The sequence below is a fragment of the Stenella coeruleoalba genome (genome assembly GCF_951394435.1).
Source record: "Stenella coeruleoalba genome assembly, chromosome: X".
Taxonomy (NCBI): Eukaryota; Metazoa; Chordata; class Mammalia; order Artiodactyla; family Delphinidae; genus Stenella; species Stenella coeruleoalba.
This window is the reverse complement of record NC_137152.1, coordinates 35625280-35769458: the sequence shown is the minus strand read 5'-3', so window position 1 is coordinate 35769458 and position 144179 is coordinate 35625280. Positions and strand designations below refer to the sequence as shown.

The 144179-nt window shown below is 40.0% G+C and overlaps 1 protein-coding gene across 1 annotated transcript; it reads left to right on the top strand.

Annotated features, from left to right (window-relative positions):
* Positions 1 to 44532: 44532 nt before the first annotated feature.
* Positions 44533 to 129751, top strand: LOC307180559 (uncharacterized protein; the record flags this gene model as incomplete). The annotated part of the gene is made up of 5 exons (XM_079910940.1): positions 44533 to 44818; positions 46923 to 47020; positions 90059 to 90205; positions 120005 to 120173; positions 128663 to 129751. The coding sequence occupies 3 exons, from the start codon at positions 44533 to 44535 to the stop codon at positions 90095 to 90097; spliced, it is 423 nt and encodes a 140-aa protein (XP_079767066.1). The 3' UTR covers positions 90098 to 90205; positions 120005 to 120173; positions 128663 to 129751.
* Between the last annotated feature and the right edge of the window lie 14428 nt (positions 129752 to 144179).

Genomic DNA, 144179 nt, shown 5'->3' with positions numbered 1-144179 from the left:
AATTAATTTAAATTTATATAGCCACATGTGGCTAGTGGCTACCATGACAATCAGTGTAGATTCTGGAGCATGTAGTGGCTTTATTTATTTACCTCTATCATGACTATTTTTTTCTGGTTACACTTTTGTGCCACTTTCTCTGTGGGCTTCCTCACATTCCCCTAACACCCTAAAATGATCACATCTCCTGAAACGAGACTCAAAACTAGCATAAAAATGTATCCATTCTGTGTTCAACTGCATTACATGTCAAAAGCTTCATCCTGAGAACTCAACAAAGTTGCATTTAAAGAGATTTATTATTTAACTAACACTAGGATAGCACTTACTATGTGCCCAGCAATAAATGCTTGATCAATATGTACCCATTTAATTTTCATAACAATTCTATTAGGTAGGTACTCTTATCATCCCCATTTCACAGATGAGGAAACTGAGGTGTAAAGAGATCAATAACTTGCTCTACGTGTCCTAGTCAGGAAGCGGCAAAGTCGAGATTCAAACCCAGGGAGTCTGGCTTCAGAGTCCAGCTAGTATTGATTTCCAAGCTTCCAGCATTTCTAGATCAACCTCACTATCCTCGGCAATCGTCACCCTCTGAATTTCCACATCATTGACCTTCTGTATGGGTCACCTAACACGGAGCAGAGGCTCTCTGCTACATCCTATTGGTGCCAGGAGACAGAAACAAAGTGAGGGAGAAGCACCCCTCATGGAGATGAAGGTACCACAGGGGTGTGGATCCCCAGCAATGGGTAGGTAGAGAAAGGAGAAAAACCTGAAATTGCCAATCCCCTCCCCCATCCCCACACATATATATCATCCCACCAGAGGAAGAAAATATAATACCTTAAACTATACCTGACTTATTCTCTCTCTTAGAAATACACTTTAGCACTCTGCATTGAACCTCAAGACCCCATGATGACGTTACTTCTAAATTCGGCTCTGCTGTTCCCAATTTTATTCTGTTTTTACACTGTGTTGTTGGAATCTGTTCTAATAACCCATACCTATTAAACTCAAGACATGAAGATCCTGGGGCACCCCGGACTTAAGCTGCTCTCAAATGAAACCAGAACAATAATCACAGCTAAGCCTCTGGAATCTGGGGCCTGTCAGAAGCCAATTTCTCCAAGCATAAAAGTGACAACAATGGTTTTGATGTGGAAGATTTACTCTGACTCTGGCAGGCTCTGTATGGAATGATCACCAGAATTATTGCTGGCTCTGATTGAAACAATAGATCAGGTATCCAAATGCTCACCTTCATGGAATCGTTCAACTTCAGTGAGGAGATGTAGAAAAATCAAAGAATGCAATGGTTGGTTGGTTCTGAAATGAAAAGCAGTTTAACCAATGATCCTTTATTACCCAGTAACATGCACAAGAAAATTGACCATTTCCCTTCCCTTTTCTTTAATCATAGAGCATTCCAAGGACCATGTTCTCATTTACTAGTTCAACTTGTTTTTTATGTTTCCTGGGAAAATGGAGAGAAAAGAATTTAAAGAAATATAGCTAACAGGTAAACAATTGTCTGAAACATATTCTTCAGGAGGAGAAAATCTGCCATCTATAATGTTAACCTGGAAACAAACATTTAGCATTCCAAAATATTCCTATAGTGGTGACTTTAAAAAATCTAGAGGTGGAAATAATGCAGACCTGTCCTACTAGAGCTGAAATATGGACGAAAGAAAAGCCATATAAATAAGAAGTAAAAGTCTGAGACACTGGTTGCCTGGCTGAACTCAACTTGTTTTTCACAAATTTGAATTATTTGTCTTGCTATCTCGGCAAGATTATACAGTGTTCCTTTCCCCTGTAACTAAGGTAGGACAGAGAGGTGGCGAGTAGTTCACTATTGGTTAACCTCTTCCACGATGAGTCTGTGGGAAACATGAACCAGCATGACCCAGAAAAAGGCAAATATGACTTTAACAGACTGGAAGCATTAGTGATGGATGAAGGGACAATTGGCATTCAGTTATGCCTAGTCCTATTCATTTCTGTTTTCACTGATTGTGACAAATAAATACGGTAGGATTTGGTGGAAAACATTTCATTTGTTTAGATCATTAGATAAATATGCAATATTTAAAGGGGAATGTTTCATTGTTACAAGATCCCTGTAGAAATTAAAATGCATTCAGTTCATTAACAATCTGGAATTTTATTTTATTCTGACGATCATGTAATGACAACATCACAGGCAAAATTAGCTATTTCATCATGGTTTTTGATGGTAAATGTAAGCTTTTAAAAAGTGTACTATGGGACTTCCTTGGTGGCCCAGTGGTTAAGAATCCACCTGCCAATGCGGGAGACATGGGTTTGAGCCCCGGTCCGGGAAGATCCCACATGCTGCAGAGCAGCTACGCCCATGCACCACAACTACTGAGCCTGCCCTCTAGCGCCCATGAGCCATAACTACTGAGCCCATATGCCACAACTACTGAAGCCCGTGCACCTAGAGCCCATGCTCTGCAACAAGAAGAGCCACTGCAATGAGAAACCCACACACGTCAAAGAAGAGTAGCCCACGCTCGGCACAACTAGAGAAAGCCCGCGTGCAGCAACAAAGACCCAACGCAGCCAAAAATAAATAAATAAAAAATAAATTAAAAACTTAAATAAATAAATAAAAAGTGTACTATGTGCACAAACAAAGCTCTAGTAATCATGAACTGTGATATAGTGAACTACTGTTTTTTTTTTTAAAATCACAAATTGTCAAATGGTGCATTAGCAATATATCATTTGCAATTACAGTGAAAAATGACACCTTGACTTAAAATGAGGTGCTATTTCCTTTCCTTAAAAGATTTATTTCAATGTGTAGAGAGCACACTGTTAAGTACCCTGGGTTTATATTCCGGCCTGTGAGTTGCCTGCTTAATGTATGTCCACACAGTATTTTTTTTTTAAGTTATTTCTCAGATATATGTTTTAAAATAATAACTAGAATTATGACTTATAACATTATACCAGAACATATAAGATTTTTAGGAATTTCATGTAATGTCTGAAACATTTATATTAACATATTTCCATACAAATAACCCAAAGAAAGTTTAGTATTAGTTGTTTTTATTTAGTTTTTGAATTTTATTTTATTTATTTTTTTATACAGCAGGTTTTTATTAGTAATCAATTTCATACACATCAGTGTATACATGTCAATCCCAATCGCCCAATTCATCACACCACCATCCCCACACCCCCGCAGGTTTCCCCCCTCAGTGTCCATACGTTTGTTCTCTACATCTGTGTCTCAATCTCTGCCCTGAAAACGGGTTCATCTGTACCATTTTTCTAGGTTCCACATACATGTGTTAATATACGATATTTGTTTTTCTCTTTCTGACTTACTTCACTCCGTATGAAAGTCTCTAGATCCATCCACGTCTCAACAAATGACCCAATTTCATTCCTTTTTATGGCTGAGTAATATTCTATTGTATATATGGACCACAACTTCTTTATCCATTCATCTGTCGATGGGTATTTAGGTTGCTTCCATGACCTGGCTATTGTAAATAGTGCTGCAATGAACATTGGGGTGCATGTGTCTTTTTGAATTATGGTTTTCTCTGGGTATATGCCCAGTAGTGGGATTGCTGGATCATATGGTAATTCTACTTTCAGTTTTTTAAGGAACCTCCATACTGTTCTCCATAGTGGCTGTATCAATTTACGTTCCCACCAACAGTGCAAGAGGGTTCCCTTTTCTCCACACCTTCTCCAGCATTTGTTGTTTGTAGATTTTCTGATGATGCCCATTCTAGCTGGTGTGGGGTGACATCTCACTGTAGTTTCGATTTGCATTTCTCTAATAATGAGTGATGTTGGGCAGCTTTTCATGTGCCTCTTGGCCATCTGTATGTCTTCTTTGGAGAAATGTCTATTTAGGTCTTCTGCCCATTTTTGGATTGGGTTGTTCGTTTCTTTAATATTGAGCTGCATGAGCTGTTTATATATTTTGGAGATTAATCCTTTGTCCGTTGATTCATTTGCAAATATTTTCCCCCATTCTCAGGGTTGTCTTTTCGTCTTGTTTAGGTTTCCTTTGCTGTGCAAAAGATTTCAAGTTTCATTAGGTCCCATTTGTTTATTTTTGTTTTTATTTCCATTATTCTAGCAGGTGGATCAAAAAAGATCTTGCTGTGATTTATGTCAAAGTGTGTTCTTCCTATGTTTTCCTCAAAGAGTTTTATAGTGACCGGTCTTAGATATAGGTCTCGAATCCATTTTGAGTTTATTTTTGTGAATGGTGTTAGGGAGTGTTCTAATTTCATTCTTTTACATGTAGCTGTCCAGTTTTCCCAGCACCACTTATTGAAGAGACTGTCTTTGCTTCATTGTATATCCTTGCCTCCTTTGTCATAGATTAGTTGACCATATGTGCATTGGTTTATCTCTGGGGTATCTATCTTGTTCCATTGGTCTATGTTTCTGTTTTTGTGACAGTACCATATTATCTTGATTACTGTAGCTTTGTAGTATAGTCTGAAGTCAGGGAGTCTGATTCTTCCTGCTCAGTTTTTTTCCCTCAAGACTGTTTTGGCTATTCAGGGTCTTTTGTGTCTCCATACAAATTTTAAGATTTTTTTGTTCTAGTTCCGTAAAAAATGCCATTGGTAATTTGATGGGGATTGCATTGAATCTGTAGATTGCTTTGGGTAGTATACTCATTTTCACATATTGATTCTTCTAATCCAAGAACATGGTATATCTCTCCATGTGTTGGTATCATCTTTAATTACTTTCATCAGTGTCTTATAGTTTTCTGCATACAGGTCTTTTTTCTGCCTAGGTAGGTTTATACCTAGGTTTTTAATTCTTTTTGTTGTAATGGTAAATGGGAGTGTTTCCTTAATTTCCCTTTCAGATTTTTCATCATTAGTGTATAGGAATGCAAGAGATTTCTGTGCATTAATTTTGTATCCTGTAACTTTACCAAATTCATTGATTAGCTCTAGTAGTTTTCTGGTGGCATTTTTAGGATTGTCTATGTATAGTATCATGTCATCTGCAAACAGTGACAGTTTTACTTCTTCTTTTCCAATTTGTATTTCTTTTATTTCTTTTTCTTCTCTGATTGCTGTGGCTAGGACTTTGAAAACTATGTTGAATAATAGTAGTGAGAGTGGGCATCCTTGTCTTCTTCCTGATCTTAGAGGAAATGCTTTCAGTTTTTCACCATTGAGAATGATGTTTGCTGTGGGTTTGTTGTATATGGCCTTTATTATGTTGAGGTAGGTTCCCTCTATACCCAGTTTCTGGAGGGTTTTTATCATAAATGGTGTTGAATTTTGTCATTAGCTTTCTCTGCATCTATTGAGAGGATCATACGGTTTTTCTTCTTCAATTTGTTAATATGGTGTATCACATTGATTGATTTGCGTATATTGAAGAATCCTTGCATCCCTGTGATAAATCCCACTTGATCATGGTGTATGATCCTTTTAATGTGTTGTTGGATTCTGTTTGCTAGTATTTTGTTGAGGATTTTTTCATCTATATTCATCAGTGATATTGGTCAGTAATTTTCTTTTTTTGTCGTATCTTTGTCTGGTTTTGGTATCAGGTTGATGGTGGCCTCATAGAATGAGTTTGAGAGTGTTCCTTCCTCTGCAATTTTTTGGAAGAGTTTGAGAAGGATGGGTCTTAGCTCTTCTCTAAATGTTTGATAGAATTAACCTGTGAAGCCATCTGGTCCTGGACTTTTGTTTGTTGGAAGATTTTTAATCACAGTTTCAATTTCATTACTTGTGATTGGTCTGTTCATATTTTCTGTTTCTCCCTGGTTCAGTCTTGGAAGGTTATACCTTTCTAAGAATTTGTCCATTTCTTCCAGGTTGTCCATTTTATTGACATAGAGTTGCTTGTAGTAGTCTCTTAGGATGCTTTGTATTTCTGCGGTGTCTGTTGTAACTTCTCCTTTTTCATTTCTAATTTTATTGATTTGAGTCCTCTCCCTCTTTTTCTTGATGAGTCTGGCTAACGGTTCATCAATTTTGTTTATATCTCAAAGGGCTAGCTTTTAGTTTTATTGATCTTTGCTATTGTTTTCTTTGTTTCTATTTCATTTACTTCTGCTCTGATCTTTATGATTTCTTTCCTTCTGCTAACTTTGGGTTTTGTTTGTCCTTTTTTCTCTAGTTCCTTTAGGTGTAAGGTTAGATTGTTTATTTGAGATTTTTCTTGTTTCTTGAGGTAGGCTTATATAGCTATAAACTTCCCTCTTAGAACTGCTTTTGCTGCGTCCCATAGGTTTTGGATCGTCGTGTTTTCATTGTCATTTGTCTCTAGGTATTTTTGATTTCCTCTTTGATTTCTTCAGTGATCTCTTGGTTATTTAGTAATGTATTGTTTGGCCTCCATGTGTTTGTGTTTTTTACATTTTTTTCCTTGTAATTCATTTCGAATCTCATAGCGTTGTGGTTAGAAAAGATGCATGATATGATTTCAATTTTCTTATATTTACTAAGGCTTGATTTGTGACCCAAGATGTGATCTATCCTGGAGAATGTTCTGTGTGCCCTTGAGAAGAAAATGTAATCTGTTGGTTTTGGATGGAATGTCCTATAAATATCAATTAAATCTATCTGGTCTATTGTGTCATTTAAAGCTTCTGTTTCCTTATTTATTTTCATTTTGGATGATCTCTCCTTTCCTGTAAGTGAGGTGTTAAAAGTCCCCCACTATTATTGTGTTACTGTCAATTTCCTCTTTTATAGCTGTTAGCAGTTGCCTTATGTATTGAGGTGCTCCCTTGTTGGGTGCATATATATTTGTAATTGTTATATCTTCTTCTTGGATTGATCCCTTGATCACTATGTAATATCCTTCCTTGTCTCTTGTAACATTCTTTATTTTAAAGTCTATTTTATGTGATATGAGTATTGCTACTCCAACTTTATTTTGATCTCCATTTGCATTGAATATCTTTTTCCATCTCCTCACTTTTAGTCTGTATGTGTCCCTAGGTCTGAAGTGGGTCTCTTTTAGACAGCATATATATGGGTCTTGTTTTTGTATACATTCAGTGATCCTGTGTCTTTTGGTTGGAGCATTTAATACATTCATGTTTAAGGTAATTATCGATATATATGTTCCTATGACCATTTTCTTAATTGTTTTGGGTTTGTTTTTGTAGGTCCTTTACTTCTCTTGTTTTTCCCTCTTAGAGAAGTTCCTTTAGCATTTGTTGTAGAGCTGGTTTGGTGGTGATGAATTCTTTTAGCTTTTGCTTGTCTATAAAGCTTTTGATTTCTCCATCAAATCTGAATGAGATCCTTGCTGGGTAGAGTAATCTTCGTTGTAGGTTCTTCTCTTTCATCACTTTAAGTATATCATGCCACTCCCTTCTGGCTTGTAGAGTTTCTGCTGAGAAATCAGCTGTTAACCTTATGGGGATTCCCTTGTATGTTATTTGTCGTTTTTCTGTTGCTGCTTTCAATAATTTTTCTTTGTCTTTAATTTTTGCCAATTTGATAACTATGTGTCTTGGAGTGTTTCTCCTTGGGTTTATCCTGTATGGGACTTGCTGTCCTTCCTGGACTTTGGTGGCAATTTCTTTTCCCATGTTAGGGAAATTTTTGACTATAATTTCTTCAAATATTTTCTCGGGGCCTTTCTCTCTCTCTTCTCCTTCTGGGACCCTTATAATGTGAATGTTGTTGCATTTAATATTGCCCCAGAGGTCTCTTAGGCTGTCTTCATTTCTTTTCATTCTTTTTTCTTTATTCTGTTCCGCAGCAGTGAATTCCACCATTCTGTCTTCCATGTCACTTCTCTGTTCTTCTGCCTCAGTTATTCTGCTATTGATTCTTTCCAGTGTAGTTTTCATTTCAGTTATTGTATTGTTCATCTCTGTGTGTTTGTCCTTTAATTCTTCTAGGTCTTTGTTAAACATTTCTTGCCTCTTCTCGATCTTTGACTCCATTCTTTTCCCGAGGTCCTAGATCATCTTCACTATCAGTATTCTGAATTCTTTTTCTGGAAGGTTGCCTATCTCCACTTCATTTAGTTGTTTTTCTGGGGTTTTATCTTGTTCCTTCATCTGGTACATAGCCCTCTGCCTTTTCATCTTGTCCATCTTTCTGTGAATGTGGTTTTTGTTCTGCAGGCCACGGGATTGTAGTTCTTCTTGCTTCTCCACACAATATTTTTAATTGTGCTTTTCTCTATTACTTATGAATCATTATATGCTTCCTATTATATAATATTTGTCTGATATTATTGATTTGCATATGATTTAATATGTTGAAATTATTAACTTTTAAATTATAAAGAGCACTAGGGATTTCCCTGGTGGTCCAGTGGCTAAGACTCTGCACTCCCAAATGCAGGGGGCCCGTGTTCCATCCTTGGTCAGGGAACTAGATCCCACATGCCACAACTAAGAGTCCACATGCTGCAACTAAAGATTCAAAATGCTACAATGAAGGTCCCGTGTGCCACAACTAAGACCCAGTGCAGCCAAAATAAATAAATATTTTTTAAAAGAGCACTAATATAATACTAGCAATGAAAAATAATACTTTGCATTTATATGGCATATCTATCTACCTACCAACTGGATATCTCTACTTGGACTATGGGTACCTTGGACTCAGAGTGTCCAAATCTGAACTCTTTATTTTCACCCAGAACTTGTTCCTCCTCCTCTGTTCTCTGTCTCAGTCAATGCCACCACCAATCACCCAGTTTCCCAAGCCAAAAACTGGACACAATCTTAGATTCCTCTGTCCCCTCACTGCCTCATCAATGTTCATCACCAAGTCTGATCAATTCTACCTCCTTAATATCACTCAGCTGTGTCCTCCTTCCTCCATCTCAACTGACACTTTATTACAAGTCAGCACCGTCTCATGCCTAGACTCTCACAAAAGCATCTTAAACAGTCTCTGGGCCTCTGAGGTAGTTCCCACATCACTGCTGAGTATGTCCAATTTTCTCATCATGGTCCAGTAATTCATGACCTCCTCTCTTATCCTTTTCATTCATTTTTCTCACTTTCCATCTCTCTGCCTGAGATCCTGGGCTGATCCTCCTCATTTCTCATTCTCTCTTACTCTTACTTCTCTTTCAGGGTCCTGCTGAAGTGAGTCCTCCTCCTGGAAGCCCTCCCTCTCTCCCCCCACGCCCACAGGCTGACTACCCCTCCTTTGCCCACATTGACACTTGTTACACTGTGTTGTAATTGGTGATTTACTGCCCGACTCACATTGCCTTGAAAAGAAAGAGTGGATCTTTCTCAAGTCTGTATTTCCGAGGCCAGCACATTTCTTATCATCGTAAATGTGCAATAAGTATTTGCTTACTGAATGAATGAAATCCAGTATACCTCATATAGAGAGCGAAATAAAAGCCCATTGCTATGTGCCGCCTCTGCATTAGAACAAATAGAAAATAGCCCAGGTCCTATGAACTGTTAACCAACAGGTTCCAAAGGAAATTGAGGCTCATATACAGCTGCCAATTAAATCAAGGTAAATCAGAACCCCCCTCCCAACTCCCTATCTCCGAGGTAAGTGTATCCATCTTCTTTCGTCTTCCACATAAGGTCTCTTGTTGCCTTCATCCTTTTTGCTCATCTTTCTCTAATTATAGGCTGCATTTGTGTTTATGTAAACCCAGTTTCACCCAGGTTGATTCATGGTGTTTTCAAAACAAATCATAAGACAGAATCATACAGAATAATAATATCTAACATTTGTTGAACACTTAACTGTGTATCAAGCACTATAGCAAGCAATTTGCATACATTATCTGATTTAATTCTCATAACAATCCTTTCGGAATATTGGCCCTATTTTACAGTTGAGAAAAAAATAGCTGGGAGGGTGGTTGCCAGGGGATGAGGGCAGGGGAGAATGGGGAGTTGTTTACTGGATATAGACGTTCAGTTTTGAAAGATGAAAAGAGTTCTGGAGATTGGCTGAGCAACAATGTGAATGTACTTAACACTACTAAACTGTGCACTTAAAAGTTGTTAAGAAGGTCAATTTTATGTTACATGTATTTTAGCACATTTTAAAAAATAAATAAATATGAAAAAAAAGACTCAAAGAATACAGTGGAAGAATACAAAGTGGAAGTGGTGGTTATATCTGAGGGGTGCTATCGAAACTGTGGTTATATTTAGAGTACATTTTATCTGGTGAACTTTTCTCTGTTTACATATTTGCAACAATAAACATAAAAAAATAGTTTGGAGCACGATTTAAAGGTGAATACTGTATGAAATACCCCATGGGGCACGCCAATGTGTTCATCTCTGGAACCATCTCCCCCTTTGCTTCCCATCTTCTTCAGTGCCCTCTACATCACTTTGTTCACAACCAGCCATCTGGGTGGGTTCATTGGCTTCCTAATGACCACTGAGTCTACAACATCCAAGAAAAAAGAAAGTTGTTGTGATTATTTTAAGCAATATATAAACCCATTTTAACAATCCAGTTTACGTAGTCTCCTCATGACCAAGAGCTTAGGGCCATTGTTATGGGCTTCTCTGTCCCCTCTCTCCTCAGAGCCCTACAACTCTGTCCCTACAAAGCATCAAATCATACTCTGGTCAAACCATGAATATTTATTGAACAGTGACTACACATAAAACAGGAAAATATAGTGTTTCCTGAGGCAAGCTCACATCTTGGTAGGGGGTGGGGTGGGGGCATTGTCCCTGCTTCCTTGGGTTCCCAATCAAGCCAAGGGGGAAGACCCCAAGCCACTGCTGTGAGAAGACCGCACATTGCCCTGTGGGATGCGGGAAATGTTGCATTGGAGAGAAAAAGAAATTCCAGTCACTTTGCAGACCAGACTCAGCTCGTATTAGCGAGAGGTTCCTATGTTTGGCAGGAATTGGCCAATTCAACTTAGAGCTAGGAATTTCAGCTCTCAATGTGTATGTATACATAAGGATCGTTAAGTAATAAGTATTCATAAAACATATTTTTCGCAGACTTGGTAAAGAGAGACTTTATGAGAGAGGATTGTTGCAAGGTAGAGGGAACTAATGCAAAAGGGAGAATGCTCCTGACCATAAGATCTGCAAGCATTACCCATAAAATATATTTGAGTGTTCAGTTTATTAGCATCACATGCCATTCAAAGTTATCTAAAAGCATTGTCAGTCCTTGCAACATACCTAGGAGTATGTTTAGTCACACAATTGGAAGGTTTGAAGTATAGGAAAGTAATGAAACGTGTTCAAGAGTCCCTTTTAGGGCTTCCCTGGTGGCGCAGTGGTTGAGGGTCCGCCTGCCAATGCAGGGGACGCGGGTTCGTGCCCCGGTCTGGGAGATTCCCACATGCCGTGGAGTGGCTGGGCCCGTGGGCCATGGCCGCTGGGCCTGCGCGTCTGGAGCCTGTGCTCCGCGATGGGAGAGGCCACGGCAGTGAGAGGCCCGCATACCACAAAAAAAAAAAAAAAAAAAAGAGTCCCTTTTATTCAGTAGTGGATCAAGGGACAGAATTTAAGCTTCCCTACTGAATAGAAAAACAGGGGTTCTGGGAATAGCCAGATTTGGTGGCATTAAAAATTGAGACAATGCAATTCCACTTCTGGGTATATATCTGAAAAAAACAAAACCACTAATTCTAAAAGATACATGCACCCCAATGTGCATAACATTATTTACAATTGCCAAGTATGGAAGCAACCTAAGTGTCCATCAACAGATGAATGGCTAAAGAAGATAGATAGAGATAGAGATAGAGAGAGAGAGATATACACACACACACACAATGGAATACTACTCAGCCAAAAAAAAGAATGAAATTTTGCCATTTGCAACATGGATAGACCTGAAGGGTATTATGATTAGTGGAATAAGTCAGACAGAAAGACAAATACTGTATGATATCACTTATATGTGGAATCTAAAAAATACACCAAACTAGTGAAGATAACAAAAAAGAAGCAGACTCACAGATATAGAGAACAAAGTAGTGGTTACCAGTGGGAAGAGGAAAGCAGGGAGGGGCAAGATAGAGGTAGGGGAGTAAGAGGTACAAATTATTAGGTATAAAATAAGCTACAGGGCTTCCCTGGTGGCGCAGTGGTTGAGAGTCCGCCTGCCGATGCAGGGGACATGGGTTCATGCCCTGGTTTGGGAAGATCCCGCATGCCGCAGAGCGGCTGGGCCCGTGAGCCATGGCCGCTGAGCCTGCGCGTCCGGAGCCTGTGCTCCGCAACGGGAGAGGCCACAACAGTGAGAGGCCCCCGTACCGCAAAAAAAAAAAAAAAAAAAAAAAAAAAAGCTACAAGGATATATTGTACAACATGGGGAATACAGCCAATATTTTATAATAACAATAATTGGAGTATAACCTTTAAAAATTGTGAATCTCTATATTGTACACCTGTAACTTATATAAAATTGTACAGCAACTATATCTCAATTAAAAATAAACAAGAGACAATGCAGTTACAATCTCTTGCTCCAGATAGCTGATATTCTACTATCATTTTTTAGTAACTTTATTTTTCCAGAGACCCTCAAATTTAAGTATTCTGTCCCACTATCAGAATGTGAATACTTGCCTTCATATAATCTGTAGTTTGCTAATACAGTCATAATAACAACGAGCTTGTCAAAATAGCTGGACATATTCCACTGCAACAAATTATAGGTAGTTTTTGTTTTGCAAACCGGGCAAAGCAATATTAACCAATGGGAAAAATTACAGGTGTTCTGTGACTTTTAAAAATTGTTTCAAAGACATTAAAATTTCTCTTACTGTTGACTATAGATGTATAGGAAAATGAAAAATAGCTAAATTAATATTTATTTAGTACACTGCAATTTAAAACGTTAGACACATTGAAAATTAAAGTGGTTTTCTTTGTAAAAATCTTATCAAGAGTAGTCTGAGCAGTACTTGCCGCCTTCTTCTCATCATATAACCTTGGATACAGAGCAAGCACATTTTCTATGCCTTGGCAAATTGTCATACTCCTTTCTAAGTATGAATCAGCTTCCAACATTTCGTCCTTTGCACTTTCAATGTTGTAAAATATCTCTGAGAGTTCCTTTAATGTGAAGTTTTTTCTGGTGTCACTTCCTCTGGGACATCTTCATCACAACCATCTTCCTCATTTAACTTCCAGTATTACTACTTTTCATTTCTTGGCTGGCCAATTTCTTCTTTCAATTATCCATTTCTGTAAAATGTCACATGGTTTTATCACTGGGTAACAAGTAGGCAATGTAAATACAGGCTTTGCTGTCCCTGTGTGAATTGAATAACAGATTCTCAGATACCAATCACCGATAGACTTTGAAAGAAGTGATATGATTGGTCACTGATTGTGATGTGCCTCTGTTATTTATGTAGTGATTTGTGGACCAAAGAGTTAGCAGCAAATTTGTACTTTATGCAATTACTCAGTGTTCATATAACATGGTAACTGAAATTTGAGTCATGTTGTTGGCGGACTGGTGTTATTAACTAAACTGTGGTATCTGAAATTTTTGCATGTCAAAACCATGCAAAGCAAGGACTGCCTGTATAGAAAACCATGAGATTCCATACCCGCTGTCTTACAACTCTGAGTAAATGAGTGTTTCTCCAGGATTAGTATCAGAGTTGAATTTGCACAGGTAACTTGGCAATCATGGGGTGATCCAAGATGTCTCTAGAACTCTTATACAAGTGCCCCTCTACCTTATGGGGGAAGGCAGATGGCTTGGGGTTATGACCAAGGTCTTTAGCTACCTGGGACTGAACACTTGTAAGGCAGAGAAAAATTCCAGGCTCAAAGCCTGCTCACATGAGGCAAGTATTTGGTGGTATCTGCAGAAGACCCCTGAGAAGACAGGTAGGACTCAGCTACTGTCTCAAATTTCAATCTTGTCTTGAAAGAGCTTCATAGCATCATATTCACTAAGGGGTCTTCCTGAGCAGCTGCCCACTAAGGACGCTGCTGAGGAAGGATCTATACACTGCCGGGTGACAGAAGGATCTGGGACTATTCCAAGTTACAGGGACACTGCTGAGAGAAACAGTGGAAAAATCACCCAGGAGGGGCTATTTTGGGGTTTCTTTGGCTACTATTTACTAATCTACATGATATTTTATAAACCTCACATGGAAAAATTTACTCTTTCTTCAACAAATAATTACTGTGTACCGACTCTAGCCTGCACTATGCAAGGTCCTGAGATAAGGTGGTGAAAGTGACTGACCTGTCAGGAAGGTAGCCATCCAATGGCTAATGACACAGCTGATCATTTAATTATAAGCAAGACATCAAGGTAAGTGCCACAAAAGAGATTCACAGGGTGGCATGACAATGTGTACGTGGGGAGGGCTATTTGGGGAAAGCTTTCTTGAGGGAGTGACATTGGAGCTGAACTTTGAATGGCATGTAGGTTGGGTTTCCCAGAGGCCTGGCATGTCCCTCAGAGTTGGAAGATTTATGACATTTACATAGAAAATGATTCTTTTCCAGAATAAAAGAAAACTCCTCTAAATTTTACAGATTTACATCATTTTTCCAAAACACAAGTTTTAAGACAGTTTGGCCTGCTTTGGACAAATTTATGGTTACCTGGCACTCCTCTTTGTGCAAGGATCTGCCCTGATCTACCTGTCATGGCCCATACTCTGACTCTCACCCTGTCCTCCCCATTTTCCTTACTCTGAACTTGCCTTGCCCCACAAATTTGACATATACAGTTAACAGCCTGGCTACAAACTGGGTTCTTCTGAGCAGCACTGATTCTCTATGCCGGTGTCCAGCGCTCCTACCCTGACTCTGCATCCACAGACATGGCTGCCCCTTGACTGACCACAACCTTTCTCATAAGACCCAGATAATTTTGTTAAATGCATACAGTAAGAACTCCAAGATGTTCTACCCTAGTCCCACTAAAATGTAAGGTCCACAAAGGCAGAGCCAGTGTCTCCCTCATCTCAAGCAATACTCTTGGCATGGTCCTCAGGAATTCATCCATAAACACCCCAGCTCCCTACCCCCTCGGCAGGGGGCCAGGTATAGCTCTGAGTTGCGTGCTGGACAGTCTTCCAGAGGGCCCCAGTGGAACTGAGCCCCAGTTGTCCATAGTAATAACCTACTTGGTACCACACCCTTTATTGGATGCCTTCCCTTCCCTGTCTCACTTCCACACTCTTCTGCACATGTTTCCTGGGCTCCTCTTCCAGATAAACTACTTGCACTCGCATCCTTATCCCAAGATCTGCTTTAGGGAGAACACAAACTCAGTCAGCTGACTAAGAGAGTACCGTCTTCCTGGCAAGATGCTAAGCATTTGACATGCTTCAACTCAATTAATCTTTGAGACAACTTTAGGAGGCATTTATTTTATTTTTCCATGTCTTATGGAGAAGAAATTGAGGCCCTGAGAAGTAACTGGCCCTAAATCATACAGTGAGTTAATGGTGAAGCCAAGATTCCAAACTTGACAGTCTGACTCTACAGCTGCATCCTTAACCATCACCTAAACTTTTAAGTTTTATAAACATTGTTTTTTTTTCAACAGTCAGGTGGCTGCATTAACTTAAACTGAGCTCACCAAGTACCACCAGTGAAGGGTATTATTTGCACTCACTCTACTTACATCTAAGCGCAGTTTTACTTTAGGGCAATCTGGGCTTAACAGTACTCCAAGACACAGATTACATCTGTGATTGTTTGTGTATAAAGTATTATTAAGGTACTACTTATTACCCTAATGGGAAAGGGTATACCTAAGCAAATTGTATAGCCCAGATTTTATCCTAATTTTCACAATGTCCAAATAGAGTCCGAATGAGTGAATTTGGACTGTATTTTGAAATGTATAAAAGTTGGCACATAGAAAAGCTAAAATATGAGCGTAAATCTTACTTCCTATTTGAAGAGAGGGTCAATGAAAGGTGGTTGAAAGAAAAAGGAAATTTTTCTATCTCAAAGGCAGAAAATAAAGAACCAGCAGTGGGAGCTAAAAATCCGAAAGACAGCTGAAGAAGTCCTGAATTGTAACTCCTAGGGTTTTAAGTGTTGAGATGAGTTTTCTTCATGTGAAACAAAAGGCAAATCAGTTAATGAGACTGAAGGTGAAGTGTTATGAATCTGCAGAGAAAGCAAGCTGACAGCTTGATTGGCATACTGAAGGAGAGGAGGAGAATGAATGGAAAATTTATCAGACAAAATTTACAGATGCCTTTTTAACCTCAGGAATGAACAGGGTTAGAGATGGAAAGAAATGCTTTCGTTCTTAAAATAAACAGCCAATAATTATGGTCCCTGATTGTCTGGCTACAGGGAGGATTTATCCAACTGATATAAAATCTCACTGATGCACCTAAGGGTGAGAATGAGACAAGATCACGGGGATAGAATACCTATAAAGTAGAGTTGAGAATTAATGTCTAATGAGGCATGTCTAATGTCTAATGCTGAGGCATCTAGCAAGGCCCAGGTACCTTGAGGAACAACCCACCTGGTCCCAACAGAAACAAAAATAACTGGACCCAAGGATAACAGAGACAGGAGGGGCAGTACTTGAGGATGTTGTCTTCCCTCCATTTTTTTTTCCATGTGGAGCCCTGCTCTTTTGACCAGGTTAGCTCTCAACCGTATTTCTTCTTTGTTTCATGGCTTGTTGCTTTTTCTCTGAAGTGTTTGCTTAGGGTATCTGGTGAACTTTTCCACTTGGCCCCTTGACCATTCCTGTGACCTCTGCCAAAGAGACAGCCTCAGAGTCTATCCATGGTTCTGGATTTGTTCCTGAGGGTTGGACTCCAAGCGTGAAAAGTATCAAATAGCTGACAGGATGTTTGGGGGTACATGAGTACCAGGGGCATTCTGACTTCCAAGGCAGAGCAGGGACTTGATAGCCATGGGGCCCACTGGTTTGGGCCCAGCCTGTTCATGGTTATGGCTGGGATTGGGGCCAGACCAGGTCAATGCCCCTTATAGTTGTCCTCCATGGGCTACACGCTGTGAGACATTTTCATAACTTCCAGTGGATCACACACCTATTCTTTGCTGTATCTTAAGGCACTGCTGAACCTAGATTGCTCAAAAGTGGGTGTATTAGTCAGGGTTCTCCAGAGACACAGAACCAATTTTCATCGGCTCATATAATTATGGAGGTTGAGAAGTCCCAATATCTGCAGTCAGCAAGCTAGAGACCCAGGAGATCTGATGGTGCAGCTCCAGTGCAAATCTGAAGGCCTGAGAACCGGGAGAGCTGATGGTGTAAGTTTTACTCCGAGGGCCGAAGATCAGTGTCCCAGCTCAAGTAGTCAGGCAAAGTTCCCTCTCACTCAGCCTTTGTGTTCTATTCAGACCTTCAATTGATTGGATGAGGGCCACACACACTGGGGAGGGCAATCTGCTTCAGTCTACGGATTCAAATGTTAACCTCATCCAGAAACACCCTCACAGACATACCCAGAACAATATCTGACCAAATATCTGGACACCCTGTGGTGGAATCAAGTTGCCATAAATTAACCATATCAATTAGATTATCCCTAGAGTAAGTGGTACCCACTTTCTAGGGGATATTCCGGAAGGGCTTTCCAGCCGCACTCGACAACCAAGATGTCTATCCCACCCTCTTGTCAGTTCAGGAACCAGTGAGAGTAATGAGAGGCTATTTTTTATGTATGTATGTATGTATGCATGCATGTCTTTTTAACAGTAATGTTGCAATGGTCCAAAAGACCAATGAAAAGTCTTTATTTCTGCTCCTGTCTCTTCTAGTCTCTGGAAAGGACCAGACAGGACCCATGACTTTTTAGACTCATCAGAGGAGTGAAAAACAGACAGACTTAGAAAAAGATGAGAGAGAGTCATCTAATATAATATGACTAATTCCTGTGTATTAGGAAACACTAACTTTTTAATAAAATTTTTCCCCAAAATTGGGACTTATTTCTTTATATACCGCCAGTTGGTCCTAGCTTCCAACTTTTCTTCCTCGATCTAGAAAGTGACACCTGTCAGTCACCAGGTGGTTCCTTCCTGTCAAAACTTAAATTATATGTTGGTCAGGATCTTCCATTTATGCAAGGAGAGACAGTATCCAGATGCCTTATGTCTTATTTTATACCTCTTTTACACAAACACAAGGCTAACCAATAGCCACAAACGTGATGAATTTTGGTAATTAAAATTGCTGAAAGCTTTTGGGTTCCATTTGGAACCAGATTTCATTACAGTTTTATTAATCATTACTGGTTATTATTTGGGGTTTGTATGTTTGTTTTTTTAATACATCTTTATTGGAGTATAATTGCTTCACAATACTGTGTTAGTTTCTGTTGTACAACAAAGTGAATCAGCCATATGCATACACATGTCCCCATATCCCCTCCCTCTTGAGCTTCCCTCCCTCCCACCCTCCCTATCTCACCCCTGTACGTCATCACAAAGCACCGAGCTGATCCCCCTGTGCTTTACCTCACTGACAAGCAGTGAGGAGTTCTGTAGAGATGGGGTGATCATACATCCCAGTTTGCCAGGGACAGTCTCCATTTATGACTATTGCCTTGACTTAATTTGTTAATGACCCCTTTTTTCACTCCCCAAAGCATCCCAGTATGGATGACAAATCGTATGTTCACCCTATAAATAATGGTCATTTGGAACAGATTAAGGTTAGTCTCATGGGTCAATGTTAAACCGTATTCCTCTGTGCTTTTCTGAGACCAGACTCGAACTGCAGCAGAGGTGTTTCTGGGTGCCAAGCTAAACATTTGAAAAGGAGGTCCTTTGGGGCCTGGTGTCCAGTATGCCACTTCAAGGGCTACTGGGAATTTCTGTGTACTCGATCCTGAATCATCTAATCTCTAGATCTCTCAAAAAGTCTAGGTCTACTCCAGAAGTCTATTCTTGGAACCCCAAATTTTTTAGCATTATTTTAATGTAAACTCAGGACATCTTTCCTTCAAACTTTATTTTTAAAATAAAAGTTTATTTTTCCTTGAAAATTTGAAGGCTTTCATCCATGTGAAGAACCTGCATTTACCTATGTGTTGTTCACCCTAGACTGCAGATTTCGTTTTTCACTGGGTCTGTGTCAGTAGGATTGTCCAGTGTCCATTAGAGTCCAAGTTGCTGCTCAAGACTTCTTGTTTAGCTTAGCCTATTTGATTGCGCCCAAATGTGAGGCAACACAATCATCATCCTCTGATGCACTTTTGGAACCATCCTTCAATTCATTGTTATGGAACCTCTGCCCAAGTAAAAGCCTGTGCTTGAATCAACAGGCATAGTGTAAAATAGGAAAAAAAAAAAAAAAGGGCTATGTGCCATAGCTGGATAGAAGCTGGACCTGCTGGGGGGCAGCTGGCTGAGGGAAGGGGGAATTTCTTAGTGTCCTGAGTCCCAGAGAAGGCTGTGGGATGAGCTTTCTTATCCTTTTCTTTCTCTCCCTCTTCCCTTCTCCCCTGTGACTTGCTTTTTTTTAGCTTATCTTTTATTTCCTTCCCCCCTTCCTTCCTTCCGTCTTTCCTTCCTTCCTTCCTTCCTATTTCTGTCTTTCTGTCTTTCTCTCTCTCTTTCTTTCTTTCTTGAAGTATAGTTGCTTGACAGTATTATGTTAGGTTCAGGTATACAGCATAGTGATTCAATATTTTTGCAGATTATACTCCATTACAGGTAATTAGAAGATAATGGCTAATTCCCTGTGCTATATAGTACATCCCTGTTGCTTACCTATTTTATACATAGTAGTTTGCGTCTGTTAATCCCATACCCCTAATTTGCCCCTTCCTGTGACTTGCTTTTATTTTCCTTTGCTCTTAACCTTTGTTCCCTCTTCTCCTTCCTCTTCCTTTCCTTCTTCTCTCTTCTACCTTTCCTTTCTCATGTTTCTCTTGTCCCTCCTACTCCTTTTGCCCCTCACAATTTGTCCTCTTTCCTCACTCTGCCTTTGGCCCTATCATTGGCTCCATCTTGCAATGGATATGAAAACCTCTCCCTTTTCTAATCTCTTAGACTCTGACAAAAGGTAGGAATCCTCTCCCTGGAATATAGCACTGATGTGCAAATTGAACGTACAACTTCTGGGAGTTGATGATGCCTGAAGCTTTCCAGGTTAAGAACTCCTGGGATAAATGGACTTATGGTCCACTTCTTGTCATAAATCAAATGATAAAACGGTTTCAAAGAATCACGTTAAGGAAACAAAAACAACTTCAAATAAATTTAGCAAGTAGGTAATTAGTATGAATGTTAAAAGATTACACTAGGGCTTCCCTGGTGGCACAGTGGTTGAGAGTCCACCTGCCGATGCAGGAGACACGGGTTCGTGCCCTGGTCCGGGAAGATCCCACATGCCATGGAGCGGCTAGGCCCATGAGCCATGGCTGCTGAGCCTGTGTGTCCGGAGCCTGTGCTCCGCAACGGGAGAGGCCACAACAGTGAGAGGCCCGCTTACCGCAAAAAAAAAAAAAAAAAAAAAAAAAAAAGATTACACTAGATGGTATAGCAGTCAGGTTGCTTTGGAAAGCATATGAGACCCAGGCAGATTTCAGATGTCCACAGACTCATAAAGTTGCTTTTTAGCCAATGCTGAAAATAGAGACATGGCGTCATCTATCTGATGGTATCTACAGCTATATCTACAACGGTCATTAGTTGTATCTGTAGGTGACATCTTCTGTATGCTATAAACCCCCAAAGCATTATATACTTGTACGGAGTGTCATTAAAGTGAATTTAGCTGGTCAATAAATGTAATAGCCCTGAGTGATTATTTTTATAAGTGAATATTCTGAACATTGAAGAATAATTTTAGGCTCTTAGGAGTTATTTTTATTTTGAACACACACACTTTCGCACACATGTGCATGAACAGACACGCACAAACTTCCTTTAGTCCCTCTTCTTTCCTAAATATAATTTAAAACCTCTTCCTCAAGGTAGTGTCCTGTCTACAGGAAAAAAGAACTCTGCTTTGCATATTTGTCATCTTTCCCCATATCTCCTATTTGGATTTTTTTTCATTTCCTACTTACTACCCAGTAGAACCAGATGACAATTTTATATTCAAAGGAATTTGCGTGATATAAATGCACTAATAAATAAGTGTAACAGAAATGTATTGCTCTATTGTAAATTACTAATATAATCTCATTTCCATCTGGGAATTCTTTAAAGCATGCTTAAATTTTTAGTAATGGTAAGTTAATGACATATTAAAAATGAAACAGGAACTATTTATCTGAAGTACCAGCAATATTATTATTATATGTTTTAAAAGGTGATCATTTATTTAAAACATAATTATAGAATGACTCTAAACCACACAGAGACTTACTTTTAAAAGTATACATTACATTTTCCCACTAATGCTTAGCTGTATTTAAACAGTGGTGGTTGGAGTTTTGAAGGGAGGAAGCACTATACCATTATCGTGTATTTGTCCTTTGAACAAATTTGGCCCATAGGGCATTGACCTTCTAAAATCAAAACCAACGGTGCCACATCAATGAATCGATAACATTAGGTCTGCTCTGTCCTCTTTTGCCCTAGATTCACGTTTAGGGGTTATGTGAACTTAAGATAAAAAGAAATATGATGCAAATAACTTGGCTAGCTGGGAAAAAAAACTCCACTAGGAAATGGGGAAGAGTCAAGTGTATCAGCTAAATAGCATTTCTAAAAAAATAAATAAATAAAATAAGTGGCACTTCTTTTTTGGTAAAGATCGTCCAAGTTATCACAATAAACAACATGGTGTATGTTGGCAGCTAACTCTTGATTATCTTTAAAAATGAAGTGCATAAAGGATCCCAAACAAGATCATATTTTAAAAATTCTGTTTCACTTACCATTTACCTTCCTTCTGTGTTTTTCTTAAACAACAATTAAAATCATTTTACTTTGCCTAAGGGGCACACCTCAGTCTGGTGGTGAGGGGTACAGGCTCCTTGGAGTGTGCTGTCATGGGGAAGACCCTCATCAAGTGAAATATTTACCACAGAAATATTTACCCAAAGAGAGTAGAAGTGATAATAACAGTTGGGGTTTGTATAGCACAGTACAATTTATAAATTTCACATATACGTTCCCCAACCTTCGGAGGTAGAAAAGGTATATATAATTATTACCCATGGGTTATAGATGGGAGCATGGAAAGAGACAGAGAGAAACAATAATAGGATTTTATCAATATTTTTAATGGTCCATGTAGACACTTAAATTTCAGTTTAACGCAAACCCCATTTGTATCCCTCCTAATCATCACAGACAAATTTTCTCAATTTTGCTGGTAGAGGTGTTGCACATTATTCTTTTGCATCCTATGTCTGAAGCTACCAGGTTCTACCTACACCAGGTGTGGCATCCAAACCAGGGACTTTGCACAGGCATACATCTCCCAATAATTACAGAATTCAGACCATTTCCAGGTTAATGTCTGTTTTGGATGAAAGTTTTGATCTTGGGAACATTTTGAAAGGAGGCTGCTAGCCATTCAAATATGAACTTATCTGCATTCATTCATCCATTCCTCCACTTAGCAAATATGTATTGAGCGGATCATTGGTGTGCCCAGCACTACCTGGACCAGGAGGTTAAGAGTGAATCAGAAGTGGTCCTGGCCTGAAAGAAGCTAAACACAAATCTCAAACCATCAAACTAGCTGGAAAGTACTTGGGGGAAGTTTGGATGCTAAGAATTTAGCTCTTCCCAAGACAAGATGTTTACTTGATGGCAGTAGTGGTTAAGGCAAAACAGTTTTCGTAGATTTGAGAGACCCTAATTCAGTGATTTCAAACTTCAGCACACTAAAACATCACCAGGGAACTTTGTTTAAATGAGATGTCTGGGTTCCACCCCCATATACAGTATTCTGATTTAATTTCTCAAGTCGGGCCGTGAATTTGAATTTTAAACAATCCCTCATCCTTGACCCCCAAACCCAGGCATGCAAACAAATTAGTTTGAGAGATTCAGATATCTCTCTAAATGTTTTCCAACAAAAAATCTTTTGTTTGGGAGCCTTGCGCATCTAGTCATACCCTTTCTTTGGAACCTGATTCATAGAAGAAATTGAGAATTAGTCCAAATGCTTCAAGTTCGCACAATGTGAGTGATCTTCATGAGTCTGTCTCTGTTCACAAGGAAGTTCCTGTTTTCGTAAAGATAGAGATGAACATATTCTGCCCTGTATTCTGGTCTGGGTCTGTCCATCTTTGTCACTTGATGGTGAGCTACCAAAGGTAAGGAATTCACAGTTAACAATCTCTTCCTTTCTCTGCCTTGCACATAGCAGGGTTTGCAACAAATGCTCATTTTATTGAATTAAATGGACAGGATTTTTAAAACTTGAAATGTGTATGCTTTCCTATTCCAAGAACTGCTTGGAATTGCCTTGAAATGCTTCTCCTCTACTGAGCAGAAAACCCTAGAAAGGGTTCCGTCCATCCTCCAAAAGGCACAGGGAAATTATTGTTATAAAGGGCTGCTCGCCATGTTCCAAACTCTTACTTTTATGCTAAATTTATGCAGAACTGATACTTTACTTAACTCATATTATGTTCAACTATTTTCTCATAGAACGCTTAGATCCAAATAGAACATTTTCATTGAAATGATGAACCCATTGCAAAATTTTTTAGTGAGATTCCTGTGCAGGTCTAGTTTTATGAGTTCTGAGCCTTAAACATGAACACACGCACCAGCAACAACATCTGCAAAAATCTCCATGTGTATCATTCCATGGTGCTACTCAAAAATATAGAAGAAAATGAGTTAAATAAAAACACACAACAGTGGATGTGTCTGCTGAGAGTACTTCCTTGTGTTTTCCATTATCACAGCTAAACATTAAGTCAGACCCTTAACTTGATTTTAATGTATTTAAGCAATAACCATCAAGGCACAGGGTACTTTCTGGGAATTAATGAGCAGCAAGAGGAGTTGATGGCCCAAAGTCAAACCAAGGACCATTAACCCCAGCTAGCTATTAATTCCCCAGGAAATGCCTGGCACTGAGGTTGGTATTACTATTTATAAGCCCTTTATATATGAAGAAAAGAAATACATATATCTCCCCTGCCGTGCCTTCATTTTGCAGAATGCCGTGGGAAAGCTGGGAGCAGAATCACACCGTTGTGGCTGCATCAGGCCTTTTCTGCTAAATTAAAAGTAATTATCAAAATGAAGGCTTTGGTCTACAACCAAAGACACACGTTAATGCCCCCCCACAATACCCTCCTCTTCCTCATTCCCACCACCTGTAAATTAAAGGGAAGTAGTAATGACAGCACCTTCCCGGGACATTTTTTAATGAGGTCTAACACACATGCAGAAAAGTGCATGAATCTTAAGCGTACAGCTTGATACAATTTTTCGAGATGTACTCATCCACATTACGCCCCAGATCAAGGTTGAGAACATTTCCAAAACCACTAAAGCCTTCTTCATTCTCTCTCCCAGGCAGGAACCCAACAAAAGTAATCACAGTTCTGCCCTCAATCCCATTGAGTTGTCTTGCCTTTTCCTAAATGTTATATAAATGGAGTCAGACAGCGTGTACCCTTTTCGTGCCTGTTTTTTTTCTCATCATCACTATGTATGTGAGTTTCATCTACGTTGTTGTGTGCCACTCTTTTCCATTGCTGCTTCAGAGAAACTCTTTTTTTCAATTTAAACGAGTTTAATATTAATGGCGACAGAGGAAGTTGAGTTCTGGCTTTATTATTATTATTTTTGTTTTTAATGTTTTTCCATGTAATAGTGATTTTTAAAATTTTTTAATTTTTTATTGAAGTATAGTTGACTAACAATGTTGTGTTAGTTTCAGGTGTACAGCAAAGTGATTCAGGTATACATATACATGTATCTATTCTTTTTCAAATTCTTTTCCCATTTAGGTTATTACAGAATACTGAGTAGAGTTCCCTGTGCTATACAGTAGGTCCTTGTTGTTGATCTATTTTATATATAGTACTGTGTATAAATTCCTAATTTACCCTTCCCTCAGCTTTCCCCTTTGGTAACCATAAGTTTGCTTTCTCTGTCTGTGAGTCTGCTTCTGTTTTGTAAATAAATTCATTTGTATTGTTTTTTTAGATTCCACAAATAAGTGGTATCATATGATATTTGTCTTTCTCTGTCTGACAGAGAGTAACTTTTACATACACTAAAGTTAAAAAAAAACAAAAACAAAACTTTTTTCTTTTTCTGACCTATAAGAAGCTTTGATGTCTCAAAGCTTGAATGTCTAGATTCTGTTTGGACTGAGACGGTAATGTGCTGTGTGTTTAGGGCATAATAAATCTCACCCGTGGTAAGGTAACTGCTTTTTAAGGCTGTTCTGAGGACAGGCTAATCAGAATTGTGTATAAACAAACATAAAATGTAAAATGTAGTTGAGGCATCTTCCCTAACCTCCCTCCCCCTTCCCCATTATGAAGGGAATAATTATCAAGTGCCTGTTACTGCTGCGTTCTTTAGCACTTTTGTCCTCACCGCACTCCATGAATGTAGGTATTGTTTACTCCAGTTTACAGATGGAGAAATTGAGGAATGCTAGCTAATTTGCCCATGGTCACAAAGGTGAGTGACAGGGTTAAGATTTAGGATCTGTCTAACTCTGAAATTCAAGCCCTTTTATCACACCCACAGCCAGGTGAGAAAGGTGGGCCAGAGGAAGTCTGTGACTGGGGAGAGAAGAAAGACTGACGTAAGATTCACTGAGATTCTAGCCAGCAACTCTAGGCTCCTGGGGGCACACCTGAGCCTTCAGTCCCTGGACTATTTAAGTGACATTTTATTTTATTTTTTTAAATTTCTTTATTTTTTTGGTCGCACCACTCGGCTTGCGGGATCTTAGTTTCCCTTGCAGGGATCGAACCCGGGCCCCTGACAGTGAAAGCTCAGAGTCCTAACCACTGGACTGCCAGGGAATTCCCTAAGTGACGTTTTAATGAAACTTTGCTTTAGTCTGCACTTTCCCGTGTGAGGTATGTCTTAAGCATCCTCTCAATACTCTTATAATGTTGACACCTAACATTTATTGAGAACTTACTATGTGCCAGGCACCATTCTAATGCTTTCCATGCATTATCTCATTGAATCCTTATAAACACCCTGTGAGAAGATACTACCAATAACTCCATGTTACAGATGAGGAAACTGAGGCATGAAGGAGTTAAGTAGCTTGCTTGCAAGCTCACACAGCTGGAAGGGAGGGGTCTGAATCTGAATTTAAATCTGAGGATTCAAATCTCAGGTGGTTGGGATCCATGACCTTGTAAGTACTATGCCCTACTGCCTAGAGTTAGGCTAATGTACCTTTTATAAGCAAATTTGCCCTTGCCCTGTCTTTAGACCCGGCCATTCAATTCGGATGCAGATTCCTAAAGAACAAAATGTGTCTTGTATTCCATATTATTGTTTTTAAACTTACTCTGAGTTCTGTATTTAGTGGGTGCTGAGTATCAGCTAACTCACACATATCAATATATTCATTGAATCCTCCAATAGGTTTTCATTTGGGGGGACGGACCACCTGGTGGATAATGGATAACAGGGACGCTACTTCCCAAGTGAAAAATTAGGAGATATTCTCTGAGCAAAGAGTTAGCTTTTATAGTTTTGAACATAAAAAGTATCTGGTACAGTGATTAAATCACATTTGTTCCTTATTATTCTCATTACCTATTGTTGTGTAACAAATCACCCAAACTTAGTAGCAGAAAGCCACAATCACCTTCTTATCCTGTCAGATTCTGTGTGTCAAGAATTCAGGCAGGGGACAGCAAGTGTGGCTTATCACTCTTCCAAAAAGTCTGAGGCCTCAGCTGTGAAGATTCAGACAGCTGGAAGCGGCTTGAATGGCTAAGGACTGGAATCATCTAGAGGCTTCTTCACTCACATGTCTGGCATTGGGTCTGGGATGACTTGAAGACCGGGAATGATGACTGGAGTGCCTATTCATTGCCCTTCCATGTGACTTGGGCTTCCTCTCAGCCTGGTGTCTCAAAATAATCTGACATCTCATATAGTGGCTCAGGGATCCAAGAGAGAATGTTCTACCAAACAAGGTAAAAACTACATCACCTTTTTTGATCTAGCCTCAGAAATCACATAGTGCCACTTTTACTAGACTTTGTTGGTTAAAGCAGTCACAAGCCTGCCAAGATTCAAAGGAAGGGGACCTAGATCCTCACCTGTCAATAGAAGTATCAAAGAATTTGTAGCCATGTTTTAAAATCACCACAGTTATGCATTCACTAATGACCTGTATTACATAAAATCTGCACTGTCCCAAGAAAGCCAAGACCATGTCAGTTTCAATAACAAGGGTGGAACTTGAAACTGTTGAATAGGTGTTGTCAACTATAATACTCTGATGCCCAACTAATTTTATTCTATACTCTTCGGACATCTCGGATCTACAGGGACTTCCCCCAATGAAGCACTCCCATTAATGCAGGTGAATTGCCTTTGCTTTTCCCCCATTAGAGTAAGGGGACATTTCAGCCGCCAGCTTCCCCTTCCCTGCTTCCTCACCCCTTCCTGGCCAGTGTTGTAACTTGAGATTTTCTATGCACTTCTTCCCTGTCAAGGCTGGAACATTTTCTGTGTCCTGTGTGATACATTAGTAAGCCTTACCTTACAAATTTCTTATTGGCTAGGAAGCTGTGATCCTTTGAGGAGATAAATGTGGAGCAGGATAATCAATACCTAAGGTCACAACCCAGGTTGATAACCTCGCAGTTAATGGGGCTCCAGTTATCTAGTAAACAGTTGCACAGAGTATTTGCATTTATTATCTAGTACATTCGTCACCATTTGTAACCATCAGTCTTTCTGTATGTTTAGTTGTCCTAATCTGGAATCAAGTGGTCCAAAATGTCAGAGGGCACTTGGAGTTCATGTTTTGGTTCAATCCATGTATTTTATAGGTGAGGGCACTGAGGCCAAGGAGGTCACTAGGGAGCCTTCTCCAAGGTCAAATGGCTAAGAAGGAATGGAGTACAGAACAGAACCCAGGTCTCTATACTGCCAATCCAGGCTCTTTTCACCACACCACCTGGATCCTCACCACCTCTTCCTAGACCCATGCATTGCCCTTCGCACTTACTTAAAAGAGCCCTATCCAGAGAGGCATCTGGGAGCAGAAAAGCTGAGAGACCTCTCTCTTTTTGCTTTTCCCATTTTCCTTTCCTTCACTAGATTGAGGGTAGGGCTTTGGTAGGAAGATTAAATGGATTGTAAGAACTGGAAGGGCTTTTGGTCTTATGTGGTATTTTTCTGGGGTTTTAAGAGTGTGTGGGTTCTTTTTGCATGGAGGCCCAATTTAGGATTGGATATTAATTACCTTCTGCTTAGGAGTTGTCTTTGGTTCCACAGGGCTGAGGCTCCTAGGACAAGGTTCAGAGGGTAGGAAGGGTTTGTGTGAGACTCAAAGGTAAAAGAAAAAGATATAGAAACCTCACATACTCCAAATTTTTCCAAGGCAGTCTTGATTTATATTTTTGGCTAATTGTTTAGCCTTGTGTTAGATGGTTTTTACACAAACTAAGAATAGAAGGAAACTTCTGCAACCTTATAAAGAACATGTATGAAATATCTATGGTGACAATCATGTTTAATGGTAAAATACAAAGCACTTTCCTCCTAAGTTCAGGAACAAGGGAAAGAGATCTGCTTTCATTACTTTGACTTGGCACTGTTTAAATAGTACTAGCCAGTGAAATTAGGCAAGGAAAAAAGGTGTACAAATTGGAAAGAAAGATAAAACTATCATTATTTACAGATGATAGAACTGTTTACATAGAAAACACTAAGGAATCTACCAAAAAACTAGTAGAATGAGTGAGTTTAACAAGATTGTATGGTATAAGGTCAATATAGAAAAATAAATTGTACTTCTCTATACTACAATAGACAATTGGAAAATCAAATCAAATCACTATAATAACCTCAGATACCATTATACACTTAGGAATAAATCTAAGTCTATGGATGATTGTAGTACCTCCCAATTTAGTATGCTATGAATTTCAACAATTTCACTAATAAAATAGATCCTCCAACCCAGTGATTTCCTATCTACTCCGTACTTCCAATTGCACTTTTGCTATCAAATGCCTTCAATTAATCACACAATTTGCATCTTTCTCATACAAAGTAGAATGAAATATATCCAGTAATAACGTATTTTGCTTTATTGTACATTTTAAAACTATATTTTGGCATTTAAAATAATTATTTAAAAATTGTGGCATTTGGGGAAACAAAGTTTATGAAATCATCAAATAGCCAAAACATGGACACTAGAAACAGTTACTTCTACTAGTTTTGATGGCTAAGTTACTCAAGTGAAGCTAAAGAATAGATAAATGATATTAAAATGAATTTTATATGTCCAGATAAATATAGAAATAAATGAAATAATAATATTAGGGAGTTGAGCTGAAAGTAGGAACGCTGTAGGAAATTAGAAATGAGACCTTGTTTTCCTGGAAGGTGATAGTAAGATGTGCTTCTCAAAAGCTTGGACAAGCATGATGTAGCATGAAGTGGACTTTTCCAGAGTCCAGAAAAAAAAAGTCTTTTTTTACAAAATTTTTATTGAAGTATAGTTGATTTACAATGTTGTGTTAGTTTCAGGTGTACAGCAAAGTGAATCATATATATGTATGTATATATATATATATATATATATATATATATATATACCCATTCTTTTTCAGATTCTTTTCCCATATAAGGTTATTACAGAATATTAAATATTCCCTTTGCTATACAGTAGGTCCTTGTTATCTATTTTATATATAGTAGTGTGTATATGTTAATCCCAATCTCCTAATTTATCGCCTCCCCCGACGTTTCCCCTTTGGTAACCATAAGTTTGATTTCGAGACCTGTAAGTCTGTTTCTGTTTTGTAAATAAGTTCATTTGTATCATTTTTTCAGAAAAATAAGTCTTAAAGAGATCTGCCTAAAGTAAAAATTGCATCACTAAATAAAAGTGACAGTCTCCTAATTTTTGTGTGGCTACAACAGAGGTCTAAGTCCAGTTTAAGACCATTATGATCATACTTTCAGAAACATCTAGAAAGACTTCGTGAACCTAATCAGACCAGAATGTGGAGATCAGGCACAGAGTGGATACATAAGTTAAATTTTTGGCTTCCTTTTAGTCTTGAATTCAGAAGCTCTCTCTTCTCTCCTCACCCCTGACCTAGGACTTACAGGGACAAAAGGAATTTAGGACAAAGTCTGCACCTCTGTAGTAGGGGAGAGAGGACTTTTCTACCCTCAGGAGCTACCAGTATAAGAAGAACACGACTCCTATAAGTTTGACCTGATTATAGCAATGTGTTCTAACTGAGACTTCCTTTGAAAGACACTCAGACTTTTAAGAGGAAATGGATGATACAAGTCTGTCTAGGGCTTCCCTGGTGGTGCAGTGGTTAAGAATCCGCCTGCCAATGCAGGGGACAAGGGTTCGTGCCCTGGTCTGGGAAGATCCCACATGCCGTGGAGCAACTAAGCCCGTGCACCACAACTACTGAGCCTGTGCTCTAGAGCCCGCAAGCCACAACTACTGAGCCCACGTGCTGCAACTACTGAAGCCTGTGAGCCTAGAGCTCGTGCTCCACAAGAGAAGCCACTGCAATGAGAAGCCTGCTCACCGCAACGAAGAGTAGCCCCTGCTCGCTGCAACTAAAGAAAGCCCACGTATAGCAATGAAGACCCAACACAGCCAAAAAAATAAATAAATAGAAAAAAAAAAAAGGTCTGTCTAAATCACTGACAGCCATATAGTTATGTAAGAGAATGTCCTTTTTGGAAATGCACTCTGAAGAATTTAGGGATAAAGGGACAAAATATCCTCAACTTACTCTATAATGGTTCCGAAAAAAATTATACATGCACATGCACACACACAGAGATGATGATAAAGCAAATGGGGCAAAGTATAAACTGTGGGTAAAGGGTATATGAGAGATCCTTAAATTTGAAAGTATATCAAACTAAAAAGTTTCCCCAAAATGTCTGTCTAAATCACATAACTTTCATAGTCACTGATGTAAGCTACCTGTAAAAATCACATTTTAGTGTTTTTTTTTTTTTAACTTTAACTGGAGCTCTATATATGAGGTTTCAAGTGACTTTCCTAATATAGAGCCACCACCTATTATGACTTCACAAAGAACTCATTATACTCACTGAAGCTTCAAGCAAAGTTCATCTCTTTAATTAAGCAAAGTTGAACAAACATTTTATCAGAAATAATTTTGGAGTTGCCTGTCGATATGGCCAACTATCCCCAGGAAAATAATGGCATCTCTAAACTAGAAAGGAATGAGAAGAATGGACGGAGACGAGTAATCTTGTTTAAATGTGTTGTTAGAGGATGAATTTTTAATTTTATAAATATTTGAAAGCTGATAAGGTAGAAGAGGGAGGTCTAAGAAGGATCAGAGTAATGGCTGGAAGATAAAAACATATGGAAATAATAATAATTAATAATAATCGATAACAATAATAATGTCATCATTGTTGGAGCCATCCCTGAGTCTTATATTCCAGATTGGAAAGGAGGAACTGTTTTTCCCCCTTTAGTGTAACAAATGAAGGAAGTGGCATTCAAAATAATTCTTGTTACATAAAAATGGCAAAACATAGGGTGAAAGAAGGAATATGTCCAAACCTGGTGAGAAAATGAGCACAAAGATTGGCCCAATGCCTTTCAAAAAAAAAAAAGTGGGAGAAAATTGCCCATAATTTGTTTGAATTGGAATCTTAAACTCAGTGCAGTTCCATTTCTTTCTTTCATGAAATGCATTTACTCTTGCTGGTATTCTCCCTAAAAGATGTGAACATTTATCAAATTGTAGCTCCGCAGAGTATAAAAGAACTTAAGAATTGTCCGGTTTCTCACTGGAAACTGACTGGGCCTCAAGTGTTGTATGTCAGCATTTCCACACTGTATTGGTTGAAGCAGTCCCAAAGGGAATCCAGATTCAAGGATAGGGCACATAGGCCCTACCTCTTCAGGGGAAATCTATTAAAAAATTGTGACCATTTTTTACAATGGCCATACTGCATGATGGACACTTGTGCCTCAGTGCTTCCTTCAGGCCTGCTGTGTCTGCAGTCTCCATCCACACAGATTTCTACACAGGCGAGTTCCTTGTCATTTCCAATGGACATTCCTCAGTCAGCCATTGTATTAGTTTCAAACTTATTGGCTTAAAACAATAGAAATTTCTCCTTTTATAATTCTAGGGATCAGAAGTTTGCTTCCCTCTTATAAGAACCCTTGTGATTATGTTGAACCCACCTGGATAATCCAGGATAATCTCCCCATCTCAAGATCCTTAATTTATTTGCATCTACAAAGTCCCTTTTGCCATGTAAAGTAATACATTCACCGGTTCTGGGGATTGGAATGTGAACATCTTTGGAGAATTGTTACCCTACCTACCACCGCTGTGTTTTGTGAAGCAATGGATCACTTGTCTTTATAACCCTGTGATTATCATGTACTGCTTTGTAATGTAGATTTTATGATTTGTTGGCCAAAGAGAAACTCTTAAACAAACCAGATGCAATATCCGCTTCTTATAGCTTCTGAAATTGTTATTAAAAGTTGGATGTTATTATTCATCCCATGACTGTCAGCTTAATCTTGCCTTTAGCTAGCTTGGTACAACTTCTAATTGTCAGACTTTTGTGAAAGAGTCCTGATCTGATTTTCTAATTCTTCACAGCAAAATTCTATGACAATTATCCTTCCCAGGCTTTAGCCCAGTACCTGACACAGAGTAAATTTTCAAATAATGTGTGTCGAATAAATTGAATCTCTGTATTGTTGATGAAAATATTGGGTATGAATTCCCTTCATCAGGTGGTGCCTTTAAGTTGCAAATAATAATCCATTAATAATAAAGTGTTTTCTTTCCAGAGGGTTTGCTCTCTGAGCACAATCATTTGGTTAGTGAAGTTGTTCGATGGTGTTTGTTATGCTGGCTCGTGTTAAGATAAAAGAGATTTCTAGACAACTGGCAGCGATCTGACACTGACCTCCTTCTGAACTAGGAATTTTTATACTTCTCTATCACAAATGACAAAACTCACCACATTATCAAAGGACTTTTCCCAATAGTGTGTTTATTAAAGGAAAGGAGGTATAAATATCTCAGCTAACTACAGTAGAGTTCTGATATTCACCTTCAGTTTCTCTTCACTAAAACCCTTGGCCAGGTCTGGCTAAAGTAAATGATCCTATTCTGATTTTGTATCTTCATTTTCTTGCCATTGATTGAACAGGGTGGCCAATTCCTGTCTCAACCTGTGCTGAGTCATGTTGCAGTATTCACCTTTTCGTATGAGAACTGATAGGTGAATTGCAGGAAACTTTTGTTTTCTAACTACCAGTACTCAGTTATAAATTCACATCACAATGTCTACATCAGTGATGGTTCTATAGCTATTTCCACTTGCTAATGGGGAGATACATGCAAAAACGGAAACAGAAATAGAAGGCTCCGCATTAATTTTCCCTTTGGAAAAAGTATGCCCATTCTCTGCCTGCACAGAAGGGTTTCATACATCAACTTAATGTTTAGCAGAAACAAACAAATAACTTTTAGGCTGAGTTCTTTCTGATAAATGACCCTCTCAAAGCTAGCAACCCTCATAATTTTTATGCACTTGCCCCATTTCAAAGTCGCCATCTTATGTTGGTCTCTGAGTGGTTATAAAAGCTACTTTTCCTTGAATACTGGATTTCCAACAGGTCAGGCAACTGGCCATGCCTAGTGAAGTTCTGTGGGGCTGAACAACAGTGGGAAGTTTCTCACTGGAAATTTCAGGAGATGCAAAAATGGGAGTCTTTAACAGAGAGCCAAGAACCTGCTAGAAAGCTAAAGTCTAAGAAACTGGAAGAATCCGAAGGGTGTCCTGAATGTCAAAGCTAGAAGCAGGTATAAGTACAGAGCCAGGAACCTAAGAAAGAGAGAGATGGGAAGAAATGGAAATGGGTGGAAAAGAGTAAATGGAGAGTATTCTGGAGCAAAGACTTAGAACAGGAGCTACTATCCATAGTTCGCTTTTACATGCTGTCAAGGGCCATGCATGGGGTGGAGTTTGGAGAGTTGTTCAGTGTTCATTTTATTCCCCATTTGCCCTTCCATATCCATTCTCTAGCTTTCTTTGCCCTGATTTGAACCCCTTTAGATTCCATCATCCAAGTTCTCTTACTATATGTCTTCCAGTTGGGTTTGGCCAACGGAAGGTTCCAGGAAGAGATCTGAGAGCAGGAGGAGAGAGAGATCAGAGTATTTATTCGTGCCGACACCCACCTACTGAGTTGCAGATGGGCAGCGGTTGAGTTCTACTGGAGCCTTGGCTCCTGCTTAGTGGCTCTTTCCAACAGCTGCAGGTATCACTGGGTTCCTACAACTTTGCTTTCCCACTTGCCCCCTCAGGCCTAAGTACAATAGTAGCTTCCCACCCTTACTAGCTCCAAGGTGCTTCACCATCCATTGCTGGTTCTTATTTCCCTGCTGTCACCTCTGTAAATATTCCCTTCTTCAAAATTCCATTTGGGTGTGCCTTCTGTTTCCTGTTGCTGAAACCCCAACTGATAGTCAGTGAAATGGATATTTACTAGAGTTGGCAAAAATTCTAAATGTTTCTGAGTGGTGTTGCTATCAGTTATGTAAGTTTGTATTCTGTGCTGTAAGTCACCCTTTCATGTGACTTGTGATTCAGGAAGAAAATGCTTTGTTCCTGCCTTTTAGTGGCTTATGGTCTGTCAAGATTACAAGACCGAGCACACGAAATAGCATAACACTGTGAAGGAATTGCTATAGTGCTGGGAAATGTAATGGGAGAATGGAAAAATTACCCAAGTTCACTTGGGGTTTTCAGGAAAATTCTCTATTGGCAACATGAAGAAGGAATCACTCCCGGACTGATGACCGATTGTCTTCCCTTAACTCTGTAAAGACAAAGATATCCTTTTCTCCCCAGCAGACATCTAAGCAAAGATATCTTTATCATGTAAGCCCTTCCTGAATCAAGCTTATCTTTGGTCAGGTTCCCCAGAGCACAGACTGAGATGAGAATTCAGGTAGAAGCTATTTATGAAGGAGGTCCTCCTAGGAGAAACCAGTAAGGGAGTGGGGCAAACAAGACAAGAAAGGGGAAGAAGCCAAGGGTTTGAAATTTGGTGATATCCCAGCCTCAGCTTAATCCCAAAGGGAGCTCAGAAGTATAAATTGCATCTCAGAGTTGTTTCCCTTGTGACAAGGGAAGGGAGAGCCTTCGCATTTCCGTACCAGTTAGTTATTGCTTATGAGCTGCCCAGGGTGGGAGGGTGGGTTGGAGAGCAATGTAAGCCTCCCAATAGATCCAGCGAAGTGGATCCAGTAGCCCAAGGGTAGGTCTCTGAAGACAGTGGCAGGTGAGAGTAGTTAGGAGACAAGCAAGTGGATGCTAAGGAATGGTTACGTAGAACCCAGAGAGGTGAGTCTAGGGAATCTGACCAGAGCACCAGCATGATCTACTACATGCCCTTCCAGAAGCACATCTGCAGCTATTTAACACACACTTAGGCAAAATCCTGGGGCAAAACAAATAAGTACAACTTTCTTCATATGTACATTTTTAGGTTCTGGAGGCTTTGGAAGAGATCTGGAGTGATGCTTTGTCTCTAAGGTAACCAATGGGATCCCAGGATACCAGATTTTCTGTGCTAAAGCCCAGATGGTCCTGTGTAACCTGGGACAGTTGGTCACTCTACCTGTGACTCTACCTGAAATGCCACTCAGTGAAGAACTCTCAGGTTATCTCACCGAAGACGTAACCCAAGCAGAGCCAGTTAACTATAGGAAGGTTGCAAACCTCCCCTGATGTAGCACTCAGTGGTTTCTAGAGCTGCACAGAGTCTGGAAATCTGGGAAGAAACTGAGTCTCAATAAGGGATGTGGAGACTGCAGAAGAGGAGGGAGAGGGCTTCAACTCTGGATTATGGTTGGTATAATCCAGGTATGGCAATGGCTTTTACAACACAAAGCAGCAAGAAGGGCCTTTCTCGGACTTCCCTGGTGGCGCAGTGGTTGAGAGTCTGCCTGCCGATGCAGGGGACGCAGGTTCGTGCCCCGGTCCGGGAGGATCCCACATGCCGCGGAGCGGCTGGGCCCGTGAGCCATGGCCGCTGGGCCTGCATGACTGGAGCGCTCCGCAACGGGAGAGGCCACAGCAGTGAGAGGCCCGTGTACCGCAAAAAAAAAAAAAAAAAAAAAAAAAAAAGAAGAAGGGCCCTTCTCAAGATGCACTTCTGAGGAAGACCTTGGTTCCCTAGGATAGGAGAGGGTGCTAAGATTCTCTAGAGTCTCATAGCAGTGGGACTAGCTCAGGCTCAGGACTCTCCATTGACCTCTCCTGAGAGGTTTCTCCCAGATAAAATTTCCAGACTAGTGCTTTCATGCTCCTTATTCTTCAGGGAGGAGGCAAAGGAAAAGATGTTTGACATGAGTTTGAATTTTCTTAAAGTGTTACTGTGAATTCTATTGATGTGTTAATAAATTTCCATTTAGCAATGTTCTTGTTTAGCTTTATTTCAAGTCGAATGTGAATGATGATGAGTAATAACACTTCAAATTACATCAATTTTCTATATGAGAAATTATGCCACGTTCGTGACATTTTTGTTTTTCTAAAAGGGAATCAAAAGGTGATTCATGACTACAGCTTTTAACTTATGTATGGGTTGAACGTTTTTCTAAAGAATGTTGTCGTGATGATTTCACCCTGGGTAAGCTGAAAGGGTTTCAGAGTGAGGGTTGTGAGTTATTGAATTAGAGATCAGTTTGTATGCAGGTGTCAATTGTAACTGTAAGAGTCTTCTGAATTTAATGATTCCCAGAGCTAGAATGATGGTTCTTTTTTTTTTTTTTTTTCCCCGTACGCAGGCTGCTCACTGTTGTGGCCTCTCCCATTGCGGAGCACAGGCTCCGGACGCGCAGGCTCAGTGGCCATGGCTCACGGGCCCAGCCGCTCTGCGGCATGTGGGATCTTCCCGGACCGGGGCACGAACCCGCGTCCCCTGCAACGGCAGGCGGGCTCTCAACCACTGCGCCACCAGGGAAGCCCTAGAATGATGGTTCTTAATTCTAACTGCATGTGAAAAATATTTAAGGAGCTTTAAAATAATTCCAATATCTGGACCCCACTCAAGACTAGTGAAATCTGAATTTCTGGGAGTGGAGTCCGAGCAGGCGGGCTTCATGGGTCCATGACATATGCAGTTCCATGGGGCATTGAACTTACAAGGGCCTGACCTCACTCACTTGTCCTGTCTCAATGGACAGTTGCAAGCAGTCAAGCCATATGAACCTTGAAGGAAGCATCTATCATCACATCTCCTACATACAGCCTTAGGACCCAGGCTTAAGCAAATAGGGACGGGCAGTGCCTTTTTCTTGGTCCACTGCTCTTCAAATCAACAGGCTGAGAAGTTGGCTTACTTTGTGCCCTTTGCGTCAGTGAGGTAGGAGAACCACCATTAGTTTCTCCTTTCAGCCAGGTACCCAGTGAGGTCTTGAAACCGTGTGAGACCCCTAGCGAGTCATCCACTAGTAGAAGTCTCTGAGCCCTAGACACCAAAAGGAGTGACCCAGAGGCTAGAGAGAAAAGTAGGCAGAAATCCCAAAGTCCTAAGTGCTTTCCCTTATTGTCCTCACTCTCCAGAGTGGCCCTTGCTGAATCTTGTGTTCTTTGAGTCACAGACTCCCTTTCGCATCTTTATCATTGGAACACTTGAGCTACTTCACAGAAACCAGGGGAAAACCAAATGATGCAAAAGAAAGGTCTTGGGTGGACAAGTCCTATGATTCAAAACTGATCAGGTTTATCTTTGTTAATATATTCAGAAATGAAAATTGAGCTGATGAAGAGAAAGAGAACACAGTGCTCATCATAAATGTTCTTCTTCACATTGTACACTATCTTTCATTATTAAGTCTCTGTTTCAATAAAATAAAAGTAGTCAAAAAATGAACTGGCTTTCCTATCAAGAAATGGGAGAATGCTTTGAACATTCTTCAGTTCTATTCAGTGAAATATATGAAGCTATAATGTTTGCATCAATCACTCTTTCAAAAAATATTCATCGAGCACTTACACTGTGCCAGACACTGTTGTAGGTGCAGGGGCTCCAGCGGTAAATAAGACCGACAAAAATCCCTGCCCTTAGGGAATGCATATTCTAGTGGGGAGATGCAGACAATAAAAATGAGTAAGATATATAGGATGTTTGATGGAAACAGATGCTACAGAGAAATATAAAGCAGGAAATGGAGCTGCTGGAGGTTAAGGTCCATAGGGGTTGGGGGTTCAGGTAATATCTAAATGATCACCTTGGTCTTGGGCACTGGGGAAGTTTCATCCTCACTACTGGCTGGGATTGGCTACCACTACCCTAGGGAGCCAGGGAAGGTTTCTTCTCCGGGACCCAACTGCTGGGTTGCACTTCCAGAGATGGAGTCAGCCACCCTATTTATACCATCAAGTAGGTTTAGCGGTTGATGGAATTCTCGTGCATTGTAAAGATGAGCGACCTTTACTGAGGATATCATAACAAAAATACCATGAGTAGACTACCAACATTTTAGACTTTTCTTCATGAGCCACTTTTTACAAAAGCTAATATAAAATTTGTTTTCATTCTATTGTAACACTGTGATTCAATGGGTGGGCTGTAGTAGAATTACACCTGCACATTTTCATGAAGAAATAAATCCGTGGGGCCTTAAGCAGCTCCTGACTGTTTCAAACATTTTCAAAAGGTGTTAGAGCCTAGGTATCAAGATCCAATAACAGACACACGGAGAATTATTCCAGCTTTCCTTTCTTCAGAAAATTGACACTTTCCTATTTCTCCCAGGCACTTCTGACTAAAGAACCACTCTATTCATCTTCAAGTGGTGCACACTTCTCTCAAAAGTATTGGGTTCTCTTTTATGGATAATATATGAAGGGGGAGGATTTCTGATACTGACTGTGGCTTTATATTGATATCTGTCCGAGGCATACATTTCAAAATGAGTTCCTCACTAGCAGTGGCAGCTCCGGCGTTTCTATTCGGGAAGGACACGGGAGCTGCATCTAAGTGGAATTTGGAGGTGTGGGCAGGCAATGGCATTTGCGCTGCGGCTTGCTTGATGTTGCATTCTCATATCAAATACATTATTTTTATTCAGCTTAGGTATTTTAGGGGGCTGGCTGGAGAGGGGGTGAGAGCTGATGGTTATTAGAGAGGATGAGAACTCCCTGCTTCACCTCCTCACCACAAATGCTTACCAGACTGGGATGAGTAAAGAGAAAAAGCTCCTAGCTGACCTTTCACTCCTATGTCCCATGTCACCATCAGAGTCAGGTCTGGGACTTCTACATAGAGCTCTGAAATTAAGTTTGTCTTGGACTCTCCTTTTCTTCCTCTTCTCCATCTCTCCTCTACCCACCCTACCCAATCCTTCATCTAGTTCCAGCTAATCTCTGCTTCTCAGTTCAACTTGGCAAATATTTATGGAGGATACTCTATGAGCTCAGCATTCGACTAGACAATGGGGGGAATATAATGATGAACTAATAAGCATACACGTTGGGAACTGACAAGAGTTTAGGCCGGGAACTCTTCCAGACTTATTTACATCTTAATTTGGGATTACTGAAGACCGAAAGTTTTAAGGTAAAGGGTGGAAGCTATTTAAACCCAACAGCTGGAGGTGGAATTGATTCAGTGGGGTGCATTGGGTGTTGGAGGGGGGCGCCATGTGTGCAGAGGACCCTATCCTGCACCTTTTAAAGTCATACCACCTATGTATCATGTAATCTCAAAAGAAGAGAAAAATCTCCAAGATTCTTTGAACAGGTTAAGATTCTGTGACTCCATGATTCTCAGCTGTAGCCAAGTCCCATCTTGGAGGAGCAATTAGATTAGGTACATTCTCAAGATTCCTTTCAGTTCCTGATGATTCTACCCTGCTGTCGTCCTTCATGTATTGAGATGACTTTCAAAGAATGCCTTTCATTCTTCTTTTTTTTAATTATTATTATTATTATTTATTTTATTTACTTTTGGCTGTATTGGGTCTTTGTTGCTGTGCGTGGGCTTTCTCCAGTTGTGGCAAGAGGGGGCTACTCTTTGTTGCAGTGAGCGGGCTTCTCATTGCTGGGGCTTCTCTTGTTGTGGAGCACAGGCTCTAGACGCCCAGGCTTCAGTAGTTGTGGCTCGTGGGCTCAGTAGTTGTGGCTTGCAGGCTCTAGAGTACAGGCTCAGTAGTTGTGGTGCACGGGCTTAGTTGCTCCGCAGCATGTGGAATCTTCCCGGACAAGGGCTCGAACCTGTGTCCCCTGCCTTGGCAGGCAGATTCTTAACCACTGCGCCACCAGGGAAGCCCTGCTTTTCACTCTTGAACATTCTACACTTGAACATTTCCCCTGTGCTGGATACGGAAGATGATGGGCTGGCATTACCAGGAGTTAATGATTCCGTGGTGTATTGCTTTCCTAGGGCTGCAGTAACAAAGTACCACAAACTAGATGGCTGAAAACAACAGAAGTTTATTGTTTCACAGCTCTGGAGGCTAGAAGTCCAAAATCAAGGCGTTGGCAGGGCCTCTATGGGAGGATACTTTTTTGCCTCTTCCAGCTTCTTTGGCTTGTGGGAGCATAACTCTGCCTCCATCTTCACATGGCCGACTTCCCTCTGGGCCTGTGTCTTTTCTTCTCCTCCAGCAAAAACACCAGTTGTATTGGACTAACGACCCACCCTAGTCCAGTACGACTTCATCTTAACTTACATCTTAATTACATCTGGAAAGCCCTATTTCCAAATAAGGTCACATTCACAGGCACCATGAGTTAGGATTTCAACATATTTTTGGGTGGACACAATTCCACCCACAACATCTGGTGACCAACAATGTTTGTCCATGCCTAGGAATAAGGCTTTGATTGGCAGCCATGAAACAGACCAAAACAAAATGGTCCGTGGGGTAGGAAACCATGATCTGACTAGCCTGATGTGCTAATCAGTTGTGCTAACCAGTCCTAAATGTATTTACCCTATCACACCGGCTGTAACACCTTTCTTTCCCTTCCTTCCTCCCTCCCTCCCTTTTTCCTTCCTTCCTTCCTTCCTTTCTTTTCTTTCTTTCATCATGGAATGATATGGTTAAATATTTGGTGCTGTGAAATTTATGGGAAAATCTGGATCAGAAAAAGGTAGTTGTGGCTCATGGGCTCAGTAGTTACTCCTGTGAGTAAGGTAAATACTGAGGAAATACTGAGGTATTCATCAGTTTATCACATACCCCCATACCATAAGAGAGAGCTTACCTAGGGTTTTGTAACTGAAGGATCTGTTACAAGTATTCAGGTTTATATTTAGCTTTGAATTATACACACACACACACACACACACACACACACACACACATCCACATCCACACACATCCACACACACATATTTTTAAGTAACTTAGCTGACAGCATCAACATTTCATTCTGAGCATTCCATGGGTGGTATTGTCTCTATCACCATTGTCTTGTGAGATAACTGGTCACATATTTCCCTAGCACAAGGAGACCAGTTAAAGTAATTGGTATTCTGCAAATTTGAACCAATGCCTTGCTCACTAATCCCGATCAGCCAAAGTGAAGAAACTTAGTTCATGCTTTTCTTAGAGCCAGAATAGGAAATTTTGGCAAAAAGAGCTGTCCCATCATCTTCCCTTCTCCTGTAAATCATCTCCAGGTCTGCAATTCTCAGTTATCATAGGAAAGAAAGGAGAGAAAGCCATGCACTAGGCTCAGGCTCACGATAAATGATAACACAGTGCAAAGAGTAAGTGAACAAAAATGATTAAAATAATCATCAGGAGAAACTTTCTCAAGAGAGGAAAGCTAATGTGTTATAAAACTCTTTATACGGGTGAGGATCAGAATGGGAGATGCCAATAGGATTAAGCTGTTACAACGAACTTATTTTTTGTTTTAACCTCACTGTTTTGAATTTGGACTGGTCATTGGAACTCCTTCTCCTTGGCTCTACAAGGGATGTTCAGATCTGTTCTTATCAATGTCACAAAAATACTTTTGAAAACAAGTGGAGGGTGACACAGGATTCCCTGGAGACATCATGAGTGTCCAGATGCACTTTCTTATTAAAAGATCAGTGAAAAATTCTCAGTAGCCCAGGAACTAAAAGGGGAACGTGAAATGTAATGGTGTAATGGTGTTTGGTCAGTGGAGCAAGAGATTTGTAGCCGTGAAAGAAAATACAGATAAAGTTATTTGGATTATGCTTTTTATACATCTCTTAGCATAATTCGGGCTTAGAAAGGACCTCAATTGTGATTTTGTTGGCTTAGTTTTGACCTGAACAAAACGGATTTGCTGGTTTTGTTTCTCCTTTTTATTCAAATGGTACACACCCTCCTGGTTTTGAGAAATCTGATCGTTATCTCTTAGTTAGAACCAGGCCTGATGAAATACTCTTTCCAGTTTTGGATGTTTGATCATGCTGGATTCCTACCAGAAACCTCAAGGGAGACTTGAGGGATAAAGATGACTGTCAAGTGAGCTATGGATTAGGGTCTGATTCTTTGGTAGAAGTTCAATGAAAATAGTTTAGGCAAAGGTAGATTCAATAAGGCAGACAAAAATGCTTTGGGGAATAAGCAAGGCAAAGCAAACACACAGGAACTCATTAAAGAAGCAGCCAATGAGCAATTCATAACCAATATCTGATATATAATTTAAGACCCAAAGGTTACTTAATATCAACTCTATTGCAACACACAAGCACAGAAAAATCTGGCTGGCAATTGTTCTTGAGCTTGCCTTAGCTGTTTTTATTTCACGCAAGTGTTTCTCCGGAGGCACAAAAAAATGTAAGAGTAAAATCGGATTTATCGGAGGTATTTACTTGGATTAATTAGGTAATAAAAGCATTTTTAAATTGCTAATTTACTAAGCAATGCCACTGGAATGCTGAATTACTTTACTTTTATTATGATGTTCAAAAGAGATAAATGCAGGCCTGGCCACAAAACCAAAGCAGAGGGAAGAGAGGCAGCAGTCATTCTTTGCATAATTACTGGTATTTGTCATCCTTGCCTTGAAAAGGGGATCATCAGGTTTTCTAAAGACTGTTTTCTTTGCTTCAGAGCCTCTTCTCCAGCATGTTGTTTATCATCCATGTTGTCCTCATTTACCTAGCAACAAATGCACGACGAATATGCTTTTCATTAGTCAATTTAATGAATTTAATTTTGGTTCAAAATGTTAATTAAAAAGTGTGCATTTCATTGTTATAAGGATAAAACTGAAAAAAACTCTTGGTTCTCAAGTGTTAGGTTAAATGACTAAAAGCAGAATTCAAAAACAGGGTTAATTAGTATGAAATTTAGTGTCGTGAGCCTAAGGTTGATTTTGATCATCAATTATAATTAATTTCCTATCCCTTTAAGAAAACAAAGGCTCAAGAACCATGGTATCCACAGCTTTATTTACATTTAAGGAGAAATTTTTGAAGAAAACAAGTGTAAGAGGAAACAAAGTTTGCCGCAAAGAGAAAAGCACTAAAGAAAAAGCTGCTATCCATCACTAGAAAATGAATAAGAATTGTATTATTTCTTGGCTTTAAAAAAAAATCTGTTCTTTGCCAAATCTAACAATGTTGCCAACCTGGAAGGAAAAGGATCCATTTTTTCTACATAACCACATTTAATAATTTCCATGAAACTGACATTTTAGAACTATGGCAAAAAGCCAAATTAAAACTTTTGGGTTCCTAATCCCTAAATCCCGAGCTCGTTTTCTTAAGAAATACCTACGATACACTTTAAAAAGAACCCAATTAATAATTACAGAGGGCTTAAATAACGCATACACACTGGATCTGCTTCTGGAAAACACAGCTGTTCTGTTATTTATATTTGGCTATTTTTAAAAATTAGAGATGTGGCCATATATATATATAAAGTAACTTTTTAAAAAAAACAGTGACTCTGTTGTCTTCTACATCATTAAATCTGAAAAAAGCCCCTACAACCAATGAGCTTGGAAATCTCATATTCATGCTTCTGAATGTTGCTGCGGTGGTAACAAGGAAAGCAGCACATCCAGGTATTTAATGTATCAGAAACAAGGCACAGGCAGCAACTTGTATCCCGCGGCAGTTGACATGCTAATTTCTTCGCCTCCTCTCTCTCGCACACTCCACCCCGCTTCACCCACCCCCTTCCCCACAAGACACGAGGTACCCTCTGGGCCGTGGAAGGTGCCTCGCGGGGAGTGAAGAGACACCGGAAGAGCGAGGGCAGAGCGCGCGGTGCCCACGCCCTTGGCCGCTGGCTGAGTGCGGGCGGCCGCCGTGGGCCGGGGAAGAGGGGAGCGGGGTAGGAACGCGGGGTGGAGGCGGAACCCCTCCACCCTCCTTCGCCTGGGACTGGGGATCTGCGGCAGGAGGCGCGGGGCCCGCAGCCCCCGGCTGGGCCCGGGCGAGAATGGGCGGGCGGGGGGCGGAGCGCTGCGCTGCGCTGCGCGGGGCGGCGGGAAAGGGGCGGGGAGGACAGCTCTGGCTCGGGCGGGCTGAAGGACGGTGGCAGAACCTGCGGGCTAGGTGGGAGGCTCAACGTCAGGGAGGAAGGGGAGCGAGGACCGCCGCTGCCGAGGAGCGAGGAGACGTTTGGAGGCCGAGGGTCAGGCCGCCGCCACCTCCTCCAGCAGTGGACACGGCAGAGACGGCGCAGCCGGCGGGCGCACCGGCCGCAACGGCCACCCTGCGCGCAGGTGGGCAACCCCGCTGCGCTCTGTCCCCTCCTGGGCCGCCACGGGCCGGATGCCCTCCCTTCCCGGCCGCTGAGCTCAGGGACGAGGGCTGGACAAGTCCGGGGGCCGGAGGAAGGTGCACGGCCCCTCGGGGTGCACGCTTGTGCGCGCGCGCTGTGCTAGGTGGGGAAGAGGCGCGGAAAAGCTGCGTCCCTCGGGAGTCACTCCCTCGGGGTTCGCGGTCCCCACCCCACCCCCTCCTGACGAGCTGACCCCCCGAGCGGCTTCGGAGGACTGCGACCCCCTTCCCCTGCCCGCAGTCTCGGTGGTGCGTGCAGTTCGCCCCCCTCTTCCCAATCCACACCCAGCATCCATCAGGACGCCCCTGCTCGGGGCCCGCGGGACTGTAGGAACCTTGGGAGAAGAGAGTGGTGGCAGGACCAGGCGGGGCGTGTGCGGGGAAGGCAGGAGTTGCTCGAGTATTGTCTGCCGGGGCGGGTGCCTGAGCCCGCGCGCTCCCTAGCCCTTTCAGGGCCAGAGGTGGAGGTGGGGGTGTGTGGATGGGGGGACGGGGGTGGGAGAGCGGGTTTGCCGAACTTCTCTCCGAAGGCTGACTGTGTGCATGCACTTGGCGCCTTGTGCAGGTTTGGACGAGGGTTTCATGGAGGCACGTGGGAGCAGGATAGGTCGCTGGTGGGCCCCCCAAAGAGCCTCTTGGGATGGCCCAGCGCGCCTTTGGGGTTGGGAAGGAAGAGTGTGAGTGTGTGTGAATGTCCGTCCTACGGAGGAGGAGGAGAAGGAGAGTGGATCAAGGAGACTTGATTTTCATGGATTGGCTGCAATTCCTTAAACCAGACCAGAGTTTCGGGGCATTAAAGTGAATTACCGGTAAGTGGGGACGGGTCCCTAGTGGGGCTAAAAAGGCCCCGGGGTTTGCCGGGTAGCGGGCTCGGTGGGCCTGCTTGCTGGGTGGCTTCTGGCGCTGTCTCGCCTAGGGGTGGGGGTGGGGATGGGAGTGGGGGGGGAGGGAGTGGTGCCTGTGTCTTTGGCTTAAGGTGCTGGAGCTGGGGCACTTGTCCTGGATAGACTGTGGGACCAGGAGGAAGCAAACAGCTGTGCGGTGCTGTCTGTTATTCTCAATTAACTCTGGAATCTCAGTGTCTGTCTGTCTGTGTCTCTGTCCTCTCTCTGTGTTCTCTCTCAGACACACACGCACACACACACTTCACACTACACACCCTGGCGTAGTCTGCTTGTCGTCTGCCTCTGTCTGTCACACACATCCACACCATACACACACCCTGGTTAGGTCTGTTATTCTAAATCAACTCCGGAATCTCAGTGTGTGTGTGTGTGTGTGTGTCTGTGTGTGTGTGTGTGTGTGTGTGTGTGTCTGTGTGTGTCTGTCTCTCGCACACCACACACAGACACATCCCTCTCACCTCATGGCTGCTTTGACTGATAGTTGCTCATGGATTTTATTCGTTACTTGTTCTGCTCATGGATTTTTATTATTCTTTTTTTAAGAAAAAAGACCTACCTGTATGAGAATCTGTGGGGTGTCAGAAAGACCTTTCAGCACTCACCCACATTCAAATCAAGAATAGGGCTTTAGGATGAAAATACCCCACCTAACTGTTTTAGATTGGACAAAGCTCTAGTTGGTGTTAGAATTAACATTATTATTTTAAATAGACATTTTACAACCATGCGACAGAGTAATCTTTGCCTGGATCTCTCCCTCTTTCTTTTCTTTGTGGTAATTTACAGAATTCTTAATTACCCAATTAACAAAGTGGTCAAGTTGTCTTCTAATATTAAAAGACAGGTCTTGAAATGGTTGTAGGGTTGGCATGAGAATGGGTTCTGTGACTCCATCTCTTTAATGAACTGATCAGAGTGGTGTTGATCTAAGACTTATGTATGGTTCGATTTCTAAATAATGTATCAAACCGTTGGGGGAGAGGGACTCCTTACAAATTTTCCACACAAAAAGAGAGAGAACACTTTTATCTCTTGGAGCAAATATTTTGCCACTTTCCCTTCAATTGTCCCTGTTAGATGCCTAGAAAAGATGCATGGTTGATGAGTAAATACATGGCTTATTTCTCTTTTATGTCTACAGGTGGCAGTGTAGAAGCCAAGATGGGAGCTTCCAGAAGTGCTTTCGGAAAAATAAGAGTGAACCCGAGTAAGCAAGCACAGGGACCTGAAAAACCACAGGTATGTAGAACAATTAATCCACCTTTGTGGCTTTAAAATTATTGCATTCCACTATCTTGACATTTATATCAACTTTTATGAAGTGAAATGTACTTTGAGGTCTTCTTAAAGGAGAAAACAAGTGTATTCTATTGCAGACGCCGTATTTAAATAAAAATACTGCACGTCATTATACTGCGTTACTTTTTACTGCTGTAAAAAAGAGGCATTGTGTTTCCCATTGTGATCACGTGGCTTTGCATTTAACTAGTTGTTGCTTGATGCTTGCTTTTAAAAACACTTTTCCTGAAACTGTATAAAACTGCAAATTGTTCTGAATAATTTGGGGCACTGTTAACCAAGCCACCCTATTGCGTCGACATAATAGTATCTGCTTTTTATAAAAACTGTCACACTGTTGACTTGACATCTCACTTATCAGAATACCAATGCATTAGGCTGCTGCTTCTTTTTTTTTTTTTTTTGGCTGCACTGGGTGGCATGTGGGAATCTTTGTTCCCAGACCAGAGATTGAACCCGCACCCCCTGCAGTGGAAGCTCGGAGTCCAAACCACTGGACTGCCAGGGAATTCCCTAGGCTGCTTCTTTTAAAACAGCCCTTCTGTTTTTAACCAACTTGTCATTTTTCTCCTCCTACCTTGCTGCTTTTCCAAGCCCAATATGTAACAGGTACCTTCATAATTCACCCACTTGACTCAACTAATGACAGGTTTAATATGGGATCAAAGACAGTCAAGTTCTCAAGTTCAGAAAGTTTTTCACTGTGACACAATTCAAAAGAATTTGCCGGGCTTCCCTGGTGGCGCAGTGGTTGAGAGTCCGCCTGCCGATGCAGGGGACGCGTGTTCGTGCCCCGGTCTGGGAAGATCCCACATGCTGCAGAGCAGCTGGTCCCATGAGCCATGGCTGCTGAGCCTGCGCGTCCGGAGCCTGTGCTCCGCAATGGGAGAGGCCACAACAGCCCGCGTACCGGGGGAAAAAAAAAAAAAGAATTTGCCTTTGGTCATCATTAAAATATAAGGTTTTGCATATTAAGGCCTTTTTTCAACCACTGGGTATGTTATGAGTGGTAGAGGAAGTGGGTATGGGGGTGGGGGAAGTTCACCTTTTGTGGATTTTTATTTTCTTAGATTTGTGGGCCATAGCTAATGATGTTTTCACAGGGAAGCTAAAGTTATTATCATATTGGTTGTATAAGGAGTAGGCATCAAAATGGCTGTTAAAGAGGATGAAGCTTTCTCTTTCCTTAGGGGGTGTATGCTTTCATCCAGTGCCAGAATGCGGAGATATCTTGATTTTTGACATTCTGCCTTTATGGCTGAGGAGGGATTTGTTTAGCCCCTGCCAATGAGGGTGTAAAACAAAGTCAGATGCTGTTCTTGAAGCTTAAAAAGATCAAATTGGACACTTACCAGTAGAAAGCAAATCGGGAGCTCTGACTCAAAAAGTATAGACTAAACTAAAGACTGAAAGGTTGTCTACTGGAAAGATCCCATGGGTATGGAGTGGCTTCAGGAAAGCTCTTGGACATTTAGGAACACATAAATTTGCACTGCGTGGGACTTAGATTCATTATCTGACTCTAAACTGGGAAGTAACTAATCATCGCCCAATGTGGCTAAGAGGAATAGGGTCTAATCTTCTAAGTCAGAAAGGAAAGGAGCAAAGATGAGATTTTATTCCTTTTCGGAATGATAGCATTCTCATTATAGAGACATAGGTTGCTTTAGAGATATTTTATTTTATTTTCGAGATATAACATACATACAATAAAGTGTGTAAAATGCATTAATCTGAAGTGTACTGCTCAATGAATTTTTACATGTGTATATGCCCATGGGACTACCACCCCGGTCAAGATATAGAACATTTACAGCACCCCAGAAGATGTCCTTCTCTTTCCCCTTCTGGTCAGTTTTCATCCCACTTGCAACGTGAAGGTGACCACATGGTGATTTTGTTTTCACATTGTAGTTTTTGTTAAACTCCACTCGTTTTGTTAGTTGCTAAGCTCCATATAAATAGAATCATATAGAAGGGACTTGTGTGTGTGTATATCTTCTTTCATATAACATAATGTCTTTGCGATTCATCCATGTTACTGTATTAGTAGTTCATTCCAGTCTGTTGTTGACTAGTATATCCGTTGTGTGGATAAACCACAATTTGTTTATCCATTTTCCTGTTGGATTTTTGGATTGTTTCCAGTGTGTGGCTAATATGAATAAAGCAGCTATGAGTATTCTGGCTTATGATTTTTGGTGCACATGCTCACTCATTTCTTTTGAGCATATACCTTGGAGTGGAATTGTCAGATCGCAGGGTAGGCTTATACTTAGCTTCAGTAGATATTGTCAAATGGTTTTCCAAGCTGGTTGTACCAATTTAAATTCGACCAAGAGTTCCAGTTGCTCCACATTTTCACCAACACTTGGTTTTTTTGGGCCTTTTTAATTTTAGCTACTTTTGTGGGGGCATAGTGGTATCTCCTTGTGGGTTTTTTTTTTTTTCCTTGTGGGTTTTTAAAACTGGTAAAATATACATAAAATTTACCATGGTAACAATTAAAAAATGTGTAGTGGTGTCAAGTACATTTACTTTGTTGTGTAACCATCACCACCATCCATCTCCAGAACTCTTCATCTTGCAAAACTGAAACTGTACCCATTAAATGTTTTGTAACCAGCTTATTTCATTGGCATAATATCCTTAAGATTCATTCATGTTGTAGCATGTGTCAAAATTTCCTTTCTTTTTATGGTTACATAATGTTCCATTGTATGAATATACACCACATTTTATTTCTCCATTTGTCTGTTGGTGGACACTTGGGTCGCTGCCGCCTTTTGGCTATTATGAATAATGCTGCTAAGAACATGGGTGTATAAATATTTCTTTGAGACCCTGCTTTTATTTTGGGGGGTACATACCCAGCAGTGGAATTACTGGATCATATGGTGATTCTGTTTTAATTTTTTGAGGAACCACCATACTGTTTTCTATAGACATTGCACCATTTTACATTCCCAACAGTGTATAAGGGTTTCAGTTTCTCCATACCCTTGCCACCACTTGTTACTATTTTTTAGGATAGAAGCCATCCTAATGGGTGTGAGGTGGTCCTTTAGGTCTTAATTTATGTTTCCTGATGAGTAATGTTGTTAAATGCCATTTCACATACTTATTGGCATTTGGATATCTTTTTGTGAAAGTCCTGCTAAAATCTTTTGCCCAGTTTTTAATTGGATTGATTTTTTCTTATTTCTTTGTCAAAGTTCTTTTGTATTCTGCACATGGGTCCTTTGTCAGATATATGTATTACAAACATTTTCTCCCAGTCTGGCTTGCCTTTTCATTGTCTTCACAGTATCTTTTGATGATTTTTAATGAATCCAATTATCAGTTTTTTTTTCTTTCATGGCTACTGCTTTTTATGTTCTATTTATGAAATCTTCGCCTACTTTGGGGTTATTTTTAAAAACTTCCTTTCTAGTTACTGACAATATATAAAGGCAACCTGTTTGGAAGATACAATAAATTAACCAGAAGCAGATTTCAGAAAAGTACCCTAAGAATGAAAGTTAATGATGTTCTTTGCTGCAGCAGGTGCCAGAAGGGGTTTGAAAAAAAGTGTGTTTTTCTGTAAAATACATGGACACAGATGCTCTTACTCAAGCGGCTCCTGTTGCCATCTCCCCCACCCCCGCTCTGATTACGACCTCAGGGCCCCTCTAAAGTGGGAGGAACCCTAGGGAAGAGCCCCGTGGATGACTTGGCTAGGGGAAAGAATGTGGCAAAAGGGATGGTTTTCTATTTTTCCTTAATTGGTAATCCATACTTTCTGAATGATCCTTCCTCTCCTCTCCTCCATCCCCAAGGAGGGCTACTGCTGTCTGGTGCTGCTTCTTTCCTTTGCCTCTGAAATATCCATGTCCCTGGGGATTCTGTCATTCATTAGCTTTTGCGCTTCTCCATCTCCATCTTTTCCCTGAAGGCCCTGTGTTCACATTCACTCTCCTGTCTTGAGCTGGCCCGCTCCTCCTAACCTGTGTTCTAAAGACTCCCCAGGTCTTTATCTCCTGTTCCCACCACCCCTTCCTCAACATAAGGTCCAGATCTGTATCCTTCTCTGTCTCTCGGACATTTCCCACTGGGTATCCCACAGGTGCCTTTCTTTCTTCCTCCCTCCCTCCCTTCCTTCTTTCCTTCCTTCCTTTTTTACTGAAGTATAGTTGATTTACAACCACAGGTGCCTTTCTAAAAAACCTGTGGTGTTCCTTTCCAGTCCGCTCTTCTGCTTTTATGCCTTAATGAATGTATTTGCTATAAATCTAGGATCCCAAAGTAGAAATCTTGGCACTGTCTCTGATCCTCCCATGCAACTTATATCACCCTCACAGCCCATATTTAGTGGTTGTCAAGGCTGCTGGATCCTTCTCGGGTCTCTGAAACATCTTTCAGAGGCATCTTCTCTTCCCTATATTTGCTACCTCATGGTTCAGGTCTCCTTGAGGATTGTAATAATAGCCTCCCAATTCATCTCCCTGATTCTTACTCTTGCCTCTAATCCCCCACTTGTCATCAGCTTTCGTTTCCTAAAACAGATTTAATCACATCATTTCCCACTTAAAAAATGATGTGTAGCTCTCCATGCCTACAAGAGGCACTCAGATCCCGTAGCATGATCTACAGTATGACACCCTTCATTATTTGCCTTCAACCTGCTTTTCCTGCTCTGTCATCTGCCATTTCCTCCTTGCACTCCATCTGTCTTAAACTGTTTTCCATTCCTAGAACATTCCTTGAGCTCTTTTCCTGCATATGTGCTTTTGCACGTGCTGTTTCTTCTACTTCTGATGTACTTTCCTGTCCGCTGGTGACTTACTGGTTTTTCATTAAAAACCAGCTGAAATGTGACCTCTTCTTTGACTGAGCCTCTGTATCCTCTAAGTAGACCTTGTTATTCACAGTTAGGGGAATGACTCCATAACTGCAGGCACTATCGCATATTAATCTTTGTACCCCCAGAGCACTACTTCAAATATAGAAGGTGTTTAACAAATGTTCACTGAATGAATAATTCATGAAGAAGCTATTCCTTACTATATCAGTTAGCTTTGGCTGCTCAACAAACCACCACAGTATTGGCTTGGTTAGTGGTTTAAAACAACCAGCATTTAGTTAGTTCTTGATTCCGTGGGTTGGCAATTTGGGCAGGACCCACGTGGGCAGTTCTTTGGATCTGGGCAGGTTTTTTGCTGGGCGGGTTGGGGGCTGGATCTTCCAGGATGGCCTCAGCGCCTCTCCACATGGTTTCTAATCTAACCAGGCTAGTGTGGCCTTGTTAACACTGTGGGTGGCAGAGTTCTAAGAGAGGGTGTGGAGGCATGCAAGACTTCTTGAGGATTAGGCTTGCAACCGGCACAAGGTGGTTCCTTCTGAATTCTGTTATCCGAAACAAGTCACAAAGCCAGCCCTGATTCAGGAGGTGGGGAAATAGATTCCCTCTCTTGAGGGAGGAGATGCAGTCATGCTGCAAGGAGCACAGATAGAGGAGAATAATTGCAGTCATTTTTACACTTACCTAGGAGCAGGAATATGAGATTAGACCAGGCTTGGTCCAGAGGGCTGATGACACGTAGGTCCCCAGTAGGGAAAAGAGTTTTGACCCTGACAAATTGCGTCTATTTGCATCTAAGGTGAGCCTAACTAAGATGGTCCAATGGTTCCTAGCATCCTCCTTTGGCTCTCCCCTCAAGTCCTCTCTCCATATCCTTTTATCCAAAGCATGTTTAAGACAGCTCCAGTTTCCTTTTGGTAGTGATGAAGTACCATTGTTGCTGTGGGAGGGGAAAGTTGCTCTTCAGTCCTGGTGAAAGGAGAAACGTCTCTCCTCCTCCTTCATTCTGGAAGCTGTTGTAGATACCCTTGGGCATTGGGGAACCTTCTCATTATGGAGCACCCTTGAGTATTTGCCATTGATTTGTCTCTAGCATCTGATTTAAGAGGCATTTTTGGAAAAGGAGAATGTCAGGAAGTGAAAAGAGATCTGATTGATTGAGGCTGTTCATCTGTGTTCTCCCTCACCATGTGTGAAAATTGAAGCTATTGTCCTACTGAGAAACAGTAGTAGTAGTTTACCCAATCTTAATGTTTGTGTGCTTTTCCAGCTTCTACAAACTATTCAGAGTGGAAACATGAATTTAAAAGTTTCTGATTTACTACCTATTAAAAGATCCTTTTTAAGGACCAGAGTTCATTAGGAGGAATTATTGTTCCAATATACAGGTAGTAGATTAGTTGAAACATACGTGAAGTGACTCCAATTTTCCAGAGGTAATATAGTTATTACCAGCAGATTTGAGTTTTTCCAGAACTTTATTTTAGCACACATCTGTATGTTTTAAGAGAGCTGTTTGAAGTATTTAAAGAAAACATAAACATTTTACCTCATTCAAGCTTATTTCTACTAATCCTAGAGATACAAATGAACTATTAAGTGACCAAAAAGCCTAAAGGAATAGGAAGCACTTCAAGGGCCTTAAGACCCCCTCTGGCCTCTTTATGAACTCTCATGTGCTTTCCTTCTGCCTTGTGCCACTTCTAGATTGGCCATTGACACAGAGCCATGAAAAATCCACAACTCGAGTAATCCTCTGTCAAAATAACAGGTGTGCTACTATTTATGAAAATAGGACTTTAACTTATGTTAAAAAATACCTTTTTTTCTCTTACGGCATGCTTTTCCTTTTATTTTTCAGAGAACAGAAGATTTAGTTCACATCTTACTTATTTATAGATCAGTTTCTTATTGAATCTCTGTATTGCATTTGCTACTTACTTAAAATGACAACATCAATTCAAGTGGCCACAGTTGTCTTAGAAGACCATGACAATTTTGAGTTAGAATAATCAATATTTTTATCTGTTCATAATTTATCAAATCAAGGAATTTTAACAGCTTGCAATAGGGTACTAATTGAGATAGCATTTACAGGTTACTCATGCTTTGTTTTTCTAAAAGAGCTAGTTTAATATCACAGACAATAGTCTAAAATATTCTATATATTATATTCCCAATATGTTGCATAATGTGTGTTTTCCTTCCTAACATATATTTACTGATGTATAAATACATAGTCTATATGTACTATACTATGTGGAGAGAGAAACACTGCTGTTCTGGTTCCCAGTAGGCTTCTAAATAGCTGTGGGGCTGGGCACATCATTCTAATGCTCTGGGCTTGTTTTGTCATCTCTAACATAAGGGTTGGACTGTTTATTTTATTTTATTTTATTTATTTATTTTTTGTGGTACACGGGCCTCACTGTTGTGGCCTCTCCCGTTGCGGAGCACAGGCTCCGGATGCACAGGCTCAGCGGCCATGGCTCACGGGCCCAGCCGCTCTGCGGCATGTGGGACCCTCCCGGACTGGGGCACGAACCCGTGTCCTCTGCATCGGCAGGCGGACTCTCAACCACTGCACCACCAGGGAAGTCCCTGGACTGTTTATTTTTAGAGTCCTATCTTTTTCTGACACTCCGTCAGTCTTAATACTATGGCTGTGTTTTATCCCCCTGACTTTAGTAAACTATCATAAAACTCTTACTCGGATTAAAATTTTTTGATCGCATAAAATGTAGAATCACATTACAAGGTTAATGAAATGAGATCAGTGGCTAGGTGGAAACCAGGAGGCAAGGATCCATCATAGTATATTCAAATTTATGTTATTGTGGAACTTTCCTGTGCTTGGTCAAGAGCAGAGTGACTACAATCCCACTAAAGAATGTACACTATTGTTGAGTAGGGTTTCCACACCCACACTGTCCTCTTTATCATAACCTCTTCAAGAATAGGGAGGGCTAAGTTGTATTAGACTAAGTTTGGGGGTGGCTACATGACTTCCTCAGTGCTTGCCAGGTTTTTGTACTAAGCATTTGACATTCACAAATCCAGGTGTGGTTTTCCTTATATTCATCCTGCTTTGGTTTGCTGACTTTCTTGAATTTGAGGGTTGATGCCTTTCATCAGTATTGGAAAATTCTCAGCCATTATCTCTTCAAATATTGCTTCTGTCCTCACTTCCTTCCCTCTGGCTCTCCAATTACATGGTCAGGAGATTCTTCATGTTTCTTACAATCTATTGTTTTTCTTTCTTTCTCCTTTTCTATTTGAGTTTTAACGTGAATGTTTTCCATTGACCTTTATCTTTAAGTTGACTAATCCTGTCTTTTTCTCTGTCTGGTATTGAACCCATCCAGTGAGTTAATGTCAGGCGTTGTATTTTTCTTAATTTCAGATACTTAATTTTTCTAGGATGTCCATTTGATTTTTTAAAATAGATTCTAGTTCTCTTTTGAAATCCTCCATCTTTTCATCCATTTCCTTCTCTTTTTTTTCTCTCTCTTTTTTTTAACCAATTAATCAGTTAGTTTAAAGGTCTTGTCTACTGAATCCAATAGGCTGAATCATCTGTGAGCCTGCATCTATTTTCCTTCTCTTGAATATTGGTTACAGCTTTTCTTCATGTCTTTCAGAAAATATAATATAAAATGTATATTATATAAAATATTGCAGCTTTTCTCATGTCTAATATTTTTTTTATTTTGTGCCAGACACAGTGTATGAAAGAATCTTACTAGTTCTGGATTACATCTTCCTCTGGAGAGGATTTCCTTCTTTTCCTCTGTTTGGTAAATACAGTGAGGAGCTGATCACCTTCACTCCATCAGGAATTGAGCTAAGCTAAGGCCAGGTTGCAGTTTTAGGAAGACTCAATCCAATTATGGTTGTCTGTGCTCCTCAGGCCTGGCTCTCCTGGGCTTCTGATTGAAAACTTAGTGGGAGATTAAATTTTCCCCTTTGGCAGTCTTGGGCTTATTAGTCTCCTATCCCCTTAATTTTAAATTCTTGCAACTGTCTTGAGGAGAAACTTGGTTAAGTATTTATTTATTTTATTTATTTATTTTTGGCTGTGTTGGGTCTTCGTTTCTGTGCGAGGGCTTTCTCCAGTTGCGGCAAGCAGGGGCCACTCCTCATCGCGGTGCGCAGGCCTCTCACTGTCGCGGCCTCTCTTGTTGCGGAGCACAAGCTCCAGAGGCACAGGCTCAGTAGTTGTGGCTCACGGGCCTAGTTGCTCCGTGGCATGTGGGATCTTCGCAGACCAGGGCTCGAACCCGTGTCCCCTGCATTGACAGGCAGATTCTCAACCACTGCGCCACCAGGGAAGCCCCTTGGTTAAGTATTTGAGGCTGCATACCTATTTTAGTAAAAACTTCATCTCCGAAACACCGTGAAACTGGAGAGTTCACTCTAAAAAGAAACCTTGAGGTTAATATCTCAGCCTCCTTCTCATAGCTCCAGAACTGAACACCTGGGTGTATTTTCCATCTGTCACATTAGGCTTTGCATGTTCATCAAAAAGCTTTGCTGGTTTCTTTTCCTCAGTAGAAATCCTTTCTCTTGGTCTCATCAGTATGAACCCAAAGTTCCCAAGTGCCCTGAGGGAAGAAGATCAGCAATTATCTGCTCACCTCAGAAGGGCTCCCTTCCTTTGATATTCTTGTTCTTGAGTCCTTTAGAGTCTAATGGAAGACTCATACTTTATTTTTCTTGCATAAAACATGTAAAACGGGATCTGCAATTTCATAATACATCATTTTCACATCCACATCTATTCTCTGTGGAATTTTCTGTTTAAACTGTAAACATTTTTCATCTTCGTGATAAAAGTAATTTTTGGTTGTAAGCACCTGCTGACTCATTACAATATTTCCCAAGGAGGAGAATGGGAATACTTCGACAGTATGGTCCTCTTCAAAATATTTTCATTGTATTTTCTTTTTGTAGTTTTTTCCAATTTAATTTGTCTAGAAAACATTTTGTAGGTAGAAGATGGCAATGGAGGCAGTTTCAGTTGGTTTAAAACTCTCTCGGATGGATTTCTTACTGGATCCATTTTACTTCTGCTTTGTACTAAAACGAGGCATGACTGTCATAATCACCCCTCCCATTCGTGAGGAGAATTTGCTCCAAAGAATTCTAGTACCATTAATAGGCAGCTTCCATATGGTTTGCACATGGAAAAAGGAGAGAAGGAGCCCCTCAGATTATTTAAATTGGAACCATTTCATTGTTAAGGAGCAATTCAGTTGTTAACTTTTCTCAGAAGCTGGGTAGACCTAGCCAGTGCCGAGAGCCCCAGGGCTGGTGGGAGCCATGAGTTCTAGTATCCGGCTCTGCCTCCCACAAGTCATTTGTCCCAGGGGAGTCCTGTTTTCTCATCCCGAGAATGAAGACATTGAAATAGTTGAACCCTAGTTCTCTGCTTCTCTGCCCTTTGGATTCAAATCATTCATCACTTGGAAATTAAGATTGTACTTGCATTTCAATAAACTATACTGCCGGGATCAATTAAAAGAATCAAACTATGCAAATTTCTTTTGACTCATGAATTTTCTGTGTTTGTGACACCAAATGCGGTATGTCACTCTAAGAAGCAATTGAAAAATAGTATCTTTGAGTCCTGAGTACCAGGATTCAAGTTCCAGGTTTGTCATTCGTCTGCTCTGGGGCCTCGGGCACATCATCAACGTCTATAAGCATCCGTTTTCTCAACTGGAAAATGGATAGAATACAGCAGCCTTACCTGTTTCACAGGACTGTTGTGAGGCTGAACTAAAACGTTTCATGTGTGAAGGCTCTTTATAAACAGTAAAGAGCTGTAAAAACATCAATTATCATTAGGACTGTAATGACACAGCCCTTGTCAGCAGTAACCATCTGTTTGTTGTGGCTGTCACTATCAAAAGTGAGATGTGAAAACAGCCCAAGGGTATTTAAATTATATACACCTTGACTTTGGTTCCCATTTCACTTTTTGGGGGAGAAGGGGGGCTAGGTAAGCTGACACTGTGTTCAAGGTATGAGCTCTTTCTTTGAAGCCATTGAAATGTAGAGCCGGATGGGATGGTGGGATTATTTTAGCAAATCCCCCTCTTTTAAAGATGCAGTTTAGGAAGTTCACCTGACTTGCTTAAGGTAACAGAGCTGCTTCAAGGTAAAACCGCAACTAATACCAGTAAGTGTTCTCTGTTTAAACCCTGATTTGCGCAATTACTTCTACAGTTTTGGTCAAGGACTGAAATAAAAGAGATTGCTTTTGTTTTCAAACCTTGGGATTTTCCATTTCCCTTCTCCTTCACCTTCTGACATCTTTCACTTCTTTCCTACTTCACAGCCCCCACTCCCAGTCTGGTGGTGGTACCTCTCCCCATTTCAGAGAAGAGGGTCCTTCACCTCTCACCCAAAGCTGCCCCCCACGTGATTTTGATTCTGGCCCCGTTTGCCTCCTCCCGGATTTACTCTGGCAGTTATCCTATCTGGGTCTTATATTATCTTTCTTTCTGTTGGTTCTATGAAGGTACCCAAGCTTGTCGTGGAATTTTTTTCTTTTTACTTCGTCCTACACACTACTTCTTTTTCAATACTTGGCTACTGGAAAGAGAAATTGGTAAGCAGTCACTGCTCTTAACTTTCATTCATTTCTTTTCTTTTTCTTCATTTTCTTTATTGTGATAAAACTTGCTATTTTAACCATTTTTACACATACAGCTCAGTGGTAGTAAATACATTCATAATGTTGTACAACCATCACCACCATCCACCTCCAGAATCCTTTTCAGTTTTCAAAACTGGAACGCTATCCCCACTGAACAATAACTCCCCATGGCCCCCAAACCCCTGGCAACCGCCCTGTTACTTTCTGTCTATATGATTTTTACATTTATTCCTTATGCAGTAATGTACAGGCATGGCGACTGGTGCTTGGTGGTAGCCCTGAAAGCTACCTTTCTGCCACCCTACTTCCTCTACTTCCCTGGTGTCCTTCTTTTTATTTCCTTTTTTTCACTCTCTGCCTCTCTCTTGTCCCCCTGCTCTGCCTACCCCCCATTTGATGCAGTTTGTTTTCTGTCTCTTGGGGACAGTTTGCCACCCAGCTTCTGGGCACTTTTTCTTCCTTCTTTGGCCTCTTCCATCCCTTCTCAGAATCTAGGCTGGCTTCCTTCCCTGCTTCTAATTTTTTATTTAAAATTTTTTTTTTTAATTTAAATTTTTAAATTGGAGTATAGTTGATTTATAATGTTGTGTTAGTTTCAGGTGTACAGCAAAGCAATTCAGTTATACATATATCTATTCTTTTTCAGTTTCTTTTCCCATATAGGTTATCACAGAGTATTGAGTAGAGTTCCCTGTGTTATACAGTAGATCCTTGTTGATTATCAATTTTATATTATAGTAGCATGTGTATGTTAATCCTAACCTCCTAATTTATCCCCCCCGCCTCCCTTTCCCCTTTGGTAACCATAAATTTGTTTTCTATGTCTGTGAGTCTATTTCTGTTTTGTAAACAAGTTCATTTGTATCAGTTTTTTAGATTCCACATGTAAGTGATATCATATGATATTTGTCTTTCTCTGTCTGACTTCACTTAGTATGATAATCTCTGACGTTCTTCTGCAGTGGAATTCTGCAGCAACGCGTAGTCCCCTACCCACTCTTCCTCCATCTATGCTCACCAGCCGACAGGGGCTGTTTCCTCACACCCTTGACCCACACCACGCTGAGCCTTCATGCCTTCAGCCCCTTGCTTCTCTTTTCTTCCATAAACATTCAGCCCAAATGCCTCCCTCAGTGAAGTCTTCACCAGCAACCTCAGCTGCAGCTCCACAGAACTTTGGAAGTCCTAGCAGCCCTGATTTCAATGTCAGTGGATTCCATTTTGTCTCCCTCCGAGTCAGTGAGTGCTTCCTGGGCAGGGGCTGTGGGGCATTCTTCTCTATCAGCCTTGGCCCTCAGCACTGAATCAGTGAAGGAGAGCATTCATTCATTCAAGTACATTTCCTACAGAGAAGTGCTTTTCTGATTTAAGAGGCTGAATATTGATCAACCATGGGGAACATCAAGGTATGAAATCAGAAAAGAGAGGTTCACATTGTTTCTTGTGGGCATCCATGGTATCAGCTAGTTTATTGAATATTGAGTTATTTTACATGAAGTACCACAGTGTGCTGGGTAGGATAATGGCCCTCCAAAGATGTCTATACCCTAAACCCTGGAACCTGTGAACATGTTAAATGGCAAGGGGGATTAAGGTTGCAGATGGAATTTAAGGTTGCTTAGCTGACCTGAAAATAGAGAGATTGTCCTGGATTATATGGGTGGACCCAGTGTAATCACAAGGGTCCTTAAAAGTGGTATGTACTGTAGGATGTCCTTATAGCTAAGTTCATGGACTGCTGAGGGTCTCAAATTGTCTTGAATATTATCTTTGGTTAATGCTTCACTGATAAATTCCTTTCTATAATAGATATAATTCTATCAGTTTTCTGTGATATTAGATGTAGTGAAAGAAATATACTTTTATCGAATGCTTTTATGAGTCAGGTGCTTTATATCTATTACCATATTGAATGTGCTAAATAACCCAAGAAGTAGATATTATTAAGTCCTTTTATGGATGAGGAAACAGAGTGGTTAACTTACACAAGGTCACACTGCTAGTAACTGGTGACCCTGAGATTTAATTGCACCTAAAGAGAAAAATTCTTAGGTGTGACGTTTTCCCTTTTGCAAGGCATGCTCATGGTTTATACTAATGCTATATTTTTAATTTTTTATTTATTTATTTATTTATTTTAATGCTATATTTTTAAAAAGTCTTGCCTTAAAATTTGAAAGTTAAAGATTAATTTGGATTTTGTCGAAGCAATATGACACTGTAACAGACGTAGAAAATAGGGGGCAAAAATTAACCCGAAGTCCAACAAAATCTTTTTTTTTAAATTTTTCTTTTATATTGGAGCATAGTTGATTAACAATGTTGTGTTAGTTTCAGGTGCACAGCAAAGCGATTCAGTTATACATATACATGTATCTATTCTTTTTCAAATTCTTCTCCCAAATGAAATCTTGATTGTATTTTGGTATATTTCCTTTCAGTCCTTTCATTCCTGTACATATGCATGTTGCAGTTTCCCACAGCTGTCATCTTGGTCACATACCTTTTTTCATTTTATATCATGTATTTTTCGTATCATGTGTCTTTATTATCTTTAATGGACAATAGATTGTTGCCAATTTTGATTAAAAGTAATGCTGAAAGAACAGTTACCATCTGGGACATGCTGTTCTTTTGGCAGAGAGCAGGAACGCGATCCAAATAATGCAACACAGTTAAAACCTCTGCTTGGAGGTGGTTGGTGTCATATCTGCTCACGTTTCCATTCGGCAAAGTGTGTCACGGAGCCAAACCCAAAGTCAACGAAGTGGGCACGTATACTTCTCCCATGACGATCCACAGGATGAGCAATCCTATCATAGAGAGGGAGAAGTCATAGGGAATAGTGGTCCTATCTACCACCTGGAAGGGAATGAGATGATTAGAGTAGAACATAAAAATAGAAATAAATAAAAGTAGGTGAGACAGACAGGCTGGTTGGTTTCGAATCCAGATTCTGATCTTGAGCAGAGGCTCTGTCTTCAGGTGCCTCCTCTGTGAAATGGAAGGATTAAAAAAATGATGTATTGAAAGTACGCTGCACTTTGCCTGACATGTAATAGGCTGCCAGCCAGTGTTAGTTTCCTTTAAAGATGTAATTTTGCTAAGGTACTGAATGTGCTAGTTTAGAGCCCCTGTTTGGATGGAACTCGAGTTTTTTGGGTTTTAACTCAAAATATATACAATGTTGTGGATTTTCTAGTCATTAAAGAAAAGATAGGCCTAATTTGTGGATTATTCTCCTTAAATCCCTTTAAAAAGTTCATAATCACTGGGGAGCTAATTTAAAATTCCTGGCCCCTAGGAATTTCCATGGGGCGGCAGTCACCATTTCCCAGGTGATTATGTATTCTTTGTTACTTAAAGGGTGGCCCAAGGGCCCTCAGCATCCCCATCACCTGGGGGCTTATTAGAAATGCAGCATGTTGGGTTCCCCCTTCAGACCTATTGAGTCAGATTATGCATTTCAATAACATCACCAGGGGATTTGTATGTACATTAAAATCTGAATAGCACTGATATAGCTGGTCCTTAGAAATGCTGTTTTAAAAGAAACATTTTCATTTTGAATTATTCTTTGCCTTTCAATTTGACCCTAAAGAATAAATCAGTAACAACTAGGTTAAAAAAATTGGTGTATACAGTATTTAAAATAGGCATAGTTAGAACAGTAATTATTTAGAATTAGTTTTTCTTTTTCAACTTCTAAGAAAAAAAACATTATTTTGTCTAAATGTTTAATCTTGATTACAAGCTGTAGGTCCGGGACATTTTGTTGGGCTGATTTGAATTTCAGAAGTCTTGATTTTAGGAGATCAAACTCAAACAGTATTACAGATAATCTAAAATGTAACACTTTGAGTCTTTGGAACAAAATAATTCTTGAACTAAAGAATTGTTGTTGCTACTTGTCCCTGTTCTTCGATAGTAATCTTGTTCTTGAGATTCATTATGTGTAGATTCTGTGTCTGAGGACCTACCTCACTGAAGAGAAGGTGTGGACACTGAATGAAGTGGTATTTAAAAATCCTTTATAAACTCAGATGCCCAACCAATGTAAGGTGTTTGCCTGGTTTTAGGGCAAATGTGCACCTGTGTTTGTCAATAAAGTTTTATTGGAACTCACCCCATTCATTAACTTAATTGTCTATGGCTGATTGTACAACACCATGGCAGTAGAGTGACAGAGACCACTGTATGGCCTGCAAGCTTCAACTATTTACTATCTGGCCATTTAACGAAAGAAATTTGTCAACCCCTGGTATCAGTAGTGAACGATAGCTTTTTGCATGTGTGTGAAATTCTTGAGAAAAGTGTCTGAAGAATCTTGATTAAGAAAAAAAAATCTAACATTTAATAAGTTTTCATTTTTCTTCTTCCAAATTACATATTTGTGTTAGGGCCCTGACTACAGGTTAAATGAACTTTGCCACTTTTTGGACCTATTTTTAAGTCTTTCAACCGATCCTTTTCAAAGTACTGAAGATGATGCTCCGATCAGATACTGACTGTACTACACAAATGCAGTAGTTCATCAATGAACTGTGTATTTTTATATGTTTCGTGGATGTATGCTACTTCCCTCCTGCAGCCCAGTGACTGTTTTCCCTCCAAACCTGCTGATCTTAGGCTCTTCCTTCCCTGGGGTGCCGCCTTGTGGTGGGCTGTCGGCCCTTCACTGACGAACTCCTGCCTGGCTTAGTCATTGAGGAACATTGAATCAGCCATGGGGTGACTCATTGCAAACCCCACTCAGAGTCAGAAGCTCTATCATGTACCTAAGAGATTATGAATGATTAGACTGGGACAACCAGCTGGTGGCTACAATTTGGAAAAAAATCCCCTATTCTGATCCTAAACCCTTTTCCTCCCACTGTAAATGGGCTTAGAATAAACATTAAAGAAAAAAAAGAATACAGAAATTAGTCATGAGGGCTTTTTTAAGGATTTAATCTTAATTTACATTTTAGTTAATTCTTCACATTTTGTCCTATATAGTTGTATAGGTAGATATATTTTAAAAATAATGTATGTATATACATTTATGTATATATCCACATATTTGTGCATGCATGCATGTATATAACTAATTCTCATTTCTAGTAAGCCTTGTTACTGAAAGAGTTTTAAGAGAAGAGGCTGCGATTATACATTTTACAAGCTCTTTCTGTATCTGGACCCCTGCCTATCTGTGATGAATTGTCCTCAGGTAGGTGTCAATTCATCACTTATTCATTAATCAACAAACAAAATTTATGCAAAGAATCATATCCATTGTCTTACTTTCCACTTATTTCTAGATGAAATATGTTGACAAAGCACAGCAGTCCACCAATATCCCCTTGATTCAAATAGCTACCATAGTAACTGCTAAATTCTTACCTAAAGACTAGAATGTTCTCAAAATCAGGATAAAGATGATACCATTTATTTACAACTATTGTCAGAGAAAATGCATATGTACTAAATAATCATTTGGCTGTACATGCTGGGAATTAATGTCATTAGCTCTAAAATACAGTAATAATGAGCAAAATTATGAACCAGATTATTCTGCTGTAGCTTTCACTAGTCCACCTGGATGAAGGTAAAGAGAGAAGTGGTACTCATAAGAACGGACAGATCTGGGATAGATTCAGCATAAATAGCATTTTAGAGACGTTTGAAACTATGGTATTCAGCTAAATGTCCCCACAGTTTAAAGATAATATTCATTCCTGAATGTTGCCAAGGATCCGAGTGCTACGAGCAGCTTGCAACAGAGATTTGTGTGGTTGCTATGTGCAAAAGCCCTAGAATAAGCAACTGGGAAATAATATCAGGGTGGGTAAATATTACTATAGTAACGACTTATTTTCTACAGGAGAAATTTGGAAAATAAAGCAAGAATGCCTGGAACTTGGGTAGAAATATATTTTGCACAAAATGGAGAATATATAAGAAGAAAAGTCATGCTTTTGATTTCACTTTTTATTAAGAATACTTTTCTTTATGATATGGAATAATTTAAAATGTTACATTGTGAGTGACTTTCTAATGCTCTGTTTGGTTTGGATAAAATCAAGAGAAGGTACAAAGCCCTGAGAGAAATGTCATTCCATTTTTCATTTGTTTTTCTTAGCATGGCAATACCAAAATATGCTCTTCATATGAAATATATTGTTCTAGAAAAGGTAATTTTATATCTTTTTAAATTCTATTATATCAAATAACTCTCTTGACCATGAAATTCTTTAAATACAGCCTGGATCTCTTGAGTTGCCTTTTGCTTGACTTGACTTTTATTTTTTAGTAGGATAGAAGAACGCCCACATAATTATTAAAGCCATTTTTTCATAACGAAGTACTGACAGTTAGCTTCTTTACCATCTTTTCTTCTACTGTTGTGGTCTCATCCCTAGCTTCACATTAGACTTATTTGGAGAAGATTTTACAAAATATAGATAACTGTGCTTCACCTCAAATTTCTGATTCAGTTGATTTGAGATAGGCCCTGTGTGTGTGTGTGTGTGTGTGTGTGTGTGTGTGTGTGTGTGTGTGTGTGTTAAACTTCCACGAGATTGTAATATGCAGCCAGGCTTGAGAATTACTGTTCCACAACAGTTAACCACATCGTGCTGATGATCTGTAAAATAATGTGAAAAATGTAAGTTTAAGTAGATGCAGCCCATTATGGTGGTGTCAGAGCTCCCTGCAGCTCTGAGTTTCTGGGATTCTAATCCATGTACCACAGTAGATGTCTGATTAATGGCTGTATTGGCCAAGTTGTTAGCAAGGAAATAACGTTTGTGAGGAAGTAGGCCTGATCTGGTGGGGTGGGATATCTGAGTTAGAGGTAGCTTCACTCAGCAGAATGATGGTCCCACCCTTTTGCAGTAACGAGTTTCCATAAAACTATCCCATGTGATTGGTTTTATTCTGTTGGGACACTGAGGCTTAAAGAGAGGATACCTAATTAGGAGGTGGCAGGGCCAGGATTTGCAAGCAGGTCTATTTGTCTCTTAGCTACATTCTTTTTTCATCTTCTCACACTGTTTCTCACACGTTGAGTGGATCTTCCATGGCCTTAGTTGCTTGTGCTATGAGGGTGTAGGAGTAAGGTGGCCTGAGAGGACAAAAGAGCTCACGAGCAGCTCATGCTGCTACAGTGAATACCTATATGTTTGAACACATTTAGACTAATGTGAATGAATGGTCATCATTGATGGGTGACATACATATCCTTAAAGTTTTCAGCCTGTGAAGGCTCTTTATTATTTTTATGTACAAGTTATAGTGTGGTCATCTAACATGTACATGGAAAAGGGGCTCTTATAATTCTTTTCAGAAAAAGAACTATTGGAGTAGCCTACTAAAGTCTTACTTATTGATTGTGTGAGAGTTCTGTTAAACTTGTCATCTACTAATGATTCCAGGTGAGGTAGTTCCTGGTCGTCAATTTTTATTAACTGAATCGCTGGTAATGCCTTTGCTCAGAACTTTACATGTCAGTTTAAGAATGTAAACTTATTAATAAAAATAGCAAACTACCCACCTTCTAGTTATAGCAACGATAATTACAAAAGCAGTTTCCATTTAGTGACCTACTATTATGTGACAAGACACTGGAAGTATATTCTCTCTAATCCTCATGAGTTCAGTGGAATTCTCATTTTGCAGTAGGGAATACTAGACTTAGCTAAAAAAAACTTGCCCCAAACTGCAGTGCTAGTAAGTGGTGGAGCTAAGATCGAAACCCAAGTCTTCTGACTCTAAAACCCATGCTTTTAGCTATCTTGCTAGGGAGACTATTTTTCTGTTAGTACTCCGTTTAAAAAAAAAAAAAAATATATATATATATATAAAATGGCGTTTCACTAAACTTCTTCAGTGATTGTTCCAAATTGGTTATCCTTATGTCTTAAAGATCCGTTTACCATATGGATTCCACTTCCACCCTCCCACCCCTGTCTTGTAGCTGCTTCTTTGAGGATTTTTAAAAACCTTTATTCATGTATGTACACATATGAAATAAAATACACATACAGAAATGTGGTTTTAACAGTGTGCTGCTGAAAGAAATATTGTAAACAAGCACCTATTTAACCACTGCCAACGCCAAGAAATGGAATGGTTCCAGGACCTCAGAAGCCCCTTCCTTTTCTCCTAGGAGTATCCTGACTTGATGCAAACCACTTTCTTATTTTGCTTTTTAATTTTCCTACCTAAGTATTTATCCCTAAATTATGTAGTTTTGCTGATTTTTGAGCTTTATGTAAATAGAGTAATATAGTATATACTCTTGTGCCTGGCTTTATTTGTTCAACATATTCAGTAATGCCATTTTGTGCATAGTGATCTTAACACATATAATTCCCACGTACTTGCTATATTTTGGTGTTATCAAAATGGCATATTTTTAAAAATTTTATTTCTAACAATTGCTGATACATAAAAGTAATTTTTTTTTTTTTTTTTTTTTTGCGGTATGCGGGCCTCTCACTGCTGTGGCCTCTCCCGTTGCGGAGCACAGGCTCCGGACGCGCAGGCTCAGCGGCCATGGCTCACGGGCCCAGCCGCTCCGCGGCATGTGGGATCTTCCCGGACCAGGGCACGAACCCGTGTCCCCTGCATCGGCAGGCGGACTCTCAACCACTGCACCACCAGGGAAGCCCAAAAGTAAATTTTATTTTTGAGCTTTAACGTTATCTTGACCCCCAGTCTTGCAAAAACCCTTCAAAATTGTAATAATAGTGATTCCTTTTCTATGAATACAATCTCATCTGTAAATAATACCATTTTTTCTTTCTTTTCAATCTTTCAATCTTTTTCTTGCCTTATTGCCATGGCCAAGACTTCTAGTGCAATGTTGAGTAGAAGAGATGACGGTGGACATCCTGTCTCATTCCGTTTTCTAAAAGGGAGTGCTTTTGATGTTTTACCATCATATTATGTTTATTATAGGCTTTTGTTATGTACCTTTTTTTAGAATAGGAATTTTCCTTCTGTTGTTTAAGTTCTTTTTAAAATCATCAATAGATGTCAGTTTTGCTACATCTATTGAGATGAGAATATGATTTTTCTCCTTTAATGTGATCAATTATTTTGAATGACTTAAAAATTTTTTTAAACTTAGTGTGGATTCCAGATTTAAATTCAGTTTGATCAGGGTATATTATTCTTTTAAAATAATGTGGATTTGGTGTGCTAATATTTTCTTTAAGATTTTTGCATCTATGATAATGAATGAGATTGGTTTATAGTTTTCACTTGTATAGTTCTAGTTCTGTTTCTGTATTTGGCTCAATATAAACTCCAAGCTTTGGAAAATGTCCTTTGCTCCTGTTCTATGGCAGGATTTGTATAATTTATCCTTAAAACTTTGTATTAAGTGTTATTGGTTTCTTAATTTTGGTAGAACTTGCTGGTGAAGCCATCCGGGCATACAGTTTGTTTTTTACTGTGGGAAGGATTTTAATGACTGATTCAGTTTCTTAAAGCACTGTTCACGTTTTATATTTCTTGTGACCATTTAGATAAGTTGTATTTTTTGAGAATTTTTCCAACCTGTCCAAAATTTTAAACTTTTTGGAATAAAGTTGATTGAAATATGCTCTTTAATTATCTTTATTATCTGCAGTTATGTCTTTCTGTCTGTTTTATTCATCAGTCTTCATCAAAGGTTAGGCATGTTTATTAATCTACTCAAGCAACCAACTTATACCTTTATCATCACTATTTTATGCTTTTTTTCTATTTCATTTCTGCTCTTATTAATATTTCCTTCCTTGTCCTTTCTTTGGGTTTATTTTGCTTTTAATGTCTTGAGATTCACACTTAACTTTGTAATTTTCAGCTGTTCTTATTTTCTAACATATATATTTTTTATTCTAAGTAGCTTTGGCTCCATCCCGCAAGTTTAATATGTAGTAAATTTGTTATTCAGTTTAGAATATTTTCTAATTTTTATTGTTTTTTTTTCTTTGACCCGTGGATTACTTAGATATGTTATTTAATTTTTAAACACATTGGGGTGTTAATTCTGCTGGACAAACATCATTTCTATTTCATTTAGTGAAGTTCTGCTAGTGATAGTTTTTCAGTTTTTGTTAGTCTGAAAGTGTCTTTCTCACTTTCATTCTTGATATGTTCACTGGTTATAGAATTCTAGGTTGGAACTGTTCTATTCATATTGTTTCTTTCAGCACTTTCAAGTCTAGATATTCCATCGCCTTCAGATTTTAGTACTTTTGTGGGGAGTGGGGGAGGGCGTCAACTGTCAGTCTAATTATTGCCCCTTTGAATGTAATTTGCCTTTTTTGCTTTGGCTACTTTTAAAATTTTATCTGCCTCTTTAGTTTTCTGTATTTTTACTATGATGTGCTTAACCATAGATTTCATTTATCCTTTTTGGGGTTATTAGGATATCTTGAATCTGAGAATGCTATCTTTAGTGAATTTTGGAAAATTCTCAGCTATTGTCTTTCTATGTTGTTTCTAGTCCATTTTCTCTTTCCTCTGGCTCCAGTGAAATGTGTCTTAAATATTCTTAGTGTATTCTTCATATATCCTGTTTTAGTTATCGCAGCACACAAACTGCCCCCCCCCCAAAATAGTGGCTTAAAGCAGCAACCATTTCATTATTTCTCATGGTTCTGTGGGTAGACTAGGGCTCAGCTGGATGATTCTTCTGCTTATCTTGCTTAGTATCTGTCATGAGGCTGCAGTCAGAAGACATCTGGGACTTAAACATTGAAGATGCCTTCACTTACATGTCTGGAGCCCTTGATGGGGACAGCCGGAAGTTGGTGTCAACAGGGATGACAGGTCTTAGTCTCAGGATTCTGTCTTCTACTGGCGTCTCATCATGGCCTCTCCATGTGGTCTCTCCAGGAGGGCAGCTGGGCTTCTTACATGGTGACTTGGGGCTCCTAAAAGGGCTTTCAGAGAAGTGGAAGCTCCCAGGCTCTCTTAAGACATAAGCCCAGAACTGACATAGTTACCACTTTTGCTCTACTCCTTTAGTTAAAGTTAACCAAAGCTTTAGTTAGAGCTAACCCAGATTTAATGTGGGAGGTGACTATACACGTTTATGAGTACTGAGAAGCATGGTTCATTGTGGCCTATCTTTGAGACTTACTACCATATTGCTTATCCCTGTACTTTTGTCCATCCTTATGCCTCTCTGTATTTCATTCTGAGCACTCTCTTTCCCCTGACTTATTTTTCAGTTCACTAATTCTTTCTTCATCCATTGAGTTTCTAATTTAAAAAAAAATTGTATTTTCAGGTCTAGAATTGATATTTTCTTCTATTTCAAATCTATGTCATTAAAAAAAGTTTCCAGTTCCTTACTGAAATAAATAAGTCTGTGTTTAGCTCCTTGAATATATTAAGTATAGTTATTTTACAGTCCAGTTCTGACAATTCTAATATTTGGAGTTCTGGTGTTTTTCTCCCTCTGTTGTGTCTTGTTGAGCTCTGTTGGGCTTTTTCTTGCTCATGGTTTTTCTTCTTGCATACATGATTATCTTTGATTGTGTCTGGATATTGTGTTTGAAAAGCTGAGAAGTCCTATGCCTCTAGAGAATGTTTTTGTTTTCTTTTGTCAGTTGCCTGAAGGTACTAGCTTTCTGGAATCATCTTAATCTAGGTCATCTGAGCCACCCACATGATTTGAAGCTTGGCTGTAAGTCCATATGAGGGCTGATTACTTTCTGTTTATTTTTTTCATTCCAAAATGAAGTGACTTACTTTTGGTAAGTTTTTTCTCCCCCAGAACCATCAGAAATAACCTTCATTCTCTCATGTTCCTAGGGTATCAGCAAACATACCCCTGGCAAAAATAGCCTCTTGTATATTATCTCATCCACTTTCAGACTTGGTTCTCAGTGTTCCTCGCCATCTTAATAGTTCTTTGATACCTTTTAAGATGTTTTCTTCTACTTTGCTCTGCTTCTTTAGTTATCTTCAGTGGGAGTGTTGGCCCCAATTATTTGGTCTATCTTCATGGAAAGTAAAAGTTGCCATAATTTTTAGTATTGGTTTGCCTTTCAGAGTTTATTCCTTCGGTTTTATATTCATTCTTTATACATAGAGGTAATACATATTAATGTTGACCTTGGAGGACCGACAACTTGTCATACCCCTAGTTGAGTCTCTGTTCTGGTCAGGGTTGGCTTCCTGTGTTTTGCCTCATCTTTAAACTAGTTTATAATCATAAGACCATTAGAACATCCCAGTGACTATGTAGGCCATTGCTTTTCATTATGTGGCTCATGCTCCTCCTGCAAATAATCTGTGGGAAGTTATTAAAAATAATCTGGTCCAATTACTGCATTTTTCATACAAGGAAACATAAGATGGGGATGGTTAAGTATGTTGAATTTAAAGTTGTAACAATTTGTTGAGGTACAGTTACATTTGGTATGATTACATTTATAAATGCCTATTTATAAATCTGTCTATGCTATTACATTATAGTATTGTAACTTGTTTGGAAGAAAATGATCTGAGCTGTGTGTAATAGCACTCTAGGGGACCTTAAGCATATGAGCTGAACTTTACTTTTTTCCTCTATCAGCTTTCAAATTATTAGTAATTTGTCCATTTGGATTTGAAAGAGTAGGTGTGTTTCTTGCTATGAAACTAACCTTGTCGTGTTGTTGGGAAAGATGAGACAAAAAGTAGTGAGGTGATCACATGGCAGCCCAAGGTGTGAGAAACTACTCTTAGGAATGCTGAATCCCTTTCAAGCCTTCCTACCAATTGGCCATCTCCAGAGACCCAAACTACCTATTCTGAGAACATCCTTTTCTGGTGTTCAGGCTGTGGATGGAATGTCTTGAGAATGGAGTTGACTTCAGACTAGAATTATCTGAAAGTGACACAGACCAGTAAGTAAAGTCAATAGGATTTCTGTTTTGTAAATTAGGGTTTTATAGATTGCTTCTTACTTATTACTCCAGTTGTTTTCCATTTTAACTTTACTGGAAACATACTTAAGTTTGTTAATGTTTTATTTTATTTTTTGTTACTGTTTTAGTTTACTGTTTGTTATACTTCCCTCCAGTTTATATTTATCATTATTATGACTTGCAGTGTTATTCTTTTAGCAGAGGTGGATAGGTGGTGAGAAAAGCATCAAGTAACCAGAATTCTTGCTTTCTTCTAACCTTTGGGAACTTAAGTTTATTTCTTGGAGCCTTGGGTTCTAAAATGAGGGATTGGACATTAGATGATTTTTATATTTGAGTCATCCATTTCTTAACAACATTCTTATACCTATTAGACACCCGCTATGGCCTGTTTATGTCCTGCCCCCCTCAAATTCATATGTTAAAATCCTAACTCCCATTGTAGCGGTATTAGGAGGTGAGGCCTTTGGGAAGTGATTAGGTCATGATGGCAAAGCCCTTATAAATGGGACTAGTGCCATGAATCAAGTGAGTGGGTATGTTTTTCTTCCATTGCTGTTGACTGAGTGGGCACAGACATGGTGGAGATAAAAAATTGAATCTAAGGAGGTGTCAGGTCTTGCCAGGAGAGGATAACAAAGGGAGAGAGTGGACAGGGAGTTGAAGATACATACAAAAGGGTGATTATTTAGCATATTCTTTTAGGACTTTTAATCAGCCTCAGGCATATTCTTAGGGTAGTTGACATGAAGACTGAGAGACAAAGTAAAAGTCAAACTCATGTCATGCAGAGGTTGGTTTAAAGTTTACAAAGCACTTTTGCACATGGAAGAATATGAGAAGAGTTGGCCATAAAACAGACCAGCTCTTCTGTTTGGAAGGATAAGAAGAAGACCTCTTGTATGGCCATGTTTATCCCCTGTGCCTCATGAAGTCCCTGCCGTAGGGGGGGGCTCTTCCTTTTCTTTTATTCCCTCCTTTGTCTCTTTTTTTTTTTCCTATGTCCTTCTCTTTAAAATACCTGGACTGTCATCTGTGGTTAAGGCTCGACCATGATACTCCTTGTCCTTCCTTTGTCTTTGTTGTTTTTTCCTTTGTTTCATTGTGGGGTTTGCCTCTTTCTTGGGCAGGTTTGGGAAGGAAGAGAGCTGGGTGGGGTGAGTTACCACAATTCAGAATGAGACCCAGGGGCTGGATCCGTAAGCCCAAATCTCCCACCATTAGAAGTATAAATCATCCCCCTAGATAATCTGTGAATTCTCCAAGTTGTAAATGAGGAAACTGAAGCCTGAGGTTACTTGTATTATTTACACAATAACCTGGAATTGTCATGACCCTCACACACCCTACCCCCCTTTTTCTGACTCCTCCTGCCTTTCCCGCCACCCTTGAATAGCGAGTGTTGGCTATTCATGGTAGGAATTGTCCGTAATTCTTCCAGTTGGTTTTATATGCATAGTTTGCCTCTTCCAGACCACTTAGATCTAAAGTAATGTCCCAAAGGGCACTCAATCAAAGCTTCCATTCTCTCTGCAGTTTCTAAGTACAGATGCTGATTCTAATTCTGGAACTGTTTATAAGGATGCTCTGTATTGTTGTCCAGTCTCTAGAAAGCCACAGGGGGGCAGATAGTTTGAAGAGATGTTAAATGTGTTTCTTGTGTTTCTTTCTTTAAACGGGGACAGGAGAGGGCTGGTTTGAGGAGGCCCTGCTGGCTGCTTTGCTGTTGAGTTTGAACCCTGGGCTGAGGATTCCAGGTGTCCATTCTTATCACCACGTGGCCCACCCTGTCTGATTTGAGACGGGGGGGAGGAGGCTTATAGGGGGCGGGACTCTGTGCAGTACCTGAGAGAAGCAATTCATATATGTTGGTTGTGCTGCTGGTGTATCAGGGCTGGTGTTGGGAGCCTGGTGCTGCCCATGAGATGGGAAGGGACAGGTTTGGCCACTAAGAGAAGTCATCTCTGGCCTCCAGAAGTTCCCAGTGCTCTTATTAGCTCTTATTTCTTCCTGGTTTCTCCAAGAGCTTTGATACTTCCTATTAAAACATGAGCATCAGTGCTTAAACCATGACCTTTTACGCTGCTTGGTCTCCTGTCTCCTTTATTCCTCAGACCCCCACCAGAATGTGCTTGGGTATATACTTCCTTCAGCCTTTCCTAGACCAGTATCCCCACTGAGGGCTCACCCAGGATTAAGCCTCACAGGTTTGCTTCTCTCTGGTTTTTGATCTCCTTTACCTCTGGGGCAGTGCTCCATGTTGGTGGGATGGGGCAGAAGTAAGAAAAACATGACGGGACTTCCCTGGCAGTCCAGTGATTAAGACTCCATGCTTCCACTGCAAGGAGTGTGGGTTCGATCCCTGGCTGGGGAACTAAGATCCCACATGCTGTGTGCCATGGCCAAAAAAGATAAATAAATTAAAAAAGAAGAACTTGGAGTGCCTAAGTGGGTTTTGGAAACTAGCTTTTCCTTCTTAATAGATTGCAATTTGTGGCCGAGCATATAGATCACATCAAAACTATGCAAATATATTTCCTATCTTGTTTCTGATTTCACATACCTAAAGAAGGCCTCTGGTGAAATCAAAGGAGACTGTTCTTCTGAATCACAGATCCCAAAAGCCAAGAAATCACAAGCTATTGGGAATTTCAGTTATATAGTACCTGTTTTTTCATTACATTCCTATTACAGGGGAAATAATCTTGGACATTCTAATCCATTCCCTTATGTAATCATTGTTACCATGGAAAGTTGAAATCATGAGCTTTAGAAAATGTGTAGTTACCTTTGAGTTTAGCCTTTTCTGAAAGGAAGACTGGGTGAATTAAGTGTTTGCCCTGCCTTTTTGTTCAGTCAACTTAAGAGCTCTTGTTCTTCTTAGCAATGTGTCTCAGAGTAATTTTTATATTTCAGAGGAATGGATGATGGGTCAATGTTCAGAGTAATAAGACAGGTTTGCTAGAGGGAGAGCCATTGTGGGAACCCTTCATGCGGTCATGGTTTGCTCATGACGCTTGTACGCTCCGTCTATGCATGTATTATTCATTTTGCTGCCTTTGTTATAAGAGCCACAGTGTTTGGTCTTGAAGACTGTCTTGTGATGTATCCTTCTTTTGCTAAAAGGCTACATATCAGCAGCCTCGTTTGATTTAGAAGCCAATTCAGCATACCACACATACCACTCGAGAAGAATGTCAGGATCCTTCCTGCTCTGAAAATGTCATGCATGCTTAAAAACGACAAACTTTTGTCGCAAGCAGTGGTTGCAAGTGCTTTTTATTCTTCTCGAATCTTCAAAGCCATTTAATTTGAGGGTTTTCATCTTCAATCAGAAAAAGATCACTCAAATATTTGTTTTGGTTTTTAATATCAGAATGTTGAATTGGAGATTTAGAGTATATCCAAAACGTAGGGTGGAGGCAGTGTGTAGTTTTTAAATATTGTGGTAAAAACACCTAACAGAAAATTCACCACTTTAACCATTTTTTTGGATTAAAGTCAGGAATTACAGGTTTTATTTACGAAGATAAATTTGGGGAGAGATAACTTTTTTTTAAATCGAGGCTAATAAGAAATAAAAATAGCTGTAGGAATTTTTGGAATTAAATTAAGAAAGAATCAATTGCCCTAAGAAAAATTGGACTTTTTCTTATTGCCTCTTTATTTGCGCTTGAACATTATGCATTCTACACTTTAACCATTTTTAAGTATCCAGTGTACAGCCGTGTCAACTATATGCACATTGTTGTGCAACAGATCTCTAGAACTTTTTCATCTTGCAAAACTGAAAGTCTGTACCCATTAAACAACATCTCCCCTCTTCCCGGCACCCCCTTCCTAGCCCCTAGCAGCCACCATTTTACTTTCTAAGAGTTTGACTGCATAGATGCCTTGTATAAATGGAATCATGTAGTATTGTCTTCTTGTGACTGGCTCATCTCACCTAGCATAATGCCCTCAAGGTTCATCCATGTTGCAGCATATGACAGGGATTTCTTCTTTTTAAAGGCTAGATAATAGTCCATAGTATATATATACCACATTTTCTTTGTCCATATATCTGTGGAAGTAGTGTGTCTTTTTTGTAAAGTGTTCTTATGAAAGCTTTGCTTGGGAGTTAAAGCAACCCAACCACAGAGGACACAGAAAAATCAAATCGAGTCACGTATGGTAAGAAATAGAATTTTTGTTTGTAATATTTAATATGAGACTTTCATTTTCATACTTGCAAAACTTGGAATTTCCTCAACTGGAATTCTAGTGTAAGTGGTTTAGGTTCCCACTCCCCTCCTGCACCGCAACCACAGCCCTCTTAGAATTACAGCCCCTCAGACTGTCCCTGCTGGAGCTGGAAGTCCTGTGGTCCCGCCTGCACTGACTAAGGCATGTACTCAAGTGCTTGCTGGAGAGCATGATAAATGGTGGCATTTTTCTCCTCAAGTTGTCTGTGTTTCACTCAAATGTCTAGAGGGAAGAGATAAGGGAAAAGGGGCAGGGCGGGAAGGGAACTCTTGGAGCTGTGAAAGGATGGATGACCTATGAGATCATTAGGGTTAGTAATGGGTTTTCTCATTGGACTGTGTGGGCCTTTCTCACAGATGAGCTTCTTTGGGGATTCCAGCCCCACACTCAGAGTTGAAGCAGCTCTGGCTCAAGCAAAGCCACACAAACAATACACTCTGTGGTCTGGATTTAGTCTAAATGTTGCCAGAGAACCAGAGGACAAAGTTTGACTTGAAATATAGGTATACCTATAGCTGATTCACTTCATTGTACAGCAGAAACTAGCACAACAGTGTAAGGCAATTATACTCCAATAAAAAATAAAATAAAATAAAGAACACGGGGTTTGGGAGACCGAATCATAGAGTGTTGCTTTCACTTTTTCTTGTCTTTGGTTCTTCCTGGGAGCAACATGATGAGGCAGACAGGAAGGCCTGGTTTGGGTAGTGGCTGGGGTTCCTGTCCTCACAGCTGCTACAGTGTCAGTAGTTTCCTGTCTTTTTTCCTCCCTGGCTCTTTTATTATTCTTGGGTGAGGGTGAGGAACCACAGAAGGTGGGAGAGCCCCTCTTTTTCTTTTCCTTGCAGGTGCCTGGGACCTACACACAGAGTGGGTGGTCTTCACTCTGTCTCATCGAAAACGTCCTAGTCCTAGCTGGGCTCAGAACTGCGGGGGTGCCTTGCCTATCTCTCTGTCTCCTTTGACTTCTCCTAGGAAAGCCAGGCAGGGTGCTGCCGGGTGGGTGAGGGGAGAAGAAAAGCTTATGGAAATGCCCAGTGGTTTATGGAGAAACCTAAGGTGTTTGGGGAAACGCTTGTGTGCTTGGACTCTAGCTCCCCGGAGACCCTGGGCCCTCTGGCATTTCAGTGATGGGGTAGTCAGCTGATTCTCAGGCCTGCGTCAGGCGAGGGCCCTGACAGATCTGGCCTCTGCCGTGAGGGCTGTGCTTTACGAGGCAGATGGAAGTCGAGGGCTTTCTGCTTTGTGGATGCCAATTTGGAGGCGAGAAGAAATATTTTTAAAAGATCTTTAGCAAGTCATTTTTTGTATGTGTCTGGCTTCAAAAAATCAGTTTACATTGTTGATTTTGTCCCCCAACGTTTTTTATGAAAATCTCCAAGTCTGCAGCAAAATTGAAAGGATTTTACAGTGAACACATAATATGCTTACCACCTAGATGACTAGTATCTCATGATACTTGCTTTATCAGATAGCTAACCCACCTAGTCATTTGTTAACCCATCTCATTTTCTGATGCATTTAAAGAGACACTTACACGTAAATGCTCCTGCATTATAAGTTCAGTATTTTTCTTTTGAGATAAAATTTACATACGATGTAAATTTGAGATAAAAATTACATACACTTCTTAAGTATAAAGTGCTGTATTTTCCATCATTTTGTCAGATTTTACAAAAGCAAACTTTTTTTCTTTTTTACAAAATCAGTCTTCTGGCTAGTCACAGAATTGCCATAAATTATTTAAGAAGCACAGTTTTGAAAGTAGTTGGGAACGATAGCATATGATGAGTGTGTTGGAAAGATTATGTTCACTATAACACTAAGTTTGTTCCTTTAGTAAACACCCTGGCCCTTCTCTTGGTTCTCTTCCTCTCCCTTCCCTTCCCCACATACACAGGAGAGAGAAAAACGTAAAGCAGTTGATTGGTGAAGACTTTTTTGTGTGTCCATGTGGAATTAAAGGTCCCTATGAAGTGGCAGGTTAGTTGAATATTATGAAGGGCACATTTGTCATGCACATTAGGAAAATGGGGAAATGCAGATGTTGATTTCTGTGTATTACTGGTTCACTGGGGAATCCTTACTTGCATTGTTTCTTTTAATTGTCTTTATACCACTGCTGTGCCAAGCTGCATGAATGATGGAAAAGAAAACCCAAACTCAGGTAGGGCAAGAATTTGTTCTGGCTCTTTGTGATGTCGTGTCTCTGAAAAGGGGGAAATAGAGAATATTTGGTTTTGTAAATATTTAGTGTGTATGTCCAAATGCCAGGTGCTGTGGGTTAAAGAGAGAACAGAAAGGACAGATTCTCTAGAACGAGCATACTGTTGACTTGGGAAGAGAGGATGGAGGTATGTGATAGGTCAGGAAGGGTCAGGTTAGTAAGTGTAGCACGAGTTCAAAGAGCAGGCAGTGGCTGGCAGCTACCGTGTTTGGGGAAGGTTTCTTGGGGGGAGCATCTGCTTTGAGGTGGTTGGGTGTGGATGGAGAGAGGAAGGGGAGAGGGCTTTCAAGGTCTCTCAATTGCTCAAAGCAGAGGGGCTTTTTCCCTCAATGCAGTATGAATTGATGGCAGATTTGAGGAAGTCTTGACACATAAGGTTGAAAAGATAAGTTGGGGTGATTATGTCAGGCCTTAATTGACAGATAATTTTATTTTATTTATTTTTAATTTTATTGAAGTATAGTTGATTTACAATGTTAATTTCTTTTGTACAGCAATGTGACTCAGTTACACATATATATATTCTTTTTCATGTGCTTTTCCATTATGGTTTGTCACAGAATATTGAATATAATTCCCTGTGTTATACAGTATGACCTTGTTTACCCATCCTATATATAATTTGCCTCTGCTAACCCCAAAATCCCATTCCTTCTCTCCCCTACCCCCTCTACCTCTTGGCAACCACAAATCTGTTCTCTATGTCTATGAGTCTATTTTTGTTTCATAGGTATGTTGGTTTCTGTATTTTAGATTCCATATATAAGTGATATCACATGGTATTTGTCTTTCTCTTTCTGACTTTGCTTAGTATGATAATCTCTGCAAATGGCATTATTTCATTCTTTTTGAAGGCTGAGTAATATTCCTGTGTGTGTGTGTGTGTGTGTGTGTGTACACCACATCTTCTTTATCCATTCATCTTTGACAGATAATTTAAAAAGGCCAGGGACTTCCCTGGCGGTCCAGTGGTTAAGACTTCACCTTCCAATGCAGGGGGTGCGGTTTGATCCCTGATCGCGGAGCTAAGATCCCACGTGCCTCGTGGCCAAAAAACCAAAACATAAAACAGAAGCAATATTGTAGCAAATTCAATAAAGACTTAAAAAAACAACAACAAAAAACCAGTAATCTTAAAAAAAAATAATAAAATAAAAGGCCAATACAGCCCCTTAGTTTCTTGGATTATTTTCCATTCCCCACCTGTGATTAACATAAATCATACTAGACTAGGGTCTTTTTGTTGAGAGAAAGAATAGTATCCATTCACTGATTTATTGTTTGAATAAAGAAAGAATTTGTGTGAACTTCTTCTAAATAAGTTTATGAGAAATGATGATTAAGCAATATATGCAAAAAAAATTTTAATCCTAAGGTTTAAACACATGGGTCACCTTTTCATGAGAAGAAATGTGACTATGCACTCCTTTTATTAATGGAGATATGGTCACTGTTTAAACCAAAAACGAGCAAAAAATGCCCAGCAGCATTTCTTGTGTATAGTTATTCATCTTTTAAATGTTGCAAAATACCGAAGGGATAGGAAAACCAGAAAGGGCAGAGGGAGTTGGTGGTTTAAAAAATATAGTGACTAACTGACTTGTGCTGACTAATACCAGTGAACTCATAATGAGTAACAGTAGTGAATTTAGAAGGGATATAAGTAGAAGGAGAACTATTTAAAGATTGCTGTAATACAAAAGGCAGCTGAATTGGTCACAAGTAAGGATTCCCTCTGGGAAATTTGGAAGTAGTTCAGTTCACCTCTACAAAGTTCTATTTTTCCTTTCTGTAAAAGAGTCCTCTTAGGGAAGTTAGATGGAGTCTTTCAAATATGGCTCCTTTTCCACTTGCTTCCTGGGGGGAGTTCTTGGCAGATGAGCTTGCTTGTGGTTTTGCATTGAAGAGATGCATAGGTGTCCAGTGGTAAGCAAGAACAAAAAGGTTGGTGGTGTTGTCTGCAAACTGGAAACACAAAAGGTTTGTTTGAATTTATTTTCTTCATTTTTGTTTCTAATCGTGGGATAAAAGTATAAGAACTGACAAACCATCCTTTTCATAAACATAGATGCTATCTTTTTTAAAATGGAAGACTATAGGCTATAGTTAGGGCAAAAATACAACTGACCAGAATGTGCAAAGACAGCATAGTCTGTTGTGGAGTTTCCAATTATTTGAGTGTTAATCAGAAAATGTTTTGTTTTCATTCTTTTTTTTTAAAAATTTAATTTAATTTTTTATTTTTTTAGCGTCACGCGGGCCTCTCACTGTTGCAGCCTCTCCCGTTGCGGAGCACAGGCTCCGGACGCGCAGGCTCAGCGGCTATGGCTCACGTGCCCAGCCGCTCCGCGGCATGTGGGATCTTCCCGGACCGGGGCACGAACCCGTGTCCCCTGCATCGGCAGGCGGACTCTCAATCACTGCGCCACCAGGGAAGCCCTTGTTTTCATTCTTGTTGAAAATATTTTTAAATGTTAATTTATTTTCCTTGAAACTCTTTTTCCCAACAGTATTTGACCCTAGGCCAGCTAGGGAATTTCTTATCATAGCATTAGTCGACATTGATTATTGACTGGTCTCTTGTCCCCATTAGACTTAACTCCCTAAGGACAAGGATACCACGGGTTATTATTGTAATACCAGCGCCCACCTAACGCAGTAGCTAACGTATAGCAGACACTTATTATTTGGTCAAAGAAATAAGAAGATCATGAATCATACATTAAAGATGGATTTATCTAGCTGTGTCTTGGGGATTAATATTTTCTTGAAAAGGATATCAGACTCAGCTACACCTAGGGCATGCTGGGGTATTCAGTTTTTAGGTAAAATCTTTAAATGAACTTATTTTCCCATTGTTTTTTCTGTTAAGTTTTGTTTTCTCTCGTTATTTGGGATTTCCAGGGACTTGGGTCACTCTTAAATTTTATATTTTATATATAAAATTTATATGAAATATAAATATTCCATATATATGGAAGGTAATCTCAAGTTCTATTCTTTTGGGTAAGGCTTTTAATAAATAAATAATTCCCCTGTTTAGTAAGATAAATAAGTAAGAAAATTATCTCAAAGTGCATGAATTTGAATGGCATGAATAGGAAAGAGCCTCAGGTTTCCTTGGTAAAGATATTATCTGAAGGTCTTTGAACAATTAATTAAATGGAATATTTAGTTAAATAAAGGGGAATCCATAGTCACATTGACGAGCAGTTTCGCTTTTTCTAAAGAAATCTAATGGTTTAGGAATAATGAATTGAAACATTCATTAGAGCATGTATTATGAAGTCCCCTCAGTTTAATTTCTTCAACATGAAAAGGTATATCACTGCATTTAAAATTGGAGATGATTTAAGTAATTTTGCCTTAAATTTAACAGATCCATTTTTCAGACTTAGAGGTGCTGAGAGCAGGCTCGCATAATACCATTCCTTCAAAACTGGTGGTACATTTCAGTTAGGTTTAGAGCACCAGAAAAGCTATACTGTAGAGCTGTGTGTTATATTTAGAGGAAATTTCATCTAAAATTTTGCATTCACAATTGGAGCAAATTGCATTTAAAAGGGAATAGTTTTTAAGATACAATTTGGTTACTGCAGTCTATCCTTTTAGGTTTTGTTGGTATACAAGACTGAGAAATGGATGGAGATAGAGGGATTTATATGGACATTTGATTTAAGAATTGTCTCAGGCCTTTGCATGACCCTTAATCCAAATTGAGGGTGTCTTCTGTTTTTTATATCTTCTGGTTTTGGCCAGGTGTTATATAAGTATTGTCTCTCTTAGGTAGAATCACTGTTTCCAGTTCATTCTGAAGTACTATAAATGCTTATTCTATAAAACTCAGAGATTGAATGTTTTCCAATCTCATCTAAGTTTAGAATTTTGGAAATAGGTTAGTAAACAGCATGACTCTTTTTTCATTTTGACATATAAGCACCCCACCCCCATGGGTTTAATCCTTTTTAAAAAATTCACATTAGTGATGTTTGAAATAGCTTTCCTAAAATGAAACTTCAGAAGGGAATGGAACATGGTGTCTTGGGTTTTTTAGAGGTTCTAAGCAGAGAGCATTGGAAAACTGAGGAACATAGATAGCAGGAATGTTTTATAAGGAGGCTATTGATTGGACCAGGAAATGCTGCAATAAATAAAATTGGAGAGCAGAAGCCAAACCATACTGGAGCCGGTAGACTCTTAGCTGTTTGGTTTTAACTTGAAAAGAAGCTTAGATTTTTAGCTTTGACAAAAAAAAAAAAGGAATCTAGAATAGCTATCCTTTCCTTTGAGCAGTAAAGATCAATGAGGTGTTGAAGTAGCATCAGAGTCATGAAAACAAAGTGGAATGCATTTGTTCACTCCTTCAAAGTTGCTCTCTCGATCTGATGCACTTTTCAAGTGTGCAGGAGGATGTGAAATCTTTAATGTTGGTCACCACTAAAGAGGATGGGTTGCCTCGGACTGTTGAGATGATGTGGCCCAAAGTAAGGGCTTGAGAAATGTGTTGAATGACTGTGAATTCATCAACCTTACCTTAAAATTCTGGAACGATAACGAAGCTTATATCCTGAAAGAAGACATTTCAAGAAAAGAAAGCAGACATTGTTTTATGCAGGGAGTCAAATCATAGAATCTGTTATACAAAGAGATGATGCCCGTTACAACTATAAGCTCAAGAAACATTTATATCAGGTGATGGATGGTAGCTATGTGAAGAGAGGTGGCTCTGATCACTGAAGAAAATAGGGTGTCATCTAGTGGAATCATTTCACTAGTGGAAGCAAATCATATGTATTGCCCTAAACACTATTTTAGAAGATTTAGATTCTTCTTTTGTTTCCAATTATATAACTTTTTAAACAATTGAAGTATAGTTGATTTACAATGTTGCGTTAGTTTTAGGTATACAGCAAAGTGATTCCCGGACTGGGTTACTTTCCATTATAGATTATTACAAGATCTTGAATATTCTTCCTTTGTTATATAGTAAATCCTTGTTGCTTAGATTCTTAATAAAACATGCAACAATGGTTTTTCTGTCTCAAAGAGTTTTTTTAAAACTTTTTCTTTTGAACTAATTGTACATTTGCAGAAGAGTGGCAAAAACAGTACAGAGGGGTCCCATATCCCCATCACCCAGCTTCCTCAATCTTCCATGAACAGTTATCAAGACTGGGAAATGAGGGCTTCCCTGGTGGCACAGTGGTTAAGAATCCGCCTGCCGATGCAGGGGACACGGGTTCGAGCCCTGGTCCGGGAAGATCCCACATGCCGTGGAGTAACTAAGCCCGTGCGCCACAACTACTGAAGCCCGCGTGCCTAGAGCCCATGCTCCGCAACAAGAGAAGCCACCACAATGAGAAGCCCATGCACCACAACGAAGATAGCCCCTGCTCACGGCAACTAGAGAAAGCCCATGCTCAGCAACGAACACCCAATGCAGCCAAAAATTTAAAAAAAAATTTTTTTTTTAATTATTAAAAAAAGACTGGGAAATGAACATTGGTACAAAACTTCTAAACTAAACTCCAGGCTTTTCTTCACATTTCACCAATTTTTTCCATTTATGTCCTTCTGTTCCAGGATCCCATCCAGGATACCACAGTGCTTTTAGTCATCATGTCTCCTTTATAGTCTCTAATGTGAGATGGTTCCTCAGTTCAAAGAGGATTTATGAAAAATATTTCTCTAGGGATTGTGGCTGTTGTAAAATGCATTTGATTATGTGGGAGATAAACAATTAAAAGGTAGTTATAAAATAAGAATTTTCATCTAGAAATATTTATACTGCTTATACATTTCATTACCCCCCAAAATCTTTTTTTTTTTGGTTTATATTGGAGTATAGTTGATTAACATTGTTGTGTTAGTTTCAGGTGTACAACAAAGTGATTCAGTTGTACATCTGCATGCGTCTGTTCTTTTTCAAATTCTTTTCCCAATTAGGTTGTTACAGAATATTGAGCAGAGTTCCTCCCCAGAATCTTTTAAAATAGCTGTTTTTTTTTGTATTTGCAAAGTGCTTTATAAGTTTCACTTGTTCTGAAAAGTAGCGAGAGGCAGGAACTAATCTTTGACAATTTTCTCATTTTATTTAAAAGGAAATTGAGCCATAGGGGAGTTCCATATTTTGCCTTGATTGGAACAGCAGTCTCATGCACACTGGCAGGTAGAAAAAAGGACAACAAATTACACAGCAATTGAAAAGTAAATCTCATTTTCCCAACAATTTTATTATGACACTAACTGAAATTTTAAAATGAAAGACAAATCTTCTGAAATTACACTGTCTAATAAATCATGTTTTATTCTTTAAAAGTTGATATCTTAAATACTTTCAGATGCTCTCAAAATATTTGTCACATTTAAACATCATATATATTTATCTTTTTTTTTTTTTCGGTACGCAGGCCTGTCACTGTTGTGGCCTCTCTCGTTGCGGAGCACAGGCTCCGGACGTGCAGGCTCAGCAGCCATGGCTCACGGGCCCAGCCGCTCCGCGGCATGTGGGATCTTCCCGGACTGGGGCACGAACCCGTGTCCCCTGCATCAGCAGGCAGACTCTCAACCACTGCGCCACCAGGGAAGCCCTTATCTTTCTTTTTTTAAGTAGTAGTTTGAGCTATCTATTTCATGAGTTCTAAACTAACTTTTTGCTGCTTTGTATATTGAAACAAATATTCTATTACAAGTTATTTTTAAGAATACAAGTGATTTTTGATCCTAAAACAAAATCAGGGGTTTTTTTGCCCCAAAGTAATATAATGGTTTGAAGAATAATGATTAAATTTAGAAGATGCTGTATATGAAAGATGAGAATAACAAATTGAGGAGACACAGTCTGAGGCTCATTTTATTGGTTTATGGCTTCATTACCCAGAATATTGCCTTTGGCACTGTGTGAGCATCCCCTTGAATATAATGACTGGCGTGAACTGTGGTGGACCTGACAGCAGCAGAAAGGCCTGGAATTTCCATAGAGGCCATAACATTTTCCTTCACTGCTATTTCACATTCACCTTTCCCAGATCAACTCCCAATTTGGTGATGCTACATGAAACGAAGAATTCTCTTCCAAACAAAGAGAAATGATGCGGCCAGGGCCTTCTTTGGCCAACAGAATCACCTTACTTGGAAAATTCATCATTGGGTTGACGTGCTCATGAGGGAAGGAGGGATGTGCTATGGTTCCAAAATGCTGAAAGGTCTTTTGAGAAGTGGTCCACCCCTAAAGTAGCCAAGCTGCAGAGGCTGTGGGGCTTTGGGAAGCCAGAATGTCTGCTTTCCCATAATGCGTCTCTTGACTGAGAGATGCAAATGTGTTGTTTTCCATGAATTGTGTAACTGGGCCTTCTACATTTTTTTTCTTTGTACATCTTAATTTCTATCTTTACCTGTGTACTTTGGTAACGTTATTTGAGTGTTAAAACAAATGCAAATCAGAATTGCTGGCCTTTAAGGCAACCTAGGGAAGTAGATAAATCAGTCTTTCAGGTTTCTCAACTATTAGGAACCCTCCGCCTTTTTCGCCTTTCATTTCCTAGACCCCAGGCAACCCAGCTGGGCCACTGGGGAAGGGAAGAGGGGGAGGAGAGTCTGTTTAAATTTCCTCTTGCATATCAATCAATGTGATAAACCATATTAATAAATTGAAGGAGAAAAACTATATGATCATCTCAGTAGATGCAGAAAAAGCCTTCGACAAAATTCAACACCCATTTATGATAAAAACCCTCCAGAATATAGGCATAGAGGGAACTTACCTCAACATAATAAAGGCCATATATAACAATCCCACAGCCAACATCGTTCTCAGTGGTGAAACACTGAAACCATTTCCTCTAAGATCAGGAAGAAGACAAGGTTGTCCACTCTCACCACTATTATTGAACATAGTTTTCGAAGTTTTAGCCACAGCAATCAGAGAAGAAAAAGAAATGAAAGTGATCCAAATCGGAAAAGAAGAAGTAAAGCTGTCACAGTTTGCAGATGACATGATACTACACATAGAGGGTCCTAAAGATGCTACCAGAAAACTACTAGAGCTAATCAATGAATTTGGTAAAGTAGCAGGATACAAAATTAATGCACAGAAATCTCTTGCATTCCTATACACTAATGATGAAAAATCTGAAAGAAATTAAGGAGACACTCCCATTTACTATTGCAACAAAAAGAATAAAATACCTAGGAATAAACCTACCTAAGGAGACAAAAGACCTGTATGCAGAAAACTATAAGACACGGATGAAAGAAATTAAAGATGATACAAACAGATGGAGAGATATGCCATGTTATTGGATTGGAAGAATCAACACTGTGAAAATGACTCTACTACCCAAAGCAATCTACAGATTCAATGCAATCCCTATCAAACTACCACTGGCATTTTTCACAGAACTAGAACAAAAAATGTCACAATTTGTATAGAAACACAAAAGACCCTGAACAGCCTAAGCAATCTTGAGAAAGAAAAACGGAGCTCGAGGAATCAGGCTATCTGACTTCAGACTATACTACAAAGCTACAGTAATCAAGACAGTATGGTACTGGCACAAAAACAGAGATATAGATCAATGGAACAGGACAGAAAGCCCAAAGATAAACCCACACACATATGGTCACCTAATTTTTGATAAAGGAGGCAAGAATATACAATGGAGAAAAGACAGCTTCTTCAATAAGTGATACTGGGAAGACTGGACAGCTACATGTAAAAGAATGAAATTAGAACACTCCCTAACACCATACAAAAAAATAAACTCAAAATGGATTAAAGACCTAAATATAAGGCCAGACACCATCAAACTCTTAGATAAAAGCGTAGGCAGAACACTATGACATAAATCACAGCAAGATCCTTTTTGACCCACCTCCTAGAGAAATGGAAATAAAAACAAAAATAAACAAATGGGACCTAATGAAACTTAAGAACTTTTGCACAACAAAGGAAGCCATAAACAAGACTAAAAGACAACCCTCAGAATGGGAGAAAATATTTGCAAATGGAGCAACTGGCAAAGGATTAATCTCCAAAGTTTACAAGCAGCTCATGGAGCTCAATTTCAAAAAAAACAAAGAACCCAATCCAAAAATGGGCAGAAGACCTAACTTGACATTTCTCCAAAGAAGATATACAGATTGCCAGCAAACACATGTGAAGATGCTCAACATCACTAATCATTAGAGAAACGCAAATCAAAACTACAATGAGGTATCACCTCACAGCAGTCAGAATGGCCATCATCAAAAAGTCTACGAACAATAAATGCTGGAGAGGGTGTGGAGAAAAGGGAACTCTTTTGCACTTTTGGTGGGAATGTAAATGGATACAGCCACTATGGAAAACAGGATGGAGGTTCCTTAAAAAACTAAAACTGGAACTACCATATGACCCAGCAATCCCACTACTGGGCATATACCCTGAGAAAACCATAATTCAAAAAGAGTCATGTACCAAAATGTTCATTGCAGCTCTGTTTACAATAGCCAGGACATGGAAGCAACCTAAGTGTCCATCAACAGATGAATGGATAAAGAAGATGTGGCACATATATACAATGGAATATTACTCTGCCATAAAAAGAAATGAAATTGAGTTATTTGTAGTGAGGTGGACGGACCTCTAGAGTCTGTCATACAGAGTGAAGTAAGTCAGAAAGAGAAAAACATATACCGTATGCTAACACATATATGGAATCTAAAAAAAGAAAAAATGGTTCTGAAGAACCTAGGGGCAGGACAGGAATAAAGGCGCAGACATAGAGAATGGACTTGAGGACACGGGGAGTGGGAAGGGTAAGCTGGGACGAAGTGAGAGAGTGACATGGACGTATATGCACTACCAAATGTAAAATAGATAGCTAGTGGGAAGCAGCTGCATAGCACAGGGAGATCAGCTCGGTGCTTTGTGACCACCTAGAGGGGTGGGCTAAGGAGGGTGAGAGGAGATATGGGTATATATGTATATGTATAGCTGATTCACTTTGTTATAAAGCAGAAACTAACACACCATTGTAAAGCAATTATACTCCAATAAAGATGTTAAAAAAAAATTCCTCTCACCTGGTGTCCTCTTTGCTGATAGAAATAAATTAGCATGTCATAATTATTAATATATTTGTGGCTGTTAGCTATATTATTCCTTTCTGGTAAAATACTTGAAACCTAACCAAAGCCTCAGGGTCGTAAACGCTGAAGGCCAAGGACTTACCAGTTATAGGCTTGTGAACATTCTAGCAAGTGAGCATTTTGCCCCTGCTCAGTTGCTACCCCACACGGGGGCTGGCCCTGCCAGTGTCTTAATCACATGAGAAGCATGCAAAGTAAATCTTAGAAAAACTACTAATTATATTAAGTATGGTCTCCTGGAATACAGGAAGCAAGCATGTTTCCCGCCTATGAACAAAAGGAGGCTTTCCAAATGAATCCATTTATACAATAGACTAGATCATATTATATCTTTTGAATTAAACTTGAGAGCTGTGTGAACATACTGTGAAAAATATGAGAGAAATAAAGAATTTACCTGTTCAGGTATCTACTTGTAGAAAATTTTATTTCATTATGTTCATTCGAGACTGGACCCTTAAGAAATAATTTCTACATTGAGAAAATTTTTATGTTAATATTTAGCAAGTTTGTGATTTTTTTCATGAACCTCCACATTTTCTTTTGACAACGTGAGTTTATTATCAAGCATTTTTAATAACATTTTGTCTTTATATATTTTTTTAGTAAGTGGAAAAAATCTTACTGGTTCTTCATCTTTAATTCTTTTGTAATTAAAAATTTCTTTGTGCTTTTTAGGAGAACCCTTTCAAAATGGTAGAAGTTAGACATTTTGTGCATGGTGTTAAGGTCCAAAGAAACGAGTTGGAGTGAGAAAAGAGGGCTTCATGTTCCCCTTAGAAATAATCAAGAGTTGAAGTTTCACTTTGCAGACACTACATTAATATGAATGTACTTCTTCCTAACGGATTTTCATTTACGGACTCTGAACACAGGTGCTTGTTGACCTTTGGCTACAATAATAGTTCTCCACTTTTAAGAAATGGACTTGTATGATTACAAACCAAACACACTTCAAGTGGTTATAGAACAGGGCCATTGTAATGAATGAATCGGTTAAACTGTTCCCTAGCTTGGTCATTGTTATGTGCTTTTGAATCCTTATGTTCTGTGATTGAGCACTCTGCTTTTGCAGTCTGTACAGTTCTCAGTGCTTGACAAATGTTGAATATTCTGTAGCTACATTGGGTTCTTAGAGTATGCATTATTATCAAATTTAAGACCTATGAGAGATTTTGTGCAGTGTTTAATGAATACTAAGGTTTTCCCTGCTTTGGAACTTATGAAAAATCCATTTTTCTTCATGTACTCTAAATATCCCATGCTTTTTAAAACAGGCTGTTCTTGGCTATATTTGTTTTTGTGACTTGTCCTCTATTATCGAGACTGTTACAAAATGAGGCCTTTGCTGGTATGTTAACTTGATTATAATTTGCATATATCACAATAATAGATGTGATTCTTCCATCATCAATACTAAATGAGAGCACTCTTGTAAGCCTTGGATTTTTTTTTTTTTTTTTTTTTTTTTTGGTCAGCATCTTGCACTCCTAGCTATGGGCTAAGCAAGGGTGTTGAGATTAGTATGCAGCACCGGGTCCCCAGTAAGCTATTGACTCAATACTGTGCTCATCTTTTGTGATTATAACAACCACATACTTAGCAAGAGAGTTCCCAGCCTATAAGTAGATTTATTCTATCTTAAGACAGGCCTTGGCTAATATGAGAGAGGTTTCTGGCATCTGGGAGATGGGGGTTATGGAAACTTGATTAAAAGAAAAAGGAGATGATGTGGTCTGTCCTGTTTTAGGATGAACAAGGTGTCTAGAAAATTTTCCTTTAAGCCTGTGTTAACTCATCGTGTTATTTTTTTAAACTATGGTCCCTCTTCTGGAACCACATCTTAAAAGATAAGCATATTTAGTAATAAAATTCCCAGCCTAGAGGGAAGTACCAATAATTGCTGTTTTCAGAAGAGAAGCATAGTGTTTTAGAGTTAGCTAGATCCATCCCTCCCTGCTTTTTTTTTAAACAGATGGAGAAACTGAGTGCCAAAAGGTTGCAACATCCTTGAAGTTATATAAAGAACTAAAATAGCATATGGCTTATCTAGGAGGTAAAGATGGGAACGGCTTCTGCTTGATTGGCGCCCTCTTGAAGAGAAATACTTTTGCTCAGCTTGGTGAGTATTGACCTTCTGATTACATCACTTACGAATTTTTTAAAAAAATGTTAAACCTATATTGCAAAAATACATATGTTGCTTTTAAAATGGAAGCTTTCAGCAGCATTTAGATCAATCCATGTGTTACGGTTTAGGCCAAATTAACCAGCCAATTTCAGAGCTGTTTTTTGGAAAGCTTAGGTATACATTCACTCGAAATTTCTGTCAAATCACAGCTTGTAGAAGTTATTTTGAAACGTCCTTTCACTTACTGGTTAAATGAAGGTTGCTTCTCTGAGGAAGAGGTCGTATGCTCCTAACTGGGGCCAGCCATCCTTCCCTGGTGCTCCCTATGCTGTGCCCGCCTCTCACCTGCCTCTCAAGCATCATGCTCCCTGTCTACTGACGGCATCCTTTCTGGGGCCCCTCTGTTCCCAAGTACCTAGGCTCCCTCCTCAAGGGCACAGGGCCTGGGGGTTCAGAGCTATGTAGAGGACCCCACCAGGCAGCTCTATCCTCTCATCCACTACTGGAGAGTTACAGCAAGCAGGTCACCTGATGGGAAAGCTTCCCTGGGGTTCCGCTCTGCAGTTAGGGTAGAGAATTCTTGCTGTAATGAGTGATGGACTCGTTTCTTTGGGAAGAAACTCAGAAAGTGACATGGATGATACACACCTCTACTTGGGCTCTGTGTTTGAGGTCAAAGAAGAACATGAGAGGCTTTCTCATACTGTCTCATGGGTCTTCATTTGTTAGAACTGCTGTTGTGTGCCAGGCTCTGAAATAGTATGACCACGTTTAATCTTTACTGTGACACTGTGAGGAAGAGATTATTGGCCTTATTTTAGATATGAGGCCATAGATACTTAAGAGAGGCATTCAAATCATTTGCCCCAAATCACATACCTAGTAAACAATAAAAGGTACGCATTATCTTCACTTCTCTGATTTCACCAAACCATACCAAGAAAAAAATAACAAAATGGATGTTCGGTTTGCTATTTCTTCCCTTCCTTGTATATCACTGTGAATAACAAAATAGTGACTTTTCAGGGCATATATTTGTAGTTTGGCAGAATTTTTGTCTAAGAATGAGATTGTCTATTTATTCCAAAAACCACTTTTTGAGGTCCCACTATATGCCAGACTCTGTACTAGGTGCTCTGGATACAGCAGTGAACATGTATAAAAATAAGTGTTATTTTTGTCAAGTCCTGAGATAAAATGAGAAGTTTTGTGCATATTTCATCTTGTCCTTTCTTCTATCAAGGCTTTGAGACACAGAGCCCAAGATTAGTCTTTGTCATTTTTCCATTGACTCACAGAATTACTGAACTAACAGGGTACTTCTGAGGTTACTTTGCCAGCTCCTGAGGGTCTGAGGGAAATGTGAACTAAACCATTCTATTAACTTTCAAGGAGGGAGGTTCCATTAAGCCTTTGTGTTACTTGCCGCTTTACACTTTTACAGCTTATTGTGATGATGATTAATTATTTGTGTCCAAGCACAGTTGGCAGGTATGAATCTGAATTTTAAGCTGAGTACATTAGACATTTTAAAAAAATCTTAAATTCTATACCTTTAACCAAAATAAGCACCTTTAGAGTTTTGAAATGATGAACAGAGAGCCCAGGTGGGTGGTCAGACACCTGTTTGGTACAACTGTGGCCTGAATCCTATCCATTCTGGTGATAGTCTCTGACAGTTACTCCTGCTTTTCTGTCCGAAACTGTGTGTTCCGTTTACCTCACTTCACAATGTAGTTTAGAAGACTCTGGAAACATCTCTTTTAGTAGTTTTCTCAGCCACCTCGTAGGTGACTTGACCTTGTTTTTTCTTCCAGAAGGCTCTATATTTCATGTAGAATTGCATACCGATTTCAGTCATTATCATTATGGTTAAAAGAGCCTGACCTCCTGATACAATAGAATTCTCAGTTCACGGGCTACAGACTTGAGTCTGTTTTATTCAACTCTCTCATGTGGTAACTTACTATGTGCAAAGCTTCAGTGATGGCCACTGTCACCTCAAGTCTCAGATTCCACGATTTTGTTTATCCCTTGAAAGTAGAGGGGAAAATCAGAGACCCTTTAAATGCTCCCATCATGAGAGCGCAAGTTGTGGGGGAAACATCTCCCAAAAGAGTAACTTGTCAAACTTTCATAGAAGTTTCCCATATAAAATGTTAACATTGATCAGACTCTGAGATAAAGCTAGAAGCTTTATCTGTGCATGTTTCATCATGCTCTTTCTTCACTAGCAAGCTGTTGAAACAGATTCCTACATTCATTCATTCTCTGCTTACAGAACTATCCAGTTTACTCAGCAGAGGGCTCCCGCTCTCTGGAGTATGTCATGCTGGTGATTGGAGCCTGCTTCAGGGCCTTTGTGGCTGCGGTGCTACCTCACCAGCAGCATCTGGGTCATGATGCTTGGCTTGAGTCACCTTACAGTGGCTCTTTCATCCTGGTCCAAGAAAGGACTCATGGCTAGAATCATTATTCCTTTCAATGTCTTTTTTTTTGTCTAGCTCCTTAGTATACTAAATGTGACATTCTTCTCCATTTACCTGTCTAAGATTGTGCTTCAGATGGGGGACAAAAGCACCCTCTGGGTGGCAGACTTAAACATGCAGTTTCACTTCATCACTGAAAGATCACATATGATAATTCCCCAATTTTCCAAGGCGAAACTTTTCCATTGGAATCACTATGACTGTGGTGCTGATGGTGGTGGTGGGTTGTATTTTGGGAAAAAATTTTAAGGCAATGTATTTTTTTTGAAAAATATTTATTTATTTATTTGCTCGCGTCGGGTCTTAGTTGTAGCACGAGGGATCTGCGTTGCAGCATGTGGGATCTTTAGTCGTGGCATGTGAACTCTTAGTTGTGGCATGTGGGATCTAGTTCCCTGACCAGGGATTGAACCCGGGCCCCCTGCATTGGGAGCATGGAGTCTTAGCCACTGGACCACCAGGGAAGTCCCAAGGCAATATATTGATATTTACACTCCTTGCATTGCCCCTTAGTGGTTTACTACGCATTTCCATTTTAGTTATCTGGGCAATTGTTGAATGTCTGTATTCCCCACTGAAGTTCAATTCCACGATGACAGGAACTGTTGTCACACTGCCTCATATATATATAGTAGCTGTCCAGTCAAAACTTGTTTTTACGTGTAGGGTAAAGAACACTGTGCTGGGCCCTTGGAATGTGGGCTCCAGTCCCAGTTTTGCCTCAACAAGGTAGGCGACCTTGGGCCAGCTAGTACCCATAACTGGACCACAGTTTCTTCATCTGTGAAATAAGGTCATAGACAGGGGGATTCATGAGGTTGCTTTCAGCTTTATGAGTCTCAGTTTGTGAGTCTGACTAAATGGAGGAAGAATTGCAGCCAGTCAGTTGGATGCCACGACTTTGTTTCCAAACGCAGGATGACTATTGAAGTGCCCTGCCTTGGGCTGGGAAGGGCTGGCCCAGGCCTCCCCCAGGAGCCCAGGCCAGAACCCGAGTCACCTCCTTTGGGACATCTGGGGGCAGTGTTTTCCACACTTTTTCTATAGCAGCTCAATTCTCTTCAAAATAATAAACGAATTAAAAAGACTGCTGGTTATGTGTGGGCAGAAGCCATGTCAGCCCTTAACCTGTGCATGGGTATGTATTTGCTGCTGGTAAGATGGAGGAATCCCAGGAGGTGGTTCAGAGGGCAGTTGCTCTGGTGCTGGGGAGCAGGGGTGGTGGAGACACTGTAACATTTCAAATCCTCCGCCCTGGCCAGGTAATAGGGATTCAGATGACTGTAGTAACTACAGAGGTGTGTGACAGGTCAGTCTCAGAAGCTAGGAGCCTGAAATTTACCCTATCAACACTCTCCTCTGATCCCCCTGTAAACTCCCCCTTCCCCCCTCCCCCTACCACTATCTGATTTACTGCCAAGAAGATTGGAAACCTCTCTGTGACAATCTGGAAAATCCTGGATCAAATGGTCTCTTCTTTAATCCAAGGGGAATCAAACTTGAGAATTCAACAAGAACTTACAGCGATTCTCAACTACAACCTACCAAAACTTATCTGAGATGAAATCAATAACCTGAGTAGTTCTATAATCATTAATAAAACTGAATTCATAGTTTAAAATCTTCTGAATAAGAAATCTCCAGGCCCAGGTGGTTCTGCTGGTAAATTCTAACAAACATTTGAGGAAGACATAACACCAATTTTAGACAATATCTTTCAGGAGAGGGAAAAGTTCCCAATTTATTTTATAAGGCCAGCATCACTCTGTTGCCAAAGATGGTAAAAAGAAAAAACAACAAAGACAAAACCACAGACCAATATACCTCAAGAATGTAGGTTTTAAAAATCATAAAAAATATTAGCAATTTTAATTATCAAATTTATATGCATAGAGTTGTTCATAATATTCCCTTATTATCCTTTTAATGTCAGTGGGAACTGTAAGTTATGTTCCCTCTTTCACTCCTGATATTAGTAAGTTGTGTTTTTTCTTTTTTTCCTTTGTCAGTCTTGCTACAGGCTTAACAATTGTATTGATATTTTCAAACAACCAGTGTTTGTTTACAGTGATTTTCTTTCTTTTCTTTTCTTTCTTTCTTTCTTGTTTTGCTTTCAATTTCATTTATTTCAGCTCTTATCTTTGTTATTTCCTTCCTTGCTTTGGGTATATTTTGCTCTTCATTTTCTAGTTTCTGCATGTGGAAGCTTAGATTATTGGTTAGAGACCTCTCTCCTTTTTCTATTATAAATATTTGTTATAAATTTCCCTATAAGCACTGTATTAGCTGCATCATACACATTTTGATATGTTGTATTTTCATTTTGTTCAATTCAACAATTTTTTTCTCTTGAGACTTTCCCCTTTGACCCATACATTATTTAGAAGTACAATGTGTTGTATAATTTCCAAGTGTTTGGAAATTTTTATCTTCTCTCTTTGCTGTTGATTTCTAGTTTAATTTCATTACGATCAGATGACACATTTTGCATTATTTCAATTCTTTGAAATTTGTTGAAGTTTTATACTTCAGGGTATGGTCTATCCTCATGAATGTTTTACGTGTGCTTTAAAAGAATGTGTATTCTGCTTTTGTTGGTTAGAATGTCTTACAAATATGAGATTCAGTTGGTTGGTGGTATTTTCTGTCTACAATTTCCACATATTACTGAGAGAGGAGTGTTGAAGCTTCCCACGATAACTTTAGGTTTACCTATTTCTCCTTTGAGTTCTGTCAGTTTTGGCTTCATGTATTTTGAAAGTCTGTGGTTAGGTACAAATGCATTTGGCATTTGGAATTGTCACGTTTTCTTGGCAAATGGACCCTTTTATGTAGTGTCCTTCTTTGTCCCTGGCAGTTGTCTTTGTTTTGAAGTCTGTTTTGTCTGTATAAAGCCACTTCAGCTTTCTTTTGAAGTGTTTTCATGGTATACCCCTTTCTATCCTTTTACTTTTAACCTATCTACCCGATAGTATTATATTTCAAGTGATGTTTTTGTTAGCATATGGTTCATATTGTTTATTCATTCTCGTAGTCTTTGTCTTTTCATTCATGTTTAGACCGTTTAACATAGTTATTGATGTTGGATTTATGCCTATCATTTCATTATTGTTTTCTGTTTGTTCCCTCTGTTTTCAGGTGTCTGTTTTCTGTTTTCTGCCTTCTTTTGAGTTATTTGAATATTTCTTAGTGTTTTATTTTACTTGATCTCTTGTGTATCTTTTTGTATCATTTTTTAGTCCCTGCTCTAGGAATTGAGATGTATATACTTCACTGTCAATTTAGAATCAACAGTTTACCACTTTAAGAGGACTGTAGAAATCTTACCACCATATAGGTCCCTTTATCCTCCCTTCTTTTGTTACTTTCATCTGATCTATTACATTGGCATACTTTGAAAACCCCATAGGCAATGTTATAATTTTTGCTTTCAACAAAGAACTCAAGAGGAGAAGTATAGTGTTTTATATTTACCCATATATCTACCATTTCTCTTGCTCTCTCTTCATCCCTCATGCTCCTTGTGGTATCATTTCCCTTTGAGCTTTCTTTAGCTGTTATCTTAGAGGAAGTCAGCCGCCAATGAATGTTCTTAGTTTTCCTTCAGCTGAAGATATCTGTATTTCACCTTCATTCCTAAAGGGTAGCTTTATGAATGTATAGATTTATGTCTCTTGAGAAATTTGGGAAGTTTTCAGCTATTATATTGTTAGATTTTCTTCCTGCACTACATTTTTTCTCCTCTTTCTGGGACTCCCATGACACAAATGGAAGACTTCTGTTCTTGTCCCCCACATCCCTGGGGCGCTGTGGTTTTGTTTTTAAAACTTTTTTTCTCTTTGTTTTTGTTTGTTTTCTCTTTGTTGTTCAGACTGGCTAATTTCTATGGTTTCATCTTTAAGTTCACTGACTCTTAATCTCCATGCTGCATTGAGCCCATCCAGTGAGCTTTTATTTCAGTTATTATATTTTTCCGTTCTAAAATTTGCAACAGTTCCCCTTTATACATTTTCTGTCTTTGCTCAGACTTTGTATTCCTCTGTAGGTTTCAAGATTGCAAGATTGGTTGCTGGAGCACTTTTGTCATAGCTGCTTTAAAGTCTTTGTCAGATAGTTCAAACGTCTCTGTCATCTCGACATTGGCACCTGTTGATAGTCTTTTCCCATGCTGAGTAATTTTGGATTTTATCCAGCACATTTTGAATATTATGTTATGAAACTCTGCATCTTGTTGAAAGCCCATGAAGAACGTTGCTATTTTTGTTTTAGCAGACAGCTGACTTGGTTAGGTTCTAACCCACCTTCTGTGAGGTGTGGTCCCAATGTCAGTTCAATTTTCCAAGCCTTGGCAGTGCTACTTGGATGTGTCTGATAAGTACGTGCCCCAGTAACCCGTCTGGGACTTAGGCAGTTCAGTCCTCAAAGTCTTCAGTAGGCTCTTTAGGATGAGATCCATGCATGTAAAGCTTGCAGGTGAGTCTGAGAGTTCAGAAACAATTTATGGGGTCTTTTCCCGAGCTCCTCCCTCTCAGTGATCTTTCCAATACTTTTTAAAACAATTTATTTGATTCACGTATAGTTGGTTTACAATGTTGTGTTAATTTCTGCTGTACAGCAAAGTGATTCAGTTATATATATATATATATATATATATATATATATATACATTATTTTTCATACTTTTTTCCATTATGGGTGATCACAGGAGATTGAATATAGTTCCCTGTGCTCTACAGTAGGACCTGTTGTTTTCCGATACTTTCCAATTCCACGGGGCTTCTGTTGTTTTGGTTATTTAGCCAGAAAGCTTGGGATTTCCTTACCCTTCTCTGCCGCGTACTTACACAACCGTGCCCACGTCGCCAATGCCAAGCAGTAGAGAAAAACAGAGAAAAAAAATCGTGGGGTTTGGCCCCATCCTCTTGGAACCATAGCTCTGCTGAACCCAGAGGCACGTTCTCCCCCTCCAGAGTTCTGGTCCTGCAGGCTCCTGTTGCCGCAGGCTGCTCTTGCCACCTGGGGGCTGTGGCTTGAGAGAACAGAGAGGAGGCCCCCGGCTCTCTGAGTATCAGGAGTTTTCTGTCCTGCTTCCTGGGCCAGAGCTACAGGACGTGTCCTGGCTCTCTCTCTGTCAGTGCCCAATGCCTGCTGGCAATGTGTTGAGTTCAGGCTTGGGGCGTACTGGAGGAAAAAGTCATGGTAAACTCACGGGCAGTTTGCTGGTATTTTGAGTTCTGGTCATTCCTAATTTGCCTGCTACTGTTTACTTTTCAGTCTTCAAAGAGCTGCTCCGGGCTGCCTTTCCAGGCTTTATAGTTTGTGTTTACTGGGAAAGACAGGGTAGAGTGTACTCACTCCATCTTATGCAGACCTGGAAGCTCTATGTCTGTTTTTTTGTGTTTGTTTGTTTTTGTGGTACGCGGGCCTCTCACCGCTGCGGCCTCTCCCGCTGCGGAGCACAGGCTCTGGACGTGCAGGCTCAGCGGTCATGGCTCACGGCCCCAGCCACTCTGCAGTATGTGGGATCCTCCCGGACCGGGGCACGAACCCGTGTCTCCTGCATCGGCAGGTGGACTCTCAACCACTGCGCCACCAGGGAAGATCCCACATGCTGCGGAGCGGCTGGGCCCGTGAGCCATGGCCGCTGAGCCTGCGCGTCCGGAGCCTGTGCTCTGCAGCGGGAGAGGCCACAACAGTGAGAGGCCCGCGTACCGCAGGAAAAAAAAAAAAATCTGAGAACAAGCGTCTACGAAAATTGGAAGTGAAGTTGTAAATACCTCCCTCGATAGCTAAATGGTTAAAGGTATTACCAAGGTGGTGAATGATATTCAAAGGCCCGTTGTTCAGGAGGGGTAGGGAGAATGGAATGTTTTAGGCAGTGGGGGTTTGTCATTTCCAGGAGCAGGGCTGGCAGCGCGCTGGGAAGGTCTGGCTCCAGCTTGAGCCCACTCACAGGATGTTAGGGGGAAGTGTGACTAAGGTCACGGCCACGCCACGTGGTGGGCCAGCTGGAGCCAGAGCAGGGGCCGCTGTGGCCACACATCCTGAGTTTCCATGGTCTAATGCAGTGGGCTTGAAAGAAAGGGTGGATGCAGGATGCTGGCTGGGCGTGTGGAGCGCGTGGGTTGCTATGTCTTAAGTGACAGTGGGTGGAGATTACAGCATTTCATCTGCTTTTCCTTTGACACCTTTTAAAGATACAACCCACGGTTTGCAAGGGTTTATGCCTATGTCTGCTAAAGGGATCTGAAACCCTTCAGCATTCTTAGGAGCACAAGGAAAACTTTTATTTGAGTACCATTGACAGTGAATACGGAAATTATAAGTAGCTGGAAATTCGAAATGCTCTTCATGTTAAGCAGTTTATTAGGGGGTTATTTTGAAATCCTTCTTATGCAATTTTAAGACGTTTTCACATGAAAAGGATACATACATTTCTCGTAACTTTTCTTTGGAAAAGGTCTATTCAGGATGTTTAGCAGGTTGGGTTTCAGAATTTCAGCAGCTTGATGGCGTTGTCATCCAGTTTGACAGATTGAATGTGCACTTAGAGGAAATGGAATGTATTTTTAATCGCTGGAATGTATTGTACCTAAGGAACATGGGAGAGTATATGTCAGGTTTCAGCTGTGATTAATCATTTTGCTGATGATTTTTCAGCTACGTGGCAAGCTTAAACTCTGGCCTCTAGTCGAACGATGTCTAGTATTTCCTGATTGTCAAAAAGAAAATTGGTCTTAGAAAATTGGTCAGAATTCTTATCCTTAGCCCATTAGGATTTGTGGAGGTCTCACTTGAAAATTAATTTAGGAAAAAAATTTGTATTAAAAAGTATAAAGTATGAATCTTTACCCTCCTCTAACAAATTATTTAAAACTGCTTTGAGGAATGAGGCAAGGGGTTTTCTTTAGATTACCGGGTAGTTTGAATTCAAACCCTTTGAATTCAAGTATCACCATAGAAACTTGGGTGGGAGGCTGGAAGTACCTTGGGCTGTTATTGTTAGGTATCATGGTGAAGATACTGGGTTTTTAAGACCATGCCTCCTGGCAAGAATTCATTGAAGTGTAAAACGCATTTCCTTTAAAGTGCTAAGTATTTACTTAGTTCCGGTGTTCTTCCTAAAAATTAAGACTTGCAAGATAGGAGAAATCATAATCTTGAGTTATGTTATTTTGAATGTAATGCCATATTCAAAATATGTGAGCTTGCCTTTGAAACGGACAGGTGTCTGATTTAGGAGCTACAAATTTTTTAACAGAAAGGGATAGTGGGAACCAACATTTTTTTTTTTTTTTTTTTTGCGGTACGAGGGCCTCTCACTGTTGTGGCCTCTCCCGTTGCGGAGCACAGGCTCCAGACGCGCAGGCTCAGCGGCCGTGGCTCACGGGCCTAGTCGCTCCGCGGCATGTGGGATCCTCCCGGACCGGGGCACGAACCCGTGTCCCCGGCATCGGCAGGCGGACTCTCAACCACTGCGCCACCAGGGAAACCCTCAACATTTTTTTTTTTGAGCGCCAGTTGTGTGCCCTCCTGAAAGCAGGCCATCCATTCTCCTTATGGTTTCCTTTAATTTTCACAACTACTCATTGAGGTAAATTTATAGTTTTGAAAGAAAATCAATGCATAGGTTGGTAAGTTTGGCCTTTGTTGGATAGGGGATGCGAAGAAGGAGGAGAGGCTAAACAGATGGGTGTGTTTGGGGACTTAAAACAGTGGTTCTCAACTGAGAATAACTTTGCACCTTAGGGACATTTGGCAATGTCTGGAGTGGGTTTTTTTTTTGTTGTTCCAACTGGGGAGTGGAGATGCTATTGGCCTCCAGTGGGTTGACACCAGGGATGTTGCTAAACATCCTACAGTGCACAGGACAGGACCCCCCCCCCCGGCCCCGCCCCGCCACCATCAACAACGATGAATGGTCTGGCCCCAAATGTCAACAATGCAGGTGTTGAGCAACATAACTTAAAATGAACATAGAAAAGAAATTAAACCCAGTGTTCTCCCTGCCTCACTGAGATGTGTGGAACAAATGTTAGCCTGATGCACCCACCTTAGCAAGGAGTTAAATCTAAATATTATTTCTAGACATCTCGAGGAGTGGAAACTATAGCTTACTAACGAAAAGGATTTACATGTGATTTCTGGGGCCATTATTTATTTATTAATTTATTTTTGTATTGAAGTGTAGTTGATTTACAATGTTGTGTTAGTTTCAGGTGTACAGCAAAGTGATTCAGTTTCATATATATATAATATATATATTACATATATTTTTTCACATTCTTTTCCCATATAGGTTATTACAAAATATTGAGTATAGTTCCCTGTGCTGTACAGTAGGTCCTTGTTGTTTATCTACCTGGGGTCTATTATTTTTTAGGTTTTCACTTTCAGGATACACTTCTTTTTCTCCATCCTGAATTTCTCATAGCATAATTTTGGCTTCTTCCACTTGCACTTGATCTTTCCATCATGGAGGTAATAATCAGCTGGCAGCCATTCTGCATGAAGTATTCTTTTGTCCAGGGTATTTAGAGGCTACTGTTACATTGCCCCTGAGCTTCAGATACCATCATCCACCGCGGGTGTACTGCGGGGTGCTACAGTGTATCGGCATTGTTCAGATTGTTACTAAGCGTCAAAAATAGTAGGGTCGCCAAGTCAAAATATAATGCACTGTAACGATACGGCTTTGTTAGCATCGACTGGCAGTAAATATGTGGTTCTTGTTAATAAAACACCTAAATTCTATTTTTAAATGTTTCGCTTGTACCTGGAGACTCAGAGATTGAGTTTCAAGGCTTCAGCAATTCAGAAGTCCTGTGCTCCCACCTGCCATCCAAACAGGTTCCCTTTTTCAGCATTCCAAGTGGCCATAGATTTGTAAAAGGTAACAAACGCACAGTATCTGGCGCGAGAAGTCATTCTTAGACATTTTGGAGTACTTACCACTGTTTTAAATGTCAAAACACTGAAATCAATGAAAAAATGGAATACAGCTGGGACAAGAGAGCTGGAAAGCTGAGAAAGGTAAGGTTTGTAAAATAAACCAACGGTGGTTCATATCCGAAATATTTTGGGTGCCTAGCAAATGTGAGTTCTTTAGGCACTGGGGATGTAGTCGAGGGAGAGAGAGAGACAGAGAGAGAGAGAGAAGGGATGGGATTTAGCTTAGAACTGAAAGGGCAGATGGAAGGAACAGCAGACACGACAATCTAGGCTGCTGATTTTATAAAATAAAACATTTTCTCATAGTCCTAGGAGAAGACAAGATGTTCTGCTTCTCAGTTTTAATTAGGAAGTGTGCTTTAGTTACCTGAAAAGGAAATGATCTCTGCCCTCTTAAAATTATATTTTACAAAGATGCCACCACCATCTCTACCAAAAAAAGAGAGCTGTATATGGGTATAAATAACACACAAATGGAGCTATCTTCTCAATTATAGACATGGAATTTCAATTTAAAAAATAAAGATTTTCCCCCATATTACCTTTTTAAAAAATGTCAAATGGTAGACATACAGATTTTTGTTGTTGTGGTTCCCTGAACGTTAACCTTTCGTCTGCTAATAATTTAAACTCCACAGGAAAATACAAAACAACCTAACCATTTAAAGTCATATTTTAAAAATACATCTCTTGGCCTGAAAAGATTTACATATTGTATTGCTTATCTATCTTCCAGCTGATCTTTTTAACTTCCTGAGGTCAGAGAATCTACTGAAAAGGGTGGTATGTGACTTTCACTCAGGGAGGGTCTTTTATATTTTGTCTTCCCTTAGTTTTAATCTTTCAAAAGAAACTTTTATAATTTTTTTAAAAAATTTGGCCAAGTTATAATCTTACATCTGCTTTTAACAAGGCAGCTCTGAGTGAGGTACTTGCTCTTTAACATCAATTTTATTAACTTTTAAAATGAGGGAGAAAAAACAGTGGTGGATGGGGATAGATGAAACAAGCTTGGCAAAAATAACCTTTGCAGACAATTAAAGACATGTAGGAGTCATTATACTATTCTCTCTACTTTTGGAGATGCTTTTAAGAGTTTCCACAACAAAAATATTTTTAAAAGAGGCAGCAGAAATAGATGACACTAAATCTTGTTCCAGGACTACCATTGGTGCTCTTAAAAGGTCCGGGGGAAGAGCTGAATATACCCAGAGGCCAAGTTCAAAGGCAGGCACGTGTGGTATGGGATCAGCTCAGGAGCTGTCTGGGGTCAGTGGAAGATGAAGGCAGTAGATGAGAGAATTTGAGGAGGGTTACATATAGAAATTCCTTAGCTGTGATGAGTGAGTCCTGACCTGGCTCTTATAAACCTTCCAGTAAAGGGGCTTTTCCAATGAAGCCTGTCCTCCGCTCATCCTCTTCAGCTCCATTTTCCCCCCTTTCATCAATAAATTGGTCCAAACCTTCCATTGCCCTGAACAATGGTTTATGTTCATATGCTGAATATGGTACCATCCCCAGAGTCTTGCATGCTCTCAGCAAGATGATCAAGAATTTCTTCTGTCTCAGCACTTCTAGGAGCTGTGAATTTCTGGAACACTTTGGTCTTTGTCCTGAAGTTCTGATTAAGTGCCTCACTTCAGTGGTTGGGTTTCTGGAGCCATCTCCTTATTACCTTGCAAGAGCTGTTTTATTCTGACGTACAGGATACACCTTAGGTAGAACTTTTACCCTCTCTGTCTTGCAACTCACTGGTCCTCAGGTCTTACACTTGACTTTCTGTAAAGTCCCAATGAGAGCTACTGAGGGGAGAGACTTGGGATATCTCAAAAACACCGGAAATAAATTTCAATATAAGAGCTCCAAAGATGTTCCTAGCAACCCCATGAGTACGCATACATCCCTTCTTGTTCTCCGGCGAGGACCAGGGCTCTGAAGAGCGGAGACTCGGAGCCCAGGTCTTAGCTGTCTTCTGAGGCTGGAAATAGATGTAGCGCCACCTGCCACCCTCATATGGAACTGCACATACACTCCCCATTTACATAGTGATTTTGATTTATTTTCTTCGTAAAACCCCGAGTGAAATCTTGGAAGAGGGAGAGAAGGGAAAAGAGGAAGGAAAGAATTAGATTGAGATTGAGGTAATCATAACAGCACAACAAAAGAGCTTGAAGAATTGAGGTGTAGAGGGCAAATCCAGTCACGCTGGCACTGTTAATAGTGACTTGTGAATAATTTATCCGTAGATTTCCCTTTACTTAGAACCTGCTACCCCATATACTTCCCCTAAGCTGCGGTGTTTCTCTAATGGAGGAGAGACAAAAGAAGTTGGGTTACAATTTGCTGCCTAATCTAATATTTGGTTCTTGTGTACTCAGCAGATACGTATTGAACACATGTGTACATGAACACATCTGGGCAAGATGCTGAGGCCACTGCAGTAGGCAAGACAGATTCAGACTCCTCTTCTAATGTAAGAAGGCACCATGGCCTGTGGATACACACAGTGTACCTACCTCTTTGGCACACGCAGTGTTATAAATGCTGCAATGTTTATTTCTCTTGAAAAACGGGGAGATTTGGCCCCCTGGACCTATATCCCAGCATGGTAAAAGTCAGGGAAGTTGGGGGGTTTGGGGGGGGAAATGCCTGCCATGGTAAGCAGAGGCACATGTTCTACAACCTGCTGTGGCCTCCGCCTCTCACTTGTTTTTGATACTTTACCCCCAGGGGGCATCTTGGTTGGGATCCCCTGTAGTCATGTCCCGCCTTTTCACAGGGATCATGCTGTGGGATGGGGAGGCTTGGGTGAGAGCCGGGACAAGAAGCCCGGCTTCTTAGTTGGGATGGGAAGTGTGGCTCGCGCTGCTCTCCCTGCCATTTGGGTGATGCTCTTGAGTTATGCCCTTCATCCATCCCTGCCCAAGCCACCGCTGCACAGCTTACTAGCTGCCTGGCTGCTGAGTGCTCTTCAGGACTCGAATATAAGTCAGAAAGGGGAAATCATGGCGCCAGCTTTTTCTGACCCTCCAATCCACGAAGCCTCCATTCCTGACAGTTGTGTTCTTTTTTTCTTCCCTAAATACACTTGTGGCACTGTTTCTGCCTCCACACCCGTGTCTTTGCAATTCTTCCTACCTAGTTAGCCCTTTCCTACCTGCTCATTGGTGCTGCTCGCCTTTGAAAGCATACCCTGCCTCGCCTTCTCTAGAGCTCTGAAGGCTGGGCACCGGCAGGGTTCAAGGTTGAGGGTGGGCATCAGGGAACAGAGCCGCCTACAGGGGCTTTTCTAGCTTCTGCCAGATCACTTGCTTTGATCTGTTTTACATTTCCTGTGAATTTCCTTTGAAGAAAGCATTCCAAAGCTTAAGGTATTGTCGTCTTCATTCATTTAGAGGCTACCTGTTACTTCATAGTATTCATTATCTTTCCTAACCTGCGTACCTGGTCTCTACAATTGCATCTTGAATTCTGGAGGACAGGGTCTCTGTCCTATACGGTTCTACAGTCCCAGAGCCCAACTTGGGACTGCACATAGTCAAAAATAAATATTTGTTGCACAAGCAAATCAATATTTCATTTACAGATTGTCAGAGCATAGAGTTTATAGATGGTCCAAATTTAAATTTTAATACCCTGACATCCCTCTCCTTCTGAAGGCACACACATTCCTTTGCTCCTCTTAAAATGTATGTAGTTTTGAAAATGGAATCTGTGTATACCATCCTCTCTTTATTTCCCTCATCCATTGGGTTCTGTCTCTTTAAGTCTCAGGCTAAAGGTAAGGGACAGGTGGTGACAGGCCTGGCTGGAACATACCCGAGAGCCTCAAGCCACCTGATGTGGGGGAGGTAGGGAGGGATGGGCGCTTTGACAGCGTTCAGGGTGGAGACCACAGTCCTCTCAGAAATACCCGGGGGGATTCCCAGACTCTTCCGCAGAAAACACTTATTTACAACATGGCACCAGTCACTGGGCAAATAAGTACCCTTTAGGGGAGATCCTACATCCCAGGGCAAGGTGGAAGGATGACTGAACTGGCAGTTGGGAACCCTGATTTGTTAACCTCACCACTTGCTATTTATTTAATCTTTAGCAGTCACTGAACTTTTCTAGGTCTGTTTTATCTAATGTTAGGGATTAAATATGGTGGAGCCCTCACAGCACGATCCCCCCATAGGCTGTAGCTCTCCCTTGTGACTCAGATGAGGTTTTATGCCAGTGTTCCCCTTAAGTTTCAGAAGAGAATACTAAACTCAGAGCGTGTGAGGATGAAAGGCCCTGAGGCGAGCAGACATAGCATTTGTTAAGTCTCTGCCTTATCCTAAAATGTGAAGATTGTATTTTAATCTTCACTAGAGGTCTATGTTTTCACATTAAAACAATTTAAAAATTATTTTTGCTGAGTACATTATTTATCGTCCTCAAATTTTGGAATACAGTTGATGTCCCTGGTTTTGCAGATTCCCAAGAGGGTTCTCATGCTAATTCTATGTAATTTTTTTTTTTTTTTTTTTGCGGTATGCAGGCCTCTCACTGTTGTGGTCTCTCCCGTTGCGGAGCACAGGCTCCGGACGCGCAGGCTCAGCGGCCATGGCTCACAGGCCTAGCCACTCCGCGGCATATGGGATCCTCCCGAACCGGGGCACGAACCCGTGTCCCCTGTATCGGCAGGTGGACTCTCAACCACTGCGCCACCAGGGAAGCCCCTGTAATTTTTTTTGTGGTCAGTTTTAAATTCCAAGATGGAGATTATGACTTTATAATAATTATTGCATAGAGCAATTCACTCTACCCTCCCAGTAACCCTATAAAGTAGGTACTATTGGTTCCCTTCATTTTACAGACAAGAAAACAGACATAAAGATGTTCAACTAGTTGCCCAAAGTTACACAGTTTGTAAATGGTGGAGCCTGGACTTGGCCCCGGGCAGTATGGCTCCCCAGTCTGTGCTCTTAACCTCACTCTGCTGTCTGCCTCTAGAGTTAGTTGACTCAGGTAGACCAATTGAATTTTTTGTCATTGATATGGAATTTTGGCGCTGCTTTTCACAGCCACTACCTGACGCACAGCTTTTTGTGCAATAAACTTTAATGTCATTTACAGATAACTGATTTGTCTAGAGCTCAGGAAGCTCAATGGTTGGGCTTGATGTCTTCCATTACCAAGAACTTGGTCAGCCTCAGTTCTGTGGCCACAGATAGACTCTACCTGATGACTACCAACTTGTCAGCTTCTGAGAGATGCTACACAGGGAGTGCCTCTGATTGGGGTGATCAGTGTCGCTGCTAGAGAGACACTCCATCTGAAGTTTGTCTCACGACTCCAGGTGATGGATCTGTATAAACCATGTAGTTGGGTGTTTTCAAACAATGTGACTCATATACAAAAGATACTGATATTATAGTTGCTATAGTGCCTTTGCATTATTATTTGGTACTGATGTACTTTGCTTCGAGTTCATTGTGTTTCTTAGCTGTGTAAACAAAAAGCAAACGCCATTTATCATTCACAGTTCTATTTAATGTTTGTGGTTTAACGTTTGCCAGGTATTCCAATATATAGCCACAGATCACTCTGGGTGACATCGACAACAACAAAGTCTCTGTTTCCTTTCTAAAACTTCTGTTTCTTTAGTTACTTATAAAAAAATTTGGATTGGGGCTATGGGCTTACTAGATCCAATGTGGCAACAGCAACAACAAAAAGTCCCAAAGGAGAACAAACTAATCCATGTCTAAAGAGAAGTTCTTAGTCGTACGACACTAGAAATTAGACCTTCCACACATTCCTGCCTCTGGACCTATTGACATACCTCCATGGCTGCTCATGGGGTTGTTTTCCTGTACTGCCTCACCAAAGGCTAACCTCTCCATGGCACACTGGGTCCCATCATCTGTCTCCTAATTGAGGCTCCGGCAATTACCGTGGGTTCCCTAGCATCATCCGTTTCTCCCACCCCCACCCCCTTCCAGCCACCGTGCCATTTCTCTCTCTTTTTTTTTTAACATCTTTATTGGAGTATAATTGCTTTACAATGATGTGTTAGTTTCTGCTTTATGACAAAGTGAATCAGTTATACATATACATATATCCCTATGTCTCTTCCCTCTTGCGTCTCCCTCCCTCCCGCCATTTCTCTTTGAAAGCGTTGTCTCTATTTTCTGCTACGAACACTTCTCCTCCCATGCTCCATTGTCTTCACTCCAGTTAAGCTTTGTGTCCCCACCCACTACCACCCCAAATGGTTCCCATCAAGAGCGCCCAGGACCTCCACATTTCAAATTCATTGTTGAGTCCCCAGTCCTTATCTTATTCAGCCTGCCAGCAGGAGTTGACCCAGCTGCTCCTGCCATCTTCCTGGAAATCATTTCCTTCCCTTGGCTTCCTTGATGCCACACTTGATACTCTGCCTTCCCAGAGGGTGCTCCTTGCCAGTCTTTGATGATTCCTCCTGGCATCACCCCAACCTCTTCTTATTCAAGTGCCTCTGTCCTCCTACCACTTCTGTGTCTGTCCTCTCTCACAAAGTCAAATTAATCTCTTGGCTTTAAATACCACTTAAATGCTGATGATTTCATCTTGAAACTCTCTGCTCAGTTTCAACTTTTTCTCTGCTTGGATGTCTAATTGGCACCCCAAACCTAGCATGTCTAAAATCCAACTCTTCATCCCCCTCTGCATACCTCCCTACCCCTGCCATACCTAGCTTGCCCCTTTTTGGGAAATGGCAGTTAAATTCTTTCAATTGCCCAGACCAGAAACCCTGGAGTAGCCATTGACGCCTCTCTTTAGCTTATATCCCCCATCAGCAAATCCTATCTGCTCTTCCTTTAAAATATATCCAGAATCTGACCAGTCATCATTATCTCCGCTGATAACCACCCAGGCCACTGACATCTCATCTGAATTAATCAACTAGGCGCTCTGTTCCACTCATGCCCCAGGGGGTGCCCTTTTAGATTGTTCCACTCTCCTGATCAAAAGCCTCATATGGTTTTTATTTTTCTCAGAGTAAAGACCATGGTCCTTGAAAGATAATGTCCTTGAAAGCTCTATGTGATCTGCTCCCCCCATCCCTGCCCAACTGAATCTGTGTCATCTCCTTCTTTCTCCCTTGCCCATTCTACTGTAGTGACACTGGCCTCTTTGCTGTCCCTGTAACTGACCAGGTATAATCCTACCTCAGCGCCCCTGCACAAGTTCTCTCCTCTGCCTTACCCCCTCATTTGTTGCCTAGATCTCCTTGGAACCCAGTTCTTCCCTTTCTTCAGAACTTTGTTCAAATGCCTACTTGATCTGAGAGGCCTTTATTCACTGATCACTCTAAACAAAATAACAGCCACCCCCAGACTCCTACCCCTGCCTGCACCCCAGGATTGTTTGCCTTCTCTATCCCTCCAGAGATCTCATCACCAGCTAGCATATTTTGCATTTATTTGATTGTCTGTCCTTCTCTGGACTGGAAACTCCATGAGTTCAGACTTTGTCTCCTTTGTTAATTGCTGTATCCCTTGAACGTAGCCCAGTACCTGGAAGTTAGTAGTACTCAATAAAAATGTTTTAATGAATGAGTGAATTAATCACCTGAACAAGGTGGTCAGAAACAGGCTATGGGAAATAAAGATTTTCTCAGGCTGGAAGGGGACCTACAGCAGCTACAGTATTTCAGGTGTTCGAAGAGATCCCCTCTACCCATCCCCCATATTTAACCATTTCTAAAATTGGGATGCATATTAGAATGGACAGCCTCTCTCAGGTGCCATCTGCCAGGCGGTGGTCATGATGCAGTTGCTGTTGCCCACGCATTTACAACGTTGGCCATAGCTGTTTACATGGCCAACAATTTAGTTGAGTTGTATTGTTGGTTCTATATATGGCTAAGGGTACCCACCATTTGATATGCTTTCAATAAGATTACACTTATTGTCCTTCAGCAGATGAATGGATAAAGAAGTTGTGTTACACACACACACACAATGGAATATTACTCAGCCATGAAATGAATGAAATAATGCCATTTGTAGCAACATGAATGGACCTAGAGATTATCATACTAAGTGAAGAAAGTCAGGAAGAGAAAGACAAATACCGTATGATATCACTACAGTGATAATATGTGGAATCTAAAAAGTACAACAAACTGGTGATTATAACAAAAAAGAAACAGACTCACAGATACAGAGAACAAACTAGTGGTTATCAATGGGAAGAAGGTGGGGGGAGGGGCAAGATGGGGTAAGGGATTAAGAGATACAAACTACTTTGTATAAAATAAATAAGCTATAAGGATACATTGTGCAGCACAGGGAATATGGCCAGTATTGAAAATAACTATAAATGGAGTATAACCTTTAAAAATTGTGAATCACTGTGCTATACACCTGAAACTTATATAATATTATACATCAACTATACCTCAAAAAAGAGGTTACACTTATTGAAATAAAATTTTATTGGCACTGTAACAAAATGTTACTGTGTACCCAGAAAGAAAGGCATGAGAACAGCACGGGCTAAATTTGATATTAGTGAAGCAAATGTTCATTGTTGGAGAAATTACTGAAATCCCACATTTTCTTTCAAAGCAACAACTAGAAAAATACAAGTGGTTGAAGCTATGTTATTTGTTGCTGAGATACATGCAGGAGGACTGCCAGTCACACGCCAAGCAGTGTAACTGAAGGCAGGAGAAATCGCCAAATCTCACAGAACAAAGCAATGAAAAGCTAGTTTGACTGTCACTCAGGACTGTGTTTAAGGGATTTTGTCATCGTTAATTGGCAAAGTTTGTTTCTTTCCTAATGGTGCATAAAAGAATGGAGTGTCTTATAATCAACAACATTTCAGGTTGTATGAAATAGACTGGGTCTCTTTTCTAGATCTTAAAATTATAAAACCAACATATAAATCTTTATTTTGTCATCTATAGTTATTAGTTTACATTTTAGATTTTATGATACCAAATTTACTCTTCCATATGCATTAAACAAAGAGGGAGAAGCTTGGCCAGGTACTTGTGTTATGGTTTCTTGGTTTTCCCACTGAATGTTTTTCCCCAGCATTAAGTAGAGAGCTAGGCATCATTGGGAATAATTATCCAGAAATGAGTTTTGACTTTGGTTTGTTATGATTAGTTTGAAGATAAATTTTTTTGACAGCTGAAGGTTTCTATTTTTTGACTTTTTCATTTGAAAGAATTACAGGCTCTCAAGAAGTTAGAAATATAATATGGAGAAGACTCTGAGTATCCTTCACCCAGCTTTCCCCCATGGTGACATCTCAGTTATCATAACTATAGCATAGCTACAGTTTTTTAAAAGTTTTTATGTTATATTGGAATATAGTTGATTAACAATGTTGTGTTAGTTTCAGGTGTACAACAAAGTGATTCAGTTATACATATATGTGTCTATTCTTTTTCAAGTTCTTTTCCCATTTAGGTTATTACAGAATACTGAGTAGCGTTCCCTGTACTATACAGTAAGTCCTTGTTGGTTATCTATTTTAAATATAGCAGTGTGCACATGTCAATCCCAAATTCCCAATCTATCCCATCCCCCAAACCTTCCCCGCCCCCCGCCCCGTAACCATAAGTTCGTTCTCTAAGTCTGTGTGTTTCTGTTTTGTAAATAAGTTCATTTGTATCCTTTTTTAAAGATTCCCCATATAAGTGATATCATACGATATTTGTGTTTCTCTGTCTAACTTCACTTAGTATGATAATCTCCAGGTCTATCCATGTTGCTGCAAATGGCATATTTTCATTCTTTTTAAAAACTGCTTGGCTAGAGTTTTTAATGGATCATCTTGTACTCTTCCAATGACCTGTTGGGGAGGAATAGAGAGGAAAAGTACATTACTGTACAACAAGCCACCTCACTTTAGGAGGGTTTCTGGTCACCGGAAGTGAGACCGGAGGCAGAGATGTTCTAGAGGGCGTCATTCATTGATTGTCACCTCATAGAGGAAGTAATCAGGTTAAACTAATTTGTGACCTAAAACTCTCCAACAGAGGAAGTCGTCATCGATTTGTTTTTGTTTCAGCACAAGTTTCTTTTAAAGAAGTTGTTTTAGAGCGATTTAAAATGTTCTACAAAACTCTTGAAATAGAGCAACTTGGAGTTCTAGAATCACAGAGTCGGAAGAGACTTAAGGTCAACCACCCATCGGATAGGGTGACTTCCCCTTTACCATCCCTGCCAGGTTCCTATTCCAGCTCTTCTTAAGGCCTTTCTCTGCTTAGGGCCTCCGTCCAGTTTCCACATGATAGGACCTTTCTTACCCACACCTCAGACAACAGACAGTTTACCTTGGTGCTTTCTCTCCTTTCTCCTACTTAAATCAGTCTCTATCCTTTAATCCTGTAGTAGTTTCAGCAATTTCCCTCACTACCCTGCTTACTGCTCCTCCACAGGCTGCAGTGTTTTGAGAGCTTGGCCACATCCTGGAGAGAGGATAATGATGGATCAGATAAATTAGAGAGGGAGCTGAGAGATACATTTTTGGAAAAATAATGACAAAGAGGATTTAGTACCAGACTGGAAACAAAAGCTCGCTATTAAAATCATACTTTTCAAATGAAACGGTGCCCTCCTTTCCTTGTTTCTCTTTCCCATTTCTATTATTTGTTCTCTTTCACAAGCCAGACTTCTAGGGGGTGGTCTGCATTGTGAGGGGTCCCTACACCCCCTCCTCCCCAGCCCGAGCCTCCTACTCTCTGTTTTCTGCCTCACTGGCTCCCTTATCTCATCATGTCCCAGCCAAGACCACCACCAGCACTTTCATCTCCACCACTGGCCTTTCCTGGATGCTTGGCTTCCAAGTTTACTTTGGTGCTGTTTTTGGTTTTTCTCCCCTATTGCTAGATGAGAACCAGGTCACCTCAGCATAGTTAGTGACTGATTTACCAAGTCTTAAGTTCACTTACACTTAGCATCAATTATGCTTTTGAAAATTCTTGTTCTCTCCATGGAAAATATCAGAATGGTAACCATCGTGCCCCTAGCCCCACCCCAAACATTTGGTATATTGGGAAGCAGAAAAAGCCCATGCAGAGTACCCCCAAGGACTCTTCTTTTCAGAGGACTCAAACTCTGAGAAGTGATAAGACCTATTTTTCAGGGTCTTCTCCTGCAATTACTACTTAGAACATTTAAAGAAAGAGAAAGAGCTAAAATATTTCTTGACAATTTCTGGACACTTCTTCCCTTGCAACAGACACGGGTCAGCGTGTGAGAAAATTAGATTTGGGAGTATTATTTCTACTACATAAGAAATGAGAGATTTTAAGTAGGGAGAGTACTGACTTGAAAGTCAAATACCGAGGTAGGGAGCCAGGTGGCAGGGAACTTGAGGGCTGGGGGGTAGACAGCCAGTTCATCTCGTCTGAAAGCAGATCTAGCTCACTTTATATGGACCCAACGTTGATATATTTTTGTAGATGATATAAAGATTTCTTGACTAAAATCTCCAAAATGTTCCTTTATATAGGCAGAGATTTGGAGATATGTAAAACTGGGCATACCAATTGTCATCTCTAAAGAGCTCATTATTACAGATGAAAATTTCCAAATTGAGAAACTACATAGACGTGGAAGAGTTAAAAGGTTTTGCCTATTCAGAGTGGTCCTGAAAGAGTTTATTTGGCAACCTTATGAAAGGTTGTGCTAGAACAAAAAACACTGTTCCATAAATAGAAATGAACTTTGGAAAACCTGACAGTGTGATAAAGATACTGTTCTCCTTGAGCTCCTGTGTGTAGAATATTCTGTAAGGGTCCTAAATCCATAGGGAGAGTTTGCCTGTCTACAGAATATCCATACCCATGTTTAAAAGAAAAAAAACTCAAAGAACAATGCATTTTAGCTGTTGGTGTAGTAAAAAACGTAAATGTGTCAATAAAGTTCAAAATATGCCCTCTTGACTTCCTAATGCATAGACTTGCCTGGGAGTAGAAAATATTTGGTCATTGGAGCCTTTCTCTTTAGATAGGCAAATTTTTCCCCATGGTAATATTTATATTCCACAAATTACTAAATAGTTTGGGTTAAAAAATATGGCAGAAAAGGAAGTGCCTTTCTGTAAGTCTGGTTAGATATGTATCCTGACTGTAAATAGCTGAGCTATGTTCTTATTCTCTATGTAAATTCCAAAAACGTAAAAAAACCTGATTTCATATGTTTTGATCCATCCCCTTCTCAATCTCACTCCTAATAAATTCTTACACCGTGAGGATCCACTTATTTCAGCATAAGGCAGTTCAAAAATTTTGTGTGACAACTTTATTCTCACCAAAGACTATTGTAAAAGGCATGCCCCCTTTTCCCCACGAGTTTGTCGTGGCTTTAGCTGCATTCCCATCGGCATGCTCTTAAGAGGTTAAACTCACATCTGAGCGATTGTTTTCATCAACTCAGAATTTTGCTTCCAGTACTCATGGCTTGATAGTGTGTAACCTGGTCTCTACCCAGTATTAGCCACGTTGTTTTCACACTTATCTCTAAGGGCCAAAGATTATCTCACAGAAGCTCCGAAATAATTCCCGGGTCTGCAATGCATGTGTAAAAGGAAATTTTTCAAGGGAAGAGGGTGAGAATGAAGTTCAAACTCTTAAGAATTTTTGTAAAGGATTATATTGATTAACAAAAGCTCTCCGGCATCTTCTGGCAGACATGTGAGAGAAGGCAGTGATTGTAATTAATTTTTAGTGAGTGCCGCATATTTGATAATTGCTCTGATTCACACTATTATATTCCTCTTCCTTCACCCACAGCAAAACAAGCTTAATTTGATTCATACCCTTAGGAAGAAAAAAAAAAGCCTAAGATTACTCACATGGCTGTGATTCAGCTCTTGGCTCTCACCTCCTCCTCCCTTTCTCCCACCCTGCCCACTCCCATATTCACTCCCACCCAGTGGCGTTGCCATCAAAAAACTGAGTCAGTTCGTTCTTTAAAATGGGTGGGGAAAGAAGACAACTAATAAAAACTTTTCTGAGCGAAGTGTACTGCTTAGATCTGAAATCATTGCAGAAAGACGGGCAGAGTGGCTGCTTATATAATAGGAAAAGCATGGAACAGAGGCAAACTCTCATAAAGAAATGTTGAGTGTCTTATGTAAGTCTAGACATAGTTTGTATGCATGTCGGTAGAAGCACACACGTAGCCACATAGGCAGGTTTCTATGAACATTTTCTAATATTGGGAATCTTACCTACACTGTATATGAAACTAATCTTCTGATCTCAAAGTATATTACTTTGGTATAACCAAAAAGTGAATCTCGTAGTTATGCAAAGATTTTCTTTTATCGTAGTTGATTTACAATGTTGTGTTAATTTCTGCTGTACAGTAAAGTGACTCAGTTATACACATATACACATTCTTTTTCATATTCTTTTCCATTACGGTTTATCACAGGATATTGAATGTAGTTCCCTGTGCTCTACAGTAGGACCTTGCTTATGCCAAAGATTTTTGATCATTGTAAAACATAGGTGAGAAAGTCATTTTGTCAACCTTCAAATGAACAGTGTGACTTAGAAGCCTAAGATTGTTGTTTTCTTACCCACGATGAGTCGTGAGACTGATACTGGGGGTGGCAGCTCCCCCTCAGTAGCTGATGGTGGTGGCAAACATTATGGACGCAGTGATTTCTGTTCCTTCCTCATATTTTCTCAGTTATTCGCATTCTCCAGGTGAAACCAAAGCCTTGGGGAAATGAAGTCACTTTCCCAGGTCCCCACAGATAATAGTCCCAGAGCCAATATCGGAACCCAGGCTGTCTGTCTGCACCCTGACCTGTAGCTCTGGTTTGTGAGACTCCCACACAGTTGGATCATTTGGTATTTTAGAGATTGCCTGGAGAGAGGAGCGTTGGCCGAGAGGAAGCTCTATGCCCGAGCGCCAAACCTGCCTTTAACTGAAACGGGTCTCTGTGCGTCTTCGAACTGACTTCCCGCATGGAGGGGAATGGAATCAAGCCTTCCCCCAAACACTCATTTGTAATCCTAATCACCTTCTCTCCGTTTTGCTGGCTTTCCCCCCATTCTGTTACCATCTGTCTCAGAAACATTGCCTGGATAAAGACAAGTTGGAGCAGTTGCTCGCCCTCCAACAAAACATAGAATTATTTCTCTTTTCCCCCAGAGCAGTGCCGAGCACCATATTTGAGGAGTTCCATATTTATAAAGCTTGCCTGCACCTCGACGATGTCTGGTTGCTGTCCTTTTTATCATTCTTCAAATATGTTCTATGCTGGCTGGAAATGATTAGCTTTTGTTACTGGAGGGTTTGTGGGATGCTTGAATTTCTTCATATAGTTTTCAGATGGAAATCCATGTAGTTTTCTCCTTTAAGAAATGAGATTGCTTAATGAAAGACAACATGGGAGAGAATGCATGCTGAGGTTTCTTTTCGAATCCCCCCCCCCCCCCACACACACACCCTCACTCCTTGGTTTTCCCTTAGGGTGACTATGGTGAAGTTTTATGTCATGACCCTGTGGAGAGAATAAACAGTGGATCTCAGGTACTTTTTTCTGGATCTGAAACGACTTCCTTACGCCTCTGTTTGGGGGCCCCATGTTGATGTCAAGGGTGGTGCTCCATGTCAACGGGGCTGTAGTATTTCCCCCAGTCTTTGACCAAACCTTCTTTGCCTTCTTTCCTGGCCGATGAGTTTCCATGTCTTGACCCATCTGGGCTGACTGTAATGGAAATTCTTCCTGAATGTCCTCCCCAGCTGGCCTCAGCCCGATTCTGCACTGGCTTTCGGAAACTCCAAGAAGTTTGGACAGAAAGGCTCCAACAGATGTCAAATGTAAAACCAGACAAGTATTTAAACCACTGAAACTTTGGGAAGGAAAATACGGATTGGCTAGGTGTTTGTCATCGTTAGTGAAATTGTTAAAAAGTGATTCTTTAAGAAAAGTTATGGAATTGTATTTTTCTCACGTAGAAATGTTATTTAGGAACTGACTAAGGTACGTATTACTCTAAAATGATGGTACAAAGGGCAGTTAAAGGGTAGAGATTGGATGATAATGGTAACAGAACAGCCAATCCTTACATAGTACGTACTGTCCGTCAGGCAGTGTCCTCTGCACATACATATAATTTTAACCCAGGTGCCACAGCTAGTTTTGGCAGAGCCAGGATTCAAACCCCCAGCAAGTCTGGCCCCAGGCTTTAAAAATATATTATAGATTCTTTTAGATGCCAAAGTTTTAGGTATTTGATTTTATTAATATGCTGTTTTCATAGTCTGTGTTTATTTCCATTGAAAGCCATATAATTATAGATTTTAAGGTCTTTATATATTGTAGGAAGGTAACTTTCTTTAAGCCAATAAAATTTTACTCAAAAAAAGTCAATGGCGGGCTTCCCTGGTGGCGCAGTGGTTGAGAGTCCGCCTGCCGATGCAGGGGACACGGGTTCGTGCCCCGGTCCGGGAGGATCCCACATGCCGCGGAGCGGCTGGGCCCGTGAGCCATGGCCGCTGAGCCTGCGCGTCCGGAGCCTGTGCTCCGCAACGGGAGAGGCCACAACAGTGAGGGGCCCGCGTACCGCAAAAAAACAAAACAAAACAAAACAAAGCAGTCAGTGGCTAAATTAATACATCCCTGTGGAAGTATGAATAAGTTTTAATATCTGAATGAGAAATATGTGTACATAGTTAACATAGGAAGGTTTCATTCGGAAATGCACTTCTAAATTGTTCTGTGTGGATTTAACTTCTGAAAGTCAGTTCTATATGTAAATTTAGTGTGGGGTCTCTTCCAGTAAAACCCTAAAGGGAATCTTTTTGTGACGTGAATAGTCAGCTCCTGAATTAACTGGATTTCATTGTTTCGGGGTGTATACTTTTTTTCTGCCCTCCTCTACCAATTTGAAAATTAGATATTTGAACATTTCGATATATTATAGAAATAGACTTTTTTATATTATAACAAAATTAGTTCTCTGTCAAGGCATAATCCACAATAAATGTCAAGCCTTGGTACAAGCAGTTGCTGACTTTGTCAGGGTTAAAGGAAGTATGCTGAAAGGAGATAACTGTAGTTAAACTGCTCAGACCGAGCCTTCCAGATTTTTTGTGTGGAGACTTGCACTTCTTATTACTGCATTCTTCCTGTCTGCGTAATACCTGGGAACAATTTATTCCATGTAATGCCACCCCCATCTTGGTAGTAAACTTTGTTTTACTGAAGAGGAAGACTTTTAGGCATGCCAATTTATTTATTGGAATTTTCTCAGATGACATTTGAAGATTTTCAAGTTTTTATTTTGCAGCTTGTAGGCCAGTTGGGATTAAAGGACAGTACAGATTGTGTGTGTGTGTGTGTGTGTGTGTGTGTGTGTGTGTGTGTGAGAGAGAGAGAGAGAGAGAGAGAGAGAATATGATTGTATTGCATGTGTGCTTGTGTGTGAGTGGCTCAAGTTATAATGTGAATTGCAGTAAATGCAAAAGTGAAAGCTGCAACATGGCTCTCATGCCCCTGACCACTTCCTAAAGAACTGCCACGTGGGCTGCAGACTTAGAGAGTTAAACTTGGGTCCTCAGGATGGAAAGCGTCCGAGTCCCCATGGTAAAAGCCTCCAGTAGACCTAAAATTATAAAACCTGTTTACTGCTGTTCACATGAACTCAAACGTTCGGTTGCCTCAGTTGTAAAAGTTTCAACAAATAATTAGGAAGTTTTAAATATTTGGGAGTAGAACCAGAGCCTTGCCATACCTTCAAAACAGTCTTGCAACTTTCTCTTTTACATGGTCCAATTCTTTGAAACCATTTGGAACGTGCATTGTGATCCTGAAATGTACAAGTTATAAAAGAAAAATGTGAGCTTGTCAGATTAACTACAATCACCAGTCTAATAAAACTGAGTCACATCCAAATGGGCTGCACTTACGCTACCCTCCCATTCTAGGGAAAACGTGGCTGGGGGAGGCAGTCTGAGTCATCACCTGGTTTGTTTGACATACGCTTCCTTCCATAAATTGGGAATGGCAAGCAGCACAGTGTTCCAGGCTTGCCTCAGAGGAGGAGCTGTTGCAGCCTTGCACGATCAAAATAGGGCCTTTTAGGTTTGAAGGTTGAAGCTGAGCCCATATTTTGGCTTCAGATGTCGGGGGAGGGGGAAAAACTGAGAGACCCAAACAAAGGAAAAATGTAAGTACCATTCTGGGTGGGGGGCAAAGAAATGGTAGGGGTGTTCACAGTTGAATTTTTCCTAAGATATAAAAAAAATTGAGAAATACATTGGGTGTTAAAATAAGTAAATTGGTAGCTAGTTCGCTAAGCGGGGGGCTCATTTACTTAACAAGAATGTTCTTGATGTGAACAGTCCAAAATGATTACATGAGAGAGAAAGAAAGGGGGAGAGACAGATGATTTGATCGTTACCGTGCAAATTTGTCCTGACCATGTTTAATTTTGCCTGATTTATGCAACCTTTTTGCGAGACGTGTATTTCGTTTAAGGAACTTTTTCACGGCAGACTTTGAATCTCCTTCAGGGGTATTTTGAGGGGCTGAGAAGAGCAGGGGCTCGTGTGTCTCACCCATTTTTCCTCCAGAGGCTTTGCAGAGGCTCACCGGAGCTTTTTAGAATAAAGAAGTTGAGAATGTAAAATTGCTGGGGAGACTGAAGAGGAAGGGGAAGGAGGAGTAGATTTATAGCTGAAGCGGGTTTGTAAGCTCAGCCTCTGCTTTGCGATTATTTTTTAATATGTGCCAGGCATTCCGCTGATTTCCATCCTGGCTTGGTTGTGGCTTTTTGTCTGTCTGTGTGAGGCTAGGGTGTTCCCTGTTTTAAAGCCGGAGTTGTCACAGCCTGGGCGTTTTCTGTTTCGGCTTATGGCTTTTTTTTTTTTTTTCTCTTTTCCTGAATGAGTGTCCTTTGTGTAACCCCAGTAATTCAGAAATCCTGTAGTCATAGGGACTGCCCTATCATGTGACTTAGGTACTAGGTGCTGCCTGCGATTGGTCAACAGCTAATTGGCGGGTCCCTATAAGAGGTCCCGCTTCAGGCGACCAGCCACTCTCCTGCCTGGGCTGCTGCTCAACAGGGGCGGAGGAGGGGGGGCGACGGGTGTCCAGTGATTCAGCCACATGTGATAGATGACCAAGGGACTACTTCCTTGGGGTCTGCACATCAGTGGAAGATACCCAAACTGGTTGTGGCTGCCTTGATCAAACTCTGGCTCCCTGAACTGGTAACTGTCACTTTAATGTAGCTTACTGATTAAACTCAGAAAAATGCAGCTAAAAATCTTTGCCAGGAACTTGTGTGGACTTACTCCCTGTTCCCTCCCTACCCCCCTTGTTCTTATTCGTTTTGTCACAGGAATGAAATGCAGATAACTCTTTAGAAAACTTTCGTAGGAAAAAAGCGCCTCGTGTGATCTGGAACAAAGACATTTTCTAATCAGATTTATCAAGCTGTGAAGAGGGAGTTTTAGCGAACGGAAGCAGCAGCATTCTGTCACCAGGAAATACTGCTTTATCCAGAATTGGTAAGTGAAAAGTGGCATTGCTCCCTAATAGATATCATATGGTGTGTGTGGGAATTGTAAAATTGTTCACAGACCCCTAACAACTGTGTTGAACCAAAGAACACATAAACAGAGTGAGGAATTCTAAAAAAGGAGCAGCCCAAGAATACAGCATAAAGGCTGAGAAGAAGCCAGGTAATTAACAAAGATGAGCTGAGTGTTACCAGTTAGCCAAATATATGTAATACAACTAGCTTGGCTCCCCGACACCTCGCCACCTTTTTCTTTTTATGAGGGCGAAGAGAATAAAAATGGGTTCTCTGGTAGAGTTGTGGCATTAACATTCCATGGATATAGATTTCCATTTAGTCCGAACAGTATGTGTGATAGATATTTAAAGGGATGTTTTCAGAATTAGTCAACTTGCCCTCCTTTCCGTCCTTCTACACTAGGATGTCAAGAATTTAGTTAGAACTCTACGAAATGATAGTTTAAGTAATACATTGGAAAAATTTCCTACTGATTGTGAAGGGCAGATTAAGATGGTAACAGATTTTTTTTTTACACTTGTGTCATGAATTTTAAGACTGTTCTCTTTGATTACATTAGTACAGTAGAAGGGTGGTTTATTTCTACATGGTTCATTTTTGAGAGATGTTTCGAGATATCATGATTAGCAGTTCTTACTGGTGTGCCTGTGTCTCTCTTTCTCCGGAACCTTAAATTCAGTTTTCTGATCTTAAATCTGAGCTGCCCCTATGTTTAAATTTCCAGAAAAATACCATAATGCTTTGAGTAATTGTGTTTTATATATATATATAATAGGTTCTTGTTCACGAACTGTAAGGAAACACAGTTTTATATTAGGCATGAGTGTCTGATTTCTTGATATGGCTTCTTAAGAATGATTGTGGTGGAAAAGTTGAATAAAATAAGAAAAGAAAACTAGAATGGAGGGTGGCTACCTGATTTTATCAATTTCTTATTGGTCAATAGAAGTAATCATGTGATGTCCACTTATGGAATCAGATGGAAAAATATTTTGTCCTTTAACTGCTAGCAAACATGTAGGTCATTTTGGTGATCTCCCTTTATGAATATGAATATATATAATAAAAACTATTAGTGACAGAATTGTAAGGTTAGGGTTATAGAGGATACAGTATTATTTATTTACTTTTTAAAGTACATTATTTCAAATTGAGAGTTAAATCTGCATTTCTGACTTTGGGTTTTCATTCTGTTTCTTTCAAAAATCTTGAAATCCTTAACTCGAAAGGGGAAAATGTATAATAAAAAACAGGATAGCAGTTCTACAGTTTCTCTTGTTGGCACTAGAGTGAGATGAGGGTGGAGGGGAGGAAGATGAATCTAGTGGGATCTGTTAATTGGTCTTTTTTTCCTGCTTATATACTTTGAGAATTTTTGAGAGCATTTTTCTCAGACTGATAGCTCTCAAGACTTCTGTAGAAGTATTTATTTTCAAAGAAATAGATAAAAAGCAAGGTAAACATGGCCGTTAAGGGCAGGTCCTCCAATAAATCAGACTGGTGATCCAAACTTGTTAATATTACAAGTTATTTGACTTAATTAAAGTGTGGCTAAGGATATGGAAAAATGCTACTCTTTTTCTTGAAGTACATGGATTTATAGGTTTCAAAGTCTTGAAGACAGAAAAGTGGTAACAAAACATTAAGATATTTACAGGTAATTTATATCTGATTGCTAGTTTGTGTTCAGTGATTCACAATTGTTTTCAGCTTTGTATTTCATGGAAATGCTTGGGAGAAACATGGTGATTTAATAATCTGTCTAAACACTGCCATGCTTAATGGAAAAAAGCCTCTATATAATTTTTAGGTTTTACTCATCCATTTAGAAGCCATTGTTTTGAATGACAAAAATATGACAGAAGCAGGTTGAAACATAAATGCTAAAAAGTATATTCCAAAAGCATTTCTTTAGATCTTCATGATTTCAATTCTTTGTGCTCCTCTCTGTTACAATTTATTAATTTTAAAAAAATACATGTAAAATAAATAAATTCTCTGGGGTTATGGAGAGTCTTGAAAGTTTTGTATACTTTGTTAAAAGCAATTAATGGTATGCACATGTCTTTGTCTTTGTGGGCATGTAAAGCTACAAACGGAAGGGACTCAGGTCAAGGGACAGACCTCAGAATAACTTTCTTTAAGTACTATTGATATTTGCAAATCTGGGAATATAAACACTTTCCCTTTGGGCTTGTATTTACATTTTTGGTGTGGTATACAGTTCTGCCCAACTAAATGTTTCGAGGTATGGTTATGTATATGTGTATATATTTGATTGGAAGGGGGAACTTTAATCACTAGCGGAACAAGTGGCTGTTTGTCAGAACCTAGATAAGCCTCATAGTGTTGTTCCTATAACAACTGAGGGGTTGGGTGTTGAAATGTAGCTTTAAGTTCTCGGTTTGCAAATGTCATTCAGACCTCCCACTACAGTCTCACTGAGTAGGAGGATAATGAGAAGGGGAAAAAACCATGAAGCAATATAAGTATCTCCGTTCGTTCCATGTCTTCCTGACTTGCCTTTGTGTACCGATCGCCATGGGAGTGGTAAACATAGGTCATGAACAAAGCACTACTTGAGTATAAAATAAGTGGAAAGGGGTCAGAGAAGTTGGGGAAGATAAATAACAACATATGGGGGTAATGAAGAGGCAAGAGAAGTCGGTTTCCATGCGTTTGTGCAAATCCTTTATCCAGTGCTGACCAGCAGTGCAAACATCTTGAACTAGTTATTGTATAGCTCTTCAAGAGCTGCAAAGATTTCCTTAAATGCAATGTGGAGAAAATTCCTTCGGTAGCAGGATAGTTTACCACTTTGGCATAACGTTTATTCATCTCCCCTAGATGGACTACAGAGCATCCTGTATTCTTTGAAGGTCCATGTTTTTAAGTCAATTTTTTAAATCATTTAATAGCTTGTCTTTTTTCCATAGGAAAGATAGGGTTGTACTATTAAAATAGTGGTAAAACTTAAGTATATTATCCTATATTCAAAAGTCACTTTTAAAAACCCTTAAAGATTGTTTGAGACCTGTTGTTTGTGGCAATGAATTGGTTGACTGAGAAGCTTATGGTACACTCTATTTGGAGGGAAGGAGGGATTGTTTAGATTATATTTGGCATAGATTAATTATGCAGTTGTGGATTTCCCATGCCTGAAGGGCTTCCTATTTTCTACTCCTAAATGGTTTTGACTGTTTATTTGGTCATTAGCATGTCCAGAAGTTAGAAAGGAAAAGAAGACTTCAGTGGGTTTTGCCCCTTATTTACTATATAGGTCCCCCATCGCTCGCTTCTGAAATCCAAAAAGGTCTGAAAACCAAAAGATTTTAATGTAAAAAATTTGGTAGCAAATCCTGACCTAAACTGACACGAAGCCAGTGTTTATAGTCTTTATTTATCCCAATTAGTAGGATGTTTTTATGTTTTACTGTAGAAATTATTAATGTGTTTGATCATGGAGTGCTGAGTTTTATATAGATAGAATAGTTACCCTATTATCTTTATAAAATCAGCATCATAATAATCAATCTGAGAGTGAGATAAGGGTTTGTAGACCTCTCATTACTGGTATACGTTGAGCTCACATTATATGCCAGGCACTGCTCTAAACGAATCATTGGCATCTAGAACAGTGTCTGGCACATGGCAGATGCTCAGTAGATGTGTTTTGGTATAAAATGCTTTACATATATTAACTTACTTAATCTTCACAAAAACCGAAGAGGGCCAATATGGTTTTTAATCCCCATTTTACATGGAGAAACGAGGTGAAGCAACTTACCCAAAGTGTCCCAGCCAGGAAGCGATAGAGCCAAGATTGGGAAGCAAGCAGTCTGGCTGAAGTTTGCTCTTAATGAGTCTGCTTCAGGTATGAGGGAGGCCTGGAGATGTGGCACTGGAACTCTTGACTGAGTCACAGGGGCGTTTCAGCTGTTTATTCCTAGTCACCCCGCTCCTGGTGTCATCAGACATCACCACCATGGTCATTACCAGGGGCCTGCTGCGGAATGCTTACAACAGGTTTTCCTCGGTGGGAGGGTGGGTGTTCCAGGGCTCTGAGAGGCTCTTCATCTCTTTATAGGCTTCCCAACAGGATCTCCATCAGCAGTCAGCCTGACTTCTTTATCTTGAAAAATGAAGATGCACAAAATAACTCTTTCCTCTGCCCCAAGGAAATGATCTGGAATAGTGGGAAGAGTCTTTCTGGAGACATTTCCTGGGCCCTTGACCCAGCAGGACGTCTGGGCTCTGAGAAGGACACGGGTCACTGCAGAGAGAGTGAACTCCTTGGCGTGGGAGCCACACTGGCCACAGCAAGGGTCCCTGTGGACCTTGTGCTGCATTACCCTGAATCCACAAAAGGATACTTTTGACAATATTTCTCAAAGAAGTGTATAAGATGTCTCTCCAATACCTCTATATTTCTAAGGATAAAAGTTCATTCCAAGCTGATAGCAACCTCCCCATTCTACTTCCCAACTTCCCTATCCCACTATCTTGCTTAATTTTTCTTCTTAGCACTTATCTCTGTCTGACATACTATATGTTTTACTGATTTATTTGTTTGGCGTTTCAGTCAAATACTAGCAGCAATGTTATCTTTGAACAAATGTAAGGGTCCTAGATTTATTTCTCTTTGATCTCCTTATTCAGACTCATTCCCTCCTATCAATCTCAGACTATCATAAATAATGAAATTTTTTCTTCCCATTGGAGTTTTCTTACTGTTAGTTATTTTTATATTCACAACCACGAGAATTTCTTTTTCTTAAACAAACTGTTTCGATTGTGCAATCAGAATTTGGAGAACCCATGTCTTCATTCAGGAGAGGAAACTTAGCCAAATTTGAATATAATCATTGAGTATTTTTAAAATCAAGACAATTTTAAATTACTAAGGAAAACATGCAAAGTAAAATACTTTTGTATCTTATGAAACCTTCAATTTAGATAAGGAACTGGAGAACAATACATAACATTTATTCCAGTGAAAACATCTTAAACTCGCCTACTTGCTATTCTTTTCCTTTGAAAAAATTTTAAAAAATTGATATAAAACAATCATTCTACATATTAAAGAATGTAAATGATTTAATCTTGGACATTTCCTGGCTCAAGTTCTTAAATTCTCAACTGTGTAACCTATTGTCTTTCAACCCTATATTTATTCTAGTTTATACATTCCAAAGTAGTTAGGATAATCTAAAATATAAAATTGAAAAATACATAGATATTATTAACTATAAATAATGTGGTTGTATATACATCATTAGAACGCTCATAGAGTTGATTTTCTTTAAATTCTTTTTTTTCTTTAAATTCTTAAAGGAACATATTAGATGCATGTAAAAGTTGAATGTAAAATACTTTTGTTAAGTCAATATAATCGAGACATTTTGTTTTTCTTAGCTATATTTTAATAGCAAAATAGTTTCTAGTTGCTTTCTTTTAAAGGTCAATCTAACAAAGTAATAACTTGCTTAAAAACGAAGTTTAACTGGTTACTTTAAGGTAGAAGATGGAGTCATTGATTATGAAAAGCAAACTAAGGTTTTATTTTATTTTATTTTTTATTTTTTTAATTTATTTAATTTAGTTTTATTTTGGGCTGTGTTGGGTCCTTGTTGCTGCGCGCGGGCTTTCTCTAGTTGCAGTGTGTGGACTTCTCATTGCGGTGGCTTCTCTTTGTTGCAGAGCACGCACGGGCTCTAGGTGCACGGGCTTCAGTAGTTGTGGCTCACGGGCTCTAGAGTGCAGGCTCAGTAGCTGTGGCTCATGGGCTTAATTGCTTCGCGGCATGTGGGATCTTCCCGGACCAGGGCTCGAACCCGTGTCCCCTGCATTGGCAGGCGGATTCTTAACCACTACACCACCAGGGAAGTCCCTAAGGTTTTATTTTAAATGATCTTCCTTTTCTGCCTTGGAACAGTTTAATTCTCCTTAAGCACCTGTTTTACTGAAAGCCCATGGCTGGTGGTGGTATTAGAAGAAAGCCTAGTTTTCCCACCTTTTCTTTCTTTTTTTTTTCCCTACCTTTCTTAAAGCAGACGGATAAAGACTTTTCAAATGAAAACCCATTGATTTCTCTCAATTAGTTGTGTGATATATATAAAGTGAGACTAGAGTTCTTAACAATGAGAGAAACTGAGTGACTTTGTACAGGCCCAGCAAAATGTTACAAGGTGCTTTCAAAGTTCTGATTACCTGAAAAAAACCTCCAGACATCCAGACATTTTCCAGTGAGTATCAAGTATGTGACAGTGGTTCATATGACCCCAAGACAGTACCTGTTCACAGCATCCATTGATGTGTTTGCCCCCTAAGAGGCCCAGGCTTCGGAAATAAGTAGACTTGTGCTTTAAGCTCACTTGGCCCCTTGCTAGCTGAGTAAGTTATCCCATTTATGTCCGTAAGCCCCAGAGAGTGGAGCATCAGTATTTAGCTTCCAGGACTGTGGCATGAGATAGCACATGTAAAGCACATACTGTGGTCCCTGGAATAATGGTACTTAACACACTTGAGTTCCTTCTCAGATCCTTTCGGGAACAGACTTCAGTTTGGTCTCAAAGCCTGTGGATCCATTCTAAGCTATATGTTTTTCTTCACACCAGATTAAGCAAAAGAGTGATGATAATGGTGGCTGCCATTTCTGGCACACTTCCCATGTTCTGGGTAGGCACAGTTGTGAGTACTCTACCCACATTGACCTGTTTAATCCTCTTGACAACCCATTGGTGCAATTATTATGCCCATTTCATAGATGAGGACACTAAGGCACAGAGAGGTAAAGGAATGTGCTTAGGGCCACTCAGCTGATAAGCTGTGGGACCAGAATCTACATCCAAACAAGATGTCACCAGTACAGATGGTAAGTACTTCTGGCAGAAAAGCAGAATAAAAGTTGATTGAACTTGAAAGTCTCAGAAATGGTCTTCTCATCTCTATTCTGCGAAGTATCACATCTTCCAGGCCTGGCCCTCTCAATATTGAAATACAAAATTGACTTTTTCTGCTTCTTATTACACAAATCGCTGGGAGCAGTTTTAGTCATTTGTGTTTTATGAGTTTTAATTAGGCCACTGAAGTCCAAGAGGGGAATTCCTTGTTTTCAGTTGATCTTATGCACTAACACATTTACTCATGTAACTTCCCCTATTTTTTTCTCTAATGTTTTCACTTGAAAGTGGGGGTGGAAGGGAGAAGTATGTGAGGGGATGCACTTTCATCCACCTTTCTGGAGATTCTTCTATCGGTATAGCATTCATCCATAGAAAATAAAATGAGTAAGAATCTGTAATTACTAATATTTTCTCCTTTATCTCCATCTCATTCTGGGTGTAATCTAGAGGGGCAGAATTTGTAAGTAAAGAATTATAAGAAGCCATCTATGTGCATAAAGCCCTTTGTTTGGATGAGGAGTTAATTTTCAGAATATAGGAAAGGGGTTTCACCTTGAGACTTTCCTCCTCTTTCAAATACAGGTTAAGAATTTGGTTTAGAAGGCAAGGGCATGTCACCGTAGCCCGTGGGTTCTGAGTGCTTAGAAATCTCTTCAAAAATTCTCTTGGCCTTGGACTGAGCCTGCCCATAGGAGGATATATTAAGCATATCTGTCTTCATTTGTTCATTTTTTCATTCATTCATTCATTTATCCGTATTCTCATGTAACTCATTCAACACCTACCTGCAGACACATGAAAGAAAGGATGGGGTGGAGGGTCCATTAGGGGAAGGAAGGAGGAGTAACTACCAACTCACTCTTTGTTCCTTTCACCTTAGTGACTACATCTTTTATTTGATCCTTTGCCATCTTGGAGGCAAGGCACATTTCACAGACTGACATTCATTAAAGACTTTAAGCATCTTCCTTTGGCAGCCGGACTTTTTTCTTTTTAAAGTAAGGGGGAAAAAAGGGCTCATGACAGGAAAATAATGCAGAGAAGTGGTTTTTCTTTCTTTTTTTAATGGTGGCGGAAGAAGGGCTCATAGTAAGGAATCTGTCAATAAGTCCGGTCTAAGAATTCCCCCAAGCTTTTGACTCATTTCTCTGAAGAAAATTAAGAGACAACAAAGGCCTCCACAATGATGTCTTGGAAAATCATTTTTAAATAGAATTTAAGCCAATTTGGAGGGTAAAAAGTCCTGTTCTGCCCTCGATTAAATTTATTATGAGTTTTTGAAAATATCTCCAAGTAGAGGTGGGAAAAATGAGGGATACCCTCTCTTTGGGGGAGACGAGGTTAGGGAGGAGGGTTTATACTACTAACTCTTCAAGAAGTGTTACTTGGTACCATGCTGCAGTTAGGAATATTATTCCTCAAGGCAGACAGGGTCATCATCTTTACATGTGATTTAAACTTGGGTGTTATTTTGCATAGGTTTTGAAAAACACATAACTAACCATTCAAACTCTTTGTAATGGCACGAACTTTGTCTGTGTGTTTTCTGATACAGGTTTGGCCACAGCAACAAAGGCGATGAAAATGCTTTATATCTTTTAGCATGAAATGCGAAGTCTACATCAACAGTAGGTATATACGGCCCCATGGAAGGAAATGTGAATGTAAATTTAAAAACAAAATCATTCAACCTCTAAAAGGATGGCTCCTGATCTCAGGGTTCTTTCTCTCTGAGCTAGATCAAGTAAGGACTGTTGGTGACAAGTTAGATTGATAAAGATAGTAAATTTCTACCTTTTCTGAAAGATTCTCCTGTATCTTCTACCCTTGGGTAGCAGGGAGAGTATAAAGAAACTGTTCTTTCTTCCCCAACCCCTGCCTAATTTCTCTTCACACTGGGGAAATGAGCACTCTCCTATAGCTCCTGTCCACCTGGCCCTTGAAGTATGGGGTATTTGATAAGATGTTAACAAAAAGTGTCCCAGGTGCCAACCAGACCTCATAAGCTCGTAGCAGAACAATTGGCAAAGCTGTCAGGTGGGAAATGTTCACTTTACAAAAATGTATTGCATACCTACTGCATGCCAGATGGTGTTCCTAGTTTGGGAATACAGCAGTGCACAAGGTCCCTGATTGCATGGAGGGGGCAGGCTGACAATGATTGAACAAATAAGTAGATGCCAGGCGTTAGAAGGTGCTAGAGAGAAAAATAAAACCTGGCCCAACAGAGAGGTCGTCCCCAGGGGCCCGGGAAAGAGCTGCTTTATCTAGGGCTGACAGGAAAGTCCTCTCTGATGTTGTGATATTTGTGCAGAGGTTTACCTGTGGGAAAGTAGTCGATGAGGTCTGGGAGGTAGTGAATTGCAGATTGCGTAGGGCGCTGTTGGCCATAGTAAGAAGCTGCTAGAAGGTGGGAGACGATAACAGAAGAGAAGGAGGACGGTGTTCCAAAGGGACAGGTGATTTCTGCAGGGAATCTGGGGAGTCCAGCCCATTGTGCCTCATGATCAGAGTGTGTACAGGTTGTGCAGGGCACTCTTTTGGGAAAATAATACTTTTTTCATTTAAATTATGGTGATACGATAAACCTTTGTAAAGAAAGATAAAGGTGAGCTATCAACTCCTTATCAGCTAAAGATCCAAAAGTGGGTAATTTTTTCCTGTCGTATCTATTCCTCAGAGGCGTGGGGTTACTCAGTTTTCTCGCAGTGGGATGCTTCGATTCCATTTATACTTGCCCCAAGCACACTTTTGATGGGGCGTGTCTTTGCTGATTTTACACTCGGTGAGAAATAGTTTAGACTTTTGAACTGTGTGGATTTTAAGTAATTCTGTGTTCAAAATGGTTTTTGTAGCCCCTAGTTTTCTGTTCAATCAATTGATAGTTTCCGTCTTAGAATTCTGTATGAAAATTTATTGTTTGATACGGGTTAAAAAGTCGTGTCACACAGTGCTCATTTTCACAATTGGAGGCAGAAGGGGATCATGGGAAAATAAAAGCAGTTGACCAGTTGGGAAGAAAACACTTTTGCAGTTTCTTAAAGATAGAGTTGATTGGTGTAAATGAATTGCAGCCCCTTGTCATTCTCTTACTCTCATAATCTGATATTAAAAGTCCTACCTTTTGTATAAGGTAGGTATAATTTCTGTTATCTGGGAGTTTACATGTTAAGAGACATGGCCTCAGTGAGGTGAGACATAAAATGTATATATAGGTCATTTTATTAACCTTGGACCATGTCACCAGGCCTGATAACAACCAGGGCTTAGCCAGGGACTTGGTAGCTCTTTGGAGGTATGGTCCAGGTTTATCTTACTTTATATCACCTGAGACTTCCCATCTAACTTTTATCACCTAGCCTGACCTAGCCTGACTAGTTAGTTATGCATTTGGGTTAACATTCATATTCTTTTAGCCAGGGACCCACCTGCAGAAAAGAGTTATTGCTTTTGTCATTTATAGTTTAGTTCAACTGGACCGGATTTCCTTACCTCCTCTGGCTGAAACTGACTGAGAGAATGACGGTTTCACTTGTGGGGAGGAGAAATCAGTACCTTGGGAACATAGATTGTTTTGTGGAGGAGGGCCTAGTTTGCTCCTTTCCATCTTCCCCCTAAGGTGGGAACTCTGCACTGAGAGAGGGAGTGAGAGTTGGCACATCATGAGGAAGCTGACACACTTGGATGAACCGCGTTGGGAGCTGTAGAAACGGATAACGAAGGATGTCGGGGAGCCTCAGGGTACTGGCAAATCTCTTTGATCCTAAGCCCTGGTGTCCCCGGGCTCTGGCCTGACTTCTTTCTGGCATCCCTGATAGGATGTCCATTTTTGCTCATCTCCTGGGAGATGAGGGGCATGTTCCTGACTTCCTGAGCAAGGAATTCAGGAATGGGCATTCAAGACACCATCTCCCCCCCAAATCCTCCTGCATACATCTCTCTCAACTGAATCTACTTTCTAGGTGGACTATGGTGAGCTAGACATTAAGGTTCCTTTTCTATCAGCCTATGACTTCTAGCTTTTAGAGAAGCACATATATTGCCCATGAAGTCATGTGTTCTGTTCGGTCCTTCCTCTCAGGCTGGTCACGTCTCATGGTCTCCCAGGGCTTGAGCCGTTTTGCCCCATGCATCCTGGGATTTCCCCCTTTCTTCCCCCATATAAATAGGCAATTTGTTGCCTGTGTTCTAAGACCTTGCTATTTCTGCTTTTGACTGGAGTCTATTCTGGTACGATTGTGTGGTAGCTGGGCACTGCAAAATGAGTCAGTTCCTGCAGTTTGGTTACAAGTTCTCAAAAAGTATTTCAGAATGTGGATGTGGTCAGCAGAGTCATTTTCCAGGCATCTAAAAGGAAACCCACATCAACTGTAACAATTGAACTGCGAACCGATGGCCCTGCACAGCAGAACTGGGCCTGCTTTTCCTCAAAGGAAAGCCCGTAGCAGCCCTCAAATCCAGCCTGCTCTACAGATCTTAAAGGAGAATTCTTCTTCATGCTTGCAAATCACATTTTAGCTGTGACTGTTTGCGCAAACAACGTGACAGAGGTTTTGGCCTTCATCACTTTTTGAATGAAGGCACACGTCTGACATAAAAAAATTATTTTTGGAAAATGGGATCTTATGGGATTAGAATATAATTAGTACAAAGTGTGAAATGTGGTTTAGAGACAGAAACTTTGGTGATTTTCAGCTAATGCACTGAGGAAGAACTAAGATGGTTTAGGTACTAGTAGAATACATGGAAATATAATTACTTTTTTACTAAGTTCAGAACTTGTGTAGACTTAGCAGCAATACTGATAAAAAATAAAGTTCTTTTCAAGCTTTAGAAGAATTTCAAGTTTGTCATAACGTTTAGAGAATATTTTAGTTCAGCATAGGTTTTAGGAAATAGTCATTGTGAAGCTTTTATCCTCTTGGGTACCCATGAATTATGTAAAATTTTGATTGAGTTCTTAGTTACCAGTCTTGTACCACCTGTTAAAAAAAACTGGGGTTTTTAATAATTTGAAAACAAACAACATAGAAAAAATGGACAAATGGTTTGAACAAACACTTCACTAAAGAAGATATGTCAATGACAAATATGCACATTAAGAGATGTTCAACATCGTTAGTCATTAGGAAAATGCAAATGAAAAAGACAGTGAGATACCACTACACACCTATTTGAATGGCTGCAGTTAAAAAGCCTGACTATACCAAGTGCTGGCAAGGTTTTGGAGGATCTAGAACCCTCATAATACATGCAGGTCAGTGTAAAATGGTACAAACATCTTGGAAGACAGTTTGGCAGTTTCTTAAAATGTTAAACATACACCTACCATTTGATCCAGATATTCCACTCCTAGGGAAAAGAAAGCATGTGTCCCTATGAAGACTTGTACATGAATGTTTACAGCAGTTTTGTAAGTAATAGCTAAAAACTGGAAATAACCCTAATGTCCACCAGCAGGTGAATGGATCAATCAATTGTGGTATATCCATATGATGGGTTGTACTCAGTAGTGAAAAGGAGTGAATTACTGATATAGTGAACAACACAGATGACCCTACACTAAGTGAAAAAAGCCAGACCCCCCCCGCCAAAAGTACATACTGTATGGTTCCATTTATATAAAATTCTAGAAAATGCTAAGCAACCTATAGTGACAGAAAGCAGATCGGTGGTTGCTTGGGGTGGGGGAGCTGTGAGGGGGCAGGTGGGAGTGATTACAAAAGGGTGTGAGGAAACTTTGGAGCTGGTGGATAATTTCACTATCTTGATGGTGGTGATGGTTTCATTGGTGCATATGTATGCCAAAACTTATCAAATTGCACACTTTAAATATGTGCAATTTATTGTGTTAGTTCTTAATTTTTAAAAAAACCTTTAAAAAATGAGCAATTATTTTTATAGATGGAGGGGTTTAAAAATGCCCTTATTTGGCAAAATAAAAACTTAGCCTCTCTTAGGAGAAAAAAAAAACTGATGAAGTTTTAATGGTTTGGGGATAGAAATATAACCTTTTAGTACAGATGAGAAACCAAAGTTAAACTGTAATAATTGCCATCGCTTTAGTTCCTCCTGTTTACAAGGTTTTGAAGCAAGTGGCTCAGAAAGTATCTGCTCCAGCCCTGGTTTATTAGCATTTGCACTTAAACACAACTACTGTAGCACTCACTGTATGATGGGGGCTAAAACATCTGAAGCAGGGTTCAGATTACAAAGACATGAAAATGCTACCACTGTATTCTACCACTGTGAGAAAAATAAAATCTCTTCTATTTGCAGAATGCATGAAAATTGGTAAAGTACTTTAATAAACCTCATTTTGTGGGGTCATCTCAATGATTCCATTATAGGTAGGGTAAGTATCCTCATTTGCTTGGGGAGCAAACTGAGACCCAGTGAAGCCAAGCTGTTTGCCTGGATCACAGAGCCCCCTTCTTCTTAGGCAGAGGTCACCGTTCTCCCCATGGCACCTTGCTGCTTCCCCAAACTCATGTCATTGAGTATTTGGCCTGGACTTTTTACTCATCAATTTGTCAAGCAGTTACTAGAGTCCCTTCTATTTGTATATGAGGTTTTCATGGCAATGATCCCCTCTAATCCTGTTTCGCCATCTGTAAATAGATAATAACACAACCACAGGCTTCACAAGGTTGTTGTAAGGGTCAAAGACTTGGATGTGAAAGAACTGTGATAGTTGGGCAGTACTGTATACACAGCGGGTGTTGACATTTACTACGTGATTGCCTTCATCCGGCCTGATTACGGATGGCACAGTACTGAGCGGGTGGCTTTGTAAAACCAACAAGGAAACATGAGAGCTTAATTCCATTATTCGCACCGTGGCTTCCATCAAAATTGCCATGTTTCATTATAAATGAAATCTGGTGCGCTGGATTATTTTAAATTTTTCTTTAAAAGATCTCAACAGTCATTTGTTTTGTCCCGGCCACAGAAACTGGTGGCTTTGAAAGGAAACAGCATAGAGCTGAAGGCGCAGGTGCCATTAGAGTTTACTTAGCCAAGAAGGTTGGCCCATGCCCGGCACCCCCTTTCCCTTTGGTTGTGTTGACTGACACGTGTCCTTGCTCTCTGTCGCTTTCAGTGGGCCTCTGTCTTCAGTATCCCTCTTCCTTTTCACATTCCTGGTTTGGGGGCAGCTTCCCCAGCAGAATTCTTGACAGGTCTGTGGCCACCCCAACTTCTCCCTAGTGTATGTGATAAACTGTGCGGGGACCAGTATAGGCTTTAGTACTGTCTAGTACAAAACACATTTTCAGGAGACAGGGAAAAAATTCTGTGGTCCAGTAAGTTCAGGAAAAGCTGGGTTGAACAACATTAAATAAGTTCCTCTCCTGCAGGACTTTTCAGAACCTTTCATTTTTGTATCGAAACTTCAAGAGGGGCATATGGCGCGTCTACAACATTTCCTAAATTTAATAGATTCCAAGAACTGTAGGGTTTTTTTTGAGTCATCTCTTGGTTTAATACTCCAAAGAACACACTTTGGGTAATGCTGTTTTGTGTAACCTGTTATTTGATATATTGGTAAAATGACAATTTTCTTAAGCGTTTTCTGTCTGTCCCTACTGGCACATCTAAAACAAAACATGACGTGTTTTCTTGACCGAGCCTCGAGAATTCTAGTTTCTCAACTTTTTATTCATGATTTTAAAATTTATTGAGGTTCATTTAACCTTAGAAAATCAGGAGATATAATAATAAGAGCATACAAAGATTGTAAGGTTTTGTCTGAGTATGAAACTCAATCTAGGGAATACCTATTTGTTTTATTTGGGTTTTTTTTTTTTCCACCAAATCCTCTAGATTCTGCCCTTTTAAGTATCTCCATTTATTCCATCCCTGATTCTGTGGCCCGTCCTGGCCTCCATAGGGGCAGACATGAAAGAAGAGTGGTGATGTACATAACAGCTCTCTTGTGTCAGCATAGGGTTTGCATTAACTTTTAGTGTTTCCAGTAGTAAGATGAGCTTGACTCTCAGCATGAAAAGGATTATCATCGTATGGATGGCTTTTTTTCCTTTTCTTTACAGTTTGTTCCCCAGACTATAGAAAGTTTAATAATCAGGCTAGGACTTAAAAGAGAGAGAGTGTCAGAATGAATAGTAATTGTCCGTGAGAAATTTAAACAGGTTTGATGCCTTTGCCTCCCAGCGAGAAATGGGAGGCAGGAGGACGAACATGGGGTCAGGAAGGGGAGCAGGCAATGCTGGACTTAGTAAATTGGGATCATTCCTGGCTTGTCACATCTACACGGGATGTATAGCCACAGGCTGGATACCCCAGGAAAGCTTGGTCTTGTGGTTCGGATTGCTCATGGGGTCTTGAGGTTGACTGCTCTTCTAGAATTGCCATGTTACATCTAGTGTGTTCTCATTAGACGTCGAGGGTTCCCCTTCATTTCTGAGCTCCTTATAGACCCCCTTTTCTCTAAATGAGAGGCTTTTGCTATTCCTTTTTGACTAAAAATGACTTCTAGAGCCCCCCCCCAACACACACACACATTCTCTTGTCCTCTTTGAGCCAGTCCTTTCAAGGTTATACTATCCTTCAGTGCCAAGTACCTCTCCTGACCTCTTTCTCCACTCACAGAAAGGGGAACCAGATTTCCCCTGTGTTACTTACCATCAATATAAACCGTAGTTTTGTTTCTGTTAATTCTCCTTTCAACCTAGTGATAAAGGTTGCCACTGCTGCTCCCCCGACCCCGCACAGGAAGAAAGACTTCCTTCCTTCATCTCTTGACTTTGCCCAGGCCTATGAATAATCTTCCCTTTCTCTTGGACTCCGGATGCTCACCTTTTCTAAGTTTTTTTTTTTAACTCCCGAGGGTCACTCCTCCTGTATCCTTCTGGTTTTCTCCATCTGGTAAACTTCCTTTTCTAGCTAATTTACAGAGGATGCCCATGAGGCTGTTGCCCCATGGATGAGTGCCTCAGTGTTGTAAATGAGTGTTGGGCTTCTCTTCTACTCCCTTTTGGCTGTATTGACCGACATCTCTCCTCTTTGCTCTCTTCAATGGCCCTCCTTCTTTGGTATCCCTTTTCCTTTTTCCATTCCAGACTACTTCTGTGACCATCTCAAAAATCCGTCTCCAACTGTGAGCCGAGAGCTTAATCTTTTGATATTTTCCTCCATTATTTTTTTGAATCTGACTTTTAATTAGATGGGTAGTGTTTCCCTGAACACTTTCATTTGTTCTACAGAACTGTCCATCCCTTGTCAAAAACCCTTCACTGGGATCATCAACTAATAAGGCGAGAAGAAGGTGGAGAAAAATGCTGTTGGCAAGACTTTTCATGGCCCTTGGTTTGTACTGAGTTATTACCGCTGAAACTCTTTGTTTCCTTACGACCAGTTGGCAAACTGGTCATATATCCACTGGGTGGCGCCCACTCTGGGAGCGAATATTTGATGCATTCTCTAGAAGTTTCAAAATAGCCAATTACCCCCTTTTCCTTTATTTAACACATATCAGAACAGTCTTTCTCTATAAATCTCAATTAACGTTCCCATTTTCTCTTTGTTACACAAGTACCATTCAAGTTTTCACCTTATTCCTCCTTGCTAAACGTCTTGTGGGTGCTGTAGCTGCTAGGTCATCAGATAGTATCAGTAAGTACGATATATACTACAGTTAGCCCTCCACCATTTTTTTCTTTTTTTGGTCAACACATTCAATTAAAAAAATTTTTTTAATTGAAGTATAGTTGATTTACAATGCTGTGTTAATTTCTTCTGTACAGCAAAGTCACTCAGTTATACACATACATCACATACATACATTCTTTTTAATATTGTTTTCCATTATGGTTTATCCCAGGATATTGTATATAGTTCCCTGTGCTATACAGTAGGACCTTGTTGTTTATCCATCCTACATATAATAGTTTGCATCTGCTAACCCCAAACTCCCAATCCATCCCTCCCACAGCCCCCCAGGCAACCACAAGTCTGTTCTCTATGTGTGTGAGTCTGTTTGTTTCATAGATAGGTTCATTTGTGTCATATTTTAGATTCCACATATAAGTAATATCATATGCTATTTGTCTTTATCTTTCTGACTTACTTCACTTAATATGATAATCTCTAGTTGCACTCCACCATTATCTAATCATTTTTATTAGCTCCTCCAAACCTTCACACTTATCTGTTAGCTGTCTCCCCTTCTCTTCCTTTGTGGTATGAGCCATTTACACAAACCACATAATTTTAAAAGTCAACATGCTAACTAGCACAGGGAGATCAGCTCAGTGCTTTGTGTCCACCTAGAGGGGTGGGATAGGGAGGGTGGGAGGGAGACGCAAGAGGGAGGAGATATGGGGATGTATATATATGTATAGCTGATTCACTTTGTTACACAGCAGAAACTAACACACCATTGTAAAGCAATTATACTCCAATAAAGATGTTAAAAAAAATCAACACGCTACCATAGACCTCATAATAATTGAAGCCCAATGTTAGCTGCTGGTAGACATGTATGAGTTTTGGAAGAGGCTTCATTTGCTCACAACATACTTCATTTCATAGCCATCACAAGCAAAGGAAATTGTAACCCATGGATGTTCCCCTTGTTCTTTCTTCTATCCTCTTCTCCCATCCCCCACCATTACCTGTTCAATTATCTCAATTCTTCCATTTCATCAGAGTTTACTTGTCCTATGGAATGAAGGCAGTTAGGATAGCCTTCCTGAGCCCCATCTTCTGTGCTACAAGGCTATTCTCCTTGTGCTACAAGGGACTGTATAGAAATGTTCACCTTGAGAGAGTGCTTTCACTAGTCTGCACTTCTGTTAGGAAAATATCCTCTTTTACAAATAGCTTGATCCTATAAGCACCCACAGATATTATAGAAAAGTACCATAAAACTAAGATGGGAAGTGAGTAATGTTTAAAGGATAAAGAAATGTAAGAATTTTCCTGAAATGGAGATAGTCTCCTATTGTTTTAGGTTATTTTGTTTTTTGAAGAATATCAGTACAGGTGCCAGGCACGTCACTCAGACTTCTTTATTTGACAAATATTTATTAAAAGATGACTATGATCCAGTGTACCTGCTAGTACCTGGGGAGTCTCAAAAGAATGGGACTCAATTCTTACCCTCACAGAGCTCATATTCTTACAGGGAGATGTATTTCTAAACAACTAATTAAAGAACAATTTGGCTTGTGTTTCTGCCTGAGACACAGACTGAGTGATCAGGGAGCTGGCCCTGAATAGCATGCAGCTAACTTTTCGGGGGACTCTGGGAAGGCCCCTTAGAATCCTTCTAGACTCTTCTAGAATCTCTTTGAGCCAAGCCCAGCAGAGGGCGAAGAGGGGCTGTGCAAGCAGTATGTAGAGGCCAAGGATTTGCTCCTCCTTAGTCCATCTGAGCTGAGTGAAACTTGACGGGAAGAGTCAAGGAAGACCAAGCGAAGAATTTTGTACCATGAGAACATTTGGTGACAAAAGGAGTTCTGTATAGTAGTGAAAACGGAGGCTTGGTAGAGATTTGATTATAAATGAAACCTGCACTGTTAGGCGTATGTGATGTCAATGCCTTTAGAAAATAGCACAAGGCTTTGAAATGAGACCAAATTTAGAAGGACCCCAGTAATAGTATAGAATAGTAATGGGTTAATTGTTATTAAAAGTCTGTATCAGGGATTCTTGGGAGAACTGTTTTTTCTATTTACAGGTTCAGAAAAGAGTCACCTTACTTGGATACCTTTTTTTTTTTTTTAACTTATCATTGGTAGAAGAATGCAGATTATTTTATTTTTTTTCCAATGATGAATTCCTCACCACTATTGCATACTGCCAACATTGTATGAAGAGAATTTCGAGAGGGGGAGAGTGACAGAGAGAGAGATGTTTTCACGTGGATTTAGTGCAATTAATTTCTGGAACTTGTCCTTAAAAAGGCAGTTACTTAGGTGAAAACTATCCTTTTTCTCTGAGGGCTTTTAATGAGTAAAGTGATTCATGTTTTCATCCAATGGTTGTTTAAAAAAAATTGGTTTTCATTGAGAAGGATTAAAGGCATGTGCCTAATTGCTAAATATTATTTTTTAAAAACTGGTCTGAGTCTGTCTTTATGGGCTGAGTGGTTTCGCCTTTAGAAGCTTGTTTTAGGATCTCGTGCCAACCCCATCCCTTCCCAGGCCTGTTCAGACTAGAGTTATCTGGCAGGGAATTTTTTTTTTTAATGTCTTGAGCAGGAACATCTCAGAAAACGTTCACCTCAATCTTCAAGTTGACTTCCCGAGCAATTTACTAAATAAGTGATATGAGAATCAAGTGACCATCAGCTGGTATAAATGTTTTTGGTCAGTGTAGTCACAGGATCTCAGGTATGCAAGACTTGGACGGGCTGCAACCACGTGCTGGTTATGGTGAGACCCTGGCTCAAATGCTCTAACGTAACACAAAAGGAATCCAAGTTCACAAGAACGTACTTTAATTAGACACCTGTATTTAAAAGGTTGGGTTTTCCTCGGGCATAATTTCACCCCACGGCACACTGTGTATACATATATGTGTGCATTTCTTTCCTGGGCTACAGTTAGAGTTAGGCTTTTTGTTCTTAACCACGTGGAAGGCAGTTTAAACGTTTGTTTGTTTTTTGTACACAATTTCACTGAGGTGTCATTGATATACAAAGAACTGCACATATTTAATGTGTACAATTTGATGAGTTTACGTGTGCAAACACCCATCATCATCACCACAATCCAGGTAATAGACATATCCAACAGCTAACATAGCTTCCATTTGTCTATTTTAATGTGTGTGTGGTCAGAACACTTAACATGAGATCTACTCCATGGGAGGCAATTTTTGTTAGAAGTAAAATCTTTGTTCGAGTAATGTACTGGCGTGTGTTCTGTCAAATCCATAAATATGCTGTTGTATATTCCTATTTAGTTCCAGAAGGCTGCTAGTACATGTGCTAAAATATGTGAAAAATCGTGGATGGGGATTGGAAGGGGACATCTAGAGCCAAACTTTACAATTTTGACTTGGTAAAGTTAACATTCTGGCAGTGCTATGAAATTGTTCATCCCTCTTCATTTACTACCACGTACAGTGCTTGGGGTCATAATTTCTTTCCAAAAACTACAATTTCTAAAGTTAGGGATGCTTTGGGGAGGCAATATAGAATCATCCAGATAATCCCTTAAAAAGACAAGGGAAGTCTACTCTTCCTTTCGTTGAATGACCCACGAAGCAGCATTTCATTAATTTCTAGTGAAACTTTGATGAGAATGTCAACTTGGCTTTAAACATCAGTGGGTTTCTTTACTTCTTGGTTGGATTTATGGGTTGCCCCTGTTCTCATTCCGGAGGGTAAGCTCTTCAAATTCTAGGTTAACGTTTCAAGAAATGGTCCTTTTCCCAGTTCCAAGCAGGCTTTCCAACAGCAGGTAGCAGGCTTAACTTTGAATCGGTCTTTTCCTCCCTTTTAACTCTCTTTCCCATTATGTGTACCTCAAATAAATGGTCTTTAGCCAGCAGGGACAGGCTTTTTTTGTTTTGTTTATGATTGTCTTTGTTTTGTTTGTTTGTACTGTGAATAGGACTTGAGCATTGAGTACCTTGGTTATAATTCTTTCACCCGTCCCTGTGGTTTAATTGTCTTCTTGTTAGATAATATAATTATGTAATTTGCCATTTTTAGTTTGACTTATTTATAAACTTCTAAAACGTATTATTGGTTAATAGTCTATGCTATAGTGTATTTCTTATATATTCTCTATATTTTAATAAACTTTAAAATGTGTATTATTGGTTAGTGGTTGACACTAATCTATAGAGTAACCTTTAATAAAATTTTATTTACAGTTTTTCCTTTTTGTATTACCTAGATAAATTTAAAAGTAAGGGGAAAAAACTGTCTTAACTTTATAGTTCTTTTGACTTAGGAAGATTTAGAGGATAGATAGGGTGAGCTTTGAGAATTAAAAATGCCATTCTTCTAATCTAAATATAGACCAAAATTTATAAAAGATAATCCTTTGGATTTTGATGTTAAGACTAACCAAGCTAAACTCTTGCCTCACTTTAATTGTTAGTCTTATTATTCATAAAAATAGTTACGAACATTTAGTTTTAGTGGTTTATGAAATGTAAGTTTGTATGTTCTGTAAATGCTTTATTTTATATTGAGGGTAAGATTCAGCCAAACCTGTCTAAGCAGTCTTTTTTCCTACTTCGGTATGTATCCCCTGGCTTTTTAGGTAATGGCAAAATGTACTTCATAGATTAAGTTGTTTTTAATTTATTTAAAAAGAAAAAAAAACCCAAGCAATCAAACAAAAACCTACTTCACTTTATAAATTCCATCCTTCTCCTTTCCTAAGAACTAACCACCTGGTGAAACAATATTATTATAATTTGGCAAGTGGGTTCCCTCTTAAAATTAGACACCTGTGATTAAATAGTTAAATCATTCCCTTGAAATTTATATATTTAGAGCTCTCAGAAAGCTGGTTGTCTCTTCTTACACTTAACACATTTTTAAATTATTTTTTTTTTTTTAATATTTTAAATTGGAGTATAGTTGATTTACAATGTTGCCTAACAGATCTTTTTAAAAGCTACCTTTTGGGCAATAAATATTCCCATCCAGCTTCATGTTCAGTCCAACTGTACTAATGTAAAGTTCTAAGTATAGACTTTCTTCCAATTGACGATAACTTTCCTAAATCTTTTCTAAGTGATAGCCAAAGCATTTTAAATTCATAAGAAGGTCAGATTCTAAAATGTGTGTACTTGGCACAAACTTGTATAGTCATTTACATTCTAAAAAAAAATCCTAAAAGTGGAAAACAATAATTGGCTACAGCGGTCATATGCTAATATAAGAACGCCTTCTCCAAGACACCAGGCTTCTTCCCACTTTGGTTGGGGCCTTTGTTCTGAATCTCGCCTCTCTCTGCTATGTTCTCTCACCACAGGTGTGTGCACAGTTCTCCTCTTCCTCCTTCAAAGAATCTGCTCAAATGTCATACCCGCAATGAGGCTTTTCGTGAAAAGCCTTGTGAAAAATAGCATTCCTTTTCACTGTGGAAATAACCATCCGTACCTGTTGAGTTGCTTTTTGTCTTTCCCTACCTGCACCTCAAATCTTCACCTTTCAGTTTCATGACCCTACCTGCTGGGTCTTGTTTCAGTGTCACATCCCCAGTGCCTGGCAGAAAATAAGGAGAAGGCTCTCAGCAGGCATTTCTGGGGTGAATGAATGAATCAATGAGGAAGACACTTATCCTCTAACTTTTTTATACCTACATGGTATTATGGGAGGAAAGCTTGGAACTGACATACCAGTGAGATGCTGCTTTGGATACTTTGTAATGTATCTTTTTTGCAGTTTTGCTAGGTGTTTTAGAAACTTGGTTGAAATAGCTGTATCATCCTCAGTTTATAGAGGAAACAATATACTGCAATATACAGTATTCTTTATCGTACATATGTGCATCATTGCTAGATTACCCAAGTTAAAGTGTAGTAAGGCAGACAAAAATGCTCCAAGACCACAATGAAATGGTGGATTGGGTTTTTTGTTTGCTTGTTTATTTGTTTTTCATATATATACATACATACATATATATATATATATATATATTTTACGTTTTACTGCAAAAACATGCCAAATAATCAACTGTAGATTTTCTCACAGACAATCATGCATGCTCTAGAAGGGCAGGGAATTTCATCTTTTTTGTTTGCTGCTGGCTCTCTAGCACCTGAGAGAGTATCTGGTACTTTCCTCAATATCACTCAATCAACATATGTTGAGTAAGTAAATAAAGCTAGAGGTTGTTTTAAACTGCAGACATGGGGTTAGTGTCAGACTGTCAATAAAGAAAATATGCAATTGAAACCTCCTAATACCATTCCCACATAAGTTTCCAGGATTGATGTCTTCTCTTTCCTTCCACAGAGCCCCTCCCTAGAAGGCTGCGGATCATCTAGCTGCTGGAATGTGTAGGTACCCTCAATGGCTCAGTAGCCAGTGTAGATCCTGTCTTTTGTAATCAGTAGCTACATCTGGCTACTGGGTCTCTGATGGCATCTTCTACCTTCTGTTACAGTGTCCTGAGTGAGGTTATTGGGAAGTACTCAATAATGAGGCTTTACCTTGATTTACACACACATATACACACAGGATTAAGTTCTTGGGTGGGTGGTAAGTCTTCCATTATTAGCTGGAGTATGGGAACCATCAGGGTTTTATGAATAATGAGGTGCATTTGATTTCAGCACCACAAAGGGGAGGAATCTAGATATTTTATCTGTGTATTGTTTATCTGTTTTTTCTCTCTCCCTCCCCTGTGGAAGGTATCATTTGGTCACAAAACTATCTGTCTATCTATCTATCTGTCTATCTATCTATCTACCCACCTACCGATCTATTTTATCCATTGATCCATCCATCTTTTTCATCTCTTGACGTTTAAATGGCATTCTGAAAATAATGTGGTAATTTAAGGAAATTTCATTTGTAGTAAATACATCCCAGCAGTGCACTTGTGATTTGTGGTTGTCTTTTCCCTGTGTCGGAGAAGATAAATGCCAGAAATCTTGAATGCAGGGGGCATTTATGTTGAAATCATATGTGGGAAGGCTTGCAGGCACAACATCCAGGTCTAGGGCATGAACCTGGCATACAATGTAGATTTCTGTGTTTGTTGGGCAACAGCTACATTGTCTGCTGGGTTTCAGGCTACCTGGAAACACGTTCTTCATGGCTATTTTCATCAATGCTTCACCTATACTGTTTTGGAATAACTTTTCCAGGTGGCATAAGCCAGTGGGCTTTATCATTGGACAGAGTGCAGAGAAAGGACCCCATGAAAGCTGATCACCTTAGCAAAACATGATTTTGTTATGATTTCACCAAGATGGTCACACACCAGCCCGGGAAACTCAATGAACCAGAGACCAGGTGTAATGCCATCCTTCCTTCTCTCTGCCTCAACTCTCAAGGATTGGTCACCTACATGTTATTAGTAATTATTATTTGGTTTCTGTACATATTTACTATCAGAAGTCATAGCACCTAT